At 40.3% G+C, this 133,223-nt stretch overlaps 3 protein-coding genes, 1 non-coding gene and 1 pseudogene across 12 annotated transcripts in view; 3 read left to right on the forward strand and 2 right to left on the reverse strand.

Annotated features, from left to right (window-relative positions):
* FAM47E (family with sequence similarity 47 member E) overlaps positions 1–11,609 on the forward strand; it is a 31,020-nt gene extending 19,411 nt beyond the window's left edge. Inside the window, exons 6-8 of one of the 2 annotated variants that reach the window (XM_040237130.1) lie at positions 3,194–3,349; positions 8,725–8,802; positions 11,213–11,609. In XM_040237130.1, the coding sequence (XP_040093064.1) occupies positions 3,194–3,349; positions 8,725–8,802; positions 11,213–11,278 (300 nt within the window). In that variant the 3' untranslated portion in view covers positions 11,279–11,609. The remainder of the gene's footprint in view (positions 1–3,193; positions 3,350–8,724; positions 8,803–11,212) is intronic. The other variant, XM_040237131.1, reaches the window with a different exon arrangement.
* Positions 11,610–12,295: 686 nt separating this feature from the next.
* On the forward strand, positions 12,296–16,895 carry LOC120861614 (annotated as a pseudogene).
* Positions 16,896–30,044: 13,149 nt separating this feature from the next.
* Positions 30,045–36,240, forward strand: STBD1 (starch binding domain 1). The gene is made up of 2 exons (XM_040237142.1): positions 30,045–30,472; positions 33,176–36,240. Exons 1-2 carry the CDS (start codon positions 30,277–30,279, stop codon positions 33,982–33,984), a joined length of 1,005 nt encoding a protein of 334 aa, XP_040093076.1. The 5' UTR covers positions 30,045–30,276; the 3' UTR covers positions 33,985–36,240.
* On the reverse strand, positions 35,412–114,787 carry CCDC158 (coiled-coil domain containing 158). Of its 8 annotated transcripts, none has more exons than XM_040237136.1 (24): positions 114,705–114,787; positions 109,169–109,211; positions 99,922–100,065; positions 95,850–96,067; positions 91,354–91,463; positions 90,913–91,240; positions 90,480–90,556; positions 89,455–89,565; positions 88,268–88,382; positions 82,255–82,374; positions 81,168–81,365; positions 79,089–79,571; positions 76,916–77,105; positions 74,928–75,080; positions 72,817–72,929; positions 69,692–69,820; positions 68,616–68,708; positions 67,526–67,651; positions 55,122–55,279; positions 51,996–52,055; positions 49,401–49,468; positions 43,418–43,576; positions 39,999–40,098; positions 35,412–37,821 (listed from the first exon to the last, which is right to left on the reverse strand). In XM_040237136.1, the coding sequence occupies exons 3-24, from the start codon at positions 99,989–99,991 to the stop codon at positions 37,701–37,703; spliced, it is 3,300 nt and encodes a 1,099-aa protein (XP_040093070.1). In that variant the 5' UTR covers positions 99,992–100,065; positions 109,169–109,211; positions 114,705–114,787; the 3' UTR covers positions 35,412–37,700. The 8 variants fall into 8 exon arrangements, with proteins under 8 accessions (XP_040093070.1, XP_040093069.1, XP_040093073.1 ...); XM_040237135.1 differs by having other exon boundaries at positions 68,616–68,696; positions 69,662–69,820; XM_040237139.1 differs by having other exon boundaries at positions 39,999–40,106; positions 68,616–68,696; positions 69,662–69,820.
* LOC120862327 lies at positions 74,157–74,263 on the reverse strand. The gene has a single exon (XR_005720754.1). It is a non-coding gene; the product is annotated as a U6 spliceosomal RNA (small nuclear RNA).
* Positions 114,788–133,223: the final 18,436 nt, after the last annotated feature.

The following is a 133,223-nucleotide window of genomic DNA, read 5'->3' on the forward strand; positions in this document are numbered from 1 at the left end:
TGTCATTCTTATCTTTGTCACTGATTTTGAGTAGTGTGATTATTATACACATTGGTATTTAGTTCATGTTTTTTATGCTTGGGGTTTACTAAGCCTCTTTGATCTATGAGTTTATAGTTTTCAACTATTGGGGGAAATTTTGGCTATTACACGGTCAAATGTTTTTACCTTCAACCCCCTCCCAGGACTCCAATCACATGTAAATTAGGTTGCATGAAGTTGTCTCATAGATTACGGCTGCTCTGTTCAGTTTTGATTCTCTTTTTTCTCTGTGTTTCTATTGCTATGTCTTTAAATTCTCTAATTTTTTTCCCACAGAAGATTGAGGGCAAGAGGAGAAAGGAGTGATAAAGGATGAAATGATTGGATGGCATCACTGGCTCAATGGACATGAGTTTGAGCAAACTCAGGGAGACTGTGAAGGACAGGAAAGCCTGGTGTGCTGCAGTCCATGGGGTCACAAAGAGTCAGACAGGACTTAGTGACTGAAGAGCTACAGACATCTAGTGGGTAGAGACCAGGAATGCTGCTGAACCTCTTGCAATGCATGAGACAGCACCCACCCCCCCAACAAAGAATTATCCAGCTCAAAATGTCAATAATGCCTAAGTTAAGAGACCTAATTTTAATCCAACAAATGTTTAATGAGCACTGATTGTGTCCTAAGTATTGTTTTAGATGCCAGTCTCAGCTGCTTACATTTTAGAAGGTGAGAGGTGAGATAAGCAATCAGAAAAATAGTTAGGACTTTCCTGGTGGTCCAGTGGTTAAGAATCCACCTGCTAATGCGGAGGAGATGGGTTTGATCCCTGATCCTGGAGCATCCCACATACCGTGGGGTAACTAAGCCCATGCTCCACAACTACTGAGCCCACAAACCTCAACTACTGAAGCTTTGAGCATGCCCTAGAGCCCATGCTCTGAACAAGAGATGCCATTGCAATGAGAAGCCTGCATACCACTAGTAGAGAGTAACCCCTGCTCACTGCAACTAGAGAAATCCCACTCAGCAACAAAGACCCAGCACAGCCACAAAGGAAAAAAGAAAATATTTAGCATATCAAGTGGTGATAACTGCTGTTAAGAAAAATGAGTCAGGGAAAGAAGACAAGCAGTGTTGTGATGGAGGTTACAGTTTTTGAACTGGGTGGTCAGGGAAGACACAACTGAAATAGATAAGGAGTGAGCCGTGGGGATGTCTTGGGGAAAAGCATTATGGAGGGGAACAGTGAATGCAGAGGCACCGAGGCAGCAGTGTGGCAGGTGCTCTAGAAATAACAAAGTGGTCAGGAGGCTTGGAATGGAACTCATAATGCTGAATCCAGCTCTGAGAAGGGATTTCCCTCCTGTCTTCTTCAGGCAGGTGTTTCTGGCTTGACTCTAGAATGGCCCATACATTCCACCTCATAGTTTAGATATGAGTGAGCCCAGGGACTCAGTCCATGGAATTAATTCTCCAGGCAAGAATACTGGAGTGGGTACCCATTCCTTCTTCAGAGGATCTTCCTAAGCCAGGGATTGAACCCGAGTCTCCTGCATTGCAGGCAGATTCTTTCCCATGTGAGCCACCAGGGAAGCCTGAGAAGAGGGAGGAGCAGGATCTTTGTGTTTCATATCTCTTAGTCCTGTGCAAACATTAGATCTCCTTTCATGATGAGACAATGAGTGGGTATTGCATCACAGCACTGGGCTATGAACTAACAGATGAACTCCTAATGTTGCCAAAATACTGGCCTTCTGTGTACCAATACCAAAAAGAAATATGGAGACAGAGTTTTGGAGGAAAGAGAGTAGCTTTCTTTCTTTGCCAAGCAAAGAGGGAACATGGGAGGCAAGTGCCTCGGAAGCCGTGCCCTCCTTCCTGGGAAATAGGGAGAGGTCTTAGAATCAGGACTTGTAGCCAGGGTAGGTGATAAGGACGAAAACAGTGAAGGTCTTGTATTTTTCTTTCTTCTGCAAAAATTTCAAAAGGGCCACAGCTGGCATCAGGAAGCTCAGTAACTGGGTCTGTTCCCCTCCAAAGTTATCAACTGGTGACCTTCTTCCTGAAATGAAGAATGCTGCTGGGGAGTGTTACAAGAGAGTGTGGAGGAGAAAATGCCAGATGCAGGATACAATTTACATAAAGGATACAGTTCACATCAAGTCAGAAAGTGATTAAGGAATTTACTTTGTGAAGGACAAATCTAGTTGCATATTCTACAGATTAGTAACAGTTAAAACTGCAATTGCTTAACTTTTACATACTTGGTTTGCTGTCTCTGTGGCTATTAACTCCTTCCTTTGTTTCTCTTGCTTATTAGTAGGAAAGAAAAGTTTCATTTCTTTTTTTTTTTTTTTACAACATGAAGACTTTATTTCATAACGCTGAAATAGTCAACATTTACATTACACATGTATTTTTGAGGTATTCACCCATTTTAGTGCACAATTCAGTGATTTCACATTTAAAGAATTGTGCAGCCATCACTGCAACCCCATGTTAGGACATTCCCATCAACCCACAGATCTTTCAAGCTCATTTCCAGGGAATCCTCTTTCCTACAGTCTGCTCCAGGCAGATCTACTTTCTTTTCTTTATATTTGTCCAGAAATTTTCTCTTTTTGTTGTAACACTGAGTCATGAGAGAAAGAAAGATGACAACTCTTCTTCCACCCCTTTCTCTCTTTCAGTTAAAGAGACAAGAGATTGGTGTTGGATAGTATTTGGATCAAAAGTAGTGTACCATTTACAAAGCTGAGCACAGAGCTGGAGTAATAGGCTAATAACATTATTTTGATTGAGTATTGTTGAAGGTCATTACCCTTCATTGAAATATTTGATTTTTAGCTGTTTTACATAGTTCTTTCATTTTTTCTTCCCAATAACCCTATGGGGTAGATAACTATTATCTCTATTTTACAAATGAAGAATTTGAGTAACTTGTCCATGGTCTCATAGCTACTAAGTTGGAGAGGGCTGGATTTGAGCCCAGGTTTGTCTAAATCGAAGGTCATGTTTACCTATCACATTATTTTCTCAGTCGTAAACTTTTCATGTTTGTAAAATCAAAGCCTACTGACACTTCATAAAATGCCTTGGAAAGGAGTAAGCATAAATTAAAAATAAATGGTACCATTTTCACAAGTTTAGATTTACTGAAATGACAAACCAAACAAACTAATGAAATTGGGAATTATGTTATTTGTACAGAAACCTCATAAACCAAAGTGGGTAAAGATGAGATATGGAGCATGGTACCTGAACCCCAAGTTGTGGAAAAAGCAAAGAGCTGATGAGCCTTTGGTTGACCCCGAGGTCTTATGTAAAGCTCAAGATGAGAATTTTAAAAAGGAGCTACAGAAGCAGGTATGTGTGTATGCTGAGACTTGATCATCTGACCCAGTGCAATTGCCACCTCATTTGAAGTCAGAGTCTCTGGAGTAATTCAGAGGCTGCTGAAAGTCTTTTAACTTGCATATTGAATTTGACAGTGAGAAAGTCAAGTCATTTTATGAGGAATATGTAATAAGCAAGACTTGAAATCTCCTAGCTTCATGGTAGACACAATGTCTCTAAAGATGGGGCAACCACTCATTGTCCTCTACTCTTCTTGAGTCCATGGATAAATTGGTTGCTCAAAGGGTGGTGTGACTTGGTAGGACCATCTCAGTTGAGAATGGATATAATGTCATGAGTTCTGTTTGAGTGAAAATGTGAGGCTTTTTTTTTTTTAATCAGCAATGAATGAATGTTAAAATTATGATTAAAAAAAAAAAAACTACTTTTATGCCATTCAGCAGAGTTGCAGGATCTCTCTGAGAGAAAAGGGACAAAGGTTAAGCACTGTTTGATGTTACAAAGCAACAAACACACACACAAGGATATGTTCTGGTTTTACTGTAGATAAGCTTTGTGCCTGCCCGTCTCTTGTGAGCAAGTACCTAATGGAAGAAGATGCTCACTATAGTCCTGAAATTTTGGAAATTTTGATGCAATGCTTATACAGGACTGTGCTGAGAATATTTGTGATTCTCTTCTCTGGATCAGCAGATTCAAAACTTCTCCCAGATAACATTGTGAAAACATCTCAAAAATGTAAAATGCTATAAAAGTTTGGCTACTCATTCATTCAGAAGTCACTCATCAGTTGCCTCCTTTTGCTTGGAAAGCTGAGGCAGAAAGTATTTTATCTTTTCTGGAACTGGGTATGAAATACTTATTTTCAAATGGGAAACATGACATGAATTTATGAGCCCAACATACTTATATATAAGCTTCAAAATAAATAATATTAGGCAGAGTTTCTTGTCATACAGTTTTTGGAGCTGCCTATCTAAATTTATGTGAGTTTAACACATGACATGCTAGCAAAGTAATGCTCGAAATTCTCCAAGCCAGGCTTTAACAGTATGTGAACCGAGAACTTCCAGATGTGCAAGCTGACTTAGAAAAGGTAGAAGAACCAGAGGTCAAATTGCCAACATCCGCTGGATCATAGAAAAAGCAAGAGAGTTCCAGAAAAACATCTACTTCTGCTTAATTGACTACACCAAAGCTATTGACTGTGTGGATCACAACAAACTGGAAAATTCTTCAAGACATGGGAATATCAGACCACCTGTTCTGCCTTCTGAGAAATCTGTATGCAGGTCAAGAAGCAACAGTTAGAACTGGACATGGAACAACAGACTGGTTCCAAATCGGGAAGGGAGTACGTCAAGAGTTTATATTGTCATCCTGCAAGTATATCATGAGAAATGCCAGGCTGGATGAAGCCCAAGCTGGAATCAAGATTGCTGGGAGAAATATCAATAACCTCAGATATGCAGATGACACCACCATTATGGCAGAAAGCGAAGAAGAGCTAAAAAGCCTCTAGATGAAAGTGAAAGAGGAGAGTGAAAAAGCTGTCTTAAAACTCAACATTCAGAAAACTAAGATCATGGCATCCGATCCCATCACTTCATGGCAAAACAATGGCAACAGTGACAGACTTTATTTGAGGGGAGGCTCCAAAATCACTGCAGATGGTGACTGAAGCCATGAAATTAAAAGACGCTTGCTCCTTGGAAGAAAAGCTATGACTAATCTAGACAATGTATTACAAAGCAGAGACATTACTTTGCCAGCAAACGTCAATCTAGTTAAAGCTATGTTTTTTCTGGTAGTCATGTACTGATGTGAGAGTTGGACTAGAAAGAAAGCTGAGCGCTGAAGAATTGGTGCTTTTGAACTGTGGTGTTGGAGAAGACTCTTGAGAGTCCCTTGGACTGCAAGGAGATCCAACCAGTCCATCCTAAAGGAAATCAGTCCTGAATATTTGTTGGAAGGACTGATGCTGAAGCTGAAACTCCAATACTTTGGCCACCTGATGCAAAGAACTGACTCACTGGAAAAGACCTTGATGCTGGGAAAGATTGAAGGCAGGAGGAGAAGGGGACGACAGAGGATGAGATGGTTGGCTGGCATCACTGACTTGATGAACATGAGTTTGAGCAAGTTTCAGGAGTTGGGGATGGACTGGGAAGTCTGGCATGCTGCAGTCCATGGGGTCTCAAAGAATTGGACATGACTGAGTGACTGAACTGACTGACTGAACATATGACATAAAACAGTTCCAGTTCACTTTCAAAAATAACTGAATATCCTTAATGAGTTAAATATTCAAAAATAAAAATAGTAATGAAACTTTTGATTAAGGTGTCTAGACGTTCTCTTTTAAGAAACATATTCTTTTTTTTAAAGATTTTTTTTTTTTGATGTGGACCATTTTTTAAATCTTTATTGAATTTGTTACAATATTGCTTTGTTTTATGTTCTGGCTTTTTGGCCCCAAGGCATGTGGGATCTTAACTCCCTGGCCAGGGATTGAACCCTCACCCCTCTGCGTTGAAAGGTAAAGTTTTAACCACTGTCCCAAGAAACATATTCTTAAAGACTTAAATAATTTTACAAAAAGATTTATCTTAGTGGTGAAAGCCAGTAAAGACATTTGTCTGATAGTTACAGCCAGCTCATGAAAAAGAAATAATACTTAAATTTTGGAAATGTGGTTTATAGAACTATTACAGTAAAAGACTGTTTATCAGGCAGTTTAGACACAGGAAGGACTCAAAGCAATGGAATTGTTCTGTAATGATTATTAGAAATCACACTTTTATAATACCTGAAGACTGAATATCTTGTGTACTTTAAGTGATGCCACTTGGCTATGCACCTCAGTTCACAAGACATATATGCAGTTGTGTGCTGGTTAGGGCCAGTCACCATGAGGGCATGGCTGTCTTGCTGGAAGCACGAGGTTTGACTATTCTTGATTGAATTCATTTGGAAAGTGAAATGGCCTTAAAGAACTGAATTACAATGATAAAAACTTCTACATCAAGATTTTAAATTCAAATAAATAGAAGAAAAACCAAATGAATGCATGAATACCCTGAAGATATTGGGACTGGATCAAATCTTTTTTTTTTTTTTCTATCATGCCCTTTGGAGTTAATTCTAAAACTTGCAGATATATACTGAGTAGGAAAATACTCCCATTTCTTCCTCTACCACTCTCAATTCTGGTCAGTAAATGTACTGAGGTTTTTTTCCCCACACCGAGCAGTTTTCTGATGCTCCAACACTAGGTGGATGTCCTGTGATTGTACTCAATTCTGACACTGCCTACCTGGAGACAGCATCCGATCCCACAGTTTAAAGGCTCAGACCCTAAGACTGCCTCCACTGCAAATACCAGTCTCAAGTCCAGGTTGTCACCCATGCTTCTGGCTGAGTGGCTGTAAATCAAAGGTTCCCATGACCCCCTCCTTGGGTTTGATCGTCTGCAAGAACAGCTCACAGAACTCAGGAAAACAGTTTACTTACAATCTAGTAAGATTACCAGTTTACTAGATGTCCATCAGCAGATGAATGGATAAGAAAGCTGTGGTACATATACACAATGGAGTATTACTCAGCCATTAAAAAGAATACATTTGAATCAGTTCTAATGAGATGTATGAAACTGGAGCCGATTATACAGAGTGAAGTAAGCCAGAAAGAAAAACACCAATACAGTATACTAACACATATATATGGAATTTAGAAAGATGGTAATGATAACCCTGTATGCGAGACAGCAAAAGAGACACAGATGTATAGAATGGACTTTTGGACTCTGAGGGAGAGGGTGGGATGATTTGGGAGAATGGCACTGAAACATGTATACTATCATGTAAGAAACGAATCACCAGTCTATGTTCGATACAGGATACAGGATGCTTGGGGCTGGTGCACGGGGAAGATCCAAAGAGATGATATGGAGTGGGAGGTGGGAGGCGGGTTCAGGATTGGGAACTCATGTACACCCGTGGCAGATTCATGTCAATGTATGGCAAAACCAATACAGTATTGTAAAGTAAAATAAAGTAAAAATGAAAATAAAAAAAAAGATTACCAGTTTATTATAAAGAGGTACTTTCAAAAGCAGCCAGATGGAAGAAATGCACAGGGCAAGGTATGTGGGCAGGACTCAGAGCTCCCTTACCTTCCCCAGGTACCTTCACATCCTTACCAACACAAAAGCTTGCCAAATTCCCTTCTTTAGATTTGTACAGAGTCTTCATTATACTGGGCTTCCCTGGTGGCTTAGAGGGTAAAGAATCTGCCTCCAATGCAGGAGAGCCAGGTTCAGTCACTGGGTTGGGAAGATCCCCTGGAGGAGGGCATGGCAACCCACTCTAGTATTCTTGCCTGGAGAATTCCATGGAGAGGAGCCTGTTGAGCTACAGTCCATGAGGTCATAAAGAGTCAAACATGACTGAACGATTTTAATTGATTATATCACTGGTTGTTCCTGACTAATTCAATTCCAGCTCTTCTCCCCTCCCAGGAGGTTGGGGTTGGAGCTGAAAGTGCCAACCTTCTAATTACATGGTTGGTTTCCCTGGCAACCCTCCCCCATCTTGTAGCTATCTAGGGGGTTTCCAAAAAGACCTCATTAAGATAAACTCTGTCGTGGCTGAAAGGTGCTTGTTATAAATAAGGAAAAACTCACCTCTGTGGCTTTTATCACTTAAGAAATTTCAAGGCTTTTAGGAGCTCTGTGCCAAGAATGGGAAGAAGACCAAATACATATTTCTTATTATAAATCACGGGCTTCCTTGGTGGCTCAGACGGTAAAAAATCCACCTGCAGTGCAGAAGACGAGGGTTCAGTCCCTGGGTTAGGAAGGTCCCCTGGAGGAGGGCATGGCAACGCACTCCATTATTCTTGCCTGGAGAATCCTCATGGACAGAGGAGCCTGGTGGGCTACAGTCCATGAGGTCGCAAAGAGTCGGACATGACTGAGTGACTAAGCACAGCATAGCACATTATAAATGACTATCCATGGGATTTTCCAGGCAAGAGTACTGGGGTGGGGTGCCATTGTCTTCTCCGTTATAAATGACAGTATCACAATTATTAATCTCAAATAGAGTCTAGACATCCTAGGTCAATAATTATCTAATTGATAAAATGTGTTGCTTATCCTTAATACAAGAGTAAGAAGAAGACCAGGGAAAGGAAAGTTGGGTATCTTTTGAAAACCTTTGTGGTCATCAACTTCTGAACATTATTTATACACATATTCCCACATGAGAAGGAAGTAGTTTAAAATGAGGTACTTGATAAAGGGCTCGGTGCTTTTAATTAGGACAAGTGTGACATGAAGCTTCTGACAGCTGACCGTTTTTAAACTGTGGACCCTCTTTCAGGAGGAGTTACTTGCAGACCTTCATGGAGCTGTTGCCTTTAAGGATTTTATCCTGAGCAGGGGCTACAGGATGCCAAGTGTGAGTAAAGGGTCATTTCGGAGAGACCCGCTTAGGGGCTCACAGTTGCTAATGGGAAAGGGGTCAGTGACTGATGAAATACTTCTTTTCCAGGTGCACACCAGGACTCAGCCCTGGAGAAAGGGTGTGCTTACCCCAGACAGGGGCCCACAGATGGCGTTTGTTGTTTTGCCCTTTTGATTCTGCCTGTTTGCTTCCTGTTGACTCACCTTCCTTGGGTTTGGCCTTAATGGGACCAAATGAAAGGAATCTGTGTGCAGGGCGAGAGGCTGCTGTTAAAACACTGAATCCTCCAGGAATGTTAAGTCTCCCTCACTTCCACTTCTAAGGTCAAGGAGCCGTGCTGGGGTCAGGACCAACTGGAGCTTGGAGTCACAGTACTACTATTGTGCTATATGTGGGCAGGAGGAGAAGAGGATGAGATGGTTGGATGGCATCACCGATGCAATGGACATGAGTTTGAGCAAGCTCCGGGAGATGGTGATGGACAGGCAAGCCTGGTGTGCTGCAGTCCATGGGGCTGCAAAGAGTCAGATACGACTGAGCGACTGAACAACAATGCAGGGTACAGGAGGATGCAGACTAAGCCAAAAGGTCACTTCCCGGGCATCCCTGAAGGCTCTTCTGTCTTTCTCTCACTTTGTGCTGCCCCCTCCGTGAGCCTGTGCAGCTGCCCCTTGCTGCCTCCCATGTGGAGACTCTCCTGGAAGATGACAAGAGTAAGGTGGGAGGCTGGTAGAGCAGACCGTTGAGCAGGAGGGCCAGCAGCCTGGAGCTCTGTCCCTAGACCAGCCTGTCACCATGGCAGGAAGCCAGGCCGGCCTGGGGCCTGAGTCATGGCTGAAGAGTTCTGAGTTTGTCCAGCGTCCTCTGCATGCACTCGGCCTGAGGAGTCTTTAGGAGGTCGTGCAGCCAAGATGGTAGTCTTTCCTGGAACTAGGATACTGGATTTCTTTTTTCCAAGAGTGATAGAACAAACAATAACTTATACTGACTGGCAAATGGTGGAGAAGGAAATGGCAACCCACTCCAATATTCTTGCCTGGGAAATCCCATAGACAGAGGAGCCTGGCAGGCTAGTCATGGGGTCGCAAAAGAGTCAGACACCTCTGGGCAACTAAACAACACCACACTGGCAAATAGGTATTTTGATCAACCTCAGGTACAGACTGACTCAGAGCTAAATGAGGCGATGTGAGGGGAAAGTCTAGTGTGTGACATAGACCAATGGGCTAAAAGACTCTTATAGAACTAGGAATGAAATCTGTCCTTTAGCTCTGAGCATCAGCTATAGGCCTACTAGATGTAGTAATGTACTCATACACATTTACGTATTTATAATAACTGCCTCATTTGCATATATAGCCTACATAAGTATATTTATATGTGTAATATAAAAATATGTGTATATATTTTACATGATTATATAATTTTATAGATGATTATATAATACATGCAAACTTATTCTTAGCTTAAATATAATTATATGTGTGTGTATATATATATATTCATGCAGACATATTAATATATATTATTGCCAAGGAGATAGTATGTTTGTATGTATATATATATATTTATATACATATACACATATATATGTTATAATTGGGTATCTTGATATTATGATGACTCATAGTTTTTCTGAATATTCTTAGTGGCAAGAGATTTGTTTTTTCATTTTGCTTGGTCCCTTATTCATTTAATCCATTCTGTTGATGAACATTTAATTCAATTTTGGGCAAAAAGAAGCATGTCTGAATCACTGGCTACTCTTTTAGCTGCATCAGCTGAAGAGAGATGATGCCCCTGGCTACAGCTGAGTCCCATGCAAACACCTGCATGTCAAAACCCTGGAATATTTTCTCCCTTTCTTATATCTTATATCCTTGATTTTATCAGTAAGATTTCAACTAAAAGAGAGGAGGAACTCTATTATGGTAAATTATATATATATATAGTCCTTTAGTCATTTAAATTTATATGTGAGCATTTATTCTCTTTTCACTCCCCTAATTTCTATGTACACTGTGTATATACATATATGTATGTTACATGAGCATAGGTACTTACACATTCCAGTATTTGCTTCTGGATAACTGCTCTATACATTACTGACAGCTTCATTCCCTCAGCTACACGGAGGTCCAAGCCTTTAATAGCAGAGATGGGCAGTACAAGGCTGTGCTGAGCTGAGCTGAGTGTGAATTAATCTAGGCATTTCTGATGATATGCAACTACCTTCCAAAGTCCACCATCTAGCATGGTCTAGTCATCAACATCAGATGTTGAGTACTATAAGGGTATACAGTAGAATATGAGATTGTGAATTCAGGTATGGTAGTGGTTCTGACCAGACTGTACAGTTTTCATTTGCCAATTTTAGCTTCTCTGATCTTTTTTCTTTTTTTAGTTCCTTGAGAAGATATATATGAAGAAAGAATATAAATGTGAGGGTAACCAGAGTCTTATAAAATAACTCAAGCATAGACAAATCTTGGGAAGATGATTAGACAGTTTTCATTTACTTAGCTATTTCTCTCTTGTTAAACATTAAACAAAATTTATGATGAATGTCCCCCCACAAATGTACAACTTTGACTTGGCAACATACATAAAATTTATAACAAATACTTATAAACATTTCAGAATGGTCTTCTGCTTCAGTTAATCAATATTTTATATATCTTATCAACTATGAGATCAATATTCATATTTGGTGTTCTAACACTTTTGTAGTAATGTCAATATTACATAGTTATGTCAACTATTTGTAAAAATAAATAAAAAAGCTGAATTACTTTCTTGCATTTTTCCAGACTATTATTTTCCCTGCTTTCAATGAATACCTCCTTTACTCTTTCTTTACAATATTATCTTCTTTCATTTGAATTCAGTTTACTGAGAATTTTTCCCCATTTTTTGTCATGTTAGTCTTGATAATAAATGTGTACTCATAAGGTCATGGATCATAAAGTTTAATGGAAACTCAAGATAACATTTTAAAAATTAAATTTTAAAAATATTTTTGTTAAAAATATTAATGCTTATGTCAGGAAAATTAGGAAATATAGACTAGCAAAAAGAACATTAACAAATACAAAGAATTTCTGTAGAGTCTGCAATAACCACTCTTTAGTTATTGGAATGCATCTTTCTAGATCTTGCTCTCTAGATTATTTAATCAAAAGGAGTTTATTAAAAGGATACTGGGGAGTTCCCTGGTGGTCTAGTGATGGTTGACTCCACACTTCCAATACAGGGGGCTTGAGTTCAATCCCCGGTTGCAGATCTCCTGCAAGCCACGTGGTGTGGTCAAAAAAATAAAAATGCAAAAAGGATATTGGTTCCCAAAGTTTTATCAGTTACTGTATGTGTCTTCAAATCCAAAATCTCTGGCTAATGGATGACCTTTCATCCTCTGGGACTGTCATGGTCCCATTTCAATAACCTGTAGCTGTAAATGAGTCTTTATGTGTCCAGACATGTTAGGGTAATGGAGTACATGAGAGAAACAGTGAGCCCATAGTGTCAGCCTATTGCTGTGAAATGAGTTTCAGTGTTGAGTGGGATACCACAGTGGTGAATAAGCATTCAGGAAGTCTGTGAATGTTGGTGTAGGCAGAAGTTTGTTAAGCAGGAAAGCAAATCCAGTTCCAGAATTAGTTGCTTTTCTAGCAAGGCCACTTTTCCCAGACTCCCTTGATGTTTCAGCTCATCATACATTCCCAGATCGTAGCCCATGGGAGCCACGAAGGGAGCCCATGGGAGCCACGAAGGGAGAGCTGCTCAGCCTGCAAGCCCAGAGGAGGAGGCATCCAGTTGTACTAGGCAAGCTGGGGCAGGATTTTGGCATTCAGTCCCATAATTCTGACTTTCACGTGTTGAGTGGAGGAGGTGTTGGGGGTGGTCTGGAGAGAATTCACTTATTTCCTTGGACACATTGTTCTTGGCTTTGTTACATTCAAGCCTAATTTATATCAGGGACTCAAGTTTGGTTTTAATTGCCAGACAACTATTCTGCAGAAGCTGTAGCTAGATCAACCTTGCTGCTGCTGCTGCTAAGTCGCTTCAGTCGTGTCCGACTCTGTGCGACCCCATAGACGGCAGCCCACCAGGCTCCCCTGTCCCTGGGATTCTCCAGGCAAGAACACTGGAGTGGGTTGCCATTTCCTTCTCCAGTGCATGAAAGCGAAAAGTGAAAGTGAAGTCGCTCAGTCATGTCTGACTCTTAGCGACCATGTGGACTGCAGCCCACCAGGCTCCTCCGTCCATGGGATTCTCCAGGCGAGAGTACTGGAGTGGGGTGCCATCACCTTCTCCGAGATCAACCTTAGTGAATGGAATTTAAGATATTGCATCCAGAGCCTGCATTTCTGCCTCCATGCCCACTTTGCTTATGACATCTCTGGGCAACATTGGTGCTCCTGGAGAAAGAAGGGGGCTGGCATGCAGAGGCTAGGTTAAACTTTTCCCTTGATTATTGAGTGCTTCCTCTGTAGTGGAGTCCTTTGGGTGCATATTCCCAAAGAACCAAATCCCCTCATACTCTGATCCATTCTGTGCAATCCCCCGTATACCTGTTCACCCAAACCTCCTTGTCACCAGCCCTGCATTCATGATCCTTCCAAGTCTCTGGCTTCTAAGCTAAGCCATCAGCTGCCGACCATTAATTGGTGACACATGCTCCTTAGGCCATTTCTCCTTTCAGACAAAGTGGTCAACAGGATGAAACGCTTACATTTCTGCCTGCTCGAAAATTCCTCTTCTCAGCTGTTCTTCAGGGCCACCCTTGAGTTGGGCTAGAGTATCAAGGCTGTCCACTTGTGGCTGCTGCCATCATATTGTGGAGGCTGTCTGTTTCATTCCCCGGACTTAAAGAACATCCCCAGGTGAGGCGTATAGGCTGAGAAAGATGGCAGTATGTTAGGAGTGGGCACACCGTGTCTTCAATTTCTGGTCAAACCCAGTCCTAAATAGAAAACTGTCACCTGATTACGAGAAGCAATATAATTTGGTAATTAAATCTGTGGACTTTGGAGCTGGAGAGCCTCAATTCAAACCCAGCTCGTTCCTTATTAGCTGTATGGCTATGGGGCAAATTGCTTATCCCGTCTCTGCTTCAGTGTTCTCGTCTAACATAGGGATGGTAGCAATAATAACGGTACCATCTCCCAGAATTGGGGTGGGGATTAAAAGGAATGTTAGCAGTAAAGTGCTTAGAGCGGAGCCCGGCACACAGTGCGCACACACTAAATGTTAGCTGACTTTATGGCTTAGGGGATCAGATGACCCCCAGTTGACGATGAGCACCAGTCGCTTGGTTACCTAAGGTCTTCTCATGATCAGGCTGCTGTATGAGCCGGTGCCAAGCAACAAGCTGAGATTGGTTCTTCTAAAGGAGAGTAGTTACATGCCACAGAGCTCACAGCTCAGCTGCAAAGCCCTGGGAGCCTGAGCTCTGATTCGCCTTTCTGGCCATGCCAAAGCTCCATTCAGCAGCTCTCTGTGCCACAGGTGCTTCAAGCATTCTGGCTTCTCTGGGTCAGAGGGCAGAGATTTCTGGACCATCTGAAAGCCTCCTCTCACTTCAGGACACCCTCCAAGCTGGCAGCCTCTCAGATTACTAAAGAAATGAGCTGAAACAGCACATCTAAATCTGGCCTCCAAAATCCAAAGAGTAGTGTGTGTAGCACGTCATTATATGTTATTTCCAACTCCCAAGTGTAATAGATGTAAATAACCTCAGGAGCGCAGATACTAACAAAGAAGTGGTCATTAGCCAGGAAGTAATGAATCTTTACGTTTTATTCCATTTGGCTTTAAGATAATTTATTTTAATTGTAAGTGTATTTAAGTTTTTAAAATGTATTTAATTTCTGGCTGTGTCGGGTCTTAGTTGCAGCACGTGGGATCTTTGTTGCATCATGCAGAACTTTCATCTTGGCCCATGAATTCCCTAGTTATGGCATGTGAGCTTAGTTGCTTTGCCCAGTGTGGGAATCTTAGTTCCCTGACCGGGGATGGAACCCGAGTCCCTTGCATTGCAAGGTGGATTCTTAACCACTGGACCACCACGGCAGTCCCCTTAAGTCTTAATAATGACTCTGTTTAACAACCAGCTCGCTAAATTCTTGAAAATTTAATAATTGGCTTTTGTGAGCTGGGATAAACTGTCTCCTACTGATGGTAGGATTCAAGTCAGTGGCCAGGGATGGGGGGGAAGGTGTTAGGGGTAAAGAATAAAAAGAATTGTCTACCCCAACCTCCTTCTGGGTTATTTCCACAAAAACCATTTTAGGAGTCTTCATGCAACGTGGGAAAAACCTCACCACAGAGGGGAGTAGGGAGAAATTTTCTGACAAGGAAGGCTGCATTCGTTTGGGTCTTTATTGCTGTTCAGTCACCGAATCATGTTTGCGACCCCGTGGACTGCAGCATGCCAGGCTTCCCTGTCCTTCACTATCTCCCAGGGTTTGCTTAAAGCCTTGTCCACTGGGTCTGCCAAGGAGCAAATGACAAAATGGCATTAGATATTTGAGAGATTTACTGGGGTTGGGAGCAGGAGAACATAGAAAGTCTTTAGATTCAGGTGCATCTCTGTTCCCTGTGGAAGGAAGTGAGTGAGTGAGTGAGTGCCGCTCAGTCGTGTCTGACTCTTTGCGACCCCATGAACTGTGTAGCCCACCAGGCTCCTCCATCCATGGGATTTTCCAGGCAAGAATACTGGAGTGGGTTGTCATTTCCTTCTCCAGGAGATCTTCCTGACCCAGGGATTGAACCCAGGTCTCCCGCATTTTAGGCAGATGCTTTACCGTCTGAGCCACCAGGGAAGTCCAAAGAGGGAAGGAAAAAGAAGACTTGAGTAGGAAGAATTTTGACTCTGGCACAATTCAAGTAAAGGTTTGGCCAGGCCAATGGGAAGACCTCAAGTCAAGATTGACAAGAGGAGGCGTCTCACATTTTGCTAAAATAGGCCTGCTTTGGTAGGTCAGCATGCTCAGTCATTGGCTGGGAGCAGCCCAAGAGAGCACGACCTTGGTGAGAGGGTGAAAGATCCTGAGGGGTAGCAGCTGGGTCCATCAGTCACTTGTACTCCCTGAAACAGGAGATCCGAGGAACATATTTTCATAGGGTTGGGAGATGCGGGAACGTGAAGCCATCTGAACATTCCCATATGGTCACAGTTTAGCATTTAGGGTCTCACTGCTTTCCATCAATACTCTGCCTTTACATAAGAGACTTTGCAAAGCTGTGAATTCAAATGGTATTTAAAATTATTTTTTTTAATTTGCTTTATGAAGATACAGTTTACATATAATAAAAGTCATTTGTGTTAAGTGTATAATTCTTTTATATTTAACAATGTATGAAATCATGTGACTATCACCACCACCATCAAAATACAGAATATTTCCAACAACGTTAAAGGTTCCCTCTCACTCCTTTGCTCTCAGTCTCCTTTCCTTCAACCCTGATCTCTGTCTTTCTCTGGCTCTTAGTAATTCTTTATTACAAAATAATTTCAGCATCCCAGAATATATAAAGAAGTGTAGCTCTTTCGCTCAGGCCTGTGGCACCGGCAGGACCGGCAAGTGTCACGGTCTTCGTACTGCCAGGAAGCTCTGTAGCCACCAACGAGACCAGAAGTAGTATGACAAACAGTACAAGAAAGCCCATTTGGGCACAACCCTGAAGGCCAACTCTTGGTGGTGCCGAGGGAACTGTGCTGAAAAAAGTAGGGGTTGAAACCAAACAGCCAAATTCTGCCATCAGGAAGTGTGTCAGGGTTCAGCTAATCAAGAATGGAAAAAAAAAAAAAATCACTCCTTTTGTACCCAATGATAGTTGTTTGAATTTTATTGAGGAAAATGATGAAGTTCTGGTTGCTGGATTTGGTCACAAAGGTCACGCTGTTGGTGACATTCCCGGAGTCTGCTTTAAGGTTGTCAAAGTAGCCAGTGTCTCTCTTTTGGCTTTATACAAAGGCAAGAAAGAAGACCAAGATCATGAATTTTGATGATGAAAGCACAATAGTAATCAAGTTTCATATACCAAAAAAAAAAAAAAAATGTAAAACCTTGCTCATAAATCATTGCCTGGCTTAATAATTCAGCAAATTAAAGGATCATTTCTTTTCTTTCTTTCAGTTCATCAGCTCTAAGACATGAGATTTTTATAGAAAAATCCCAAGGACTCTCTGATTTGGCAGGATTGTGTCTGTTTCAGAAAAGGTCCACAAATTATTTGATACCCTCTCTTCAAAATGCATTGTCTAATTTCTTTTCCCTTGAGTGTGGGCTGTGCAGACTTGATTTTAAGGAATAGAATGTGGGAGAAGTGATGAATTGTCGCTTCTGAGACTAAATCATAAGACACTGTGGCTTTCTCCTTGTTCTCCCTTGAGTCATTTGCTCTAGGATAAACTAGCTACCATGTTGTGAGGAAAGGCCCGCATGGCAAGGAAATGAAGCCTTTTGCAAATAGCCATCTTGTGATCCTCCAGCCCCATTCAGCCTTCAGATGCAACTGCAACCCCTTCTGACATCCTGATTGCAACCATCCGAGAGATATTGAGCCAGAATCACCCAGTCAAGAGGTTTCTGAATTCCTAACCCATAAAAATGACTCTAATGCTTGTTGTTTTAAACCGTTAAACTTAGGGATTATTTGTTATGCAGCAACAGATAACTAATAGATTTTTGTCCTTGGAAGTAGGATGCTATAACAAGAATGTAAAATGTGGAAGGGAGAAGAATTGAGAAATAGGTAGAAGCTAGAAGAATTTTGAAGAAATGGTTAGCAGAAGCCCCCACAGACTTTGAGGAGGCTGTGGGTGAAGACTAGCAGGAAAATGAGGCAAATACAATTGGAAATTGGGAGAACTGGTCTCCTTTTTCTGCAGTGGTGGTTTAATCACCAAGTTGTGTCTGACTCTTTGTGACCCCACGGACGGTAGCCAACCAGGCTTCTCTGTCCAAGGAATTTCCCAGGCAAGAATAATGAAGTGGGTTGCCATTTCCTTCTCTGGGGATCTTCCTGACCCAAGGATCAGACCCATGTCTCCTGCTTGGCAGGTGGATACTCTGCCACTGAGGCACCAGGGAAGCCCCTTGTAATGGAATCAGAGAAGGCAATGGCACCTCACAATAGCAGGAGGCTTATCTACACTGTCACCTGAAGTAACATGGAAAGTAGAATAGCACCTGATGAATGGTGATGTCTAAGGAATTTTTTATGCAGAGTGTTGAAGGTATTGCCTGGTCTCTTGCTGCTTATAGTAAAATGCAAATTAAGCCCAAAGGACAGTTAAAAGCAATCAGGACTTCATGGTTTTGAAAACTCCTGGCTTCTCACATGACAAGTGATCTTTAAATTAAGAAATGATTCGTAGCAAAGATTAAATCCAAAAGGACACATAAAGGACATAGCCAGGAAAACATGGTCTAAAGATAAATCCAAGGATGTTATTGGCAAATCCCTTGTTAAGATCTCATAAAGATCAAAGATGACGCTTCAGAGGACATTTAGGCAGACAAAATTCTAATGAAATTTTTAGTGTGCCTCACAGTTTTAATCAAACAATGGAGCATCTAAGAAATTGGAGGGTGTTGCTCTTCAGCAGACTCTCAAGGTTGAGAAGGGCTTATTATAAAGAGATTTGTGGATTTGGCTCTTGAATAATGATGTGGACTGAATAAGATTCATAGGAGACCTGCAAAGTTTTTTGAAGAACTGGATTGGAATAAACATTGCCAGCTTGGACTAAAAGTGGGTGTGTCTGAAAAGGGATGAGTATATTTTGCAGGTGAGATCAACATATATAATTTGTATCTGAAGGACAGGCTATGCTGGTCTTAGACTATATCCACAAGTTATTTGATTTTCTTTCCTGCAAAGGACATTTGGAGGAGTTAAGCTCTCTTCTTGAAGGTGGGCTGTACTTAGCTGCTTACTTTTTTTTTTTTTTGACTACGTGGTCTCAATAGTTGCAGTATGTGGGCTCTCTAGTTGTGGTTTGCGGACTTAATTCTGTGGGATCTTAGTTCCCCAACCAGGGATGGAACCCGTGTCCCCTGCATTGGAAGGAGGGTTCTTAACCACCAGAGAAGTCCCTACCTGCTTACTTCTAATGAATAAAATGTGTCAGAAGTGGCAAAGTGTGATTTCCAAGACGAGATTATAAAAGGCATTGTACTTCCTCCCTGCCTTCTCTTGCATTACATGGAATAAGGCAGTTTTTCAGCCTCAGCCCAACTGATGTTTTGGACATGGTTATTTTTGTTTTGAGGGGCTGCTTGTGTATTATAGGATGTTTAGCACCATCTCTGATCTCTACTCACTCAAAATTCCCCTAAATTAAATTGTTTTGTCAAAGTTCATATACATATACATACACACACACACACATACACAAATTTCCTTATTTATTCTGGCTTTTTTTTTTAAGGCTTTGTATACCCAAATTGCCCTTCAGAAAGTTTGTATCTTTTCCCACTTTCGCAAGTTGAATCTGTAGATCTTTTTTTAAAAAAACATCTTTGCCAGTATTGGTTTTGTCTTTCAGAAATCTTTGCCAATATAATAGGCAAAAATTGATATCATTTTAATTTTTTATTATTGCTGACTTTGACCATTTAAAAAATGATTTTGGTCTGTTGTATTTCTTTGTGACTTAGCCCATTTTTTTCCTGGTGCATGAATGAAAACATAGGACTTACTTTCTTTTTTTCAACTTCTTATTTTGTTGGAGTATAGTCAATTAGCAATGTTGTCATAGTTTAAGGTACACAGCAGAGCAACTCCTCCATACGTATCTAAGTATTTATGTCATAGTCTAAGGCCAGCAACTCCCCAAACCCTCCTCCCACCCAGGCTGTCACATAACACTGAGCAGACTTCCTCGTGCTATAGGAGGACCTGCTTCCTAGGGCAGGCGGTTCTGCATATTTTGATGAGGAGGGCTGGAGAAGCCCCACTTCCCTCACTACCCTCCTAGGAAGGTGCCCAGTGTACACAATTCTTCCTTGAAAAATTTATTCCTTTAGTTTGTTCTCCCTCTAGATTTTAAAATATCAAGCAAATTCACTATCGGGTATTGATGACACATTAACTTTCTTTTTGACACATTTTATCAGATACCAATACATGAACAGTGCCATGGGTGGGTAGGACCAGGAGGCAGTTAGAGAAGAATACTGAAAAGAGGAAGAAGACAAGAAACCGGATAATGGTCGCTTCAAACTTTGCCCTAATCATGGTTTTGCTTAGGTATATTCTTTTCTAGGGCTTCCCTGGGGCTCAGGCAGTAAAGAATCCGCCTGCAATGCAGGAGACCTGGGTTCAATCCCTGGGTTGGGAAGATCCCTGGAAGAGGGCATAACAACTCATTCCAGTATTTTTGCCTGGAGAATCCCTATGGACAGAGGAACCTGGCAGGCTATAGTCCATGGGATCGCAAAGAGTCAAACACGAATGAGCGACACTCACACACACACACACACACACACACACACACCCTTTTCTAATCTACTTCACTCTCTCCCAAGAATATAACTGTTAATTCTTTAAAAACATTTTTTCAGGACATCCATCTCTTGTATTTTGGTAATACATTCTTGGTGTTTCACTGTTTCTGATATTCATTCATTCAATAAATGTATAGTTTGAGGCCTGACTATGTAGGACTTTAGGCACTCTGTAGGACTCTTTAGGGAAAAATCTATACATTCCTTGCTCATGAGCCTATTCTCTAGTGTGGGAGACACATCATTAACAAGTAATCAAAGAAGATAACATGGTGAGTGATGGATGATCTAACGATGATCAGTGAGGTTCCAGAAATAAGAATAATCGACAGAAGTTCTGCTGGGCTGGTGGTGCAGGCATGGCTTTGGAGGGGGAGGTTGAGGAAGATTCTGATCTATATTTACTTCCTTAACAGTTGGCACCTGGTGGGAGTGAGCATCTTTCATTCCTTACTACAATTATTTGAATTGTTCCCACTTGGGTGGAGGGTCGGCATGTGTGGCATAGCCTGACATGACTGGTTAGAAGTGGCAGAGAGTGCCTACTGGCTCGTCCTCTTTTTGTGTTCTGGACCCACTACCCTGCTCTGGGAGCCCCCAACGAAAGTGAAAATGTTAGTAGCTCAGTTGTGTCTTTGCGACCCTATGCACTGTAGCCTGCCAGGCTCCTCTTGGTAGCCATTTCCTTCTCTAGGGGATCTTCCCAACCCAGGGATCAAACCTGGGTCTTCTGCAACTGTGGGCAAATTGTTTACTGTCTGAGCTGCCTGGGAAGCCCGGGTGCCCCAACACCATACTTAATGGTTTCTATTTTTCCCTTCCTGATCGCCTCTCTTCCTCCTTAAACCTTCTGAATTAACCTTACTCCTTAGTCTCTGTGCTGCTTAAAGTGAAGTCCACACACCAGCAGCATCATTATCAATTGGCAGCTTGTTGCAAAGGCAGAATCCCAGACTTGCTGAATAGGAATCCGCACTTAGCAACATCGCCAGTGCTTTCTCCACTCACTCAAGTTTGAGAAATCCTCGTTCAGAGCTATGCTTCTCATTGGTCTGTGAAGGCCCTTCTCTGGTTATTTATTTATTCCCCTTTATTCCAAAGCCCATTCCTATCCTTTCACCCAACAGAGATACTCCCTTTAATCTGTTTAAGAACTGGCCTTAACAGATGAACAACAAGGTCCTACACAGGAAACTATACTCAATATCCTATGATAAACCATAGTGGAAAAGAATATGTATAACTGAATATTTTGCTGTACGACAGAAATTAACACAACATTGTAAATCAACTACACTTCAATAAAATTTTAAAAAAAGAATTGGCCTTAAGCCTACACTTTTAAACCTAAAGAGTGTTATTATGAGAGTATATATGTATTTTGAATGTACATAAATGTTATTGTACTAGAAATATTATTGCTTCCTACATTTTAGTCACTAATATGTATTTAAGACTTAATTACATTGTTGTATAGATTAAGTTCATTGTCCTAATGACTTTATAGCATTTAATCAGCATCCACTCTGTTTTACTTACTATTTGCTAATGATGGGCAGCTAGGTGGCCTTGAACTTATCATTACCCCAAATAACACATGTGTCCCCTTGCAGTCTTGTCCAAAGTTTCTCTGGGCCATACATGCTCAGGAGTGGGATTGCTGGGTCCTGGGGTATACATATACATAATTTCACAAAATTCTTCCAGATTGTTCTCCAGATTATTTGTCCCTGTTTACTGTAGCCACTGGGTTTCCCTTGTGGCTCAGCTGGTAAAGAATCCGCCTGCAATGTGGGAGACCTGGGTTTGATCCCTGGGTTTGGAAGATCCCCTGGAGAAGGGAAAGGCTGCCCACTCCAATATTCTGGCCTGGAGAATTCCATGGACTGTATAGTCCATGGCGTCGCAAAGAGTTGGACATGACTGAGTGTCTTTCCCTTTCATTGTCGCATCAATAGCATCACATCTCTCTAATAGTTGCCTTTCAGGGGGATGTAAGGTGGTATAACGTCATTGCTTTAATTTGCATTTATCTGACTACTAATAAATTTGAGCATTTTTGTGTCTTTTTGTTAGTCATTCATTTATTCAACCAAAAATTACCCTGAGTGCCTATTATGTTCCTGGCACCAGGTAAAAGCATCCCTTCTTGACTTTATACTGGATCTCATGTCTTTTTTTTTTGGATCAGTTTGTATGAGTTCATCATATATATACATATTAATGCCTTGTCAGTTTTAACAACACAAAAACCTGCTCCCCACATGAATCTATCTGCTGTCTGCTGTCTACTATCTCACTGACCAGATAGCCTTATTTTGATGAGGTCAAGAAATCTTTTGGCCTCTTCTATTAAGGTTCTCTGGGCTTCCCAGGTGGCGCTAGTGGTAAAGAATCTGCCTGCCAATGCGGGAGACAGAAGAACCTCAAGTTTTATCCCTGGGTTGGGAAGATCCCCTGGAGGAGAGAGCATGGCTACCCATTCAAGTATTCTTGCCTGGAGAATCCATGGACAGCAGAGCCTGGAGGGCAACAGTCCATAGGGTTGCAAAGAGTTGGACACGACTGAAGTGACTTAGCACTCAGGCACACACATTACGATCTCTTGGAGAAGGAAATGGCAATCTGCTCCAGTATTCTTGCCTGGAAAATCCCATGGACAGAGGAGCCTAGCAGGCTACAGTCCATGGGATTGCAAAAAGTCAGACACGCCTGGGCAGGCACGCACACACATTATGCAATATTACAACGACAGTCTCTTGGATTTTGTTCTATTAGTAGTAGTTTTAGCTTTTACATTTAGGACTTCATTCCCTCTGGAGTCCACCATTCTACGTGGTACAAAGTAGTAATCTAACTTTATTTTTCTCTACGTAGTGAACTTGTTCTCCTGACACAGGTTTTCCTTTGCTCGCAGGGTTTCATCATTCAACCTAAGAGATCTCAGCCTTGAGTCTATTCTGGGAACCAAGATGAGTCAGAGGTTTGCAAACAGTTGCATTTAGAAAATGTCCCTGTGAAATCTGAAACTGGGCAACTCCAATGTTGACTGCTTTGCAGAAAGGTTTGACTTGTGGTTAATGTTATGTGGAGTAGCTAGAGCCAAAGGCTTGACAGCAACGGACAGGTGCTAGTGGTGAGATGTTTCTCCTACAAGGTGAGGGCTTGTGGAGAGGCCTTACAAACCAAGAGCAAGGCTGAAATTTACCGTAAATGTTGGGATACTACCAGGGGGATTGTCTAGTATCACACATCCAAATTTGCCCACTCCTAAAATGTAAGCTTTGAAATTTGGACATGATTTAAAAGTATTAGGGGGCAATGTAGCTAGAGTTTCAAGCATGAGTCCTGGGAGATCAAGAACACTGGGTTCAAATCCGGGCTTGGTCACTTACCAGCTGTTTGACCTTGGGCAGATTATTCCTCTCAGGGATTTAACATGAGATCATCCTTATAAAGCACTTAGCTCGGGGCCAATATGTACTAGGCATTCAATGAACAAAGATAATAGAAATGCTTATTACAGAACAGACTCTGCATTCTGGGGAATACAAAGAATAAACAAACTCTGACCCCTCAGGAGTGTACGATCTAACACAGGGATGAGATAAACTACAAAAATAATTATACCATAAGAGAAAAGCTCAAAGTTTGCTCTAAGAGCATTACAATATGTAATCAAAGAAAAGAATGGCATATAAATCTGGGGGCTGGGGCTGGGACTAGGATTAGGGGCTGGAAAAAAGTTTCATGGAAGGACTTGGCTTTGGGGAAATGTCTAGACCAGTGAGCAAAGGCTGCTGCAACAGAGTGCCCATAGGGCTAGAGTATAGATTAACGGTAAGAGGAAGGCCTGTTGGGTTGTGTCATGGAGACCTTGAAGGCTGAAATGGGGTTGGATTTAACCTGGTAGACAGAGAAGATGCTCTGCTCTGAGCTGTGCATTGAGGATTAAACAGGAGTGGCCGCTGAGTGGATTGCAACCAGAGGGGAGGGAGGTGCGGGAGGATGGTATGGTCTGAATGGGGGCATGGGCACTGGGAGTGATAGGTAGGGAGCAACGCAACAGGCCTGTGATGGAAGAATCCACAGGACTCCCAAGGCAACCTCTTCCCCAACCCCCACTTCCTTCCTACCAGCTCTCCTTCCCTTAAAACTACTCCTGGATTTCCTTTCTCTCATTTAGCTGATAGATAACCTCACTTATGGCCCCCTTTGTATCTCAAAACGTTTCTTTCGTTCCTTCTTTTCTTTTTTCCTGCCTGTTTCCTCCCCTCCTTTCCTCCGAGGCCGCCCCTTCTACTGGTGTTCTTGACCCTGCCTTTCCTTCTTCGCATGGAATCTGCACCAAGGACTTCCTGTCCCTCCTCCTCATGTCTTCCTGCAGGTCGCCCCTGGCTCGCTCCTGCTTACAAATGTGCCAGGTGTCTCTCAGGCTGGAAGAGCTTCCCTTGGGTCTGTTTCTCTTCTCAAGTGATACTTCAATTTCTCTCCTACCCTAAGCCTCCAGGTTTCTCCAGAGAGGGTTCCCTCCAAGTCAGCCTTCACCACCTTCACCTCTCAGCCTTCCAAAGCAAGCCCCCACCTCCACAAACACTGTGGAGCCACCAAGGACATCTTTGAGGCCGAATCCAATTTTTTTTTTTCTCAGCCTTCTATCTACGAGGGTCTGCTGAGTGATAACCCTCTTTTCCCCACGCCACCTTCCCCCACTGTTCTCTGTACCTGACTTTGCAAGCAAAGCTCCTGAACCCCTCTTTTCCTAGCTTTTCCCTCCCACCCTCTTTTATCCCTGCCCTGCAATAAGGCACTGGGAGTGAGCAATCTTTTCCTGTACAAGTTAAAGGAGAAAAATTTATATAAACATGTATATGTTATCCACCCTCTGGAGTCAGGCCCCAGCTAGGATCCTCCTGCTCTGTGTGCTATAGGCCCACAGAATAACATTGAGAGCTTGGTTCAGAAGCAAAGGGAAATTGTATTCTTTGATCAGAGCATGGGGAGGTAAGGGCTGCTTGCTCCAGAGCACAGCAGTCCCTGTGGGCAAGGCAGTTTTATAGGGTCCTGACACTGGGAGTGGAGGGGAGGGGGAGGGGTAGAGTTCTCATTAGGCAGGCACAGCCGTGCTGTTTCAGATTGCAGTGCTCACTTGGTGTCTCTGCACAAACCCTGCCACCATCACGCACAGTGGTTCTGGGCTGTGCACTCCTATGGCACGTGTCAGATGCAAGCTCTTTGCCTGTGGCCCTCTATAGGCAAGTGAAGCTAGGCTAAGCTAGCTTAAGTTAAAGAAGAGGTTAGACAGTATCACCTAGATTCCATCTTGTTTTTCTTGGGGATTCCAGTGGGGTTTTGCTGGTGACAAGTATATTTATTTTATATAAACTTAAATATATATTTATATATATAAAGGATTCCCTGTTGGCTGAGACAGTAAAGAGTTTGCCTGCAAAGCGGGAGACCTGAGTTCGATCTCTGCATCAGGAAGATCGCCTGGAGAAGGAAATGGCTACCCACTCCAGTATTCTTGCGTGGAAAATCCCAAGGATGGAGGAGCCCGGTGGGGCTACAGTTCATAGGATTACAAAGAGTCGGAGCCAACTGAGTTTATATATAAATATATATATATAAACTTAAATATATAATATATATAAATAACTTTAAAATATCCATCTCTGTCTATTTATACTCCATTTAATAGAATAATAATCAGTTAGAAAATGGGCACTTCATTATGGCCCCTAAAACATATCATCAAGACATAATTGCAAATAGGTAGCAATATGGAGGCAGCCTTTCAATCTTTCTTGCAATTATGCCAAGGGCTAAAGTTAGGCTCATTCTTTTGTTTTCCCTCTGAAACATTAGTGTCTAACCATGATTTAACTGCCACCTCCCTGTGAGGAATTTCCAATATCTCCAGCCCTGACCCTCTTCTTAAACTATAGACCCCCCAGTCCCAATGTCCTGATAGTACCTCAAACTGAACCTGTCTCAACAGAACTCATTCATCTTCCTCCCTCATCCTACTGAATTTGCCACTCTTTTTTCTTTCCATCTTCTTAGGCTTCAAGATCTGTGTAGAAGCAAAGAGCATTATCTTGAAATTGTATAGTGATAAATACAGTATTGTTAGTGCTGTAAGAATGTTTTTAGAATATGTGGCTGTAGACTTTTAACAAATATGATAGTGAGTGGAATATATATTTTTTAAAACAGCAACACAGAAATCGATGAGTCAACATTTAAGTTTAGAAAATCCAAATAAATAATATTCTCTAAAAATGCTGCATGATAAACCTAATACAATTCTTTTTACAATGTAAATAGAATTCTAATAAGTTGGGGAGAATTATGTCTTTCTTCCTTATATTTTTAATAAATGAAATAGTAATTGATGACAACAATCAACTTTGACTAAGAGCCTTCTATGTATCAGAATTGAATAGCAGGCCTTGCATTCTAGGATTTTATAGATCTTCTGGAATTTCATTCATTAGCACATTGATAAAAAAAAAAAAACTAAGTGTTGAAGCAGTAGCTAAAGTTATCAGTGAGAAAAAAAAGAGAAATGTTCAGGGATTTTCATATTATTTGTAAAGTCACTCTATTGGCTTGAGTTTATAAAATTTAAAAACAGCCTATGTATGACATGTTTCACTTTGACAAAAGGAGATGAAATAATCTTAAATAATCTTAAATCTACAAAATTCTATTAAAAGTTTGATCTATAATAGTCTTATAAGAAGCAATTAGTAAGAGTCCATAAAGAGTTCAGTTCAGTTCATTTCAGTCACTCAGTCGTGTCTGATTCTTTGTGACCCCATGGACTGCAGCACGCCAGTCCATCACCAACTCCCGGAGTTTACCCAAACTCATGTCCATTGAGTCAGTGATGCCATCCAACGATCTCATCCTCTGTCGTCCCCTTCTCCTCCTGCCCTCAATCTTTCCCAGCATCAGGGTCTTTTCCAATGAGTCAGCTCTCCGCATCAGGTAGCCAAAGTATTGGAGTTTCAGCTTCAACATCAGTCCTTCCAATGAACACTCAGGACTGATCTCCTTTAGGATGGACTGATTGGATCTCCTTGCAGTCCAAGGGACTCTCAAGAGTCTTCTCCAACACCACAGTTCAAAAGCATCAATTCTTCTGCACTCAGCTTTCTTTATAATCCAACTCTCACATCCATACATGACTACTGGAAAAACCATTGACTAGATGGTCCTTTGTTGGCAAAGTAATGTCTCTGCTTTTTAATACACTGTCTAGTTTGGTCATAACTTTCCTTCCAAGGAGTAAGCGTCTTTTAATTTCATGGCTGCAGTCACCATCTGCAGTGATTTTGGAGCCCCCCAAAATAGTCAGCCACTGTTTCTATTGTTTCCCCATCTATTTGCCACGAAGTGATGGGAACAGATGCCATGATCTTAGCTTTCTGAATGTTGAGTTTTAAGCCAACTTTTTCACTCTCCTCTTTCACTTTCTTCAAGAGGCTCTTTAGTTCTTCTTCACTTTCTGCCATAAGGGTGGTGTCATCTGCATATCTGAGGTTATTGATATTTCTCCTGGCAATCTTGATTCCAGTTTGTGCTTCATCCAGCCCAGCGTTTCTCATGATGTACTCTGCATATAAGTTAAAGGAGCAGGGTGACAATATATAGCCTTGACATACTCCTTTTCCTATTTGGAACCAGTCTGTTGTTCCATGTCCAGTTCTAACTGTTGCTTCTTGACCTGCATACAGATTTCTCAAGAGGCAGGTCAGGTGATCTGGTATTCCCATCTGTTGAAGAATTTTCCACAGTTTATTGTGATCCACACAGTCAAAGGCTTTGGCATAGTCAATGAAGCAGAAATAGATGTTTTTCTGGAACTCTCTTGCTTTTTCCATGATCCAGCGGATGTTGGCAATTTGATCTCTGGTTCCTCTGCCTTTTCTAAAACCAATTTGAACATCTGGAAGTTCACAGTTCACATACTGCTGAAGCCTTGCTTGGAGAATTTGGTGGGGGGTGGGGGTGGGGGGAAGGGTGGCACTCACTTTGGAGAGAAGAATTTTGAATGTATTTTGAAGAAAGAAGCAGACTTTGCTACTGCCTACTTTGAGGGGGGGTGAAAAGGAGAAATGCGGTTGCCATTTACCGAGATGAGGAAGTCAGAGCAAGTAGTGGGTCTAGGGGTGTTAGATTTGAGTGAACTGGGTTTGAGATGTCTACTAGCATAGCATCCAGGGGGCTCCCCAGGTGGCCCTAGTGGTAAAGAACGGGTCTGCCAGTGCAAGAGGCATAAGAGACACTGGTTCGATCCCTGGGTCGGAAAGACCCCCTGGAGGAGGGCATGGCAACCCACTCCAGTATTGCCTGGAGAATCCCATGGACAGAGGAGCCTGGCGGGCTACAGTCCATAGGGTAGCAAGGAGTCGGACACAACTGAACGACTTAGCATGCAGCACTAGCGAGGAGCTCGGGTTGGTGCGGCCCCCTTCCTCAACTTTCCTCTCCCCTCTCCGTTTTGATGGCAGGGGCTGTGATCTGTGTGCGCCAAGGCGCCAGCACCTGTAACTACTAGCTGAGTCTCCTGGCCGTCAGGCGCTGCTATCGGCTTGAGCCTGGGGCGCGTTTGAATGATCTGTTTTATAAGAGCCACGTGTTAGTAATTATTCCAAGGCGGATGTCTGCCGGCTGTGGCCTTGGTAGTTGGGTGTGGACTTGTGTGAAAAGTGAAAGTCACTCAGTCGTGTCCGACTCTTTGCGACCCCATGGACTGTACAGTCTATGGAATTCTCCAAGCCAGAATACTGGAATGGGTAGCCTTTCCCTTCTCCAGGGGATCTTCCCAACCCAGGGATCAAACCCAGGCCTCTCGCATTGCAGGCAGATTCCTTACCACCTGAGCCACACTTGTGTAGGTCAAGGAAAAGGCTCACCCTGCAGATACAAACATGGGAACCACTGGCTCGTAGTCAGTGTGTGAAGCCATCAGGTCAGCAGAGATGTGAATTTAGAAAGAAATGTGTATAACTTAGTTCTAGGATCCTTGTTTTGTATGCATTTGTCTATGCATACATTAAACATCTGGCACACCGACAGCGCTTAATAAGATGGTTGCTTTTTTTTTTTTAATTAATAAAGCCATCTGTAGAGGCTTGCCTCTGGGCAACCTCCCGTCCGGCCAGGAAGGCATGCATTTTGTGACAACCACGCACCCTAAAAGAAACCGGGTAAGAAAAAATGACTGGATGCGGTAAAAGTGACGGGTATATATAGATGGAAGGGTGTCAGTCCAACACTTTCCTTTTACAGGAGAGGAGGCGGAGGCTCGGGGAGGTGAAGCGCAGCTAACTGGAGGCCGAATGAAGCTTCCACCGCGCCCGCTCTACTTCGGGTCTTCCCCATCCCACCCGACCAAGCTGCCTCTCCCATTCTAGCCCCAGCCTCTCTGGTCCGAGACATAACACAGCCTCTTCCGATTCTAAGTTCCTGGAAGCGCCGGCCTCTATGCGGCCTCACTGCTACTGTTTGTGAGGAGATGCCTGGCTCAGAGAGTCGGGCCTGACCGCCGCGGGAGCCGGAAGGGAAAGCGGCGGGGCAGGCGCGGGTTTGCGCGCTGGAGCCGTGCGCCCTTGGGTTCTTTGCGCACGCAGAAGGCACTTGGGACTCGGCGCCGTGTGCTCCCAGCCGCCGGCAACTGGCGGGGTCGAAAGGGAGGGAGAAGGAGGGCGCTCGCGGGTCCGCCGCGCCGGAGCCTGGGCTGCAGCCCCGGGGCGGGGAGCGGGGCGGGGCTGGGAAAGTTGAGTCTTAGTGGCGGAGGGCTGGGCTCCGCGCGGCAGCGCCCGCCACCGGGGGGACCGTAAAAGGTTGGAGCGGGCTGGGGAGGTGTGGCTCTTCCTGCGTGACCTGAGCCCCCGTCTCGGTCGCCGTCGTCTCCCGCAGCCGCGGCCTCTCAGTCATGGGCGCCGTCTGGTCCGCCCTGCTGGTCGGAGGGGGTCTGGCCGGAGCGCTTTTCGTTTGGCTGCTGCGGGACTCGGGAAAGGAGGGGAATGCGGAGCAGAGGAAGGACGCCCCCCCAAGGGAGGCTGCGGCTCCGAGCGGAGATCAGGGCGGTGGCGGCGGCGGACTGAGCCCCGGACCTTCTGCCAAACCAGGTATTCTTCCTCCTTGTGTCTCCTGGGCAGATCTGCCAGGGGGCTTTGAAGTTCCTCGGGGGAGCGGGAGGGATCCACCTGGAGCTTTTCTAGCAGTCCTTTCCCGGGGACTAGCTTCCTCCACCCGGATCGCGACCCTCGCCGCGCTCCGCATTTTCCCCGGCTGGTGCGCACGCTCCGGGCGGGTTGCTCGCCCCTGCCGAGGCCCTGAAGATGCCCAGACGGTTCGTCAAGGGGCGCGCCCCACCGAGTCGCTGCCCTTGGCTCCTGCCCCTGCTCCTCCGGCGAGGATGGGCTCCTCCGCTCGGCGGAGCTTGGTGCAGTGCAGACGGCTGCAGCGGCGGCGCCCCTTTCGGGCCTTCGGAAAGGGGTGCTTAGGGTTAAGAGATCCTCCGACCCTCCCGCGTCTATCCCAGCAGGGACACTGTCTCATCTCAGTCCCAATCCCATAGCCTCATGTCCTCCTATCCCTCACCCTAGAGAAGAACCGCGTTTGGGAACACCGGAGCAATGACCACCCCCGCTCTCTGGACGCCTCTCTCAGGGAGGCAAAGTTCAGGCTGGAGTCTGGCCATGAAGGCCTCGGCTAAAACCCTGGGGCGGCTCGCTGGCAGCAGATTTCGGAGCTCTCCGCCCTTCCGCATGCTCACCCGAGCAGGGCACAATTGTCTAAAACCCCAGGGAAGAGGCACACTTAGTAGCGGCCCCAACTCCGAGGAGCAGAATTGACATCTAGGTTTAGACGTCGGCGCTTTAGACCCCATGTGCTGGGCAAATAAGAGACTCGGCAGAAAAACTTACCTTCCAGCGCCCTCCCTTGGCAAGCTGCCCATCCCTGGATTCCAGCCTAGTGAAAATGACATCTGTAAACTTTATTTTTAGTGGAGTGGTGTTCATGTGTAGCCACTTGATAAATCTGTTTCTCTGTCTTTCCTGCAGAGAGCTCATTGGTCTTCTTTTCCCTGAAAGCCAGCCTTCTGTTTCAGGTGGAGAGATTGGGAATTCAGAGTAATTTTTGTTTATGCCTCACTTCCAGCCCCACCATTCAGTTCAGTTCAGTCGCTCAGTCGTGTCCGACTCTGCGACTCCATGCCAGGCCTCCCTGTCCATAACCAACTCCTGGAGTTCACTCAGACTCACGTCCATCGAGTCAGTGATGCCATCCAGCCATCTTATCCTCTGTCGTCCCCTTCTCCTCCTGCCCCCAATCCCTCCCAGCATCAGAGTCTTTTCCAATGAGTCAAATATTAAAAAGAGACAATTAAACAAGATCTCCCTCTTCCCATTCCCATCCCCCATCCATACTGATTGAATGGCTCTGGAGATCTTGTAGGGAGCTATTTGGACTATCAATGAGGTGGCCAAGAAGTCAGCTGAGTTTTTGGTTAAAGTGTTAGTCCCTCAGTTGTGTCTGACTCTTTGTGACACCCATGGACTGTAGCCAGCCAGCCAGCCTTCTCTGTCCATGGGACTTCCTAGGCAAGAATACTGGAGTGGGTTGCTGTTTCCTTCTCCAGGGGATCTTCCCAACCCAGGGATTGAACCTGGGTCTACCACATTGCTGGAGAAGGCAATGGCAACTCACTGCAGTACCCTTGCCTGGAAAATCTCATGGACGGAGGAACCTGGTAGGCTACAGTCCATGGGGTCTGGAAGAGTTGGACACGACTGAGGGCCTTCACTTTCACTTTTCACTTTCATGCATTGGAGAAGGAAATAGCAACCCACTCCAGTATTCTTGCCAGGAGAATCCCAAGGACAGAGGAGCCTGGTGGGCTGCCATCTGTGGGGTTGCACAGAGCCGGATACGACTGAAGCAACTTAGCGGCAGCAGGAGCTACCATATTGCAGGCAGATTCTTTACCTTCTGAGCCACCAGGGAAGTTACTTTAAGTAAACAGCCTGTGTTTTGTTGAAGAGGCTCCTAACGCCCTGTCCCCCCACCTCCACCCCTTGCCCAGGGATGCACTGCTGTCCTTCATATTCTGCCAGAGTGACAGCTGCTGCTGGCCTGTCCACACTGTGTTCACCAATGCCTGACCCACACACAGTCCCTGGGAGGGAAGGCGTGCTCTTCTGGTTTGCAGGGTAACTGTGTAGCTCTTCATCACACAGGCTGGACAGCATTTTTTGATGATAGGAGCCAAACGACTTGATTGCATGCCAGTATGGCCTGCACTGCAGAGATCCAGGACCATGAGAGGGTTACACGTCCGCCTCTACAGCTTGCCACCTTGTTTACACTCTTGTGCTGGTATACTGGCACTCCTGGATATGCCTTTCATTATTGGATGTGCTTTGCCTAGTTGCTCAGTCATGTCTGATTCTTTGTGACCCCAGTGGACTGTAGCCTGCCAGGTTCCTTTCTCCAAGGGATTCTCCAGGCAAGAATACTGGAGTGAGTTGCCATGCCCTCCTCCAGGGGATCTTCCTCACCCAGGGATTGAACCTGGGTCTTCTGCATTGCAGGCAGATTCTTTACCATCTGAGCCACCAGGGAAGCCCCTTGTTATTGGATATGTGTGTTCTTAGAGCACGATGTTAGGAACGCACTAGGTAATTAAGTACTTGATTTTAATAGAGATAAATTTTGTGAACTGCAGATAGATTAGTCGTGGAGTCTTTAATAACTAAGCCTATTTCCTCAACCTAACTTACTGAACTGCCCAAACACTATTACATTTTTCCTTTTGTTTTTTTAAGAGCATCTTCAAGAAAGCAATGGATGTTTGGTTTCTGAGACCAAAGGTCCCAGTGACCTGCCGGGAGCAGCATGGAGACAGCAGAGTCCTTCTGGAGAAGCTGGTAACCCTGACAGTTCAAGAGTGCATGTTCCTTCTGGCCTGTTTCCAGACACAGAATCTCTACCTACCTCTGAGACTGGTAACTCTGACGTTTCAAGACACGAAAGCCTTGGATCTCCTCTGGGAGAACGGGGATTGCAAAGAGGCCAAGAGACACCTTCCAAAGCAGTTCCATGTTTGGCAGAGAAGTTTCCCTCTAGCAACCTGCTCCTGGGCAGAGCGAAAGAAGTGAGCCCTGCACAGCCGGACAGTCAGACCCGGGCTGACCATGAGGACTGGGAGATGGTGTCTCGGCACTCGTCCTGGGGAGATGTTGGCTTGGGTGATGGTCTTGGGTCTCCAGTGTTAAGCTCTAAGCAGGGAAAGGACTGGGACAGAAGCATGCTGGTGGAAACAAGAGGTCAGAAAGAGTGTCGTCAAGTTAGTGTCAGGTTCCAGGTCCATTATATCACAAGTGCTGGTGTGCAGTTCATCGCTGTAACTGGAGACCATGAGAGTCTTGGGAGATGGAACGCTTACATCCCACTCCAGTGTAGCAGGGATGGGTTCTGGTCTCGTTCTGTGTCCCTGCCGGCAGACACGGTGGTGGAGTGGAAGTTTGTGGTGGTAGAGAACGGAGAAGTTGCTCGTTGGGAAGAATGCAGCAATAGATTCTTGGAGACTGGTCGTGAGGATAAAGTGGTTCACAGGTGGTGGGGGATTCACTGAATCGCTTTGACAAACGGCCGAGGGGCTATGCGAGAACATGGAAGGGGCTAAGGTCGTGGAGCACCTGGAATAGTTTAAAGTAAAGGAAGTGTAACTTCAAATCTAACCCCTCAGACTTGTTTCAAATTTGCTAGTGGCTTTTGTCTAATGTGTAGATAGTGCTTCCAGTGAGCATGGCATTTCCTGTGGCATTGCTGGATGGATTTATGCTGATCCATCATTACTTTAGGGCTTGGTTGTCTTGGGGAGTGGCTTGGCTAAGTGTGCAGTGGTCAGGGAGCACAGAAACCAACTTAACTGTGCAGGGTTTAGACTTGAGCCTTTCAGTGATTCTTAGACCAGGGGAGTAAAACAAGCCTTATCCAAAAAGAGCAGATTTCCTACTGGTGCAGCTGGAGAAATGCTCTCTTACACATTTTATATTTAAAAATCATTAGCACCATATGGAACTGTGATGAGAAAATATCTGGTCACTAGATGTGATTAGCCAGGATATGAAGCATTGCGTTAAGACTTCCCAATGTTTTTTTTTTTTTTTGCTTGATTTTACTTGCCATGTATGGTTTGAAAGTAGCAAGTATGTTTTTGTCTTAATGATCAAAGGCTGGTGTAGAAACAGGGGCCTAATCAGAGTCTTTTACTGGGAGCAGTCCAAGAGGAAAGAGAAGAGGAAGGGGGTTATGGTGGATGCTGAGCAAGGTGGCCTGATTGATGCCTCTTAGAGGGCTGGGGGCTACGGCACAGCCCACTCAAGGGTGGGGCGCCCCATCATTTCCTGGAAGGGCCTTTGGAGGACTGTCTTGCCCCACTGCTCGTCTCACAGCAGATTTGGGCTCACAGATGGATGGTCCCACAGCAATCATTTCACTGTCTTCCCTCTTCATGTCGGTGACGATCCTGGGTAACAAAGCTGTAACAGGAGAGTGATAAATACATCTTTGCCCTGGGAAGAAACAACCTTTTAAACTTTGCCATTATAACTGAAAAAAAAAAATAAAACCTGAGTTTAGTATCTTTATTAAATGTCTGAATTATTTGTATAAGTCTTAGTACCATAACCGATTAGATGTAAAATAAAACACTAATATTTTCCTTCACTAATGACACAGAAAAAAAGGGCAAACATCAAGAGGCATATATACTGTTCTCTTCCCTTTAAAGCTTTAGAATATTTCTTTTAAAACTTTGCCTTTGTTTGGGAGGATATTATGCATGCCTGTACTTGAAAATCCTATGTTCAACAACTTTTTATTAAGTGTAATATTTATTGGCAAAACAACATTTAATCCTGGATGGTCTTTGCTGAAAAGAGCATAAACTCAACTGAAAATAGTGTTAGAAAGTGCTTCAGTAACTTTTTTGGCTCAGAATACTTTTCCTTTAATTCACACACATACACACACACACACACACACTTTTTTTTTTTAACAAACTTCATAATGGAATTTTATGTTCCTTCCAGTCAGGTCTTCAGAAGACACTGACTTTTACTGCATAGAATACCCAAGCGTTTCTATCAGGTAAAGTTAAAAGTAGAACAATTTATAGTAAAAACCTGTTGAGAGTTCTGTCACTAGCTATTTTATCATTATCTGATGAAGTAAAAAATCTTTCACTAAAGCCAGTTGATTTAAGAGATACATATTAATACTGAATTTTACATTTTTGAAACTCATTTAAAATCAGATGTGCTTGGAGGGAGAAGTGGGAGGGCCGTGGGGAGACTTTGCATCTGCACTTACTAGGCTGAACTTCACTGGCTGTCACAGGCCCCCCAGCGCTTAAGCCCTGCTCACTAAACAGCAGTGGGCGCTCCTGGCTGGAGGGCTGCCTTCCCTGCAGGTCGTCACCCAGGCCTCTGTCCTGTGGCTCCTCTGTCCCCTAGGACCTCCCTCTCCTCTGTAACCAGCCCATGGGAAGGGAAAGAAAAGACTCCACTAGAACTCAGGGCCAGAAGCTGCCCCAGATGGCGGTGTCCTGGTGTCATTACTGAGGCCCGGTCAGGCGGCTATTATGTAGATTGGAGGGGGGTGGGGGATTTGCTGGGAACAGAGCCATTAGCAGGGCCGCAGTTTCTCAGGGACGTCTGTACTGGGGAAGGGGAACACAGGCTTTTTTTTTTTTTGGACAGGCTGGCTTCTGTAAATTGTTTCTGTTGTCCCTGACACAATTTAAACATTTTTGTATCTGTTCTGGTCTCCTTTCATTGAGTTCCCATCCTGCAGTATAATAAATTCATTTGGTCTTTGTTCCTGATAATTTCCTGAGAGATGGTAGTATCTTCTGTTATTCATTACGCGGCCCCTTAGACCATGCCTGAGTTTCTGCTAGAGGGGTGACTTAGGTGGGGCCCTTAGACATTCTCAGGTCAGGGCTGGCCACCAGAAAGACCAAGTGGGATCGAAAGCTTGCCACTTTCAGCCCCACACACCAATCTCCAGGCTGGGGAGGGGGCTGGAGATGAAGCTCTGGAGACACTCTTGAATGATGGCACTTAATGAGCTTCTGGGTGGGAGGATCCATCAAGGGGCTGGGAGCCCTGAGAGGGCACGGAAGTGCCACACCCCATCCGTGTCTTGCTCTGTGCACCTGTCATTTGCCTGTTCCTGAGTTACTCCTTTATAATAAACCATAATAGTTAAGTAAAGCACCTTCCTGACTTCTGTGATCAGTTCAAGCAAATTATTGAAACTTTGGAGGGGGATGTGGGAACTCCCCAATTTATAGCCAGTCAAAAACTACAGGTGGGCCAGGACTTGCGATAAAGTGGGGGCCGTCTTGTGGGTTGTTGTTGGTTAGTTGCTGTGTTCAGCTCTTTTGCAACCCCATGGACTGTAGCCCACCAGAGTCCTCTGTCCATAGGATTTCCCAGGCAAGAATGCTGGAGTGGGTTGCCATTTCCTTCTCCAGGGCATCTTCCGGACCCAGGGATTGAACTCACGTTTCCTGCACTGGCAGGCGGGTTCTTTATTGCTGGGCCACCTGGGAAGCCCTAGTCTTGAGGGGCTGGGCTCTTAAGTCTGTAGAATCGGACACTGACTCCAGGTAGTTAGTGTCAGAATTGAACTGACTCACAGACACCCAGTTGGTGTCCACAGAGAACTGGGTACTGGTGTTGAAAAATACTTCACATACAAACCCCACTCATTTATGAAACACTGCTTAGGGCAGACTGAATCTATTTGATCTACAGAAGTTACCCACTGGCTGAAGAATAGCGAGCCTTTTATCTCTTTCCTTCTAGTTATTAATATGCAAAAAGAGAAACTTCTCCAAAAGTTTTGATTACATGCCCCAGTGTTCTGTTCTGTGATAACACTCACTGATATTGACAGAACATCAAGTTCAGGGTCACAGAAGGAATCTGGTCAAGACCTTGGAGTTTGTCCTTCTGTCTGGGCATTATACCCCATCTTTTACTTTGATGTAAAAAGAAAATTTTGAGCTGAAAAAAAAAAAAAGACTATTGCCTCAGCATCTGTAAAGATAATAATTTTTTAAAAAAGTAATTATTTCAACACACTGGTATTAGCATGGATTGATACCTGTAAGGTACATTTACATCTAGCTAGTACTGCTTTAAGTTTTACTAAGAGAGCATTCAAGAATAGTTTATTTTAAAATAGAGCTTACAGGATAGGATAGGATATCTTTTATTAAATTTTCACATAAAAAGAAAAAAGTACACAGGGCATTAATTATAAGTAACACCACAATTAATTGGGCATCATCTCTCTGTAAAGAATAGGCAAGCAATGTATCATTTTAGTAACATTTTTTCCTGGTCTTTCACTTTCTGTATTCTCTTTTCTTGATTTCTGATCATTGAAGACATTGCTGAAAATGTTGATAAAACAAAGTTAGAAAAGCAACATATACTCAGGCTTTAAATACATACTTCTATTATGTATTTCTTAAAAGGTCAGCTTGCTACCATAGAAAAGATACATGCGGAGCTCAAAAAGTTCTTAAAAACTGCAAAGTAGTGCATTTTTTAAAAAGACTTTAATTATGAAACAGAGCTGAGGGTAAATCTTTGCTCTTTTAGTTGTTTTCAATGAACATGATAGGGAATTCCCTGATGGTCCAATGGTTAGGATGCTGCGCTTTCACTGCCAAGGGTATGGGTTCAATTCCTGGTCAGGGAAGCAGCACTGCGTGGCCAAATAAATAACAACATGATCATTATTGTTCCAGAAGTAATACATACTAATTGTAAATAATCTGAACAGCTCAGAAGGATTCACAGAGAGATAAAAATCATTCTTTGTTTTATTCCCTCAGTGTATTGAACCTCCTTCTCCCTAGGTCATCACTATAAACATTTTAGTGAATATCTTCACAAGTACATACGCACACACACACACACAGAAGTTTTCTTCTTTACAAAAATGGAAATGTGGTATAAATCATTCTGCAGCTTGCTTTCATTCACTTAAAATGTCAATATCTTTCCAGTTCAGCTCATGTTTTGTTATGACAGCACAGTATTACATTGTGTGGATGTACCAACATGTTAATAAATAAACTTTTTAAAGTTGCTTCTTTATTTTTGCTTATAAACACTGCTATAAGAAATACTTCTGTAAATAGACTTTTGTGTGTGCAACTTTTCTTGCAGAATAAATTGCTGGAAGTGGAGTTTCTGGGTCAGAGAATACATGTACTTTAAATTTTGATAAATGTTCCCCACATTCTCTCCAAAATATCTGTTTCATAATTTCCAAGAGACATGTCACCGAGACAATGCATCCAATAAAAAGATTAGAAAAAAATTTTTTAACAAATATGACATGTTTTCCACTTGGATTATTACATGGTAGGATTAGTCAGATAGTCAGAAATATAAGTCAAAGTGTGAATAAAAATGGGGCCAATAAGATAAGGAATCTTCCTCTAAAAAGTTATGATAAACTTAAAATCAAATGTTTTTCTTTATGTTTATATACACAGACATCTGGAATTATCAAAAAGAATTTGTTGATTTTCTTTAGTAACAATTTCGCTTTTAATACATTAAAAATGTGGATTTTGGAGTCAAAAATTGCAGAGATACACTACTCGTTGTGTGACTTAGAACTTATTGACTGTGATCTTCAGCTTCCTCCTTACCAAATGACAAGATATTAGCATGCACCTCCCAGTGTTGTGAAGCTCACAAACAACACACTGCATACAGGGCCTGGCACACAGCACCTGGCACAAAGCTGATAATTGCTCAATAAATGCTAATAACAACTATTATTATAATAAGGTTAAATTTATTTTTACGTGATTTTTTGAAAGTTATTATCTTCCATCTGGCAAGATTGTATTATTTTCTAGAGATGAAATAAGAATAACATGTATACTCCAAAATTAATTTCTCTCTGACAAAATCTCCTGGATTCATGGATTTATATCAGGAAATCATAAAACATGATAGCCTCCTGAATTCATGGGAATATCCACTTAGAATTCATGTTCCAAAAGTTGTCTATCATCTGTAGAATACAATTTCTCATTCAAATAGCTCTAGTTTATGTAGACATATGGAAGTCCACATTTAGACATAGTTTATTTATTTAGTGATTCATTGGGTGGCACAGTCTGCCCATGGTAATTTAAATCTTCTATAAGGGTAAATACTGTTATTTTGTTTTCTGGCTATAAACTGCCACCTTATGCTCGCTACTGTCATACAAATGTTCATCTACAGACCTGAAGGACAAGAAAGACAGTGTATGGTAAAGTGTCACGTGAACTCAGCCACTCAGAACATATGTCCTGCCGAGGGCTGGTCAGCAATATTATCGTCCCTATTAGATGAAAGAGGAGGGCTAAAGCGACCTGTCCAAGGTCACACTGTTAATCCAGGCATTAGTCATGGTGAAGACTCTTACATTCTGACTGAGGTTTCTGAATTGCCTGTTGTGTATCCTTTTCAGTGGACCTACAGTTAAGAGGCTCAACCTGAAAGGAAGGCTGAGTATTCTTTTGAGCTAGGTTGATCTCTCCAAAAACGTGCCCCGTACCTTGGTTCTTCATCTGTAAATCTTCTACCAGAGTTTGCAAGCTCTCCAGTCTGGTCTGGAGCTTCCTGCATGTCTTCCCGGTTGTTTCTATTGGCTGAGACTGTGAAGCTATTAGAAAATTGCTTAGATGTGATATTAAAAGTCTATCTGATATTTCATTTTAGAAATCTTCCAATGACGGGTTAAACAACCTTTCTTTTAATATAATGGAAGCTTTAAACCACTATTTTAAAATAAAGAAATATGGTATCCAAATATTGCAATGCTAGCTTACATGATTTTGTTTCAAACCAATCTGATTTACTAGTTTGTAACCACACAGCATTAAGCGGGATGAGTGGGAAGAACACTTCAAGTTTAATGATACGTCCTACATTTTAAATGACAGCTTTTCATTCCAAACCTGTGTAGTCCTAGTAACTTAAGTGTTTGGAAGAGTGAGATTTAATACTGGCGCTGGAAACATTTTTGAATGTGTGAGGCCAAGTGCCCGTTTCAGTTGTTGTCACCTGAATGAGGACAGTATCATATTGCAGGAGCAGTATGGACGCTGACACAGCCACAAGGAACCGAGGAGAAATGTGGCAGCAGCAACTGAGGAGATGCTAGAAGCCTGGCAACTTTTCTCAAATAAGTACGCTATGCCTTGTCAACCTCCGAAACAGACTGGCTGTCAATCACAAGATTTTAATTTCGAGCTTAGTCTCTGACTTGCTGTATAATCTTGAAAATATTTTGATACCTCATTTTCCTATCAAGAAAACACCCTTTTACTTTTTAAAGATGATTTTAGAGGCAATCATCTAGGAATTATTTTTGTTCAAGAGAGTAAAAAATAATTTCTCATTGAGAGATTTTTAACGTAAATAATGTAAAACATGTTTAACAAATATCTGACAGCAGGGAACAAAAAAGAAAATGCCATGGTATTGAAAGTGAAAGTGAAAGTTGCTCGGTCATGTCTGACTCTTTGCGACCCTGTGGACTATACCGTCCATGGAATTCTCTAGGCCAGAATACTGGAGCGGGTAGCCATTCCCTTCTTCAGGGGATCTTCCATTATGCAGCCACAAACTAATAGTGAGGTGCCCAGCAGCACTGTTCTGCTCCTGCAATAATCACTCTTGTCATCAGGATGTAACTGGGCTTCCCTGGTGGCTTGGGTGGTAAAGAATCCGCCTATAATGGGCGAGACCTGGTTCGACCCCTGGGTTGGGAAGATCCCCTGGAGGAGGGCATGGCAACCCACTCCAGTATTCTTGCCTGAGAATCCCATGGACAGAGGAGCCTGGCGGGCTACAGTCTGTGCTGTGCTGTGCTTAGTCGCTCAGTTGTGTCTGACTCTTTGGGACCCCATGATGGAATGTAGCCCGCCAGGCTCCTCTGTCCATGGGACTGTCCAGGCAAGAATACTGGAGTGGGTTGCCATGCCCTTCTCCAGGCTGCAGTCTATGGGGCTGCAGAGAGTTGTTGGACAAGACTGACCAACTTAAGCACAGCACAGCAAATTTTTTTTTAAAAAATAAAGAATTTAGAAGTATAAGAGATGAAGGAGGACCCAGATGCTGAAAAAGGTGACAAAAAAAGAAAATGTGCTAAAAGGTATGATTAAGTCCTGATTTTTTTTTTTTTTTTTTTTAGGATCTAAAAATATGCTAGGCATAGAATTTCAAAAGACCAGGAACTGACTTAACAGTGATACAACAACTTGGCTAATTTACCTCTTATCAAAGAGAATGATGCCAGAGAGCACTGACGTCATATATGATGAAAAACATTTCAAGCTCAATTCAGCAGTTATATATACTTAATGTCCACTTTCATTTTTTCAGGCTTATTCTAAAGCAAATTATTTTTTCTTACCTGTCTTTATTAATAATAAATGAACTCAAAATTTTAGAAATGAGGATACTTTGGTAAGTTTGTATAACAGATACTTGCACTTACAGAGACAGAAAACAGACATAATTTGAAGCACAAGCTGGAATCAAGATTGCTGGGAGAAATACCAATAACCTCAGATATGCAGATGACACCACCCTTATGGCAGAAAGTGAAGAACTAAAGAGTCTCTTGATGAAAGTGAAAAGAGGAGAGTGGAAAAAGCTGGTTTAAAGCTCAACATTGAGAAAACTAAGATCATGGCATCTGGTCTCATAACTTCATGGCAGATAGATGGGGAAACAGTGGCTGACTTCATTTTTTTGGGCTCCAAAATCACTGCAGATGGTGACCACAGCCATGAAATTAAAAGACGCTTGCTCCTTAGAAGGAAAGTTATGACCAACCTAGACAGCATATTCAGAGAAGGCGATGGCACCCCATTCCAGTACTCTTGCCTGGAGAATCCCATGGATAGAGGAGCGTGGTGGGCTGCAGTCCATGGGGTTGCGAAGAGTCAGACACGACTGAGCGACTTCCCTTTCACTTTTCACTTTCATGCATTGGAGAAGGAAATGGCAACCCACTCCAGTGTTCTTGCCTGGAGAATACCAGGGACGGGGGAGCCTGGAAGGCTGCCCTCTATGGGGTTTTGCACAGAGTCAGACATGACTGAAGTGACTTAGCAGCAGCAGCAGACAGCATATTAAAAATCAGAGATATTACTTTGTCAACAAAGGTCCATCTAGTCAAGGTTATGGTTTTTCCAGTAGTCATGTATGGATGTGAGAGCTGGACTATAAAGAAAGCTGAGTGCCAAAGAACTGATGCTTTTGAACTGGGGTGATGGACAAGACTCTTGAGAGTCCCTTGGAGTGCAAGGAGATCCAACCAGTCCATCCTAAAGGAGATCAGTCCTGGGTGTTCACTGGTAGGACTGATGTTGAAGCTGAAACTCCAATACTTTGGCCACCTGATGTGAAGAGCTGACTCACTGGAAAAGACCCTGATGCTGGGAAAGATTGAGGGGAGGAGGAGAAGGGGACAACAGAGGATGAGACGGTTTGATGGCATCTCTGACTCAGTGGACATGGGTTTGGGTATACTCCGGGAGTTGGTGATGGACAGGGAGGCCTGGTGTGCTACAGTTCATGGTGTCGCAGAGAGTCGGACATGACTGAGCGACTGAACTGAAATACGAAAAGTCATTCATTCTCAGCATTTACAAGAAGACCCAAAATCTTATAAAATAGAGAAAAAGACCATTATTCATGTCAGAGAAAGAGATATTTATCTATAATATCTATGTTTATTTACTAAGGTGTATGTGTATGTGTGCATTAATAATTATTCTATTTAACTAAGACAAATAAATAAATAAATAAGACCCACTTAAACACACACCCACCAAACATCATCAATTGGAGTGTACCTATAAGAACACCATGTGAAACTTTATTAAATCCAATTATGAAAAAGAACTTTTAAATCACCAGAGTAGGAAAACAATCTCATCAGTGAAATCAGGTCATTCTTACCTTTAACAGAATCAGGTGAATGAACAGGTTTGGTAGATCTATATTGTGGTGAGGAACCTATGGAATCCTCAACCGAACTAGTTAGGAGTGAGTGGACTGGAGACTTCTTAGGAGAAGAATGGAATGAACGGGAAGCTGAATTTTTCACAGATGGACTTCCTGAAATTTTATAAGGACAAAAGTTAAAGGACACAATTATTTAAAAATAGCATGTTACACCTCTCAGAAAATCAAACTCTCATGAGAAAATGTTTCCAATCATGTGGGTGTGGTGTGTTCTGGTAAAGCCCAAGACTTTGAATTGGAACTGAAATGGTACATCCTAGGAATAAGGAACTGAGCCTGCCCTTGTGGGTCCTGAGGTCTATTTTCTGCTGCTGCTGCTGCTAAGTCGCTTCAGTCGTGTCCGACTCTGTGCGACCCCATAGACGGAAGCCCACCAGGCTCCCCTGTCCCTGGGATCCTCCAGGCAAGAACACTGGAGAGGGTTGCCATTTCCTTCTCCAATGCATGAAAGTGAAAAGTGAAAGTGAAGTCCCTCAGTCGTGTCTGACTCTAAGAGACCCCATGGACTGCAGCCCACCAGGCTCCTCTGTCCATGGGATTTTCCAGGCAAGAGTATTTGAGTGGGGTGCCGTTGCCTTCTCCAGAGGTCTATCCTCAAATTAGCTTAATTCCTGATTGGATTGAATTGATATGCGATTGCTGCTATGGTTGAGTACCAGAGGCAAGCATGAATTTTCTCTGGAAGAAGGCAATCTTATTCTAAGTCTGAAAGCATTGTCTAAGTCTGAAATAGTTTTTCATATATGTTTGTATATGTTTGTCATACAATAAAAATAACCAAGCATATGAAGAGACCCCCTTCATGGATCACAGCCTCGTTGTAGCAAAGGGGCTTGCCTAACTCAGAGAAGCTATGAGCCAAGCTGTGCAGGCCACCCAAGACGGATGGGTCATAGTGAAGAGTTCTGACAAACGTGGTCCACTGGAGGAGGAAATGGCAAACCACTCCAGTATTCCTGCCATGAGAACCCCATGAACTGTGTGAAAAGACAAAAAGATAAGACACCGGAAGATGAACCCCTCAGGTTTGAAGGTGTCCGATACACTACTGGGGAAGAGAAGAGGGCAATTACTAATAGCTCCAGAAAGAATGAAGTGGCTGGGCCAAAGTGGAAATAAGGCTCAGCTGCAGATGTGGCTGGTGATGGAAGTAAAGTCTGATGCTACAGAGAACAATATCTCAAAGGAACCTGGAGTGTTAGGTCCATGAATCAAGGTAAATTGGACATGGTGAAGCAGGAGCTGGCAAGAGTGAACACTGACATTTTAGGAATCGGTGAACTAAAATGGACTGGAATGGGCAAATTTAATTCAGATGACCATGATATCTACTACTGTGGGCAACAATCCCTTAGGAGAAATGGAGTAGCCCTCGTAGTCCACAAAAGAGTCTGAAATGCAGTACTTGGGTGTAATCTTAAAAATGACGGAATGATCCCGGTTCGTCTCCAAGGCAAACCATTCAACATCACAGTAATCCAAATCTATACCCCAACCACTGATGCCGAAGAAGCTGAAGTTTACCAGTTTTACGAAGACTTACAAGACCTTCCAGAACTAACACCAAAAAACAGATGTCCTTTTCATCATAGGAGATTAGAATGCAAACGTGGGACGTCAAGAGATACCTGCAGTAACAGGCAAATTTGGGCTTGGAGTACAAAATGAAGCAGGGCAAAGGCTAACAGAGTTTTGACAGGAGAACACACTGCTCATAGCAAAAACCTTCTTCCAACAACACAAGAGAAGACTCTACACATGGACATCAGATGGTCAATACCAAAATCAGATTGATTATGTTCTTTGCAGACAAAGATGGAGAAGCTCTATATAGTCAGCAAAAACAAGACCTGGAGCTGACTGTGGCTCAGACATGAGCTCCTTATTGCAAAATTCAGGTTTAAATTGAAGAAAATAGGGGCAACCACTAATCTATTCAGGTATGACCTAAATCAAATCCCTTATGATTTTGTCCCTTACAGTGGACTTAATGAATAGACTCAATGGATTAGACCTGGTAGACAGAGTGCCTGAAAAACTGTGGACAGGGGTTTGTAATGCTGTATAGGAGACAGTGACCAAAATCATCTCCCCCCAAAAAAAGAAATGCAAAAAGGCTAAGTAGTTGTCTGAGGCGGCTTTACAAATAGCTGAGGGAAGAAGAGAAGCAAAAGCAAGGGAGAAAGGGAAAGATGCATCCCACTGAATGCAGCATTCCAGAGAACAGCAAGAAGAGATAAGAAGGCCTTCCTCAGTGAACAATGCAAAGAAGTAGGGAAAAAAAAAATAGAATGGGAAAGACTAGAGATTGCTTAAAGAAAATTGGAGAGATCAGGGGAACATTTCATGCAAGGATGGGCACGATAAAGGACAGAAACGGTAAGAACTTAACAAAAGCAGAAGATATTGAGAAGAGGTGGAGAGAATACACAGAACTATACAAAAAAGGTCTTAATGACCTGACTAATCACGATGGTGTGGTCACTCACCTAGAGCCAGACATCCTGGAGTCTGAAGTCAAGGGGGCCTGAGGCAGTATTACTGCAAACAATGATGGTGGAGGTGATGGAATTCCAACTGAGCTATTTCAAATCCTAAAAGATGACGCTGTAAAAGTGCTGCACTCAATATGTCAGCAAGTTTGGAAAACTCAGCAATGGCCACAGGACTGGCAAGGGCCAGTTTTTTCATTCCAATCCCAAAGAAGGGCAGTGTCAAAGAATACTCAAAGTATCATACAACTGCATTCATTTTGCATGCTAGTAAGGTTATGTTCAAAATCCTTCAAGCTAGGCCTCAGCAGTACGTGAACCGAGAACTTCTTGATGTACAAGCTGGGTTTAGAAAAAGCAGAAGAATCAGAGATCAAATTGCCAACATTTGTTCAATCACAGAGAAAGCAAGAGAATTTCATAAAAACATTTACTTCTGCTTCACTGACTACACTAAAGCCTTTGACTGTGTGGATCATAATAAACAGTAGAAAACTCTTAAAGAGATGGGAATACCAGAACACCTTACTTGTCTCCTGAGAAACCTGTATGCAGGTAAAGAAGCAACAGTTAGAACTGGACATGGAACAACTGAGTGGTTTAAAATTAGGAAAGGACTATGACAAGCTGTATGTTGTCAATGTACTTATTTAACTTATATGCAGAGTACATCGTATGAAATGCCATGCATGAAGCACAAACTGGAATCAAAATATCTGGGAGAAATATCAACAACCTCAGCTATGCAGATGATACCACCCTAGTGGCAGAAAGAGAAGAGAAACTAAGGAGCCTCCTGATGAGGGTGAAAGAGGAGAGAGAAAAAGTTGGCTTAAAACTCAACATTCAGAAAACCAAGATCACGGCATTCAGTCCCAGCACTTCTTGGCAAATATAAGGGGGAAAAGTGGAAACAGTGACAGATTTTATTTTCTTGGGCTCCAAAATCACTGCAGACAGTGACTGCAGCCATGAAATTAAAAGACATTTGCTCTTTGGAAGGAAAGCTATGATAAACCTGCTGCTGCTGCTGCTTAGTCACTTTAGTCGTGTCCAACTCTGTGCGACCCCATAGATGGCAGCCCACCAGGCTCCCCTGTCCCTGGGATTCTCCAGGCAAGAACATTGGAGTGGGTTGCCATTTCCTTCCCCAGTGCATGAAAGTGAAAAGTGAAAGTGAAGTCGCTCAGTCATGTCCAACTCTAAGTGACCCCATGGACTTTAGCCTACCAGGCTCCTCCGTCCATGGGATTTTCCAGGCAAGAGTACTGGAGTGGGGTGCTATTGCCTTCTCTGATGATAAACCTAGACAGCATATTAAAAAGCAGAGACATCACTTTGCTGACAAATGTCTGTATAGTCAAAGCTATGGTTTTTTCCCCAGTAGTCATATATGGATTTAAGAGTTGGACCATAAAAAAGGCTGAGCACTGAAAAATTGATGCCTTCAAATTGTGGTGTGGGGAAGACTCTTTAGAGTCCCTTGAAGAGCAAGGAGATCAAACCAGTCAATCCCAAAGGAAATCAACTCTGAATATTCATTGGAAGGACGGATGCTGAAGTTAAAGCTCCAATACTTTGGCCACCTGATTCGAAGAGCTGACTCATTGGAAAAGACCCTGATGCTAGGAATGTTGAGGACAGGAGGAGAAGTGGGCAGCAGGGGATGAGATGGTTGGATAGCATCACTGACTCTATTGACATGAATTTGAACAAAGTCTGGTAGATGGTGAAGGACAAGCAAGCCTGGTGTGCTGCAAGTCCATGAGGTTGCAAAGAGTCAGACACAAATTAGTGACTGAACAATAACAACACGAAGAGTGAAAATGACATGGCAGAAAACCAAGAGAAAAAAAATACAGGTAACAGGCACAGACCTGCAAGGTCTAGATGATGGAGGCACAGACTACCACAGATTCAATAGCATTTACTCCAAACCACAAACAAGTTCTTCTTATATAAAGAAAACCATACCTAGGTGTATCAGTAAAAACTGCCAGAAAATAAAACAAACCCAAACCCAAAAAACAATCTTAAAGCTTCCAGGAGGGCAAAATGACAGGTTACACTGAAATTAGGAATAATTAAATTTAGAGCTGACTTCTTAGTGGAGATACTGGAAGCCAGAAAATAATGGAAAACTCTCAAAATGAAAGAAAAATGTTAACCTAGAATTCTATACTTAGCAAAAATACTTCTCAAAAGTGGGGATAAAATAAAGACAAGTTCAGACAAACAGAAACTGGGAGAGTATGTTAAAGGAAACATTAAAGGCCTAAGTAAAATGACAGCAGATACAAGATAAAGTATGAATATGTGTGTGCATCTAAATGAATTTTAATGGCACAACACAATGGAAATGACCCCTTATGGTATTTTACCTTTATAATTAAAATACGTGACAACGATTCTGCGTAAGCTGGAAGGAAAGTAAATGGAGTTAACATGTTCTAAGGTACTCACAATTTATGGAAAAAGGTAAAAGTATTCACTTATATTAATCTAATAAAGCAAGGATATATGTTGGATAAATGGTAAAACAAAAATATAAACTGAAGTAAAATCTAAGGAAATTGTTCAACTTCAAATAAATGTCTTTTCTTCAAAATATAATATTAGTTCATAAAGATTCCTCACAAGTTAAAAATTAAAAAATTAAGAAGTAGAATTCATTTAAGAATATTGCTTTGATGTTAGATATACATTTACATTCTTCTACAAAAGACAAGAAAACCTGGAAACTTTCCTTCTGTTTCACCTCACACCTCGATTTTCTCTACTTACATTACTGTCCAGATTTATAGTAAACTTTTGCTGAATAACCACCATTTTCAGTTTTGTTCTTTTCCATTTATTTTGTTTTCTTCCGTAGGAGGGCTGATGTCTGGTTTGCCTTCGCCTTCCAAATGCAACCTATACTCTACCATTATCTTTCACATTTCTTAGTTTTAAAAATTCCTCTTCTGCAATTTTCTCTAGGGGTCTGTCATGTCCCTGATTATGATTTCAGCCCTTCCTATCCTAATTTTTATTGTTTTCCATTTCTAGTCTGAGTTGTGCCATTTTGTTTTTCAACAGATTCTGCTATCTTTCAATTTCTTCCTTTATCTTGTTTTATAGAGCACATTTTGTCTTTGCAAAGTGTATGGAGAACAACCTGTCTCATATCTTTTTCTTTTCACTCATTCAGAAATTATTTACTGAATAATTTACTGAATTATTTATGGGCCTGCTATGTCCTGGGAAGGTTCTGGGTACAAGTCATCTCCCCTTGTGCAGATCTGTCTAGCAGGAGGTGACACCCAATCAACAACATCATTAGTAAGTTACATAGTATAAAAAATGAGGGGACTAGCAGGGAGTGAAAGGGAATCTACTGTAAGGTTGAAGCAGGCCCAATTTTTGTGCTTTCATTAAAAACTCACCTGCAGATGGGAATACAAAGCAACCAGGTGGATCTTCCAACTCTCCTACGTGTAACGTGACTGGCTCTCTGGAAACATAAGAATGGTCATGCAAAAACATTCCATTTCCAAATTCAGTGCTAAGATTTATCAACAAGAACAAGCTGGTGAAGGCAAAAGTGACGGCTTAATGTATAAACCCAAGAGGGCAGCCGTGACCCTAAACTGCAGAAGTCCTAAAATACCCTACAAGGGAGAACTAGAGTTACGTCATCCTTATGTATTCAGTGCCCATGAACATTTTGCAGAATGAAAATGTAATAACACATAATCTTGGTTGCAAAATTCTTTTTCGTAATAATAGCTATAAAACCCAGCATTTCCCTCATGGATTCTAAGAGATGCACTCTTAATGACTCATTTAAAATTTAAAAACCAAGGAAAAAACTAACCTCTCTTAGCAATAAGTGTCACTTTACAAAACTATCAGACCTATTAAAATCAGTAAGTTGAACTGAACCACAAGTTCTCTGTGGGTTGGATACCAGTCTGAAAACATTATGACAGCAGTTCTCAAAGTGGTGCCCTTGAAAAGGGGGTTTGTGAGGTCAACACTAATTTTATTAGAATATTAAGATATTATTTTAACTCTTAGTCTCTCATAAGTATATAGTGGAGTTTCCCAGAGCCTCCATGATATCTGATATCATACCAGAAAAATGCAGAGGCAGGAATGAGAATATAGCTACCTTTTATTAAGCCATGCATTAACTGTAAAATGATATTTTCTTAATGATTTTTTTTGTTTGAAAAGTTATTTTTCATAATAAACTATTTTATTATAGTAACATGTAATATACTTACTTTGCTTATCTTTAAGTATCAAATTGTTTTAATTTTTTAAAGATTAAAATTTAATTTTATTTTCCAATACTAAAAATAGAAACGATCTATGTAAACAAAAGCTCTTTGGAATCCTCAGTGATATTTGTGAGTGCAAAGGGGTCGTGAGAGCAAAAAGTTTGAAAATATTAGGAGGAAAGCCTTAGAAAAAGTCATGGCTGTGTTGTGTAGTCTTCATTATCAGGGCAAGGTGTCTGTTCTGAGACCAAAACGTTTGAGAATATTAGGAGAAAAGCCTTGGACAAAAAGGTCGTGGCTGTGTTGTATAGTCTTCATTATCAGGGTAAGGAGTCTGTTCTTGCTGCACTAGGCAATGGGGAGCCTTTGAAGGTCTTGGGGCTGGGACCATGGTCTGAGGTGTGCTTCAGGCAGAGCAATTTGAAACTGATGCACAGAAGTGACTGGAACTTACAAGAGACTAGAGATTTAAGACATCCACACTGAACACTGTAGAGGCTACCACAAAGGTAGAGTGGTAAAGTGGCTTTAAAAGCAGTGTGGTGGGATGAATAATGACTGTCAAATATATCTGTCCAAATACCAACAGCCTACGAATGTTACCTTACATGGCACTAGAGACTCTGCAGATGCGATGACAATCAAGGGTCTTGAGATGGGGAGACTGTCCTGGAGTATGTGGAGATACAGGCTACATTATCTAAATGGCATCACAAATCTCTTTACAGGAGGAAGGGAGGGGGAGATTTCACACAGAAGAGAGAAGGTGATGTGACAATCCCAGCAGAAGACTTGGGGATGCCATGCCAGAGGCTGTGAAGACGGAGGAAGGAGCCACAAGGCAAAGAGTGCAGAGAATGAAGCGCTAGAGGCCCAGAAGCTCTAAAAGAGAAAGGGAAGGGAATACATTAATCCCAAGGGCTTCTGAAAGAATTGTAACCTTGCCAACATCCTGAATGTCCAGGTACCCAGAAGCAGAACACAGGAGTGGTTATAAGCCTGAGCTCAGAAGCAGGCTAGAACTGAGTTCAATTCTGGTTCCTTTATTTACAAGCTGTATGACCTTGGTAAATTTCTTGGCAAGCTGAGTCTTCATTTCTAACCTATATATGGGGATGATAATGCCTATATCATAGATTTGATTAGACAGACTAAATGAGATAAGTCAAAAACACCCAGATAATAGATGGCTACAGATATTATTAACAGGATCAGTGAGTGTAATAATACACACCCAGGTTAGAAGACAATCAAAACTTGTTTCTTTTAGGCTAAGAGAAAGCTGTATTTATAAAGATTCAAGTTCACTGAATATTGATCAAACAGTAGGGACAGTAAGAAAGTATCTGCTTTAATTCATTCATGAACAAATATTTACTGAAAAGCAGGCAAAATGCTTGGTGCTAAAGATACAGTAATGAATAGGCCTTTCTTTGCCTAACTGGAATTTAAACACTAGAATTCATTTTCATATTCTATAATATAAAGAGGACTCTAATATTGCTATTTTTTCATAAGCAGTAAAAATAGAAAGATAAAAGTTTTTCCTGGCAGTCAGTCAATAAATAGACCCTACAACTATAAGCAACTTGAGGACAGGGCCCATGTGTGTCTCACCTGCTGTTACATCCCATGGGCCCAGCACAGAACTCGGCACATCACACGCAGTGAATGATATTCTAATGAATGAATCAATGAAAGATAGTAGTAAAGGGGACATTTTGGAAGTCGGGGGCTAGTCAGATGGTTTCTTACCTGCTAAAAGTTTCACTTGATTTGCTGCCTTCAGTGGATTCCCTTAATGAGTTGTTGCTTCTGTTGGCAGAGGGTGGGAGAAGTTAAAGACTATGTGATGTTATTTTAACTTAGCGATCAAACCAAATTGTTCCTCTGAATACTGCTTTTAGACAGATGCAGATTCAAAAGAGTGAGACTGGGGTGCTGGCTCTTCCAAGTGGAGAGAATGTATGGAGAGAAGCTTGAAAACAGAAGGACGTGGACCCCTCTGGGAATCAGTACTAGTCCATTTTGGCCAGAGCTCAGTACAGGAGGAAAGCAGGCTGGCGACCAGCTAGGGAGATGCTTCAGTGTCAGTCTGAGAACCGTGTGTTGAATGCAGCAGATGCTGGGAGCTACTGAAGACCTGCAGGCAATGCCTTGTGTGTCTGACTAAGTAACAAACTAGTATTAGCCTTTCTCCTTTTTGGCTAAAGACAGTTCTCAGAAGTTGTTTTTGTTTAGGGGTTATGGGATGTAATCTCTTTTAATGGTATTTTAATGCTCTTTTTAATGGTTTCATTTAAACATTCAGCTATTAGATTATTGATAAAAATAGGACTGTTTTCAGTAAAGTTCTTATAACCTTATATTGAGGCTGTTGCAACTTCCTTTGAGACCACCTTCTTCTCAAAAGTTATGTAAGCTATTGTAACTGTAGGAAAAGTATTCCATTTTTGGAATGGCATACCTCAGAAATATCTTTATCTGGGTAAATAGCAGCAAAAAAAAAAAAAAAAAAGCCTATTAAGTTGACTTCTAGAAAATAAGTTACTTTAGTATATTTCACTAAAATCCTTTTTTGTTTCAGTTAAACACTATTAAGGCTTTCCATCAATTCCCATTTAAACTATGCAGACTTCCCAAATTATATGGTCACATGTACAATTCTTAGGCAATTAATAAGTTTCAGAATCTCAGATTCCTCTTACCTATGGCATATGTCTAATCTCAGGCTTGACTCAGTAAGGGAATCTCTTACTCTACCATCTCTGTATAGATAAATATAACTCTCAGTTAATTATACAAAGAATAATTTCCAGATTCCACATATTTTTAGAATCAATTGCTCATATGTATTTAACTCTTCTTTAATGCACAAGCGTAGATTTTAGGTCTCCAAGCAAGTTTTGCAAGGGGCTACCCATGGAGTTTGTCAACCTAGAAATGCTTTTGTTCCTGAACCTTTAAAAGCATTAGGCTGAATTTAGGCTTTGGTGACAAGGTCATTTGTAGAATTATAGCAAATTAACATAAATTATCTAAAGGCAGGGGCCAAATATATTCATGTTCAACAGAGTCCAATATAGTCAAGCACATCTGCAGCACTTGAAGTGATGGAATTTGATCAGGGAAGTCATGGTGATCTTGTGGAATGATGAGTTCTGGAAGCCAGGGCTCTAATGTTTACTTTGTTTACTTCTGACTTTGTCTCTTTGTCTCCTAGGAGGCGGCAACTCAATCTATGTCAATGTAATCATTGGTCAAATGAGCTTAATAAATACTGCCCTAGCTTAGAAAGCATATTATAGAGTTAGGACAAAAACCAAAGTGCTCTGCTATCCATAATAGCCAAGACACGGCAACAACTTAACTGTCCTTTGACAGACAAATGGATAAAGAAGATGTGGTACATACGTACAGTGGAATACTACTCTGTCAGCAAAAGAACAAAATAATGCCATCTGCAGCAACATGGATGCAACCAGAGATGATGATACGAAGTGAAACAAGTCAGAAAGGGAAAGACAAACGCCACATGATATCACCTGTATCTGTAATCTTAACTATGACACAGATTGACCTATCTATGAAACAGACAGAATGACGGACACAGAGAACAGGCTGCTGGCTGCCAAAGGAGAAGGAGGGTGGAAAAGGGAAGGGGTGGGAGTTTGGGGTTAGCAGACATAAGCGTTTATATACAAAATACATAAACAACAAGGCCCTACTGTATAGCATAGAGAACTATATTCAATATCCCATGATAAACTGTAATGGAAAAGAATATTTAAAACCGAATGTACATGTATCTACGAGTGAATCACTTTGCTATACAGCAGAAATTAAAACATTGTAAATCAACTATAATTCAACTTAAAAGTTGAAAAAAATAAGTAAAATGCACGAGAACTTTTTTTTTAAGTACTCTGCATATATAAGTGTTCTTGGATGGAGTGACAAGGGGATGTTTCTGACATGTGATTCAGAGAATGCAATGTTATGTTAGGTAACCAGACAATCACTAATATTTTACTACTACTATTAACAAATATTATTAGTAAAGTAGACAAATCCAATTAATATTTTGCTACCTCAGGTTAATAAATACTATCTGAATATCTTAAAGAAACTGGAGATTGTTTACATATAAATATTATGTCAGAGAGTATGATTTTGAGATATTTGCTATATAACCAGAAAACAAATGTTACAAAAGTGGGTTGTTATAATACTAACAACATATAACTAATGTTGTAATGCTAATAATATAGTATATCTACTGTGCTAAAATGCTCTAAGTAAATTTAGTAATAGCACACATTAAAATTTTAAAACACTATTTGATTTCTGTAAGTACATGCAGGCAGTGGCTGGTAGACTGGTTGAATCGCTTTTTGGATCTGACTTTATATTAATTTAAGTCACTGGCATGGATGCCTAGAGAGCAAAAGCTTTCCAATTAGTTTATATTTGAAGACTACGCAGTTCTCAGGGTTCATTTTAGCTCCACCATATGTGGCTGTAGGTAAGTCAACCTTTTGGAACTTGTGTTTTTCTTATTTTTAAAATGGGATAAATAAATCCTGCTCTGTCTTGTCTCAAACAGTTGCTGTGATAATCAAGTAAGATTATGGATGTGAAATTTGCTAGCAACTATAAATTACTGTATGAATGTCACACTTTGCCCTGACTAATTTCTGAATAGAATAAATAATATTTTCTCTCGATATCAAGTAGTTTCACTTCTGCTAACTCCTCGACTTTCATATCATTGACCAGATACCCCTCAAAGTTAATGTAACCTCAGCCTCCATGTAGACAACGTGATGGGCAACCACTGTTGAGGGACACTTTCCCACTCTGAAGCACGTTCAGTCTTACACAGCCACAAAGGAGACCCCCAGAGACGGTGCTCTCCCGTCTTCCTCGCTCTTGCCCAGAGGCACGGCTGGCTCCTCGTTGATCACACTTCTCAACTCCTGGAGAAGCTGTTTCAAGTCCCTCGTTGGATCTTCCTTTGCGTTAGGTTTCATAGAGTGCTGAATTAAAACAGTTTACAAGACAAGGACACTTTGTTTTTTTCAGATTTGAATGCCATTTCCTATTATAACATTAATTCAACTGGTAAACAAATTATGGAGGAGAAAAAGAGGAAATAAAAAACCTGTAATCTTACCACTCAGAGATAAATCAGTAATATCCAATCAACACAGTGCTATATCTAATTCATAAATGAATATATCTACTTATGGGCTTCCCAGGTGGTGCTAGTGGTAAAGAATCTGCCTGCCAAAGCAAGAGACTTAAGAGCTGCAGGTTCAATTCCTGAGTCAGGAAGATCCCCTGGAGGACAGCACGACAACCCACTTCAGTATTCTTGCCTGGAGAATCCCATGGACAGAGGAGCCTGGCAGGCTACAGTTCATAGGGTCACAAAGAGTCAGACACGACTGAAGTGACTTAGCATGCATGTACATACCTATTTATACATATATATATATATATAAACTAAACTATACAGGATTAAACTATACACATCTATTTAAAAGTCTTTTCTTTTACAATTAGCAGGGACTTTATTTTTCAACATAATTAAGATTTATATAATTTTCACACAACAGTTACAAATTCTATTCAAGTTCCCATAGACTATAAACTAGGAGGCACTGGAACATATCCAGGGACATAAAACAAGGTGGAAAAATTTCATGGTCTAAAGGTATTGAAACTATAGGGTCTATTCTCTTATCACTGTGGAATTATGGTTAGAAATCAATATCAAAAGGTATTTGAAAATAACCCACATATTTTAAAGTGCAGTGTGACATTTACCAAGAGAGATCTTTGGTTTAGCCAAGAGAGATCTTTTGATTTAGATCTTTAATAAAGCAACTGATTGAGCCTTTATTACTCTCAATAAAGTTAGAGGACTGAAAAAAACACAGAAGGTGATTACAGAGAAGAAAGCATTTAAATGAGAAATTAATATCAAAGATATTTTAAAAACCCTGTGCATGTGGAAATTAAATGTCCACTTAAATGATGGGTATATCTAAGCAGCTGTAACAAGGAAAATTAGAAAACATTTGTAACAGAAAAAAGATGAAAAGAGAATTTACCAGAATTTGTTGCATATAGCTGAAGCTACTCAGTGCAGCTAAATACGATGTGGAATCTTGCATAAGATATGAAAACAAATAATGGACACTAGCATAAAATTTTGTGAAATTTGAACAAAATCTGTACTTTAGTTAATAACACTGTATCATATGTTAATCTCCTTTTTCTTTTTTTACAACATAGTGAAATCATTTAAAAAATGTTTTTAACTTTAACAATATGGTATGGACATCTTACCATGCCATTAAATATTTATAACTATATCCAGGTAAAATAATTTCAATAATTTGTTAAGGGATTAACTAATTTTATAAAGCTATAGAATTTTAGAAGTAAGGAACCCTCTAGCAATGAGTCAATCTAGCCCCCACCACCACCACTTTACTGATGAGGAAAGAGACATTTAATATTTTCAAACTATGTTGCTGCTGCTGCTGCTAAGTCACTTCAGTCGTGTCCGACTCTGTGTGACCCCATAGATGGCAGCCCACCAGGCTCGCCCATCCCTGGGAGTCTCCAGGAAAGAACACTGGAGTGGGTTGCCATTTCCTTCTCCAATGCATGAAAGTGAAAAGTGAAAGTGAAGTCGCTCAGTCGTGTCCGGGGAATAATATTATAAGATTTTTCAGGTAGCTAGTGTTCCTCAATGAATATTTATAATATAAAAAGAAGCACAGATGTTCCCAATAGGCACAAAAAGAGAGGAAACCTAATAATAATCAGAGGTTGCCCTGGTGAGCAGGTGGACTTAGGTGGAGGATACTCATGGCTAGAGAAGCATCAAGCATCATAAAGGTATTTTAGCCAGAAGTGTCTGACTCAACGTAGTACACCTGCCAGACATACAGGGTGTTGAAGGATGCTGCTAAGTCACTTCAGTCGTGTCCGACTCTATGCAACCCAACAGACGGCAACCCACCAGGCTCCCACGTCCCTGGGATTCTCCAGGCAAGAACACTGGAGTGGGTTGCCATTTCCTTCTCCATTGCATGAAAGTGAAAGTGAAGTCGCTCAGTCGTGTCCGACCCTCAGCGACCCCATGGACTGCAGCCCATCATGCTCCTCGGTCCATGGGATTTTCCAGGCAAGAGTACTAGAGTGGGGTGCCATCGCCTTCTCCATGTTGAAGGGTAAACACTGCAACATTTTTGCTCTTTAGGCTTTACTTTTCTAGGGTCCATGCCAATCAAGTATTGATGCTACTGGTATAACCCTCACATTGTCCTTCCCTTCCTATTCCCACTGAGAAACCACATAAAATATCCAGTTGAAGATGCCAAGGGTTCTAACTAACTGAATGTGTGGTAAGTATGATTTTACCAGTTTACTGACGGTCGTCTTACCGAGAAATTACCATGATGAGTTCAGAGTTTCATAAATTAAGATTCCATTAAATTTTATTTCATTGATTTAAAATATACAAAGATGTGAGTCATTTTTAATAGTCTTTATTTTTTAGAGAAGTTTTAGGTTCACAGAAAAAGTGAGTAGAAGGTACAGAGATTCCCATATACCACACATGCTGAACCAGTTTCTTAATCATGAATAAAAGCATTTGTTGCTAAGCAGATCCAGTTTCACCAAACATAGGCTTTGTTCTTGTCCTAGCCCCGGTGGACCTCATATCTGATATGGAATAGAACTTCAAAAGACTTATCCTATTGCAATATTCAGTCACTTCAGTTCTAACCTTCAATATAACACCTGGACCTTCATATCTTCTGCCCACTAGGAAGTTTACTTAATAAGCTTTGTTATTAAAAAATTTTAAGCCCATGACACTTATTATAAATTATCGGTGTAATAACCTACAACCAAATTCATAAAGTTTATTTCATTATAACAAGGGAAATGCTTCTTTTAGTCTCCATTTCCTAATCTGTAAAAATGAGAAAAATAACTCTTACTTTATAAGGATGGCATAAGGAATGAGAAGTACTTAATGTATGCATAGTAAGTACTCAAAAAAGGCTGGTTTCCATTTCCTTCTTTCCTTAGCATAAAAACACATGAAGTATCTTATACGCTTCATATTTACAGATTTAGAGTAACCAGAAAGGTTAATGTGACAATGTATATAGTGTGTTAGTACTAGGACAGAGTCATGAAGAAGATGTCATCAGGGTTAGCTGTGCAGTCCAGCTACAATGCTCCCCTTGATATATTGAGAAACTGATTCTAAAGTGCATATGGGAAGGCAAAAACCTCAGAATAGGAAAGACAACAGTGAGGGTGAACAAAGTTGGAGAACTGACATTTCCCAGGTTCAAGATTTACTATAATAAGACAGTGCAGTACTGGTGAAAGAATAGACAAATAGACTGATGGGACAGAATAAAATAAAGATCCCAGGAACAGTCCCATACAGATATAGTCAACTGGTCTTCAACAAAGGAGCAAAGGTATTTCAGTAGAGAAAAGGCAGTATTTTCAACAAATGGTACTGGAACAACTGGCCATTCACATGCAGTAAAAAAATGAATCTAGATGCAGACCTTTTATCTTTCACAAAAATTAACACAAAGTGAATCATGGACCTAAATGTAAAATTCCAGACTATAAAACTCTAGAGGATAATACAGGAGAAAATTTAGATGATTTTGGGATTCATGATGACTTTTTAGATACAAATCAAAAGCATGATCCATGAAAGAAAAGCATCAGTAAGTTGGACTTTTTAATCTTAAAAACTTTTCCTTGCAAATGATAATTTTAAAAAAAATGGAAACAAAAATCACAGATTGGCAGAAAATCTTTTCAAAACATATAAGTGACAAAACACTGGTAGCTAAAATATATCTCCAGAAAGAACCTCTTAAAACTCAACAGTAAGAAAAAATTATAAACACCCATTAAAAAACAGGCAAAGATTTGGAACAGATATCTCACTATAAAAGATATGTAGAAGGCAAATAAGTATATGAAAATATGATCAACATCACATTTCATTAAGGAATTTCAAATTAAAACTATAAGATATCACGCTACCCTCCTATTAGAATGGTTAAAATCCGAACACTGACAACACCAAATGTTGACAAGGATGGAGAACAACAGGAACTCTCATTCACTGCTGGTGAGACTGCAAAATGGTACAGCCACTTTGAAAGACAGTTTGGTGGTTTCTTACAAAACTAAACATGCTCATACTATAAAATGCAGCAACCATGCTCTGTAGCTTTTACCTAACAGAGTTGAAAACTTATGTCTATGCAAAACCTTTACATACATGTTTATAGCAGGTTTATTCATAACTTGCCAAAACTTGGAAGCAATCAAGATATCCTTCAATAAATGACTGGATAAACCGGAGTACACCCACACTATGAAATATTATTCAGTAAAAAAAAGAAATTAACTATTAAAGGATAAAAAGATATGAAAAAATCTTGCAAGCATATTGCTAAGTGAAAGAAGCCAATCTGAAAAGACTATAACTAGATGACTCTGATTGTATGACATTCCAGAAAAGACAAAAATATGAAGACAGTAAAAAGATCACTGGTTGCCAGGGGTTCAGGGGAAGGGAGCAACAGATGAAAAGGTGAAGCACAGGGCATTTTTTGAGCAGTTAACCTATTCTGTATAATACTGTAATGGTGGATATATGTCATCATACATATGTCGAAATGCACAAAATGTACAATATGAGGAGCACGTGATGTTCAGCAGTGTCTGACTCTTTGCTCTCCTCTGGACTGCAGCCTGCCAGGCTCCTCTATCCACAGGATTTTTCAGGCAAGAACACTGGAGTGGGTAGCCATTTCCTACTCCAGGGGATCTTTCCTGACCCAGCAATCAAACTCACGTCTCCTGTGTCACCTGCACTGCAGGTACGTTCTTTACCCACTGAGCCCCCAGGGAAGCCCCACAATATAAGGAATGAGCCCAGTGAAAATGATAGACTTTAAGTTAATAACAATGTATTGATATTGGTTTGACAATTATAACAAACGTACCACATGAATGCAACATGCTGGTAACAGAAGAAGCTGGGGGGAGAGAGGAGGACAGCAAAGAGAATCTAAGGGAACTCTCTCTATTTTCTGCTCCATTTTCTGTAAGGCTAAAACCACTCTAAAAAAAATCTATTAATTTTAAAACAAAAAGAAATTGTAAACTTTGGAAGTAAAAATGACAACATAAAGTCATATCAATTTATATGTTCATCAGTAGGGTGTGATAGAAGAGTGGCCATTATACCATACCCTTCGCATTACCATTTGACCATTCTATACACAAAATTGTTTGTTTTAGCTTTAAAATGTAATAATTATTAACTGATTATAAATGAGCTTGAACATTTTTCATGTTTATGGACTATATGCATTTCTTTTGGACTATATACATGTCTTTTCTATATTTTTCCTTTAGAATATATGCTATTTTTTTCTAGGTATGTAAAAATTCTTTATATTTTATATTAACCCTTTGTTTACTAGAAATATTTTTCTAGTTTGTGATTTCATTTTAGTTTATGGTGGCTTCTGACTTGAGTTTCATTTACTCAAAATAGTCAATTATTCCTTTTCATGTCTGTAAATCCTATAATACTTTCACTTGTAATACTTTTCATTAAAAAGTTTATTTTTAATACTTTATTGTTTGATTCATATGGAACAAATTTTGATTTATAACATGAACAAAATACACTTAAAAAATTAGAAAATAGCTAGGAAATGAATGATTTTAAAATGTTATTTACATATAACTGGCTGGTTATGTATGGCTGGTTATGACTGTCTTGTCTGGCTGGTAAAGAAACAGCTACTTACAAGTTCTTCATGAGGTTACTGGAACCCATCAAAGAATCTTGCTCTCCCTCACTTCAATCCTTTGACCCTTAGGATATACATTAAGGCTATTTCTAGGGAACATACATTTTCAGGTTAAAACTTATACAAGCTTTTTGATTTCAAGGGATGAATATGAGCTTATACTGTTATTGTTAAACTTAAGGTTTATTTTGTGATTTGATTAGCTTCCTATTACATTTGACTCTGAAACTGTCTTGTGTCAGACTTGTTTCCAAAATAAATTGCAAATTATATCTGAAATGCACCTCCATCTTCTCCAAATACTGTTCTCTCTAATGGCCTTGAGTCCATTACAGGCAAACATGAGTTATAACTTAACATAAGTAATGTCTAGGAGACTGTGTGCTTCTCAACACATTCTATCTCCACTCTCCAAAGATAGAAGATAAATGAAAAAGCTAAAAATAAAAGCTTGATCTCATTCAGTTTGAATCAGACTATTCTATTTTAAGAATGCCTGACCAAATCCATCTCCTATAATACTTATATTCCTGTCAGAAGATTGTAATAAAAATGGAATATGAAATACTATTTAGAATATAAATATATTATTTATATTGTATATTAACAATGGGTGAATAGGAAACCAAAGTTATATAAAGTCTTACTGAAAATCTTGCTCACATCATGGGTACTTCAGTGGCCAAGATCAAAAATTACAGTGCATGTGTATGGAGTCTGATATATAAATAAAATAAATTACATTATCCTGGAATTATTCATTTTAAATGCTAAAATAACCTTTATCTAAAACTTTAATCTAGAATGCTTCTGTGTCAGGCTACCAATTACGTGTATCTGTATACATACACACATGTTCTTGGTTTCTGAGCTTGGATCAATCAGATAATAAAATTTTTCCAATTCTACCATTTTCTCTTCTATTATTAGTAACACTAGGGCAATCAACTGGATAATTTTTAATGTTTTTGGACCTCTGAAATGGTATATAATCCTCAGTCACAAGTACCTAATGAAATACACAATTAGTTCACATAGAGTATTTATTTACAGCATCATCTAACTATTTTTTTTATAAACAGCATTCAACTGTGTGGTGTACATGATCAGTACAGCAAGCTAATTAAGACAAATTCTAGACTCAGGCCATCTTGGTTAAGTTTTGGCACAACTGTATTTTTGGAGTGTGAACTCTGTATTCGTTTAGCTTCTCCAAGCCTTAGTTTCTTTCTCTGAAAAATTGTTATAATAACAGCACTTACCTCATGTGGGTAGTTGTGAGGAATAAATTATATAATGTATAGAAAGAATATCGTACAGTGCCTGGTGTTCAGTAAATAATGACTATTGTCAGATTCATGGAACAAGAAGACTAAAATGAAATGAAATAAACGGGCAATGGAGAACAATTCATGCAGTGATATTCTACTTTTGTTCTACTTTTAAACATTAGACTTGGCATTTATTCCATTTATTTTAGTGTCACTAAAATGACACTAAGGAAATTAACAAGGATAAAGAGGAAAAGAGAGATAATATTAGGTGAGTAATGATGATAACATCTGGGGAGATGAAAAGCAAATGGGTAATTCACAGCTAATTCAGTGGAACAAAGAAGCTAAAACATTAAGGACCTGCACAGAAGTAGCCAAGAAACAGGGAACTGCTCTGCATCAGAGTATACCATCAAGCAAGATTCCAGTAATGGAGGCCTCGTGCATTTCTGAAGGTCAGCGGAAGGCACAAGGCAGCAAAAATGAGAGCACTGGCTAAAAGCTTATGGCAGAAGCTGTGAGAATACCAGATGTTCTCCCCATGTGGTTGGGTAATAATTCATTCTTTTCCTCTAAATAAAATTAGAGGCTTAATCACGGGGTGAGGTTGGACCAAAGGAATTTAAACTCTAAGAGGACACCTGGCACGGCAGAAGTAAGGCTGCAAACCGAAAATATAAGCATCATAAATAAGACTGTATAGATACACATGTACCCCAGGCTCCCTGTCGCACTCACCTCTTCAGAACACTGGCAGATTTACATCAACAAGTCAGTGGTAAGAGATTCTCTGTAGTGGGATTGACAGGACCAAGAAAAAAGTAAGATAGTTTTGGGGTCCCTCAGTTAAAAAGTAATACCTAACCATCTACTAGTTGACAAGTCCTGTGAACCTTACCAAGTGCTTTTAATTAGTTTTTTAGGGCCTCAATTTTTAACAAATTTTTAGGACCTCAATTTTAAATATGAATGGATGGCTAGTGATTAGCAAACAGTGAAGGAAAAAGCTCCAACATCAAAGACAGACATCAAAACAAACAGAAAAAAATAAATTTGAAGAAACAGCAATAATTCAGGTAACAGAGGAGATTACTGAAAGACTGAAATTAATAGCCTTAAATGGAAATGAGAAAGTACTGCTGCATCCACTAAAGAACATGAAACTATATAAAGAGCAGATTTAAAAAACAAAAAAGTCTCCTGGAAATTAAAAAATGATATTCAGAAAAAAAAATGCAATAGGTATTTGGAAGACGGAATTGAGGAGTCTTCCCAAAAGTTGGGAATAAAATACGAGGAGATAGAAATTGAGAGCCAAAATTAAAGAAGATTTGAGACTAAATCCAGGAGGCCTAATAGGTGACTTAACAGGAATTCCAGAAAGAACTGTAAAAGTGGAAGGAGAAAAGTTATCAAATAAATAATACAAGAAAATTTCTGAGAGGAAAGAACATAAGAGTGCCTATACAGTGAAGGGGAAGAGACTCCCAGCAGAGATCACCCTGAAATGAATACTAGGGGTAAAGAAAGGACTCCAAAAGCTTTGAGAAACAAACAGGTCACATACACAGGCCCTGGAATCAAAACAGCACAAGAGCAGTAGCATTTTGTGTATCAATGAAATATAAATGAAGAACAAAGGTATTTTCAGACATGCAAGGTTTTAAAACACTTAATAAATGAAATGCACCCTTTCACAGGAAACTACTGCATGATACAATCTCTGCCAAATGCTGGTGAGGCTGTGGAACAAGAGGAACTCTCACTCGCTGCTGGTGGGAGTGTAAAATAGTACAACCACCCTGGAAGACAGTTTGGTAGTTCCTTACAAAACTAAACAGATTCTTACCATATGACCCAGCAATCATGCTATCTGTATTTGCCCACTGAAGTTTAAAACATATATACACAAAAAACTGCACGTGGATGTTGACAGGAGTTCTATTAATAATTACCAAACCTTGGAAGCAACCCCAGTACCTTCCAGTAGATGAACAGACAAACTGTGGTACAATAAATTACCATCCCATGCTAAAAATAAATGACTATCAAGCCATGAAGAGACACAGAGGAAGCTTAAATGCACACTGCTTAAGTGAAAGAAGCCAATTTGAAAAAACAAAATATGGTATGATTCCAACTCAGTTGCATTCTGGAAAAGGTAAAACTAGGAGATAATAAAAGATCAGTGGTTGCCAGGGGTGGAAGGAGGATAAGGATCAGTAGGCAGAGCATAGGGAATTTTAGGATAGGAAAGTGAAAATACTGTGTATGATATGATAATAATGGATATATATCAGTAATGACACATTTATAAACACTGGTACAAATCCATAGAATGTACCACACCAAGAATAAACCCCAAGGTAAACCATGAATTTGGGGTGATTATGATGTGTCTATGTAGATTAATCCTTGATAACATATGTATCATTACAGTGAATGATGCTGATAACAGGGAGGCTGTGCAAGTGTGCGGACAAGAAGTATATGGGCAATGTCTGTATCCTCCTCTCAATTTTGATGTGAATCTAAAACTGCTCTAAAAAATAAAGTCTTGAAAAAAAGAAACCAAAAAGACCAGACAAAAATATGACTAGAAATCAAGAGAAACAATGGTTACAATTCCACAGGGGATTCAAACAATGGAGCTATAACATAGCAATTAAAAAAGTAAAGTTATTTAATAGCACAAGTTTCAGAAGGAAACAAGAGAATGGAGCAGAAAAAAATAATCAAAAATATAAAAGATACAAATTTATCCAAATCAATGAAAGATATCAATCCACACATCCAGGGAGATCAGTGACCCACAAGAGATATAAAGAAGAATACAGATAGGCACATCACAGTCAAACTGCTTAAACCAAAATCTTCACAATGGTCAGAGAAAAAAATTACCTTCAAAAAAGCAACAGTAAGACTTAAACCTGACTTGTCAGTAGAAACAATGAAAACCTGTACCCAATATTTTATCAGTACAAAGAATTCATTCATCCATTAGACAAATATGTACTGAATTATCTACCACATGCTAGATTCCTTTCTAGGTACTCAGAACACATCAGTGAATAGAACAAAGAATGTATATTATATTTAATGTGTAAAATTATATAATAAACATATTTATAATAACATTTTTAAGGGAAGAAGTTAATTGTAGAAAACAGGCTTAACAATCTATTCAGAAAATACACTTCATTATTGCTGTTAGAATTATAACTCAAGTTTTTAATTTAACAGACTCATGACCAGTACTTTTTCAGTGATAGATGAGATTCTTTATAATCAAGTAGAGTCTATGTCGGAGAAGGCGATGGCATCCCACTCCAGTACTCTTGCCTGAAAAATCTCATGGATGGAGGAGCCTAGTAGGCTCCAGTCCATGGGGTCGCGAAGAGTCACGACTGAGCGACTTCACTTTCACTTTTCACTTTTATGCATTAGAGAAGGAAATGGCAACCCACTCCAGTGTTCTTGCCTGGAGAATCCCAGGGACGGGAGAACCTGGTGGGCTGCTGTCTATGGGGTCGCACAGAGTCGGACACGACTGAATCGACTTAGCAGCAGCATAGTCTATGTATTAAAGAGCCTATTTTACTAGGCTCTTTAGGTAATCTTACTAGGCTTTTGGGTAACGAAAAGTCCATGAAAACTTAGAGCTGATCTTCTAGAAAACCCTAGAGATCATCCATAGTCCAGACTCCTCATTACAGATGAAAAGGCACAGTATTATTTAACTCAATTTCCAAGGTCACACAAAGAAGTTAGAGACCCATCTTAAGTCCCAGTGACTCCTGGTCAAATATGCTTTGTTGTTGTTCTTTGTTTGTTGTTAAGTTCATGGAGAGATGGGTTTAATTTAATTTTTATTAATGTAACATGCATATAGTTTTAAAAGTAAAATGATTTATGAGACTTAAAAAGCAGCAATTTTCTTCCCTTCCTCTGCCCACCTCCAATTTCCAGTCTCCAGAGAGAACCATGTTTAACTTCTAATATTAATAATACTGGTCTTCCCTCGTAGCTCAGTCAGTAAAGAATCTGCCTGCAAAGAAGGAGACCCTGGTTTGAATCCTGAGTTGGGAAGATCCCCTGGAGAAGGAAATGGCAACCCACTCCTATATTCTTGCCTGGAAGAGTCCCATGGACAGAGGAGCCTGGCAGGCTACAGTACACGGGGTCACAAGAGGTGGACACGACTTAGTGACTAAACCACCAACCACCACCACCATTAATAATGTTCTTTTGTTAGACAGAATGTTATTGTGTGACAGCTTATCAGTCATATATACCTCATGTATGTGAAAGGAGTCCATTTCAACTTGTTCATTCTGCAGGGCATGTTTAATATTCAAGGCACAGGCAGAATAACTGGTAGGCGACCAGTGACCTTGTTGCTATACATACAATAGGACTATTAACTAATGAAATGGATTTTCATGAGTGATTTATGAAATATGTCTCATTTCTTTGGAGATGGAGCTGAATACTGGTTGCAAGGGATTAGTGGTACGATAAATACATATAACAATCTGAATTTTATACTCTGCATATTTTTTCCTAAGCTTTAATAGTACAAAAGGTTAAACTAAAAGAATTTCAAACTCTCTAATATTTTAACTAAAGAGAGTAACAATTTTAGTATTAATAGAATCTTTATGATTATAAATAAGGAGGTCATGAAGAGACAATATACAGCAAATAGGTCATGAAGAGACAATATACAGCAAATCATTTTCATCTTAGTGAAGTACTGTAATACAAATAATTTGCCTTTGGCATTTGAAGTGATGCTTATTTTAGCCATCTCAACATTGGCTTTGTACACTGAATGCTTATGATAGAAAAATATCAATACAGGTTACTAAATAATTTACTTTAATAATTATTGTTTACATTAATATCACTGAGTATTTCATGTTTTGTTTTTTCCCAGAGAAAATACGAAACAAGAAAGAAAATTTCTGTTCACCTGGTGGGTATAAATTTAAATTCTAAAAACTGAAAATGTCGTAACTATAGGCTTATTTTTTAAATGAAATTCTTCTCAACTTAAAATTATTTACCTATTATGCCATTTGCATCACAAACTATAAGACAAGTGACTTACATGAGACAGGAAGCTGGCTGTAGACTGGGAAGATGGAACATTGGAATGAGAACGAGCAGCAGATGATGGCTGTAGAAGGCGTGGTTTCACAGCAGAATTTGAGGTGTATCCAGGGCCCTGCAGTTCCTGGAAGACAGTATACATGTGAGCAAAATAACTGTCAACCTACAGCTGGAATTGTGAAATCAAAATGTATTTTTGCAAATAAATTTCAGTCTTACATGTTGAACCCCTACAAAGTTTGAAGCCAAAGTATTAAGCAAGATGCATGTTATTCTTTGGGGACTAATGGTGGGCTTAGCAAGAGGCCTTCACACTTGTGAATGATGTAAGCATTCCAGGTGGGAAGCGGCATCTCCAACCAGAGGCTACTTAACTTGGCCAAACACTCCACACCAGTTCTGACATACTACTGAGAAGATCCCTCTCCAGCTACGGGAAGGTGTCCAGTACTGTGACTTTGAAGTATGTCTGCACTTTTAAAGTATATTCAAAAAACAAATATATTTCGGTGGAAAATGTCCTATTTTTAAAGCACACCTGATTTGTCATGCGAATTACCTCATTTTTGCTATTCTCCAAACAAGTCAAACATGTTTGACCTCCTGTATGCAAACCTCTGGTTCCCCAAGGTAAGTACTTCTGTGTTTCCTGCATGCAATATAAACCTAACATAAAGTATGGTGTTTCAACGTGTTATTATATAGGAAAAGGATAGGTATAGTAGGTACAATGTAAAGATTTTGTAATTGTTAATATCAGATAATGTTAAAAGTACACTTGAAAGCATCTAAGATACATGAAGAAAACCTAAAAGTATATCAGTGAAGTGAAGTTGCTCAGTCGTGTCCAACTTTGCGACCCCATGGACACCAGGCTCCTCCGTCCATGGGATTTTCTAGGCAAGAGTACTGGAGTGGGTTGCCATTTCCTTCTCCAGAGAACTTCCCGACCCAGGGATCGAACCCAGGTCTCCCACATTGTAGACAGACGCTTTCCGTCTGAGCCACCGCTTGATCTTAGCCAAAAGGCCAAGACCAAGGCTTAAGTTTTGCTTAAATTACTATTTAATGAAAACAAAAGACCTTACTTTTACATCCAACGTGTGTTGAAGTTTTAGGCGCACAGATTCTTGTTCCTGACGCTGTATTATATCTTGACATTCTGCAAACTGCAAAGATGCCTACAATCAAGCAACCACATGTGGTTTATCTTCCATTCTTTGTGCAATTTTATTTTATTAACGTATATGTGCAGAGTCGCCATCTCTTCAAGGAAACTTCCCCCCATTCCTAGCATAGTGTATTACATTTATCTATTTACTTATCTGTTTTATTCAGAAAACTGAGAGTTATTGGAGGTCATGTCTTTGTAGCCCCAGCATCTATATGGCATTTAGTAGGTGAAGGATACACAAAAGAATGAATGAACTAAGGATGAAATGAGCAAACAGCTTTAGCAATGGTAAAAATATCTTCATAAAGATAACCACAACTGAAATTCACTGAGCCCATATATCATATTCTAAGTCCTAAGTTTGCATAGGTGGGAACATAGACCACGTTCTGTCACTGCAGAGGCTCTGACGTCTCAAGAAGCAAGGACTAGTTTGGGTATATAGTATTTTCAGGTTTCCAGAGTTTTCAGGTGACACAAAGAGAGATTCCTCCTCTACAATATATGGCAAGGACAAATGTAGTGTCATCACTGATCTTCGCAGTCATTAAGCTGCATTCTCTACCTGCACTTTCTGAACTCCACAAAGTGCCACACATTAGCATTACTTCGTCTTTTATTGATATTATTAACAGACTGTATTCTACCAAGTATTGAAGTCCTTCTTTGAAGGTAAATTAGACTGGTGGTATTTTAAATTATTCAGGCCACAAAGGATACCAGAAGCATCTCACATCTTGCATTACTGCTCTTATGTTCATGTAAGCAAAAAAAACCCCATAATTTTGTAAAAAGTATGCATCATGATTTGTCCTTAAACTCAGCCTTCTCTACAGGATATATAGTTCTTCCTTGTGTGAAGTGACTGGGACACAATCCAATTCGACAGATTTGGTGTCTATCAACATGGAGCCTTCCTGTTTAGTTGTTAACTACTGTATATATTTAGTTAATAACCACCTTATCGAGAGCAACTTCCATATTAGCAACCTTTTCTTTCAATCGGCGCTCCTGAGATCGCAGGACTTCTAGTTCTCCAGCCATCTTGTTTTTCTCTGTTGCAACAGTACTCAATTCCTGGCTTAATTTTGTCTTCTCTTCTTTTAGAAAATGTTTTTCCTACAATTATTCAGGAGCAAATATCAGAAATGATATAGTGATGTAGATGCTGAAGCACACACATATCATTTCTCTTATCCTAAATTTGTTCATTTTACTCTTTCATTATTTGCCTATTTGGAACTTAAGGCAGGAGGGGAGAAAAAAAGTGGGAAATAACAAAGACACAGCAAATAAGTCCATGTAATGAGTGTGTGTGCGTTCAGTTGCTTAGTCATGCCTGACTCTTTGTGACCCCATCGACTGTAGCCCACCAGGCTCCTCTGACTGTGGGATTTTTCCAAGCAAGAATACTGGAGTGGGTTGCCATTTCCTTCTCCCAGGATCTTCCTGACACAGGGATTGAACCCACGTATCTGGTGTCTCCTACACTGCAGGCAAATTCTTTACTGCTGAGCTACCAGGAAAGACCGGTGAGAGGTATAACAAATGTATATGCATATTTGTCAGTATTTAGCCTCATTCTAAAAAAGCATTTCAGCATTCTGGGAAGGGGAAAAGCAACTGCTTTAGTTGCCCTCATTTTCTATGTATGCTGTTACCTTCTTATTGGCATTATGATCAGTTCTATTGTAACTCTTCTTCTGAAAGTGCAAGTCTATTCCAAAGACTGACTATTCCCTGATTGATCTATCAGGGAATATTTGAGCACAACACAGATTTCACCTTTATTAATGCATGGTTTCATCTATGAGAAATACTAGGTCAGTGCAGAAAACAGCACCCAGCTAAGGAGAGTTGCTCAGAAATACAAAAAACCAACATACACACTCTTCAAACAATTAGCTCCATCAGTTTACCCTGTGTTACGAGCCACATCTATGTCACAGGAAAACCTACCTTCTACCCCTTCTTAACAACTATCACACTGCAGCTCTTCAATGCACATGTTCACAAGCAAACTTCAGGTCATTTTTAAGATAAAGGGCCATTCTAATTGTAGTATTTATGTGTCTCTTAACCATTTAACATGTAAAACTGTGCCACCATTTCCATTAGGTTCCTATTTTTTGGTCACTGATGAAGTTCATCAGTGTCATGCTCCTAATCCCACTACTCCCACGAGCCCCGTGGCGGTTTCTGTTGCACAATTTTGTATAGCATGGTTTTAGGAACACAGTTGGCATATTAGAGTGGAACTGAATGTGCTCTGCTTATAATCACCCTGTCTCTACCATGAGTATCTTCTTGCAGTTAAAATACTAGCTCTTGGACAGCTACATGTAAGAAAATGAAATCAGAACACTTTAACAGCACACGTGAAAATACACTCAGAATGGGTTAAGGACCTAAATGTAAGACCGGACACTAAAACATCAGCAGAACACTCTGACATAAATTACAGCAATATCCTTTTCCATCTATCTCCCAGAGTAATGGAAAGTAAAACAACTCAAAACTCCAATGGAATTAAATGAATGGGACCTAATTAAACCCAAAAGTTTTCGCACAGCAAAGGAAATCATAAACAAAATGAAAAAACAACCCGTGGAACGGAAGAAAATATTTGCGAATGATGTAATTGACAAAAGATTAGTCTCAAAAATTTACCAACAGCCCATGTGGCTTAATATCATAAAAAGAAACAATCCAATCAAAAAAATGGGCAGAAGACCTAAACAGACTTCTCTCCAGAGAGGACATACAGGTGGCAAGAGGCACATGAAAAGATGTTCAACATCTAATTAACAGAGAAATGCAAATCAAAACTATGACGAGGTAACACCTCACACCAGCAGAATGGCCATCATCAAAAAAATCCACAAACAATAAATGCCTTAGAAGGTGTGGAAAAAAGGGAACCCACCTACATTCTTAGTGGGAGTGTAAACTGGTAATTGCCACTATGGAGAACAACATGGAGGTTCCTTAAAAAACTAAAACTAGACCTATCACACGATTCAGCAATGCCACTCCGGGGCATATAGCCAGAGAAAACCATGGTTTGAAAGGATACATGCACCTCAGTGTTCACTGCAGCACTGATTTACAATAGCCAAGATATGGAAGTAATCTAAATGTCCATCAACAGATGAATGGATAAAGAAGATGTGATATATATATATATATATATATATATATGCAATGGAATATTACTCAGCCATTAAAAAGAATGAAATAATGCCATTTTGCAGGAACATGGATGGACCTGGAGATAATCATACTAAGTGAAGCTAAGTCAGAGAAAAACAAAGGTAGTATGATATCACTTACATGTGGATTCTAAAAAAAATGATACAAATGAAATTATTTGCAAAACAGAAACAGTCTCACAGACATAGAGAACGAATTTATGGTTACTGGTGGGAAGGGCTGGAGGGGAGGGATAGATTGGAAATTTGAGATCAAATATACATACTACTTTCTTTCTTTCTTTTTAGATTAATTTTTATTGGAGTAGAGTTGCTTTGCAGTGTTGTGTTAGTCTCTGCTGCACCTTCCCATTTAGGTCACCGCACAGCACTGAGTCGAGCTCCCTGTGCTCTGCAGGCTGTGCTCATTAGTCACCTATTTTATGCCTGATATCAAAAGCGAATGTATGTCAATCCCAAGCTTCTGATTCTTCCCACCCCACCACCCCCCTTGGAATCCATATGTTTGTTCTCACTGATATATTTAAGATAGATAACCAACAAAGACCTACTCCACAGCACAGTGAATGCTGCTCAATATTATGTAATAATCTCAATGGAAAAAGAATTTGAAAAAGAATAGATACATGTAAAAAATAACAAAAGAAGACCAAGGAAGAAAATCATAAAAGAAAATAAAATTCATTCCACAGTAGTTATTAAAAAAAAAAAAAACAACAAGAAACACTAGCTCTTTCAAGGTCCTGCTCAGATGTTCCTGTGGGAACCTTCTCCGCACTCTCTGTTAGGAATGGCCTCTGGCCTCGCTCCCACTGTACTTTGCATCTGTGTGTCTTACTCTGCGCTGCAGTTTACTAACGGGTAAACACACCGGCCTCCCCCACTCCAAGGCCAGGGACTCACCTTGTTTGCATTTGTCATTGCCTCTTCCAAAAATTGTATCTTGCTCTGAAGGGCATCTATCTGACCTCTTTTAGCTGTAATTTGTTTTTGCATCCCCATTGCCACTTTCATAGCTGAAAAAAAAAAAAGGAACTAAACTGTGTCTTAGTTTTTAAAGTTTCTAAATTTTGAGAGGTGACTATAATTTTATGTTCAAACACTATGAAAATGTGTAAGATTCCTCTAAGGCACCTGGATCATTTCAAGAAAGTTTTCACAAAAGACGTTTTCAGATTTCACAATATTGGGATATAACAATTTTCAGCAATTACTCAGGGGTTTTGAGCTGAGAAACATATATAAATGCTGATGTTTTGTGATTCCTTGCTAGAATTAACTTCATTGGCCATTGTAATTTACCATATCTCCAATGGTAATAATACTGACCAAATTCATACTTACACATATAGGAAATAGATACACAAAATATATAGTCATACAATGAAAAATGTAACTAGAATTTTTACTAAAATAACTTTCTAGAAACTCATATATAAAACACCACACAAGACATCTACTATTATCGATCTTTTAAAAGATTCCAGTGATAACACAAACCATTCCATTTCCATGGTCATGGGTATTGACATGTACTCAGAACTCACTGTTGTTTCAAAAGTCAAACTGGCCACATAAGCATATATGTGATTATTTTACTGAAACTGGTGACAGGATGAGAATGTTCTAGACAGGAGGCAAGGCACTGAAGACTTAAGACATGGCAGGCCACTGTAAAGCTCACCACTGTTTGGAAATTCAAAGATCCTATGTTGTTTCTTAGAACCAGCTGAGCAAAGAGGTTTGAAAATGCCACTGCTTTTGAGTTAGGTCCAGCTTAAAGGTTAATAAGAAAAAGAAAATGTGGCATTCTTTAAAAACAAACTATTGGACTTCTTGCTAACAAGATCTAGTTCCTGTAGCTAAACTGTTGAGACCAGGGTTAATACAGGCACAGTTCATTGGTTTGTTAGTAGAGCAAAAGTCTGGTACCATTTGCTCACCACTCTGAAGAATTCTGGTCTGATTAAGTGCATCATGCTTGGCCTTCAAAGGAAATTTTCTTAATAAATTCTTTATTTTAAGGTGATCCTAATTCGAGAGTGAATTCACGGTTACCTAGTTAATTTAACAACTGTAATGGGACTGGGGGAGTTGTGGAGCGGCCTGGAGCACATGAGGAGGAGACTTTCTAGTGGATGGGGGGGAGGGAACAGACCCCAGATGGGCCTCTGGAGTGAGCTCTCCACACCCCACCATTTTATGTTTACCAGCAAAGACAGAGCTGAATCTCTGAGGACCGCACAAAATGTGTACACTTCAAGAATTTCTGTGCCATCTTTGGGCAAGGGCCATGGTAATCTTTTCAGTATCATTCCAATTTTGGTATATGTGCTGTTGAAGTGAGCACAAACATAAATCTTTTGACATGAAAAAATATTGAGAAATAGAAAATGTAGTCTTTAGTTAAATCTTTATTCTTATAGTCAGCTAACACAGCCATACTAACAATGATAGGAATAATATGATTTAAACAGCAACTAACCTTCCCTCTGAATTAATATGGGCAGCAAGGTGAAAAGGGAACAGGTGTAAAGTGATGAGAAGGGAGCCCTCATCCTAGCAGTTCAATTCTCAGGGCACCGTCCCACCTTCAACTCAGAGAAGGAGTCAGGAATGGACAAATAGCCAATAGGCACACAGTTTACGAAGATAGTAAACATGTGAAAAATAGGCTGATGAATGAAAATTATTGGTGATCTGTATTTATATCAACACTTCCTCAAAAACAATTAATTGGCATTTATGGACATTGAGGTTTGTTAGAAATTATTGAAATAGCTAAAGAAAAAGAAAGATTCAGATACTTAAGGAATAAATTAAGCAAATGTCAATTTCCCTCAAAAACACTGGGAATTATAACAGCCATATAACAACCATCAGTGATATCTACTGTTGTACGTCTCTCATACCATGCTTCACTGTGAAGAAGTGGAAGGCAATGAATCCAGTTTTTTTATTAAATCTATACCAAGGGAATTGAAAACAAAAGGAAAAGGTCTTCTGAAGCATACCATGACCATCAGATCCTTCCATTGACTTTAAAGTATTTCTTGTTTGCTCCAGCTCAGACTGTGCAGATTTTAATTGCATTTTCAGCTTATTTGTAGTAGTTTCCATTTCTTCACTTTTGTTTCGAAAGTTCCTTTTTAAGACTTCATAGTCCTCTGTACAACATGATAACCAATAATCGTTGGTTAATTTTTTTCTACTTCATTGTTATAAAGCTTATTTTATTTGTAATTAATGATCACAGAATTTTGGAGCTGAAAGAGACCCCACTTAGTTACATCATCATTTGTTACAGAAATGAGATGTACACACACATTTTCAGGGATCTAACTCTTTTGAATCTGCTCGGGTGGGTCGTCCTCTTTTACTCGTATTACTCATTGCTTTTCTTCCAGCCAGTGTAATTGGCTCACATCTATTGCCTCTTAAACCTTCCTGGATAATCACACTCACCACAACAGATTCGGCCACCATTTGTAGGCAGATGGATCTCCGTGACTCGGTAAGTGAACTGACACTGCCACATGTTCTACCTGATTTTTAATCTCCGGTAACTATCAAAATACCCGGCATTCACCATTCATACACAAGCACACACACTCACACATTCAACTATCCATTTACTTACACTTGTCTATTTATATATGATAGATAGATTTACTTATAAAGGGAGCAAGCAGAGTCAAGACCTCTCTGCTGAGATCTAACCCCATCTCTCCGGATACTTTCATGTGGATGCCCTGGGGCCCGCAGACCAATGGTCTCACACTGACTGCCTCACCCTCCTGCCTGTAAGTTAACCCCTCTTGATTTCATTTTCTCAGATGTTGGTATCATTGTTCTCCCAATACTACAAATTTAAAATCAGAAGCACACACACAACCCCTCTGATCATTTACTGGTGATTCAATCTCCAGAAACTTGCTTACGTCTTCCCTCTCCTCTCATTCTCATTATACTGCCTCAGTTCAGGTTCTCATCACCTTTCCCTGGGACCACGGCAAAATTCTCCTTAGCTGGCTGGCCTCTGTTCCTTTAAGCTTGCCTTTCTCTTCTTACCTGCTGACTCTGTCCTAAAATGTAAATTTGGTGACAACAATCTCTTACTTGTATCTTTTGCCGGCTCCACACTGTCTGGCCCTGCCTATCCATTCTGCCTCATTTCTTAGTTCTTGTTCCTTTGTACTTCTACTCCCATAAGTGTTTCTGAGGTCGCACTGTGTTATTTCATGCCTTCCTGCTTTTGCCCATAATGTTCTTTCCACCTGGACTGCCCTTCTACCTCCTTTTCACCTGCCAAATTCCTATTCCTCCATCGAACCCAGATGTCACCTGTGACAGGAGGCTGAGTCCCTCCCTCTGCCGCCTGTCTACCCACCACCCAGCCACTGTGCTTCACCCACGGCACGTGATACGTTCCACACAGGTCTGGCTTCCAACTAACATGGAGCCTCACTGTTGTTCCCAGGGCCTGTCTCAGCATCTGGCACAGTAAATGCTCAGCAATCACTGACACATGCATGTGCGTGTATGAGTGTATGCGTGTGAAGTAGATATCACCTGTACCATACTAACAGTGAACTGAGGGTATTTTCATCTTAAAATTTAAAGCCTTGGAATTTTCCATTCCAAGAAATTTGCATAAGTCTACTTACATGTGTGGCTTCATTATTATACCTCTAATCAAGCTATCTGACTCAGAGGACTCGAGGTTTCCACTTCTCTCACTCTCCCCTTGGAAACACAGTGCAGAATTTCATGGACACTGAGGGCTGACTAAAGTTAATGGTTAATGAGTGCACGCTCTGGGAGCACTTCATGGGGAAGGGTCAGGGTTTCGGGTGATGAGATGTGTGTGCAGGGACAGCATAATCATCCATGTTTGTATCACTGGATGAGGGCCCATTCTGTCACAACAGTCCTAGTATCCTCGTGGAACGCCACGGACAGCACTCCTATTTTCGGCAGAGTTTAAACTGGAGTAACGTACCGGTAAGGCTGTTTAACTCGTTCCTACTAGCTTTCACCTCACTTAATAAATGGTCTCGCTCTTGCTTGATGTCCTTCACTGCACGGAGCCTCTCGGAGCCTGCGTTCACCAGCTTCACCTTTTCCAATTCCAGGTCACTCACTCTGGCTTCAAGCTCCCGTACCTTTGCATCTTTTTTATCTTTCAAAATCTAAATGTAGGGATAAACACAAAGGACAGAGCAAGAAATAAAAAAAATAAAATATAAAGCAGCAATAAGAAGTGGGAAAACAAAAGGAGTATTTTACCTTTCTTTTAACCATAGATACCAATTCCCAGTATCACTGGCTACAGCCCTTCATTATTCCTATTCTATATATTCATTCATTAAAAAAAACAACAAAAAAGTACCGGGCACCTAACTATGCGAGACTCCATTTTACACGTGGAGGATGGTGTGCAGGTGAGGGCCCTAGGTGAGCACCTACTCAGGTTTTACTCCCATGGCACCTCCCCCACCAGGCTCCCCCTGCCCTGACCGTGTATCGCAGTAAACAATGTCCTTGTCCTCATGGGGCTTTTACATTCTCGTGAGAGGAGACAGACTGCAACAAATACTGAATAACCAGATGACAATGATGACGGGAAAAGAACTGAAAAGGCGAGAGGGTAGAGAATGAACATAGGGAGGAGGCTGCTACTGGAGCTAAGGTGGTGTGTGGAAGAGAGCCTGACCACTGCCCAATGAAAGCTTCTAGTCAGGGGGCTGTTGGCGGCACTGAAAACTTGGATTTGGGGAGGGGGGTCCCATCAGCCTAACCCGCTCTGCCTAAAAACTGTTTTTCAAGTGAAACAATTTACGCTGGACCCTTGCTTTCCTTTCAGAAGACTGTATTCCCCTCCCTGGTAAAGACAGCCTGTACGATCAGCTCCCAGTATAAAAACTCTGCCCACTGAGCCTCTGATGAAACCCCCTGGGTTGGCAACATCTGACACGTGTTGTCACAACATCTTGCTGGCAGGGTTAGGCATCTTGTGCCCGACTGCAGGAGAGGAAGCTTATGCCTGGTTTCCTTTGGGTGAATTTTCCCCTTTGCTGATTCTTAGATTCTTTCTTTGTCATAAATCATCATAAGGGAAAAATATTGTTTTTTTTAATCTATATGAGATGATAGATGTTAACTTATTGTTGTAATCATTGCACAATATGTGTAAATTAAGCCATTATGCTGTATCCCTTAAACTCATACAGTATTATATGTCAATTATATTCCAACAAAACCAAAAGAAAAAATTGATTATATGTGATTTGTTTCCTACTAGTTACCATGGCAGATAAAAGTAATATAAAGCTTGGGAAACTGAATTTTTAAAAATTCATTCAATAGTTTTAAATTCTGATAAACATTTACTGAGCAACTTCTGGGTACATGGCACAAAGTCAGGGGCAGGGGTGCAAAGATGAAGATGTGTGCCCTGCTTGAAGAAGTCTTCAGTCTTACAGGGAAGAGGAGAAATTGCTATTTACACACACACACGCACACACCACATACCCCCCGCCACACACACACGCACACACGCGTGCATACACAGTGCAATATAGAATGTGACCCAGGCTGTAACAGGCACAAACGCAGTACGGTAAGGTTCAGGTGGAGAGTGGAAAGGGGGAAGGGAACTAATATTTTCTTAACGTCTTCCACAGACCAGGAACCAAGCTAAATCCTCGATATACACTTTCTCATTTAAGCCTCAAATAACCCAACAAGATTCGGGGGTGTCTTGTTTGGCATTCTGGTTACAGACACAGAAGCTCACCTTCAGCACACAGTCAGTCTAGTGCTTTACAGCTCCTGAGCGGCGAGACGGGGCTCAACGTTAGGTCTGTCCGAAGGGGGACAAAATGCTTTCTCAGACTACGGGATCAGGACAGACTGCATAAAGAAGCTGAATTTTCTGATTTTTCTCTTTTGTATCAGCACTTCTGAACCATTTGGGAGCCACTCCTTGTGGAATTTAAGAAAAGTGTGGAAACTTTCTCACAAAAGCACACATGCACACTGACAAAAACACTTGCAAACAATTTCGGAGTGTCTACAACTATCTTTACAGAATCTACTTCTGGTCAATTAGGTCAGACTTACGGGAGAAAAGAGATATTTCAGAAGCTAAACCACCGAAACACTCTACAGACCTTAACTTCCTGTAGCTCCAGCCTCCTGTCATTGATCTCCTTCTCCAGCTGAGCTTTCTGCACTTGCATAGCGCCGGCCGTGCGCCCGTGCTGGCCCACCAGCTGCGTCATGTTCTCCATCTGCTGCCGCAGGATCTCGATCACTTTGTCCTTCTCTGCCGTCTGCAGCCTGAGGGCCTCGCACTCTGTCTGCACGTTTCGGAGGTGATCTCCTTCAGTCTTCAGCTGCTGCAGCTCCTGCAACTTCAAGTCCACCCGGGAGCGCAGCTTCGTGATTTCTGAGTTGGTGGCCTCGATGGCTCGCTCCTTTTCTTGAAGGGAAGCTGTCAGGTCCGACACGGTCCTCTCCGAGCTCTCCAGGGTCATCTTCTTGGCTGTCAACTCTTCCACCACTTTACGGAGCATCTCTTTGGTGGATTCAAGCTGAGCAGTCAAGGAGGACACTTTTTCTAGACTTTCATTCTTTCCCTGAATGGCTGCCATCTGATTGTTAAAGAAGAATTGCATGGATTTAGGCAGACAGGGAGAGGTCTCAAGAGATCTGACAAGTTAGCTCAAGAAGATGAAATCATGAATCTGACAGTACCTCCAATCGTTTTGCTCTCAGAACTTCATACAGACAGCAGACTAACTTGTGTTAATTAGATCAAGCTGGAGAGGCCTTAATTAAATAACAACGCTCATCCAGAATGGTGTTGTACGGTGGGGACGAGCTCGGCAAGGGTCCTCTGAGGAAGTTTTCCACACCAATTTATATTAGGATGACACTGGCAACAGTGGAAAGTGGGGTAAGTGTGAAGACAGCTATCCTTTGCTTCCCTCCTCCTTAATTCGACCTTTGAGGGAAAAGTGAATGATGGCTTTTATCCAACGTACATTCACATTCCCTGGTCCTTGTTTGGAAAAGAATAAGATTCTAATTGGGCTTCCCTGGTGGCTCACACAGTAAAGAATCTGCCTACAATGCAGGAGACCCTGGTTTGATTCCTGTGTTGGGAAGATCCCCTGGAGAAGGGATTGGCGACCCACTCTAGTACTCTTCAGCTTCCCTGGTGGCTTAGACGGTAAAGAATCTGCCCATAATGTGGGAGACCTGGGTTCAGGCTCTGGGTTGGGAAGATCCCCTGGAGGAGGGCATGGCAACCCACTCTAGTATTTTTGCCTGGAGAACCCCATGGACAGAGAAGCCTGCTGGGCTACAGTCCATGGGGTCGCAAAGAGTCAGACACGACTGAGCGACTGAGCACAGCACAGCGCAAGGTTCTAACCGCCAGGTGATCCTTGCAGCTTTCCTCCTGCCCGGGTTGGACCAGAGAAGAGGAAGATGACTTTGCCTGGGTCTAGGCCAAGGCTGGTCCCTTTGGTTTGCTTTTTCATTTGAGGAAGCTCTTTGGTGGGGCACTTTTTGTGTCTCCATGGCAATGATGGCAGGCATTGGAACTACGTCCTTCCTGTCTTGAAGGCACACTGGTGCTCACACAGCACTCCAATGTCTCTCCTGGGGTGCGGAACCGGAGTGCACCCAGCCTGCATATCTATCATTCCTAATCAGTTTGGGAGGAAAGGAGGGGAAAGCCTCTCTGGGGAAGGGGAAACAAAATAATCTACTGGAAACCTTCAACCTTGCTTTTCCTTAGATCTCCATATGTGCTTAGTTGCTCAGTCATGTCCGACTCTTTGCAACCCCACGAACTGTAGCCCACCAGGCTCCACTGTCCATGGGGATTCTCCAGGCAAGAATACTGGAGTGGGTTGCCATGCCCTCCTCCAGAGGATCTTCCCAACCCAGGGATCGAACCCAGGCTTCCCACATTGCAGGCAGATTCTTTTCCGTCTGAGCCACAGATCTCAGATGAAGCCCAGATCTCCCTATGGTCTGATGCTTTTCTATTATTAGGATTATTAGGTTACCAATTTCCAGGTGAAATGAAAAGGCAACTGGATGAGAGTTTCATTACTCAACAATGGACAAAAGCGAGATGAAGTTTAACAAGAGGCCAGAACCACAGAAATAAACACCCAGTTTGCATATCTTGCTCTCAGAGCCCACAGCTCTCCCCGGGGGAGGCCCGGCCTCACCTGCCGCTCCATCTGGCCCTGACACTCGCTCTTCATGGCCTTGAGCAAGGCCTCCAGGCGCTGCACCTCCATGTTCCTGTCGTCCAGCTCCCGCCGCAGGTGGTCGATGGTGATGCTGTTGCCCGTGTCCCGGTCCCACAGCCTCTTGTTCTGCTCCTTCTCCAGACTCAGCTCCTTCTCTCGCTTATGTAGGTCAGCCTACGAGAAGGGACGTCAGCCTTCCCCCTCGTGTTTTCAAACTCTTTTTCTCCTTACATCATCTTTGGAGTTTCTATGTGATTTGACAAGACTTTGATCTTGGAATTGGATTCTTTTTTAATGATTTTAGATAAAGAACTATGATTGCCTAGAAAACTAACATTTTGTTGACTTATAATTTCTAGCATTGCAAGTAACTCTCAATGGACTAGAGCCCAGATTAGACATGAGGATGCTGGGAAACCTGGAACAGGAGGGAGAGAAGTGAGGATTATCCCGCAGTTTAGAGTCAGCTCTGCCTTGAGCATATGCTCATCAAGCCCCAGTTAGCCTGTGAAGGACACTCCGGCAGCTGAGGGCCCTGCAGCCTGAGGTAAGGTTTGGTGAGGAGAGAATCCTGTTCTACAGGAACTCTAACAAATATCGCATGAAGGGTACCAACAGCACCTTTCCTAAATTTCTCAGCCTGTAGTACCCCTAATGGAGGGCAGAAACTGCTTCACTACCATCGGAATCCTCTTTTCTTCCTAAAAAAATTTTTTAAACTAAATTTGCATTTAACTTTTCTTTTTACATGATTTGCATGTGTTTTGAATGTTGTTTGGTTTTGAAATGAACATTCAACCCTACTTCAGTTTAGCAGAACACAGTACCTAACGGAAAGACTATGGCTGTTCAAAGATCACCTTCACCCAACTTGTAAGCCCTAAGAGTTGTGCTTATACAATATTATATTTCACATGTAAAACTTGAATAGTGTCCAGGATGCTGTGTTGTGTGTAAATGTACAGATATGTTGTAAAATTTGGAATTTGAAACTAGTTTTGTGAAATACTGTGGTAAAACTTCCCAGGATTAATCTCATTCATATTTCAGAGCACCTTCTTACCAAGAGCTTTTGAAGTTGGTCGTCCAGATTTCCAGATTCCTGACTGAACTGATCACGTTCCGTCCGTGCTTCAGTTAGCTCTGAGTTTGCGAGAACTAACTGCTTCTCCAGCTCTTCTATCTACAAGGAAAGCACAAATCAATCTGACTACGCCAATGAGTAATATAAAATAAATACAGTCTTTGAAAAACAAACAGTATTATTTGGGGCAATGGTATCATTCGGGGGGCAAGAATAAGAGTTCGTTTTGTGATGAACTTTGTAGACAAAATTGTGATGTATTTTGCAAAGTTTTCTAAACTTAAAATCTATGTAGAAGTCAGCCAGACAAATTGACCAAAATGAAATACTTGGTACTGTGAGATTTAGCCATTGTCTGTAACATGTCACTCTCATTATCACACTATTCAAAATCTATCTTCTGTGAAAATGAGTTCTATAATTTGGTATTTAAGGAAGCTTTATGTGGCATAAAGAACATTCTACAAAGCCCACACAAATTAACTATATTATACTTAGAAGTGCTATTTTGTTTCAGAACATCAGTTTCAAAAATAAAGGCATTGAGTATAAAACAATGAATGGTAACAAGTTTATAGTTATCGTCACTGTTAGTCACCCTATTTTGAAAGGATACACAAATTTTTATATATATGTATATATATAAAATAATACAATCCTCACTTTTTCTAACTATCAAATGGGATTAGAATACTAATTTAAAGAACTGTACAGATGTAGTTCTCTCTTACTGACAGGCAGCTGTCAGATCTGTGTGACCATGCATTTCTATGACATATGCCAGAAGGGCCATCACTGTAAAGAGCATCTCTACAGCTCTTAACCTGGGGCTGCAGGCTAAGAGGTTAAGATCTCTGACAGTGGAGATTCTGAGTTTGTATTTGAGCACAGCTACATAAACTCATTACTTAGACACAGATATTAAAATAATGAAAAACTACTGATACTGAGTGTTATATAGTGATACCTAACCTTTAATGTGATACCTACAATAACGTTTCATCACCACTTTTCAATAACAAAAAATCTTTCATGTCTGCATAAATGCTACATATTCCTTACTTCTAAGGCATTTACTGAGTAGGCTTCCAAATCCACAGTCAAGAATAAAACTTACTGACTAGTTTGGATGCAACTGTGATTAAATCTTCATAGAGAACATACGAGCAAGCCTAACATTTCGTGATACTATTTTAAGTTGGTCTAAGTTCATTTAAGATCCTCATTTATTAATTTGGTACATGTATATTAATTACATTACATATAAACATGTATATGCAACTATCTCTGATAAATGGTAAGGATGAATACATAGATGGGTGTGTATACATATATATGTCTTTATTTACATACATACATACATGACTTAAGAGCATACTAATACAGGACTATCAAATAGTTTCACATTCACCAACAGAGTAGTATCACAACCTACAGGAATTTGAATATAAATTTTAATATTTACATTGGATACATTTTAAAACTGACTTTGTAATTGATTTCATGTTTTATACGAAAAAGTATTTCACAGGAATTAGGTAAAACATTAGGTGACCGATAGAAATGAGCTCATAGATACTAATAATCCTATAAAAAAAGTGCTTTCACTCTTGTGCTCCTGTTACAATTCATCCTCAGGGACACAAGCAGCTTCGTAAGATAAATGAGTACTATCAGCTGAAACAATCTCTTCAGCTCTACTATTATTAGGAAAGACTAACTCAGCACACTTAGTAAAGACATTAAGAATACTGAGGGAAAAAAACATCAACTCTTACTTTGGTTAGACAAATGTGATCAGAAAGGCAATATGATCTGGTTGAGAGTCAAACAGCCTGGTTCTGAACCAGCTTCTGTCACATAAGCTCTCTGAGTCTGTAGTTTGAGTCTAAATTATACATCTATAATTTGAAAAAAGTATTATAGATGATCTTTCAAATTCCTTTCAATTCTGCTTCTAATATTTTTCCACATAAGATCAGTATTAATAAAGCTGAAATTCTATATTTTAAAAGAAACCATATTTGAGCTCTAAATTTAACAAGAATGCTTTCAATTTTAAAAGTTGCTCATATGACTAAAATGAACATTTTAGACTTCTAGTCTGGTGTAAAACCATTTCTATCTTTGAGCAAAGTATTTGTGTGGTTTAAAAGCCGAAATTAAGACTTGCTATTTTATGTCTGTTTTCACTTTTTAAGAAATTCTGGATAATCATTTAATGTTACACTCTATCAGACCAAATTTTACAAAGAAAAAAATAAAAGAAAAAAGAAAAAGAATCAACTTGTATCTTTCCATCTGAGTATCAGACGTCCCTCCAGACCCCTGCAGGAATATTAGTTTTGTAGTTGTCAGTACTGACTCAACTGCTATAGCTCTGCTTTTACCTTTCACTTTTTAAAAGTAAAAATATTTATATTAATTAATAAATCAAAAAGATAAATGGAGAGTGAAAGGGAAAACCATTGAGGTAGCAGCTGAGCTGATACAAACAGCTGTAAAAAAACAAGATGAAGAAAAGCCTTTTAAAATGTCCAGAATAAATACTGACATCTGAGATGTATTAGTTTTTTTCTTTTTCGTTTCTTTTTAAATAGCAGCACTGGTTTTCCCTTTCACCATCTATGAATCTACTTTTTGTTTTGGATCACTGGACAAATAAGTACTGGGATCTCATTATAATCGTACAGTGATTTTAGATATCACCAATTGTGCCAAATTGTTATCTCGTTTTCTGTGCTCAAAAATACACAGTTCTGGGATAATAAGGAATGCTGCTGGTCAGCATGGAGGTGCATTGGCAGAACTATGCAGAGATTTGCATAGAATCTCCCTGCACAGGGTACAGCTCCAGCCAGTGCTACTACAACTTCACTTTTTGAGTAAGAAATTCAGCCCCAAATGCTTTCAAAATATGAAAAGTAAACTTAGAATCAAGATTGTGAGATATTTTTGTTATCAAAAAGCGAAAGTTAAGAGTAAAGCCAAATCTACAGAGCCAATAGTGACAGCTTCTACTGGTCCAAATTCGTAAAGGGGAATTCTGGAGGTTCTCCTAAAATGGAAAGAGAAGAATAGAAAAAATATTACAGTAAAACACTTTTGTATGTCTGAAAGTTATGTCTACAGTCTTCTTTGAAACATCACTTTTCATCAGTATGAAAATACTTTTGCTTATTTGAAGGGACACTTGTCTGGCTAAACAAGTTTTCTTTATACTTATGCATTCTAGTTGGGAAAGTTTTGTTCAGCCCTGTCATGTAATCAATTTTTAAAAGTAATAAATATTTTTTTCTGAAGGAATCTGACCCTCAGGAGAAAATACTAACACGGCCTGCCTCTCATAAAATATGTTGATGTATAATATCAACATACTTTTAAATAATAAGTCTCTCTTCCCACAAATCTCACTTTTAATCATAGCTGTATTTTTTCCTTGTTGTTATTTGGACAGTATATATTGTATATATTAAATGTACAGCAGCAGTGAAAAAATAAAATTTTAAGATTTTATTTAATTTTAAGATTTTAAGGTTTTAATAGGCTTTAGCCTAATAAATGTCAAGGTAAATGAAAAATAAAAGAAATTAAACAAAAGAATCTGTGTTTTTTTAAAATTCTACATTCAATTTATCACAACAAAAATATTTTATAACAATAGAATTTTTCATGAACACAAAATAAAATACTTTTGTTAATGTGTTTGATCTTCTTTGCTTAGTTACACTATGTATTTTTTTTTTTACACCATGTATTTTTAATGCTTTTCAGGTCAGAGACATTAAAATCTGTATTTACATAGCAGGATAATCATCTCTCAGTGTTCCTTGACTAAAGCGAGTTACTATAGAGATTCTAGGTGCCAACTCGATTAGGCTTAAGATGCTTTACTAAAAGTCTCAGTGATCTGGGTTAAAATTAATTAAACTAATATGCCCTCCTTTTTCCCAATAATGTTGACTCTTTAAGACTGTAAAAATTCTTCATGATCAATTGTTTACATTAAAGCAAGGCAAGACAATGATTTCAGTACTATGTTTGTATCTACATGACCTCAAAACCCTCATATAAAAGGTTTCAGTCATTTATCTGAGGCTAATGCTTCTACAATGCTAAAGAGATAGGTGTTTATAGAAACAAAAACGATTTTTGTACTGTTAAGATGTCAATATTTGTTAAAATTTCCTACCATGCCCAAATTTAGGTTGATCAGCATGGTGTTATACATCAGACAACATGCAGGTTAGCAAACAACTGGGTGACAGCTAATGAAGAGGCTGTTTCCAAGCAACATTTCAAATGGAAAGCTATATTAATTTCAAATTATGTAAGACAGGTGAGTCAAGTCTTAGTATTTAATATTTTGTGGCTTTTCAAAGGGTTTGTCAATAAACAATGAAAATTAAATCTTTTCAGAATGGGTTGAATATGATGAATATCAGTCATTGTATAGGCTTGATCTGCCCAGAATGGGGTGGATATTCCTGTTATCCATCTTCAGGGGAAAAGTCCATCCTGAACTAGAACACAAAAGGCAGGCCTAAGAGAAGCAGGAAAGAACAAATATTTCTGTCTGGGCTTTTGTTTCTTGGATTTGGCCTTTAAGAAGTCTAAGGCTCCTTAAGGCTACTTCTAGGTGGCAGTGGTTGAAATGACCCTGACAAGAATCAAGGCCAGGAGCTAAGGAAGAGGTTTTCGAGAGCAGTGCTGCTCACACTGCAACCCACCAGGAAAACGTGAAATCAATTTAGTGGGCGTCAAATCAGTATCTGAAGAGAAGAAAAAGAGCCAGTGTCGTATTATTTGGTGAAGTGTACTTGGATTGTATCTGCGTATCCTAGATCATATGGAAAACTAGATTTCTTGGTGTGGGTAGTGATCAAAAATGTTTGAAAGCCCCTGTAGAGGATCCAAATCTCAAAACTGAGATTGTACAGTTTCATGTTACTCTTTATTGTTTAGACCTTATAGCAAGATCATGTCTAAATTTTCTATCCTTTTAGCTGTGCAACAACTAACTAAAATTGAAGTCTTGAACTAGAGAACCAAGGAGAAAGAGCCCCCTCCTGTGACCAGCACAGGGGTGACAGCAATAATGAAAGGAGGGGTTGCCCAAAGGCAGGAAAATATCTGGAAGAATTAGTGCTGTAATTTTTCAACTGCCTCTTCCCATAAGGAGCTTTTTCCCTTGTACCATGACCCTGTAGAACTAGATTATGTTATAAAGAAAACCTGTCAGCTTTCTTATACTCTATTTTTTCCCCAATCAACTAAGGAGTAAAAAAATTGGCTACAAGTGGTTAGGCCTGCAGGCTCTCTTATAGGTAGGATGACTATCTAAAGGATTTATCTTCCAAACTAGGGCATTTTGGAGGTGAAAGGTGGTATTCACAAAACAGGATACTATTCTGTGTCCTTGAAATCAACAAAAACCTAAGCTCCAAAAGACTGGTTGATAATGAAAATAGTTTCTTTTTTAACTATGGAAAGTGAGAAAACAGAATACTGTAGTAAATATTAATGTCTAGTTTTAATAGGAACCGTGTGATAAGAGATGAAGATTTAGCTTGCTAATTTTTTTTTATTCAGACTAATCTTGAAGTGAATTCAGTTTGTAAGCCTCACAATGATTAATAAGGAGGAGTTGAAGTAAGAGAGGAAATAGCCTAAAGTATTCAGTGGGAGGGGGAGAACAGCTGGTGCCAAGTACTTGCAAAAGCTAAACCTTGTAGTAGTAATTTAAATGATGTTATCCTTTAATTTTTTAGAAACTTGCTTGAAGTATGCAGGAAACTTTTCTAAGAATGAATTGATTTGAGTAAACACTGTTTATAATTTAACATGTAAATATTTAGCACCCATCTTATAAACTGCTTTTAATTTTAAATGATTGCTTTGATTCCTCATTTTCAAATAAACCATTAAAAACTATCTAACTGATTCTGTGTATAATAGTCTCTGGAAGCAGAACAGCAAAATTTAAACTCACCTTGTCTTCATACATCCTTTTGGCTTCCCTTAATTCAGAACGTAGTTGAGAAACAGTAGATTCCAGGTCACTCAGTTGGCGCATATACATTGAATTTTGGTTTCTTGCTTGCTCTCTAAGAAGGGTTTAAAGAGGGAATAAGAGCAAATAAGATCTAAGGCAGAAGGAAAAGAGCATGACAGAGGATGAGATGGTTGGATGGCATCACTGATTCAACGGACATGAACTTGGGTAAACTCTGGGAGATGGTGGCCTGGTGTGCTACAGTCCACAGGGTCGCAAAGAATTGGACATGACTTGGCAACTGAACAACAACAAGGGCAATTAGCAAACTAAGAGTAAGTGTGATACCTAAGGGCGCTCTAGCTTTTAGGCACTTTTCACTAATTATTTAATATAGCCACTAGTCTTTTATCTTTCAAATTGGTTACTAAAGGCTTAAGTTCAAAAATGTTAACTTTTAAACATAGATGATGCATACACAGGAGTTCATTTTACAATTTTCTCTCTGTATGACTGAAAATGTCCATATAAAAAGTTTCAACATGGGAATGCAAATTATAAAATTATTTGTATGTTGTTAGTCACTAAGTCATGTCTGACTCCTTGAAAACCCACTGACTGTATATTTATAATTTATATATATTTATACACATGTGCATGCTCAGTCACTCAGTCATGTCTGACTCTTTGTGACCCCACAGACTATAGCCCTCTGGGACCCTCTGTCCATGGGATTTTCCAGGGAAGAATACTGGAATGGCTTGCCATTTCCTCCTCCAGTGGATCTTCCTGACCCAGGGATCGAACCCACATTTCCTGTGTCTCCTGCATTGGCAGGTGGATTCTTTACTACTGAGGCACCTGGGAAGCCCATCTACACACACACACACACACACACAGATACATAGTGTGTGTTTGTTTTATCCAATCAGTTGAAATGTAGACAAAAATTAAAACATCCAAACCCCAAGGCCCAAATACTTGCCATAATACTTCTGATATGGTTATAAAGTACTATCCATGTGTTAAATAATCTTTTCTGTTCACTTGAATGTTAGAAAAGTTTCACTTTGTTGTAGAATCAACTATTAAGCATTTTTTTAAAAAGATCTTAGAATAAATATCAATCAAAAATAAAATGAAGATAAATAGCTATCAACTTCAAACCACCAGGACACACATACTGAATGATTTCCAATTGACTCTGGATACTGTTGGCTTGGCTCCGAGCACTGCTAGCTTTCTCGGTGAGTCCTGTTATTTCAGCTTCATGTTCACTTATTAACTGTTCAATCCTATAGAAAGAATGTGGTGATCGTTATTTGATACAGATTTTGCCTGATAATGAGTTATTCTAAAAATTAATGATTTTCAATACTCACATTTGGTATTTTGTTTTAGCTTTGTCTATATTATTCATTTTATGACAAGTATCTAGCTCTGGGAGTTAGTGATGGACAGGGAGGCCTCGCATGCTGCAGTCCATGGTGTCGCAAGGAGTCAGACACGACTGAGCAACTGAACTGAACTGATGACAAGTATTTAAGTTAGATATAGAATCCTTTATCCAAATCCTTTGGGAGCCAGTCAGGCTTTGGAATTCAGAATTTTTAAAAAATGTTATGATGGTAATAAAGAATAGTACTCAGTATCATGTGACTTCCCCAGAGAGATCTATGGAAGTGTCTCAGAAGCCAGACATCACTAATGCAATGGTAGGTTTTTAAATATTCACACTAAATCATGAAGACTATAAAAAGCTTAACATTAGCTCAGATTAGGTTTTGCCAACAAAACTGACATAGTATCTAACCTTGACCAAAGTATAGTCAGATGCCTCTTGGCACTTAGAAGCCTAGGCTTAGTAAGAATTTTACTAAGTCAGTTTAGTGAGAACCTCCCACCCCATGCCTCCTCCTAGTAATTTTCCACCCACCGACCCCCTCACCCTGCTTCTTGGCTATGAATCCCCATTTGCCCATGTTGGACTGGGAGTTGAGCCTCATCACTAATTCAAACACCTTTTGCAACAGTCTTGAATGACATCTTCCCTGCTTTTCAAATAAGTGTCTTAATATGAGTTTCCTACAAATCTATGGGGAAAAGAAAAATCTGTGTTTTAGAGCTTTTTAGATATTGGAATTGCTGATGAGAGACTGTAGACTTGTGCTATAGTTTCACTACGATCTATACCTCAGCCGAAACCTACCTATCTTGATGTTGTTGAAGAAGCAGTTCCATTTTGTTCTGTGATTCAGATTTCAGTGCTTCAAGCTGATCCTCTACCTGGTTATAAAACAGAAATATTGACTGAGGAACTGGCAAATCTAAAGCTTGGAAAATTTAGAGATTTTCTAACTAAAGGAATGCTTTAGAAAGATGCAAATAGAAGCAATACTAAAATCAGATACATTCTATCACTGTATTTTATTAAATTTTTTACAGTGGTTACACTCATGAAACTGTACAGACAACTTAGCTCCCTTTATTAGGAAAGATCACTCTGGAAGTAACTTTCACTATTTTAGAGAAAAAAAAATGAGAACTTGGCTTACTTTGAATAGTTTAAGAAAATTATATGCCTTATATTATTGCCTTAATGGATTTTAATATAAAATTGACATAGTGTTCTCACCACTTACTGGAAATATCCTCCCTTTAAGATAAGAAATCTCAGTGTCTAATTCTCTTAGGATTTTACTAATAGCTGAGGCCATGCTTCTGGAGTGGATGGTAGACATGCTGTCCTGTTCAAATACTTTCTTGCCTGAGGCTTCTTCAAAGTCAACTAGGACTGATCGGATTTCTTGAAGCACTCCCTCATGACTAAGCATCATCTTTCTTAGCTGCTCTATCTGTGTGCTGCTATCTTTCAGCATATCGTCCTTAAGGCATTTGGCAGCTTCAAGTTCGTGAACTGTATTTTGAAGCTGATTTCGTAAATCCTCCTGGGACTGACTCTCCCTTCGTCTATGAAATAAATGAAAGAAAAGAAATCATATTGATAAAACTCAGATTCACACAAATGATTTTACTCTAGAAAAAGTAAAACTTTAAAATAATTTCAGGTAACGAAGCCCAACCTGATGTCAGCCATGGCATCTCTCTCCATCTGCATCTCTTGAAGTTTTGTTTGCAAATCAATGACCGATTGTCTTAAGTAAAACTTTTGTTTCTCATGCAATTCATTGCTCTGGAAAAAAAGTGTCCTGCAAATTAGTCTTCATCAGAAGAACATATTTTCTTATAGCTAGTAATTTCCAAAAATCTATATACCAATCATTTAATTAAAAAAAATTGTGTGTCTTTTTAAAGAAATTATTAATATTTACTTGGCTGCATTGAGTCAGTTGTGGCGCATGGGCTCTTTCACTGTGGTGGGTGAATTTCTCTCCAGAGCAGAGGCCTCAGTAGTTGCAGCTTGCCAGCTTAGTTGCCCCATAGCATGTGGGATCTTAGTTCTCTGACCAAGGAGCAAACCCATGTGCCCTGCACTGAAAGGCAGATTCCTAACCAGTGGATCACCAGGAAGCCCCTTAATTGTTTGCTCTTATGTGTACTTCCTTCCCCCTTCACCACTGTCTGGGGCCTAATTAATCATTTCTAACATAGATTTTTGGAATACCCCTTCAATCCACTTACTAAGAAAATGGCAACCCACTCCAGTACTCTTGCCTGGAAAATTCCATGGACTGAGGAGCCTGGTGGGCTATAGTCCATGGGGTCGCAAAGAGTCGGACACGACCGAGTGACTTCACTTTCACTTTATAACCAAAACATCATTTCTAGAACAAATCTGACTTATAGCTCAAGAAAGAGATAGGAAGAAACTCTATTCCTGAGGACAGAAGAGGTTGAAATTGGGTATATAGAAAAGTCAACCCCTACCTCCAACTGACTTAAAAACTGCCAACTGACTTGGCTGCAGACAACTACCATTCAAAAATCAAGGTGTTCTACTACAAGGAAATTTACAAAGATCTCTAAAATCAAGCACTGAGAGGTCTCCCAGAGTAACAGTTGACACCCCATCTAATTATCCCAAAGTAAAGCCATCAAGTTCTGCCCATAGACAGATTGCCAACAGTTTTTTTTTTTTTTTTCCCTACTGTTCATTCTTGAGTATGAACAAAAAGGCAAAAACCACTGAACACTTGAAGGAAGATTACAAAATAAAAAAGAGACCAAGATGAAACAAATGAGAAAATATCCAGAAAAAAAGATCAAAAGAAACAAAAAGTGATAATGCAACAGTGGAAGAACATTTCCAAAAACTTGTATTAGAGAGAAATTTGAAAGACATTTTTGCTATAAAGTAAGAATAGGGCTATGTCAAATAAGCGATCAGAGGAGAAGAAAGGGTTCCTGGAAATTAAAAATATGGCTGCAAACTAAAAAGTTGCAATAGAAATGTTGGAAGTCAAGATGCCTCTTTAAGTAGAAAAAGTAGATAAAATTTTTGAAAGAAAAAAAGAGATTTAGAGGTTCAACCTAAACAACAGGAGCTTCAGAAAGAGAGAACTGAGAAAACAGAGAAAGAAACTGTCAAAGGAAAAAAAAATTGAATTCCTCAAAGCCATGAAATTAAAAGATGCCTGCTCCTTGGAAGAAAAGCTATGACCAACCTAGACAGCATATTAAAAAGCAGAGACATTACTTTGCCAACAAAGGTCTGTCTAGTCAAAGCTATGGTTTTTCCAGTAGTCATGTATGGATGTGAGAGCTGGACTATAAAGAAAGCTGAGGGCCGAAGAATTGACGCTTTTGAACTGTGGTGTTGGAGAAGACTCTTGAGAGTCCCTTGGACTGCAAGGAGATCCAACCAGTCCATCCTAAAGGAAATCAGTCCTGAATATTTACTGGAAGGACTGATGCTGAAGCTGAAACTCCAATCCTTGGGCCACCTGATACAAAGAACTGACTCATTGGTACAAAGACCCTGATGCTGGGAAGAATTGAAGGCAGGAAGAGAAGGGGATGACAGAAGATGAGATGTTTGGATGGCATCACCAACTTGATGAACATGATTTTGAGCAAGCTCCAGGAGCTGGTGATGGACAGGGAAGCCTGGCGTGCTGCAGTCTATGAGGTTGCAAAGAGTTCGACATGATTGAGCGACTGAACTAAACTGAAAGGCACAAATCTACAGACCAAAAGGGTCCATTGAGTCCCTTTTGAGACTAGCACAGTGAATGAAAAAAAAAAAAATCCACACCTATGTACATTACAGTGGAATTTCAGAGATAAAGAGAAGACCCTAAAGTTTCCAAAGATGAACCCCAACTAAGTAAAAAAAAATCATCTACAAAGGAAGAAGAATCAGATAAATATCTTCTCAGTCTCTGCAAGGGCACACAATATTTTCAAAGGACTGAAAGAAAATAACTTTCAACTTTATCCAGCTTATTTTCAGAATGAAAAAAGTTCATAAAATGTATGTCCTATATACTTTTTCTTGAAGTTTCTAAAGATGTGTTCTGACTAAATGAATAAATAAATCAAGAAAAAAGAAAATAATAAATCCTGGAAATCATGGCTCCAACCAGGAAAGCAGTGATAATAATCTCAAGAAAATAATTTTTAAACTTTTTTTATAGTTACACAACAGACCTAAGAAAAAACTCATCTAGACTAGACAAAAGAACTAAAGAGTCCTGGGTTAAAGGAAGGTATGATAGAAAACCTATATGATAACTTTTTTTAAAAGGATATGATAAAGGTAAATAGTATAAAGGAAATATAAATGGTTACTACCTGATTCTGCAGTTCACAATGTTTATATAGTCACTATAAGGGGGGACCCTCTATCTTTTGCTCTAATAGTCCAGGTGAATGGCTACAGTAGTCTGAACTTCGGAATGTAACAGTGGAAATGAAAACATATTTGAGAAATATATATGAGGTGCACTGGACGGACTTGGCAGTGAAGTGCGTGTCAGGGAAAATGCAGAGGTATCAAGAATGAGTCAGGTTTTTGCCCTCCGCAACTCTATAAATGTAGCAGCACACAAAGCTAGAAGAAAGGTTTGGGGGAATCAGGTGTGTAATTGGAAATGGTGAGTTTATGGAGCCTGAGAAACCTTTCAAGCAGAAAGGTCCAGGAGGAACACGGGTACACTAACTGGGTGTGGAGCCCAGTTAAGAGGTCTGACCAGATGTGTAAACTGAACAGCCACTGACGTAGACACGGCAACAGAAGCCATGGAAGTCACTATCACAATCTAGGGAGGGTTTTGCTGGAATAAGAAAACTGAAAAAGAATGAGCTGGAGGAAAGTTAGGAGAGTGTGCTTCCAAGGGACGAAGAGAAAAGAGTGCTTCAAGATGAAAAGAATTGCCATGTGTGTCAAATGCTGTGCAAGAGGCAAGTAAGATGAAGCACCGATTAGATTTAGCATCAGTGCTTACCCTACTGAGGCCTATCCTGTTACTATCATTTTCTATTTTAAATACCTCAGCCATAAGACTATAACCATGCACATAAAAAGGAGGACATCTTTTCCATCTTTATATATCCAGTACCTAGTATAATATCTGTTACATGGGAGGTCTGTGATAAATATTATGTCTCCAAATAACCCTGTTATTTACTTACTGATATAACTATTAATAATTTATTGGGAGCCAGTCAAGTGTCACATACTCTGCCAGAGGACAGATGTGGAAAATTAATTAAGGCATTGTTTCTATTCCTCATTGCTATTTCTGTGCTTCACCCATCTATCTATCATCAATCCATCTCTATTAGTGTACTTATTATAAAGTATCGTCATTGTTTATATGCCACCTCCCTTCGAGACTATGAACTTATGAGTCCTATCTTATTCATCTTTGCATCCTCTATACATAACACAGTGATACATCTCTTTCAGCACTTAATAAACTTGCAGAATTCTTAACTGATGAGACAGAACAATGCATTGGTGAATACAATAAAAAGCACTAAATAGTACAACAGACGTGTGCACAAGGAGCAATAACTGTACAGAGGAGATCACGCCTACCCATGTCTAGAGGAAAGCTTTCAGAGAAAAATGCTTGAGCTGAGTCTTGATTGAGAGCAAGAACTGCCAGGTAGACAGAGAAGGGGGAATGATCTGGGCAAAAGCAGGAGGGTCTAGAATTGTAGGTACATCTAGGGAAGAGCAGGTGGCTTGATACTGCTAGAATGGAGGATACATACAAGGAGCAGGTAGCAGAAGAGGCTAAAATGCATAGGGAAAAGTTAGATTACAAAGGCATCTGTGCAAGTTTGACTCTAAGCTATAGACTGCTCAGACCCAACATGCAGTTGTAAAGCTGACTAAATCCATCTTGTTTCTACATAAGGTCCACTTGAAGTTTTTATGGATTAATTTCTAAACACTATTCAACTATCATGTATACACACACATCTAAAATCCGATCCCCTACCACTGCTTTGAAAAGAAAAACTTGCTATCACGATAGCAGCACAGCAGGCTTGAACCAATTATTAATTATAATTATAGCTGAATGTCATTAAGCATAACACTTTGAGCTATCCAAGTTTCACTAAGATTACACCAAGAGCACAGCAAAAGAATCAATTTGCAACTCACTTCATTTAGTCTTCTCTGCAAATCTTTGACTTGATGTGAATATTCTTCCAAAACGCGCTCAATGTGTTCCTTTCCAGGGTAAGGAATGACTTTTCTATGAGAATCAAGTTCCACTTCATATTTAGGGAAAAAAGGAATTTGTGTTATAGTCCCAGTTGAAGATGTGTTTTCAATTATTGTTCCACGAATAGATGACATAAAAAATGGACTTGAAGAACCTAAATATTAAAGACTTAATTAACCAATTAATTAACTGAATAATAAAATAATTTTATGGTGAACAATTATCCCAGGTGATGCCCTTAATGAACCCTGAAGGAGCTCCAGGTCTCATGGGGAAAAGAGACAAGTGATAGTCGTTCTGAGAGAGAAGGGCACACGGTGAAAAGGAGGAGGAGGATAGGAAGGAGGGGGCAGTTTTTACTTGCTAGTGATCAAGTGATATTTGCGTTGAATGAGCCTTGAAGCATCTATGACTATGAAGTAACTAGCCTGTATTGTGTAACTCAGTAGGTATGAAGGAACTAGTATGTATGGTAACTAGTTTGTATAGTAACTCTATGGTACTGTATCTGAATTTGAGTTTTCAGTATAAACTTAAAAAAAGAAATCTAATTCCAAGTTTTAAAACACTGAATACTCCCAGACACAGTGTCACTTCAGTAGCAATAGGCCCATGAGATCCTGGTGTGTGATTACTATTTCCTACTAAAAGGAACCAGGGCTTAAATGGCTGATTCCAGGACTGGTGGAACAGGAAAAGTACTGTGAGTTACAATTAAGAACCACTACCTTTATCAGGCAGAAAAAAAATAAGTATTGTAGGAATAAGAGAGTGAGAGTGCTAGAAGATAGCAGGCTGGATTCTAGAAGCCCAACTGTTCTTGGCAATAAGATCCAAGATAGGAAAATGAGTAGCTATTAGCAGTTCAGTCGCTCAGTCGTGACCAACTCTTTGAGACCACAAGAACTGCAGCACACCAGGCTTCCCTGTCCATCACCAACTCCCGGAGTTTGCTCAAAATCATGTCCATCAAGTCGGTGATACCATTTAACCATCTCATCCTCTGTTGTCCCCTTAGCCTCCTGCTTTCAATCCTTCCCAGCTTCAGGGGCTTTTCCAAGGAGTCAGTTCTTCCATTCAGGTGGCCAAAGTATTGGAGCTTCAGCTTCAGCATCAGTCCTTCCAATGAATATTCAGGATTGATTTCCTTTAGGATGGACTGGGTGGATCTCCTTGCAGTCCAAGGGACTCTTAAGAGTCTTCTCCAACACCACAGTTCAAAAGCATCAATTCTTTGGTGCTTAGTTTTATGGTCCAACTCTCACATCCATACAGGACCACTGGAAAAACCACAGCCTTGACCAGCCAGACCTTTGTTGACAAAGTAATGTCTCTGCTTTGTAATATGCGGTCTAGGTTGGTCATAGCTTTTCTTCCAAGGAACAAGCGTCTTTTAATTTTCATGGCTGCAGTCACCACTGGCAGTGATTTTGGAGCCCAAAAATATAAAGTCTCTCACTGTTTCCCCATCTATTGGCTATGAAGTGATGGGACTGGATGCCATGATCTTAGTTTTTTGAATATTGAGTTTTAAGCCAGGCTTTTCACTCTTCTCCTTCACTTTCATCAAGAGGCTCTTTAATTCCTCTTTGCTTTCTGCCCTAAGGGTGGTGTCATCTGCATATCTGAGGTTATTGATACTTCTCCCGGCAATCTTGATTCCAGCGTGTGCTTCATCCAGCCTGGCATTTTGCATGATGTACTCTGCACATAAGCTAAATAAGCAAGCTGACAATATACAGCCTTGACATACTCCTTTCCCAATTTGGAACCAGTCTGTTGTTCCACGTCTGGTTCTAACTGCTGCTTCTTGACCTGCATACAGAGTTCTCAGGAGGCAGGTCAGGTGGTCTGGTATTCCCATCTCTTTAAGAATTTTCCACAGTTTGCTGTGATCCACATAGTCAATGGCTTTGGTATAGTCAATAAAGCAGAAATAGATGTTTTTCTGGAACTCTCTTGCTTTTTCTATGACCCAACGGATGTTGGCAATTTGATCTCTGGTTCCTCTGCCTTTTCTAAATCCAGTTTGAACATCTGGAAGTTCTTGGTTCCCGTACTGTTGAAGCCTGGCTTGGAGAATTTTGAGCATTACTTTGCTACCATGTGAGATGAGTGCAATTGTATGGTAGTTTGAACATTCTTTGGCACTGCCTTTCTTTGGGATTGGAATGAAAACTGTCCTTTTTCAGTTTGTGGCCACTGCTGAATTTTCCAAATTTGCTGGCATATTGAGTGCAGCACTTTCACAGCATCATCTTTTAGGATCTGAAATAGCTCAACTGGAATTCCATCACCTCTACTAGCTTTGTTCATAGCTAGTGATGCTTCCTAAGGCCCACTTGACTTCACATTCCAGGATGCCTGACTCTAGGTGAGTGATCACACCATCGTGATTACCTGGGTCATGAAGATCTTTTTTGTATAGTTCTTCTGTGTATTCTTGCCACTTCTTCTTAATATCTTCTGCTTCTGTTAGGTCCACACAACTTCTGTCCTTTATTGTGCCCATCTTTGCATGAAATGTTCCCTTGATATCTCTAATTTTCTTGAAGAGATCTCTAGTCTTTTCCACTCTATTGTTTTCCTGTATTTCTTTGCATTGATCACTGAGGAAGGCGTTCTTATCTCTCTCTGGAATTCTTTGGAACTCGGCATTCAAATGGGTATACCTTTCCTTTTCTCCTTTGCCTTTTGCTGTGCAGATCAAAACGACTGAGTAACTAGAGTACAGAAGCCATGTGTCTGAGACCTTAGATGGATCATCCATGAGGACAATGACGCTGCAGGATGATGGTGTGCCTGGGGTGGGAGCGACAGTCCATGAGCTAAGCGCCCGTGACCCCACTGGTTGAGGGATATCATGCGGGTGGGGAGGTGAGTGAGGGGAATGAGCAGGGTGGATGGGTCTAGTACGATGGAGGTACCAACGGCATGAGCATCCTAAGGAGCAGAAGCTTTTACAGAATAAGCATGTTAAGATAAAAGTCTGTAAGCAGACCAGTAGAACAGCAGGCCTCTAATTCAGAATGAACTCTGGCTGCATTCTTTCAGACGAGAGAGACATGAAGGGAAGCAGGCAGGGTTGTACTGACTGCCAGAGAGCCCCGCTCCTGCCATGTGCTGTGGAGACCATCCTTCCACCACCCCATTCCCAGCGCGTTTCCTGTTAGGTGTGCAACGGAAGGTGCTGGCAAAAGACCAGAAGGCCGGAGGCAGGGAGAAGCTGAGGGACTCTTCTCTCTCCTGCCTCAGACGGGCTTCCGTCTCCAGCAGGCAGCCCAGTCCGTGGTTCCAGCTCCTGCTTCTACCCAGGCCTTATGACAGTTCCTATTCTCAGGGTCCTTTTGGCCCAGAGGCTGGTAGCAGCTTCCTGCTGTGGTTGATCTCTGCGTTCTCTCATCTCCCTCTCTCATCTCTCTCTTTTCGGCTCTTCCAACATCTGTGTTATCAATTCCCTGTATTAAGTGCCACTTATTTATTCCACCTGTTTCTGTCTTCTGTTTGCTATCTGCTGACTGACATAATCTTCATCAGTTGATGGGAGGCCTGAACTAGAACAGTAGCCATGGGAATGGAGAGGTAAAATGCATTCAAGAGACATTTCTGATACTAGAGAAATCAGGACGTTGTCCTTGACTGGATGTGGCAGGGAGAGGTGTAAGAGAAAAGAAGTCAAAATGATGCAGAATTGGGGCCTGGAGCAGAACAAGGAAGAGAAGGCATTGAGAGAAACGGCATGTGCGGAAGTGCCTCAACAGGGAAACAGTCTTCAAACCAGAAAATAATGTAAACACATGCTAAAAAATAGACATGCTATTTTTAAAAGGTTAAACAACTTCTTCCTTATAAAGCAGAATTATAAATAATCTGGTAAACATTCATGAACAAGGTCTGTACCCTGCACAGTTAAACCAAAACATACTAAAAAACAGTGGCTTGAATGAATATTATGAAGGCTGCTTAGTTCTAATTTTCTCCTGTTTTTGTTTTATAAAAAACACATACCTGCATTGGATGGGATGCCACTGCTTGATAAAAGATGTTCATTCTTGGGTTCACAAGGTTTTTGTTCCATATTAAATATTTGCTACCTCTTCGTAGAGATCTTGAAATATGAATGCTTCCCTATTTAGTTCTTTTAGTTCTTATCTATAAAAGACAGGGATTTAGTCTTTATTAATAAGGTACTATGTGAAAAAAGTTCACAGAAGAGGAAATGACTATATTCACATTTGAAATTTAATAACAGGTTTTCACCAGGAAAATATTTACACAGAAATATTTTATTATTACATAAAATTAATAAGTGAACAGAATCTTATTTTAAAACTTGTTGATTTTAATGGCCAAGTGGTTTATTAAAGATAACCCAAAAATAAGAAACACTTTTAATTACTGTGATTATTAGCACTCTGATCTGGGGCAGAGTTTTTTCTCTTCTTATGTCTCTCTCATCAGTTACATTGTCAAATAATGAAAAAAGGCACTCCCTCAGTAAAAAGTCACAATTAGAAATTCAAATTAGAAATCATTAATAAAAGGTAATGGAGGAGGGCATGGCAACTCATTCCAGTATTCTTTCCTGGAAAATCCCATGGACAGAGGAGCCTGGTGGGCTACAGTCCATGGTGTCACAAACAGCTGGACACGACTGAGTGACTGAGCACAATAAATAGTAAAAACTTCTTGGACAGCAAACAGTGCTCATAAGTTTAGATTAGGCCAAGAGGGGACTTTGAGGTTTGAAGAACACTGGTAGAGGCCTGATTCCGAATCTTCTCCTTATCCTCTGAATATCCATAAAATCAACAACAACAACAACAACAACAACAAACCAAACAAAAGCACATGGGCTCCCGTGGAGTAGTGGCAGTAAAGGGAAGAAGGAAACCGGAGGGGAAATTTTAGGAACCAGCAGAAGCAAAAAGAAGCCAGACATGCCAGTGCTCCTTCTGCCCCTCCCACCTAACATCCCCCACCATCCATAAAAGAGAACACGGGAAGACAGCTTTCTCAGACCAACAGTCCTGTCCACTAAACAAACAGAAACAGTTAAAAATAGATCACATCCATACAAAACTTCCACGAAGTGTCAGAAAATGTGGATAACATCTTTTCTGCTCATGAAAAGTCCCCCAAACCCTCCCCAACAACAAACATGAACTCAAAGAAAGCTGTAACACAGCACTTCAAGCTGAACTAAATATTCTCAAACAAGCATCTGGGAATAATGAAAACTCACCCTTGAATAAGAATTGTAAAGTGTAAGAACGGAAGTGGACAAGAAACAAAGAAAACAAGCCAGTCATCAGGAAGAAATGAAATGAGAGCTGACTAGAGTAAGGAAAGCGAGAGAAGAAAAACACAAAATTATATCAGAAATGAAGACAAAATTACAAAGACCAGAGAATAAACTGCAATGTAAACTTAATAAAGGCATTGAAGGAAGTCAGGAAAACAACCAAGGGGATGAAAACTGAGATAAAGAAGAAAAAAGGGTTGGAGAGGAAGTGAAAGAAATGGATGACAGGCAAAGGAGGTTGAATATAATTGGTGTCCCTGAAGAAAAAAAGTCCAAAAAATGAAATAGATCTGTTATTTAAAACTGTAACCCAAGGAAGCTTCCTAGAAATAAAGGAAGATCCAAATCTATACATTTTTTGATACTAAGGAAAATCAGCCAAGAATGATTAACTTTGAAATACATCCTATCAAAACAACATTAAGATGTTAAAGATTATGAAAAAAATCCTTAGGGCCTTCAGGCAAAAAAAGATGAAGTAATTTATAAAGGCAAAAAGATTAGAATGGCATCAGATTATTCAAAAACAACATACAAAGCAAGGCAACAGAAGAGCAGCATTTTCAAGAAATATAAGGAAAAAGAAAGTACAAACCAAGCCTATTATATCCAGCCAAGATTAAAAGATACAAAGGCATGGAAAAGGAGTTTTGAATGTGCCAGAACACTGTACATAAGTGCCCCTTCTGAGCAACCCTCCAGAGGGAGTGAGGCTTCATCCAACCAATAGATGACCAGCAAATGTGGCAACATGGTAACAGCTGGTGTAAACCTTTGGTTTTTCCAGAGGTTTTAAATTTTTCTAAATAAAACTTGGGAAAAGGGAGGACTATTTTTAAAAAAAAAACATGACTGGGAACACTGAAAAAAAGACTTATGTGAACATTTTAAATATTCAATTGTAGAGCTGAGACTAAAATATGAGAAGGGTAATGGCACTGAAAAATAATATATAAATATTATATGTGTGACAATAGAGAACAGATACAACTGAAGATGGGAAGAGAGAATCAAAGGGAAATAGAGGGCCACTGGTTGTAAAAGGTACCATTTAAAATTGACAAAAAGCAAAAGGCTAAACAAGAAAAAACGTTGGAGGGGTTATGGGTGTAGTGTAGAAAGCATTAAGGCAAAGGTAACAACTGCTGCTAAGTCGCTTCAGTCGTGTCCGACTCTGTGCAACCCCAGAGACGGCAGCCCACCAGGCTCCCCCATCCCTGGGATTCTCCAGGCAAGAACACGAGTGGGTTGCCATTTCCTTCTCCAGTGCATGAAAGTGAAAAGTGAAAGTGAAGTTGCTCAGTCGTGTCCAACTCCTAGCAACTCCATGGAGTGCAGCCCACCAGGCTCCTCCGTCCATGGGATTTGCCAGGCAAGAGTACTGAAGTGGGTTGCCATTGCCTTCTCCAAAAATCTTAAATGCCAAAAGAATTTTTTAAAAAAAGAAGAAACACCAAGTAAACACATTAATATAATACACACAGTAATTACACCACAAGATAATAATGTAATAAGAATGAGACAGAATTTAGGCTAACACAACAGTCATGTCAGTAAGTCTGAAGGGACTTGACTATTCAAAGAAACTTCAAATAAGTTCTTAAAAAAAATTCAATTCTGTGCTGTACATAAGAGGACACTAAAAGGCACTGATTAAAAAAAAAAAAAAAACTTCAAATAAAGTGAGGCCATGATCTGCTAGGTAAATGAATGCAATAAGAAAGCATGGGGTGTCCATACTATCCAAAGCAATCTGAAGCCTTAATGTGATCCCCATTAAAATTACCCTGGCATTTTTCACAGAACTAGGACAAATAATTTCAAATGTATCAGTTCAGTTCAGTCGCTCAGTCATGTCCGACTCTTTGCGACTCCATGAATCGCAGCACGCCAGGCCTCCCTGTCCATCACCAACTCCCGCAGTTCACTCAGACTCACGTCCATCGAGTCAGTGATGCCATCCAGCCATCTCATCCTCTGTCATCCCCTTCTCCTCCTACCCCCAATCCCTCCCAGCATCAGAGTCTTTTCCAATGAGTCAACTCTTCACATGAGGTGGCCAAAGTACTGGAGTTTCAGCTTCAGCATCAGTCCTTCCAAAGAAATCCCAGGGCTGATCTCCTTCAGAATGGATATAGAACCATAAAAGACCCAGAATTGCCAAAGCAATCCTGAGGAAAATAAAACAAAGCAGGAGGCATACCCCTCCCAAACTTCAGACAATATTACAAAGGTACAGTAGTCAAAACAGCATGGTATTGGGTGCCCCCCACCCCCACCCCTACCACAGACATATGGATCAATGGTACAGAACAGAGAGCCCAGAAATAAGCCCACTCACCTATGGTCAATTAATCTTTGACAAAGGAGACAAGAATATAAAATCGGAAAAAGTCTCTTCAGCAAGTGGTGCTGAAAAAGTTGGACAGCGGCATGTAAATGAAGTTAGAACACATCCTCATACTATATACAAAAGTAAACTCAAAATGACTTAAAGACTTAAATATAAGACATGACCCCATAAAACTCCAAGAAGGAACATATACAAAATATTTTCTAATAAAAGTCATACCAATGTTTTCTTAGGTTGATCTCCCAAAGCAATAGAAATAAAAGCAAAAATAAACAAATGGGCCCTAATCAAACTTATAAACTTTCACATAGCACATGAAACTATAAACAGAATGAAAAGACAACCTACAGACTGGAAGAAATTATTTGCAAATGATGTGGCTGACAAAGGATTAATTTTCGAAATATACAAAGAGTTCATACAACTCAATAACAAAAAAGCAAACAACCCAATCAAAAAAATGGGCAGAAGACCTAAATAGACATTTCTCCAAAGAAGACATATAGATGGCCAACAGGCATATGAAAAGATGTTCATCACTAATTATTAGAGATTAACAAATAAAAACTGCAATGAAGTACCACTACACACCAATCAGAATAGCCATCAATAAAAAGTCTACAAATAATAAATGCTGGAGAGGATGCAAAGAAAAGGGAACCTTTTTACACTGATGGTGGGAATGTATATTGGTACAGCCATTATAAAAAACAGTATGAAGGGTCCTAAAAAAATTAGAGTAGCATATACCTAGACAAAACTAATTCAAAAAGAGATGTGCACCCCTGTGTTCATAGCAGCACTATTACAATAGCCAAGACATGGAAACAACTTAAATGTCCACTGACAGATAAATGGATGTGTGTGTGTGTGTGTATACAATTTAATACCATTTGCAGCAACATGAATGGACCTAGAGATTATCATAGTAAGCAAAGTAAGTCAGAAAGAAAAAGACAAATACCATATGATATCACTTATATGTGGAATCTAAAATATTACACAGATGAGCATAGCAATGAAACAGAAACAGACTCACAGAAATAGAGAACAGACTCACAGTGGCCAAGGGGAAGAGCACTGGGAGGGAAGGATTGGGAGTTTGGGATTAGCAGATGCACACTATTATATATTCAATGGATAAACAACAAGGTCCTATTGTATAGCACAAGGAACTATATTCAATATCCTGTAATGAGCCATAATAGAAAAGAATATGAATATATATATATGCATAATTTTGCTGTACAGCAGAAATTAAGACAACACTGTAAATCAAACATACACCAGTACTTTTTTTTTAAAAAAAAAGCATGGGTTAAAATCCTGATAACCAGACCAAACAGTCTTTAAGCCAAAGAGGACAAAGGGCACTTAAGCTAAAAGCTTCATCCCACAATAACAATATAATGCCTCTGACTCTGTTGCTGCTGCTAAGTTGCTTCAGTCACGCCCGACTCTGTGCAACCCCATAGACAGCAGCCCACCAGGCTCTCCTGTCCCTGGGATTCTCCAGGCAAGAACACTGGAGTGGGTTGCCATTTCCTTCTCCAATGCACGAAAGTGAAAAGTGAAAGTGAAGTCACTCAGTTGTGTCCAACTCTTAGCCAGGCTCCTCTGTCCATGGGATTCTCCAGGCAAGAGTACTGGAGTAAGGTGCCATTGCCTTCTCTGCCTCTGACTCTATGTACCATTTAACACAACAATCATTTAGATAAAACATAAATTACAGGAAATGCAATAAGAACTAGAAACAGTAATAATGAGAGGCTTTAACACATCACTCAGCATGAGATAGATCAAGCAGCCAAAAAATAAGTATGAATATAAAAGATTTAGAAATAATCACTAAGGCAGACTTTGTGGATATACATTGAATACTATATTTTAATAATAGAGGAAACACCTTCCTCCCAAGTACACATAGAATATTCACAAAACTTAATCATACTCTAGGACACAAATAATTGATTAGCAGCTTCTATAAACAGAAATGACAAACATCCCCCTCTGGTCACAATGTAATATGAGAAAGTAAAAGTAAAACCCCAAAAGCAAAAAAGCCTTTCCACTTAAAAATTAAAAGGCTTTGTATTAAATAACTCTTGGGTGATAAGAGAAATATAAACAGAAAATTTTAAATTTCTAAAAAAATGACAATGAAAGCACTACATATCAGAATCTGAGATACATTAAAGCAATGCAAAAAAGAAAATTCCCAGCCTTAAACACCTATTTGAATTTAAAAAAAAAAAGAAAATAAGTGAATTAGATCTGTAACACAAAAAGATTTCTAATACAAAAAGGGAGGGGGGAATATAACAAAAGCACATGGTAGGACATAATAAAGATAAAAGCAGAAATTAAGAAAACAGAAAAACAATAGATACATTAATGAATCAGAATCCTAATTCTTTAAAAAATATTGTAACGTAATTAACCTCCAATTAAAATATATAAATTTATATTAAAAAAATAGATATAGGTAAGAACGATCAAAATGGTGGAAAGAGGAATATTACACATAACATATATATTCTCATTATTTTTATAATGTAAGCATTGTGTTAAAAGTTATTTTAAAACACTTCTGAGCTAAAAAGGATTTTGCTGTTGAACAGAATTCGTTTTTATTACACTTACAGTTTTGCCTTTTAGATTACTGAGGTGCCATCTGTCAAAACAATGAGTAAATTCTACCTTAATATGTTTGTACTATCATTTTTAGGAAATAAGTGGCAGGGAAACATTAAGGGAAACATTCCATAAAGAATTATAACAAATGGAATGTTACTCAAGATTGCCAGGCAATTTAAATGTTCTAAATAGAAGAAATTGCTATTTGGGGGGAAAAAAAAAACACCTCTCATATAAACAAATTTTATCATGAATGTTTGCTGTTTAACTTAGCTTACACACTAAAATGATATATTTGGGGATTCTTCAGGATGATAAAGGTAAGAAAATGTAAATTATTGAGTAATATTATTGTCATAAATTAGACATAGATCCAAAGCATGAAGGAATGAGTAGGGCAGGAGGAATCAAAGCCCAGGATTAGGAGATCATACACTAATCCACTCTGCTTGAAAGCGACTTTGGGCTATCAAGAAAGAAACAGAATCTACAATCAAGATAAGCAGAATAGGTACTTCTACCTGCCAATGCTGTTAGTTATTTTATGTATATACCTTAAAGTAACGAAATGTCTTTTAAAAATTATTTGTAATCTAGATTTTCACTGTTTTAGACTGACCAAATCATTAAACTGGTCAAATCATTCAGTATTTATTTTCATTGCATTGTAAGAATTGTAACCTTATTCCTATATTCAGGCATAAAACTTATTAAATTACTAAGGATTTCTGGAAAAAGAATTTTTTTTTTTTGTCTCAGTAAGTCATGAAACTGAAAATGCTGCACTTTGTTGATTTGCGGATCAAAACATGAACTTGCCTGGTTTAAAATTATGATCAGGTTCACACTGAAAGAAGCCTAAACTTCTGACAAATAATAGCTAGGTAAAGATTCTACTCTTGTTATTAGAATGTTGCAGATAAGGCCTTAGAAAAGAGACCAAAGACCACAAAATGAGGACTTTTGGAGGAAAAGAAGGTTACAGGCTTTAGTTTTTGTTACACAGTTGAGCTAAGGGACTTAAAACTGTCTCCTGGGTTTTCACCTCTTCTCCTTGGCTTCCAAAAGCTGTGGTGACTGTACACCTATACTTTCCCTAATGTGACCAGTCCTCACCTTGATTTCTTTCTGTATGGCTATGCCAGGTAGCCCTCTCCTGTGACTGTGATAGAATGTGACTGTCTCCATAGTAAGCTGATTCAGAATCCATGATCTATTTTGATTTGGAAAGATTACTTACAATGCGGGCTTCCCTGATAGCTCAGTTGGTAAAGAATCCACCTGCAATGCAGGAGACCCCGGTTTGATTCCTGGGTCAGGGAGATCCCCTGGAGAAGGGAAAGGCTACCCACTCCAATATTCTGGCCTGGAGAATTCCATGGACTGTATAGTCCATAGGATCGCAAAGAGTTGGACAAGACTGAGGAACTTTCACTTTCACTTACAATGTATGTTACATTTAGATTACTGGATTCATCAATTAATGACTCAAGCCCTTAGGGTGCTACCTTTCACAGAAACCTGAGATTGGTGATTTTATAAAGCTAGTCCATACTCTTGGAGAACCAGTCTGCAGGTACGTTTTCCCCAGGAAATCCTAAGGTACTCCAGTGTGTTAGTCAGTCAGTCATATCTGACTCTTTGAAACCCCATGGACTATACCCTGCCAGGCTCCTCTGTCCATGAGATTCTCCAGGCAAGAATACTGGAGTGTGTTGCCATTTCTTTCTCCAGGGGAATCTTCCCAACCCAGGGATTAAACCCAGGTCTCTTCTATTTCAGGAAGACTCTACCATCTGAGCCACCAGGGAAGACTAAGACTAATCCATATATGGGAGTTCCCTGGTGGTCCAGTGGCCAAGACTCCACACTCCCAATGCATGGGGCCCTGGGTTCAATCCCTGGTCAGGGAACTAGATCCCACATGCCTCAACTAACACCCAGGGCAGCCAAATAAATAAAAATAAATTAAAAAAAAAAAGACTAATCCATATATCACATGTCTGGGCCAGTACAGTCTGAGAAACACAGTGAAGAGAGCAATGATTGCTGAATAAACCTTTATTGCCTGAGTTATTGTTCTCACTACTAACTTCACATCACTCATGGGTTCAAATTCCAGCTCTGTGATCTACCACCTATGTGACCTTGAGAACAGTATTTAACCTCTGTAAGACTATAAGATAGATACAGAGTATATACTGCAAAAGAATAAGAATTACCTGAGATAACTCATCGGACTTACTATCCTGTTGCCTCAATCTATAGGAAACTAGCACTACATAATCGAATAGTAAACCAAGAATAATACTGTTTTTGAAATTTAAGCAGTGCATACCAGCTCACTTTCCCATAATAAATGGCCATATCTTTCGGTTTATCTAGAAAGAAGGTATGTTTCATATATGTCCTCTAAAGGAAAAAAAAGTGGGTTCAGAATGCGCTGAGTAAACAGAGGGGCCATCATAATGTAATACAGAATTAAGTTACACAAGATTCTACATCACCAGTACACGAGCCCATTTTGGAAGGAGGCAGCCCAGAAGAAAAACAGAACTTAGAATCGTAATTCTGCCTTTGGTCACCTGTGAAAGCATAGGCAAATCTATTCACATCTCTGAGCCTCAATTCCCACCATTACTAAATGAAGTTAGGGGTGTGTCTTCCAAACTTTTTTTAAGGAGTGGAAGCCTTTCGTTGAATCTTCAGACACCTGACTACACACCCTCCTCTCTGCCCTCCAAATACCTTTATGGAATACAGAAAGCTCCACTGAGCAGAGTTTGAAAACCACAGAGATAAACCCCTTATAACTCTATTATATTAGATATTCTAGCCTAGGCATATGATCAAGCTTAAGACCTCAGGCTCTAAAATTAGTTGCAGATATAATAAATTAGTGTTATCAGTTTTATTTAGTCACAATTCTTAAGTATAACCCAAAGCAAAACAAGAAATACCTTAAAATCTGGATATGCTTATTTTCACTTATCCTATCAACACCTGAAAAACAGAAAATATTTTAAAATCTGCTTATTAATATATACACTACTTCATTATCTAAAATTTATTTTTTTCAAAAAGTTCAACTTACAAGTTCATTTTCATCATTTAAGATCTTGACAACACCTAAAACACATACATACAATAGCAACAACAAAAGTTTGAATTCCTCTTCCTTTGGGTTTATCTTGTATGAAAGTACTGACATTTGAAATTTATAGCACTTAAAATGGCACCTGTGGCACTTATCTACACTAAGTTTATACAACAGAACATGTTCAGCTCTATGCTCCCTACTTTGCTGTGCTTAGTCGCTCAGTCGTGTCTGACTCTTTGTGACCCCAGGGACTGTAGCCCGCCATGCCCCTCTGTCCATGGGATTCTCCAGGCAAGAATACTGGAGTGGGTTGCCATGTCCTCTTCCAGGGGCTCTTCCCACCCCAAGGCCTGAATCCAGGTCTCCTGCATTGCAGGTGGATTCTTTACCATCTGAGCCACCAGGGAGACCCATGCTCTCTATTGGTCTAATGCTAATCTTGTTGTACAGGTCTCATTGACATGATTAAGACAAGGCAGCAAGTAAACCAACAGGCCCATTATCTACATTTCCAACCTTTCTCTGGGTACTTCCAAACTAACTTAAAATGATCCCCTAAACTGCTTACTGCTTGGAGATGCCCTGACAAGGTAACAGCTCTTGTGCTTGGTTAGAAAAGTTACTGAGTAGAGGAAATTCTACCTATAAATTAGCAATAGTTCTATAAATCTTAAGCAATGTAGCTGAGAAAAATAGGAATTTCGGAATATCTCAGCGGGATCTAAGTGAGCAGCTGCCTTACTGGAAAAATGAACGACAACACAAATATTAAATCATAATGTAATAACCTGAAACTAACTTAATGTTATGTATCACTTAATCTCAACTGAAAAAAAGAATGATGATATTCTATGTGCAGAAGGAGGACTAATGGACAGAAGTAAAGGGAGACAGGTTCTAGCTCAGAGCAGAGAGGGACATTCTAAAAACTGAAGCACCCTCAATATATACACAGTGGACCTCCTTGTGAGGTGTTCAAGCTGAAAATGGATGAGCATTTGTTGGAATGACAACTGCCCCTGGCTTTCCTCTTTTGGCAGAGTGTTGAGCTAGAAGAATCGTAAAATCTTCTCCAATCTGGACATTCTATGATTTCGTATGGAGAAACTTCAGCAAAAAGGTGACCCCAAATACAATGACTTCTCACAGGTGATTCCAGTCAGCAAACCAGACAGGGATAATTCCACTGCTTCCAGAAAATTTCATGCTTTGTTGTTAAAAAAAATTGAGGGGGCTCTAGATTCATCTTTATCCCAAATCTGGTCTCTTTGCATTCCTATTTCCTAGGATGCTCTCAGATAATGATACCATAAAGCCAGCTTTCCAAGTCAGACATTTCAGTGTCTTCATCTGTTATTTATTCAAACTCCACCTTCTGTTGAGTAATACCTTTTAACTCAGTGAAGGAGACTTAAGTGTGGTCCTAAGTTATAAGGAAGGAATCCTGGCACATGCAGCTTAGTTTTTTTTTAGTCCTATTGTATTCTTTCATGCTTTAACCAACTCTTACTAGACCTGCTACAAAATTCCTCACAATGATCCTCCTAAGTTTCAGTTTCTTACAATCTTCCTTTAACATCAGAGCTATTCTGCCACAACTTGCTCAAAAACAACAGCTTAAACTAAGACTAGCCCTCAAAGCCCTTTACAATCTGGACTAACCAACCTCTCAGCCTCATCTCCTTCATCTTCACTCTCCTGACACACACTGTCCATTCAAAGTTGTGTCCTGAATATGCCCTGCTCTTTCAGGACCCTCCTTTATTTACACTCTTTTTCTTTCTCCTTTCTTCCCTGAAAACCCGTCTCCAGTTTAGTTTTCAGGGAAGTAGAGAAAGAGGTTCAAAACTATGGAGCTGGTAGCAAGGTACACTGATCCAGCCTTAAAATCAACATTCTAATAATAAGGGAAAGATACCCAATACCTCTGAAAGATATAATTTAATGTGGGGAACTGTATTTGGAGGATACGCTTTCCTCACTCTTCCCACATCAAAAGTAGTAAAATTTAATTAAATCATTCATGTATATAAAACACTTAGCATGGGGCCTGGTACACAGTAAGCTTCTGGTAATTATTAATTGCTGTTAGTAGCATTTTGATGGTTTACAGCGTATTGCCACTATGAATAGTGGCTCTGTAAATACTATAGACAGAGCTTTTGTAAGATCATGACCGATCAAGTTTCTGCCCTTGTGGATCTTATATTCTAACAGAGAAAGACATTAACAAAGTAAATTAAAAATATAATTTTGGAGAGTGGTCAAGTGCAATGATGAGAATAATAGAGTAGTAACATACAGAGTTGAGGAGTTGAGGCTACTTAGTAGGTCAGGGAAGGACTTCCTGAAGTGACATGTGAGCTCAATGACAAAAAGTCAGCTTTGCAGAGGACTGGGGAAGATCCTAAGAGGAAGTACCACAGGCAAAGGTCTAGAGATAAGAAAGACTATGTGTTCACTGACTGCCAGGGAGGAGGCTAGGGGAGCCTGCACATAGACAGGGGAGAACGGGAGGTCTGCTTACAGATAGCCGGCTGTGTACTGTGTCCAAAGAAACCGTGCTTTTTAGGAGTTCCTTTCCTAAATTATCTTGAGAAGTTGCTGCTGAGGTTGGCTGGTTGTAGAGTTCATGGGAACTTGAAAAAGCTACACTAAGGACTTGGAGGTTTATTCTAATTACAACAGAAAGCCACTGGAACATGTTAACCAGAGGCACATGATCTGCCAGCGGCTGGGTGGGAAATATGCTGAGTAGAAGCAGTGGTCAGTTTTGAAGCCACTGGAGTAGTCCCTGCAGAGGACTTAAAACCTTAACTCTAAAGTAGGCCAGTGATCAAAAACAGATTGGTGCTGGGGTTGGGAAAGGAGACTGACTACCAATGGGTACAAGTGATCTTTCTTGGGTGATGAAAATGTTCTGAAACTGAATCATGGTGACTTAATAAAAATCACTGGATTTTATACTTAACATTGATGAATGTTATGGTAAGCAAATTAAACCTCAAAAAAGTAGTTCAAAAATAAAGCAGAAAAAAAAAAAGGCAGATTGGCTACTCTTTGTACATTTCTGTAATGCTTTGTGGAGTAAGAATCGGGATGCAAATTAGCTGCCTGGGACCCAGAAGTCAATCAATTAAACCTGAACACTCCCCCCCCCGCCCCCGCGGCCTAATCCTAAAGATTGCAAAGCGTCTTAATTTCAAGATAACTAGAGCTTGCTTTTAACTTCCTTATGGAAGCACTTTAGCGTTGACTCTTTTCTCCTGGATTGAACCTAGAACTCAATTTCCAGGTGTCTGCAACTCTTATTTGATATACACATGATAGACATCCAACAACATCTTAGCTAAGGACCAAACCTAAGTCATTTTGTACCTATATTCTCTTAACCAGAGCAAATGCGGTTGATATAATAGAAATACAAAGAAAGTTTAAAGAAATTGCTTTAGTACTAGACCATCTCTTTCCAATGCAACTAACTTATTTTCCCTTCTCACCAAATTCTGTTTAAATCTTTTCCTTAGGATGTACAGGGTTCAGGAAATACTCAATGGTCTCCACTACAATACCTGCCACTGCCCCAGCTGGAAAGCTTTAAAACAGTCATCAATACAGGCCTGATTCTATGTGACTTATAAGCATAACTGTATGTATTAGTTTCCTATAATTGCCATAACAAGTTACCAAAAGCTTGGTGGTTTAAAACCATAGCCATTTATTCTTTCACAGTTCTGGTGCCAGAAGTTCAAAATCAGTCTCACAGGGCTGAAATCCCAGTATTGGCAGGGCTGTGCTCCATTCAAAGGCTCAAAGAAAGAATCCATTTCTTGCCTCCACCAGCTTCTGGTAGTTGCTGGCATTCCTTGGCTTGTGGCCACATCACTCTGATCTGTGTTCACAATGCAGTCTCCCCTTCCCTGTCTAATCTCTGCCTCCCTCAAGGATTCTACTGTTCGCATTTAGGATCCACTCAGATAATCTTTCTAGTTCAAGATCCTTGACTTAATCATATATGCAAAGACCTTCTTGGCTTATCACATTTATGGTTCCAGGGATTAGGATCTGATATTTTTGGGTGGCCCTTATTTATCCTACTATATCAAATCATTTGAGGGCTTCTAGTGTGGGAACAGGTGGTTCACAGAGGCCCTATTTAATGAACTGTGGATGTGAGTGGCCCTAACATAACTAAATAGACAACACTGAGTCCTCTTTGTAAATCACAATGGTAAGGAGTCTGCATATACAAAATAAATTGTCAATTTCTGCCCTCAATTCAGGAGTATAAAAATGTCTCCAGGGCATAAAAACCATTTTACCCACAAGACAAAGATAACTGTATAAATCTAAAAACAATAGAGCTGGGAGGACCAGGCGTCTCCCACACTCCCCCACGTCCACCCCATGTCTTTACACAGAGAAACAGTCCTGCCCCGCTGAGTTCTGGGACAGTGGAAGGTGCTGAGCCTTCCTTTCCTGAAAGGGCGGCTGCGGAGGAAGCAAGAACTGGATGCCAATCAAAAGATCCTGAGAAACAGCCAACTTCACTTTTCTTCTACTTTCCCTTGCTCCTAAAGTACACCAAGATGCATGAACACCACAGGGCTCTTAAGGTCTATTATATCTTTCTACTTTTCTGGCTAGTCTATGTATTCATTCTATTAATTTTTGAGAGCTTGATGCTGAAACTCCGACTAAAAATCGTAACTTATTCACTTAAAAATAATTATAATATACAGTGGAACTATAGATTAAATTTGTTCTGTATTGTCCACGTCTCCTGTAAATATGTTATCATACTTTCATAATTTAAAAAAGAAAAAAATAAAGAAGCATGAACTCAGCCCGGAACAACAGCCTCAGTGGGGACAGGGAGCAGAGTTTTGTGGGAGATGGTGGACGCATCTGAGAACTCACTGTTTCTGATACTGATAATGATGCAGAACCAGACTCCTCACTTAATAGACAGGGTTCCAGCTGAGAGGGCCCTTGCACAGCATTTAATACAATCTCATTTGGATTAGACTGTCCAAGGTTACCCATTACTCATTACGTCTCTGTCTTCCCTATTCCCCGCCCCACCTCCCCCACCCCGAGTCTGCCAGAGAAGCTGGTAGGAACAGGAGTTAGCAGTAATGTTGGAACAAGATCCTGTTGTTTCTACCAAAACGAACACTGTAATCCTACAGTTCCGCCACCGTCCCCGGAAGTCTTGTGATTCCTGAAAACAACGGCAGTCCCTTCTGGTAAAGAAGCAATTTATTGGACATCCATCATGTGCAAAACAAACGCAAAGATCTGGAAGGTTCCAGAAAGAAAGGTGCGCAGCCTCGGGTCCTCTGGCGAATGACCCACCTCCTCACCCGGTCCCCAGGTCGCGCCCGCCCTTGTACCTGCTACCAACGCCTCATCCTAAGAGACCGGCCCCATCCCCGCGGGGGCGCCGGCGGGCGCGGCGGCCGCACCTGCGTCGACTGGGCGGCGGCGCAGGACCGAGCCCCGCCCACCCGTGCGCCAGCTCCCCGTGCGCTCGGGCTCGCGCCCTGCCTGCTCCGAGCAAACCTCGGGGGCGACCGTTAGGCACCTCGCCCGAGACGGGGGAGGGGGCGAGGGGGAATGCTGAACTAACCTTGTGGGGGCCGTCTCCGCCCCTAGACGCCGTCGCCCGGGTAACCGAGCGCCATTTCCGCCCCACCTCCGGCCCAGCGTCTCCATACTAGGAGCTCTGACCGGGGCGGCCGCTTGGCATCAAATCCTGCCAGCCCTACTCCACAAGCGACCCCGATTCGGGCTTCCAGTTTATACTCTCTGCCACTCACAGCCATTCTCTTTATCTGCGGCCTCCTAACCCGTATCCACGTCCTGCTCTGACCCCATCACCCGAACGCCCCAGGCTATTCTCCAAGTTGTTCCGCAGAGGATCTTCCCCCATTCTTTACCGACCCGCATAAATCCTGTCTGTATTTACAATCTAAGAATCAAGCCAATATTGGCGTTGCCCGCCCTCCTTCTAACAGTGGCCCCTCCTGCCCCAACCTACCTCTCAATTCCCCTTTGTCTATCTGCCTTTGCTTATCCTGATCCTTTGTCCGGAATGTTTTGCAAGGTTCAGAAGTGTACTCGGAATAGCTGACCCTCTCGCCTCCGGAGAGTTTTCTTCCTCTGTGATTCAGTTGCTGTCTGTCGTCATCTCTGTAATATAGAACTAATATACTGTGATTACACACTTAGACCTCTCCGTACTGCCTAAATTAGTGCTCGGATGGAAGAAATCCAGAAAGGGCCTGAGTGTGATGGATGCCACCTGTCAGCGTTAATGCTATTAGCAGTGGCACTATGAGGACACCTCCAGCGAATAACTTTTTATGTGTGAGTTGATTGGAAATATTAATAAATCCTACATTACATAATGTAGTTTTAAATTTTCATAAAATTAGTATTAAATACCACTAAAGATCCCTTTTTATAGTACCTATAATATAAATTTATTGATCTGGACAATCTTGCCTATAGAATCAAGTATTTTAATAGGGAATGAGAGTATTTAATGGAAGGGTGAATGGTTTAAATTGTGTGGCTAGACAGAAAGCAATTTTTAATTCTTTTGTTTTAAACTTTTATTCTGTTAAAGCACAACTGTGTTCTTACGGCAAGAAAATGTTTTAGTTACCTAATATGTGATTTCCATTGATGTCTCATGTTTATATTTGGACCCTAAGAACCAAGAAAGTTCCTTTTTAAATTATTTTTGAAGTTGTTAATTGAAATATGTTTATTAGAACACTATAAAACTATTTTAATCCACATATATGTGTGAACATTATAATTTTATTATAAAATTATTTTCATTTGAAGTGCCTTACAGTTTTACTTCATGGTATGTTTCTGATATTGAATTTAAAAGAGATTCTTAGCTTTTAAAATAAAACATTTAGAGGTAAAGGAAGGGGTCCAGAGTTTCTATACCATTCATCCAGTCATTTGAACGTGTATTCATAGAGACCTGATATGCAACATGTAAAGGTGTTGAAAATACAGCCATGAACCAAAAAAAACTCCTATCCTCATGGAGTTTACACTCTTGTAGAAGATGAGCAATGAGCAGAGAGACAAGTTCAAATATATCAGATGGGGATAAATATAGATGAGATAGGGTATGGAGGGTAGAGAGAGTAGGTACCATTTCATGTGTGGTCTGAGAAGGCCTCATTGATAAAGTTGGATAAGGCAATGGCAACCCACTCCAATACTCTTGCTTGGAAAATCCCGTGGACGGAGGAGCCTGGTAGGTTACAGTCCATGGGTTCTTGAAGAGTCGGACAGGACTGAGCGACTTCACTTTCACATTTCACTTTCATGCATTGGAGAAGGAAATGGCAACCCACTCCAGTGTTCTTGCCTGGAGAATCCCAGGGACAGGGGAACCTGGTGGGCTGCCATCTCTGGGGTCACACAGAGTCCGACACGACTGAAGTGACTTAGCAGCAGCAGCAGCACTCATTAAATTCTAATTCTCCATTCACCCTCTCTCCTGGCAACCACCATTCTACTTTCTGACTCTACCAATTTGACTCTTCTGAGAACTCATATAAGTGGAATAATACAGCATTTGTCCTACTGTGACTGGCTTATTTCACTTAGCATAATGTCCTCAAGTTTCATCCATGTATGTATCAAAATTGTTGTCTTTTTAAAGGCTGAATTAATATTCCACTATCATGTGAGATGTATATATATATACATATATATATAAATGATAGTATAAAACCTCACATTTTGTTTATCCATTCATTGATGGGATTCTTGTATTTTTAAAATTTTATTTTATCTTATTTATTGTTTTTTTACTGTGCCATGCAGAATGTGGGGTCTTAGTTTTCTAATCAGGGATTAAACCTGTGCCCCCTGCAGTAGAATCTTAACCACCAGGGACCACCAAAGAAGTCCCTTGAGTTTTTTTTAAGCTGACCTTTTGAGGTGTAATTTCTGTTCATTAAACTGCATTTATTTAAAGTGTACCATTTGATGTGGTTTCTAGCAGCAGCAGCAGTAGCATAGATACACATTCAACCCTTGAGCAATAAGGGTTTGATCTACTTATACACAAGTCTACTTACACTCGGATTTTTTTTTCAATAAATAAATTCTACAGTACTACACAATCTGCAGTTGATTGACTCCTCGACACAAAATTGAGGGAAGAGAGGGCTGACCATAAAGTTAAGTATTTTGATTTTTGACTGCATGGGTCAGGGGGAGGGGATTCTGTGCCCCTAAACTTCATGTTGTTCAAGGACCAGCTGTACACCTGTGAAACTACAGCTTTGATCAAGACATGGCATTTTCATCATTCCCAAAAGATGTGAACTGATTGTGCTCTGGCAGTTTTGTGACAGCCTTCAGGATGGTGAGTGAACTGGTGCTGTAAACCACAAATCCAGCATCCATCGCCCCTCGCTTCTTTCTCAGGGAACCCCACTTTGAGTATCCACATTCTGTACAGCTAGGACAGTGCTTCAGGGGCAGTTCTAGCAGTTGATGATTTTTAACTACTCTTCCGGCTTCCAGTCCTCTTCCAGTCCTCTTCCATTCCTCGTTTCAAGTGACTGTCTTCAGGTGAGGCTTCTTGGCATTTAAGGGTGAGGGAAGGTCGGAAGGTGAGGCTTGGAAGTTTTCCTCACCCTTAAGAGACACATGAAGAGATCTTTTTTTTTTGCCTCTGAAAGGTTGCCTAGAGAGACTGTGCAGAGTTTAAAGGAAGGTTGATTTTTGTTTATTTGGGATGGTTCTGAGACATTCTTTCTAAGAAAATCTAAATAACCTTCCAAAGGTACAATTTAATAACTGTGTACAGTTCCTTTGATGACTATTTAGTAAGCCAGAAGAGCCACTAGATGTCACTCTGAGTTTTTTATTTTCAGAGACAACCCAGTGAATTTTCAATCTTTGAAATACTGAATTTAAAGGCATTCAAAATACCCAATAATTTAAAAATTACACTTAAAATGCTAAAACAAAAGAGAAAGACACACAAGTTGCTATGAAAAAATCGAGTGAACATTTTGAAAAGAACATATTTTTCCTTCAGTAATGTTAACAAATAGAGTGATACATGATTTCTAAGAAATCAGAACGATGATTACGCAAGTGACATTTAAAAGCCCATTTGGAATAGGCGCTCCAGAAGAACAGGAGAGTCAATATGATTGAACTTTTTTGCTCTGGGACCATATTACAGTAACAGCAAGATGAACAATTACAATATTGGGAATCTTTCATACAGAGATAGAAAGTTGTGAGGTATGTGGAATCTATTTATTATGAAGGAAGAACTTGATAAGAAAGTGAAAGTAATTCTACTTTAGAGGCACAAAGAAGGAGGGAAGGAGTAGGAAAACAGAAAACAACATTCAAAGCTACCTCTGTGAGACAGCACTGTGTGTGTATGTTCAGTCGTGTCCGACTCTTTGTGACCATGGAAATTTCCAGGTGAGAATACTGTAGCGGGTTGTCATTTCCTACTCCAGAGGATCTTCCGCCCAAGGAATTGAACTCACATATCTTGAGTCTCCTGCATTGGCAGGAGGATTTTTACCACTGCGCCACCTGGGAAGCCCCCCTCAACCATGCCATGAGACAGCACTAAGCTTCCCTAAACCTTTTCCTAAACTAGGAAAAACCATGAAGGGTTTCATTGTGTTTACTTAAAACTCTTTCAGTTGCAAGTAACAGAAACCCAACTGCAGCTATTCAGGGAAAAACTACAGATGTGTTTATAAGCTCACCAAACTGGTAAAAATGGGATAGCTTCAGGTATGGCTGTACTTGGTTGAGGCCAGCAATTCTCAAAATGTAGTCTGGGTATCCTGGGATGTCCTGAGACCCTTTTGAAGGTCTGCAAGGTCAAAGACATTCATATTCACAGTTCCTTCCACTGTCAGCACCTTGAGACAATAGGGTTGTTTTTCTCTGTCTAGAGAGTGGAGGGGGTCCAATTTCATTCTCTAATTAGAGTTTGGATCCAAGTCGCATGCCCTAACAGAAGTTATCCTTATGAATTAGCAATGCTGGCCACATAAACAATTTTCCTTTAGCCATAAATGCAAAAGACCTACCTTTAACTGAGAGTCCATTCCTAAGGGTCTGACAATTTTAATTTTATGCCCACGTATGCTTTCAAACTGTAGTGCTGGAGAGGACTCTTGAGAGTCCCTTGGACTGCAAGGAGATCAAACCAGTCAATCCTCAAGGAAATCAGTCCTGACTATTCATTGGAAGGACTGATGCTAAAGCTGAAACTCCAATACTGTGGCCACCTGATGTAAAGAGCAGACTCACTGGAAAAGATTCTGATGCTGGGAAAGATTGAGGGCAGGAGGAAAAGGAGGGTGACAGAGGATGAGATGGTTGGAAGGCATCATTGATCCAATGGACAGGAGTTTGAGCAAACTCTGGGATATAATGAAGGACAGGGAAGCCTGTCCACGGGGTCACAAAGAGCCAGACATGACTTAGTGACTGAACAATAAGAAGGCTGCTTGCAGGGATGCTGGTCAGATTATTTAGGCTTCTCGTGGCCTCAATGCAATTACCTTTAAAACAAGGATACGTTCTTTGATTGTGAGCAATGGAAGAAGGGGGAAAAAATTATTCTAACCTTGATCTATCAGTTGCTACACTGTGTCCAACAAGTTCTATATGGTTTACTTTTCAAATTATTTATCAAGTTTCATTAAATATTTATGTCAAATACTTTTGGTGATTATATAAAATAGAGGTTTCATCAGTCCACAAACCCTGAGTTCTTTGCTCACTGCTTAACGTGTTCTTACTTCCTTTCCATCTTGTTTTTGGTTTTATTACTTTTAATACTAAATGTTGATTCTATGAAATCCCATATTTTACAAAATGAATCAGGAGCAAGACTGTAAATGCCACACACACAAAAATACTTTTCAGAAAGAAACTTCATTTACCTTGGTTTTTATTTAAATATTCTCTCTCTGTATACATATATATTTTAATAATGGAGTGAAAGAAAAATCAAGATTTCACCTTCTATTGTTTATTTATAAATTAAGTTGTAAAAGGAAGCCACGATAAAAATTGCATAAATTACTCTTAAGACTCAATGTTTACCATTTACTTTCATTTTGTACACCTTTTGTTTTCACTAAAATACTATCATTACATTAAAATGAGATTTTTCTTTATTTTGTCTTTGAGCCCTACAGATGAAATTACTACTGAAAAGCAAATAACACTTGTCATGTGTTGTTGTACATTAAACATCGTATAGACCTCTTTGCATATTATATCTGCTTCTTTATTATATTAACTTTTCATTAACTATAGGTACAAACACCAAACTTAAATTGATATCAAAACGTCAGTATCCAACAGAATTCACATCACGTACTTTTAAACAAAAAAAAAATTTAGCAAAATATCCCCTGGAAATAATTCTAAGTTGTTCCAACTTAATAGCTGGGGCTTCTGGCTAAAACATACAGTTATCTTGCACTATTTAAATTTTTAATAGAAAGTTTTGATGTCAAATTTTATATAACATTATTACAAAATTCCATTGCTAACCTGAAAGCCAAACAACATTCCACCTTGAGTGCTTATTACTTGCCAGACACTAAGTATTTCTTTTTATTTAAAGAATGGATAACAAAGAGCCTTGGAGTAGATAACAATTACAATATAGAAGAAAGCCTGCAACCTGTTTGTACTGAATCAAACAAGGAGAAATTTGATTGGAGAGTCCTATTTCAAGATGAGAAGCCATTTATAAATTTTACTTGGCATTTTCTTCTAATGAACAAAATAAAGCCCTTGTGCTACCACCTTGACACTTAAATGTTTACCAAAAAGTTCTGCAAACTTGGCCGCAGGGCAGAATTGCCCAGAGGTTTTTTAAAAAATGTCAATGCCTATGTCTCGCTCCCAGGGATTCTGCTTTAATTGGAAAAAGGTGGGGTTAGTCCATCAACTATTTTACTACTTGCTAATTAGCCACGAGTACCGTACTTTTAACTGTCCACGGTTTATCAAGTGAAAGACTGTTGTGATTGGTCAGGTCTTTGTGAGGAACTGAATTCCACATAGCAGCGCTTACTGTGCAGAAAGGTTGCGGTCGCTCTGTTTGCCTTAATCCATTTTCCTCTCACTTCCTTACTCTTTCAGAAAAGGCAAGTACAGCCTTGGCTGCAGTAGTGGCTGCTCATCACTGAAAATACCAAAAAAAAGGACTGAGCTGCCGCCTGGATATTTTTTCCAGGGAAGGTTAATTTACCGTGCTTTTTCCCATTTTTCTCTACATCCTGGAAAAACCTTTTTTTTTTTTTTTTTTCAAGAAACAGATTGAACTTATTGCTGAAAAACATAGACAAATAAGTTTCAGCACAGCTTATCTGTTTGGAACAAGTTAGAAACTTCTGAAGCTGGCAGAAGCATAGTAGCTTCTTTTAAAGCTACTTCAGGGAAGATGGGAGGCTATTGTAATGGTAAATTTCACTCAGAGAGGAAGAAAGGGTTGATAATCAATCAAAATTGAGGTATGCAGTTGAGTTTTTGCAATTTTCTTACTATATTGTAAGAAGACTTTAAGTTTCTCTGTATAATCTGCTGGAAAAAATTTGGCGTGGGTGTGTGTGAAATAGAGGCAGTCTGGAGAGTAACAGTGAAAGAAGTATGTTTGTTTGTTTCTTTTTTTTTTTTTTTTTTTAACGGAGTAGAGAGATATACACCCCTCCAGGGCTTTAGTGAGAACCGGGAATTCCAGGAGGAGAGTTGCATTCAGAAACGTTGAAGTGAAAAATCGTCCTGGCTCAGCGTCTTGGAGTTAAGCTCACAAGAACCTTTTACATCCGAAAGAGTTTCTGAAAACGTCTTTTTTGGCCAGCGTGGATTGCGAAGGATGGCATAATGCTAAACACCATTCTCCTGAAACTGCTTCAGGCATTTAAAATTTAACTCGAGGCATCATGTGTTTGCCATGATGAGGACTACGGAGAACTTCGATGAGACCAGTGCCACACTAACCCCTAACAGGACCTCCAGGGGACGGTACATTTATCTGGAAGCGTTCCTGCAGGGAGGAGCTCCCTGGGGTTTTACTTTGAAAGGTGGTTTGGAGCATGGGGAACCATTAATCATCTCTAAGGTATGTTGCTTTTTCCAATATTTTTTTCCTTAATCAAACTGCTTTTTCAACTTTTGGCAGATCTCTCAAAAACACAGATAATGCTGAAGACTGACGCTTAATTTGCTGTTTCATACCCTTCTGATTATATCTGGAAATATTTTGCATAGCTTGGTGTTTGAAAGAAAAATGTGTCTGGCGCCTTTATTCTGTGAAATTCCAGGGGAAAATGTGCTTGTCTAATGGATAATCTCTTTTTGTGAATGAAATAGTGTAAAACCAGCTGCCACATGATCTTTTCAGTTGTGAATCAGATTAAAAATTAACCCCGTAGTTAAGGTGGTGGCATGGTATATATTTGTATATGTGCATCTTTATTTAACATGTAACACAGCAAACTCCAGGAGATAGTGAAGGACAGGGAAGCCTAGCACGCTGCACCCCATAGTCATAGAGTCGGATACAACTGAGCAACTGGACAACAGCAACAAATTTAACATATGGCTAGAGATATATCTGCTCTTTCTCCTTTCAACTAAAAGTGTTATATCTAGCATTCCAAAAGATTGTAGAATTTGTTTGAAATTCTGGATAATTGATTGCATAAAAATTATTTATTCTTCTTGCACACTTAAAATTATAGAATAAAATCAGCTTTTGGTATAATTCAAGAGCAAAACAGTATTTCTGCCTCTTCTATTTATCTATGATTTAAGCCCATTTTTAAACTTTAGTCATTCTGTAACATGCCTCAATTCTTCATTTATGTCTGGTGTGGCAAGGTATACCCATTGAGTGAACCCTCTGAATGCATTAAATTTAGCGCTTCTGCTTTTCTCTAAAACTACAGAGATTAAGAAAGTTTACAGAGGATGCTTTACAGAATTTTGTTGGTTTCTGCCAAACATTTCCTTCAATTAAAACATAAATTAAGAAAGATAACATATTTATTTTACAATTTCAGAGTATTAACAGTCTAAAACAACAGAATATAAGTGCTTTACATATCAAAGCATTACTGAAGAAATATTTCTAATTAAGGGGAAATTTCTTTTTAGTTTAAGGGTGGGAAAGAGATAAATATGCATTTTGCCTGAACTCTGTTACCTATTAAGGTCTGTTTTCCTATATCACCAAAATAGGTGTTTTGAGAGAGACTGAAATGACTTTTGCCTCCCTAGTTCCTCAGCGGTAAAGAATCTGGACCGTGGGTTCGATCCCTAGGTCAGGAAAAGGAGAAGGAAATGGCAACCCACTCCAGTATTCTTGCTGGTAAATGCCATGGACAGAGGAGCCTGGCAGGCTGCAGTCCATGGGGTCATAAGAGTCAGACATGACTGATCAACTAAGCAACAGCAGCAAAACAATTCTTACTATGGGTGAGCCAGTGGAATTGGCTTCCAGCAGTCAGCCAAGAGTGTGCAAAATAGCACTGTAAGCTGTGCGACTTTTCCTTGTCTTTCCCAAGAAAACAAAAGATAGGTGTCGATATATGTGTATCAGGAAGGCTTACAGCTATAAGTAACTGGAAACCCGATTGATAGTGACCTAAGTAAATTGGGATTCGTTTTTTTCATCTTATAAGAAGTCTGGAGTTAGGTTGTCCAGACAAGGAGAAGCTCAATAATGTCATCAAGAACTTCACTTAGTTTTCCACTCTGCCTTCTTCAGTGTTGGCTTTTATCATTAAAGTTGCAAGATGGATGCCATACTTCCATCATTGCATCTTCATTCTGGGCAGACTTGTGGCTTTTTGTTTGGAAAGGGTCACCCTCCCTATCAAACTTGTGTTTACATCTCATTGATCAGAACTGTGCCACTTACCTGTCCTTAGACCAATTACTGGCCAAGGGGAATGAAACTACGATTACTAGTTTAGACCAATCAGAATTTCTTTCCTGGGTTCTGCAGTGGAAACCTACTCTTCCTGATGTCAAAGAATCTCCACCCACTAGTTGAACAAATTGAGGTTCTGTTTCCAGGAAGACGGAGGTAACAGGTGCTGGGTGGCTGAGAATGTCTGCCACAGACATAAATGTCATCTCTGCATTTTAAAACTCTGATTTACAGTCAATTTTCCTGATCTTTAATGATAAGGTATTATGTATGGGACTGCCCCGGTGGTCCAGTGGCTCAAACTCAGCACTTGCAATGCAGGTGGCCCAAGTTCAATCCCTGGTCCAGGATACTAGATCCCACATGCCTCAACGAAGTCTGAAGATCCTGTGTGCTATGACCTGGCTCAGCCAAACAAACAAACAAATAAATAAGTTTTAAATGAAGAGGAAATAAAGGTCAAGCTGATAAAAGCTGACTTGAACTTTAAAAAAGAAAAGATATTATGTATCTGTTCCCTAGAATATGGTTTGCTGTTAGATCTAATCCTACCACTAATGAGCCACTTTGTTAAGGCTTCATTTTATCTGCAGAATGGGAATAAACAGTTATCTCCCTTATCATTATGTGTGGAGATTAAATGGGATGCAAGCACTTAGAACAGTTAGCACAAGGGTTCATACACAGGAAAATCTCAAAAAAAATCTTAGCAAGATTATGACTATTGCTTTTCATTATTGTAAGAGACATTGTGTTAGGATACAAATTTGTCTGCTGTATAAAGATCCAAAATAACAATAGCTTAAGCAATACAGAAATTGATGTCTCTTTCACATGAAAATGTGAGCTTAAGCTAAACTGAAAGATGGTCCTTTCTACTGTCTTACTTCCACCCCTGGGGTGATGTCCCATCTGCTGGTCTGAGGTGACTTGCCACAGCATCTGCTTTCTAGTCAGTAAGAAGTGGAAAAAGAATAAAGAGAAGACAATCTCCTTCCTTTTCGGGGTATAGTCTGGTGCGATCCACTGTGTCCAGCATGGTAGCCAAGAGCCACATGTGGCTATTTCCAGTTTAATTAAAAGGAACTAAAATGAAATGGGGCTTCCCAGGTGGCCCAGTGGTAAAGGCTCTGCTTGCCGATGCAGGAGACACAGGAGATGTGGGTTAGATTGCTGGGTCATGAAGAATCTTTGGAGAAAGAAATGGCAACCCACTCCAGCACTCTTGACTGGGAAATCCCACAGACAGAAGAGTCTGACGGGCTGCAGTCTATGGGGTAGCAAAGAATCGGACATGACTGAACACACACACCTAAAATGAAATGCAATTTTAAATTCCGTTCCTCATATACACTAGCCAGATTTCAAGTGCCACATTGCTTCAAAGCTCTTGAATCTCTCTCTTTATCCTGTTCTGTCTGGCAAACTCATATTCATCCAAGGTTCATTTTTTCCTCTCAAATTTTCCTGACTTCATTAAGCTGGGTTAGATGGTCTCTCTTCTGTCCTCCTGTACCATACATTTATTACAACAAATCACATTTTTAAAAAATTTATGTTGATTTCTCAGAAGTTTCAAAGCGTGTTGAAAGCCTGGGACTTTTTTTTTTCCATCTCTACCACATCTAACTCAGGGCCTGGGTACACAAATATTTGTTGAGTAAATGAAAAGGCTATGTCTTATTCATCTTGCATTTCCAAGACGTGCCTGGCACAGAGTAGGGATTCGATAACTTTTATTGAATGACTAATCAAAGACAAAACAGAGCAGGGAGGCAGAGTCCCATGAGGTGAGGATACTGGGCAGATCTCTGGAGATGGAATGTGTGTCAGTTTCCCATTGTTGTTCAGTCGCTCAGTCATGTCTGATTCTTGGTGACCCTGTGCACTATAGCTGGCCAGGCTCCTTTGTCTATGAAGTTCTCCAGGCAAAAATACTGGAGTGGGTTGCCCTCCTCCAGGGGATCTTCCCAACACAGGGATCGAACTTGAGTCTCCTGCATTGGTAGGCGGATTCTTTACCACTGAACCAGCAAGGAAATCGAGGGAAGGGATAGTATACGTTAAATCTTCGATGTGAAAGACACGTACACTTATATAATTATAAGCTGCACAGTGTGACAATATAATGAATGAAGTATCATTTTTCTTTAGGTACAAATGAGATGGAAGGATGAATGGGGGAAGAGGAGCTACAAAAGGGTGGCAATAAAAGAAGTCATTTCCAAATTGCTTTCTTTGGGATTTAATGTCCTTGAAAAGGAAAGGTGGAGTTGAGGAAAGAGCCTCTGTAATCTGTGAACTTCAAAAAGAAAGGGTAGCTTTAAAGAAAAAAAAAAAGGATTGTATGTAGAAGCTCAAGTAATTCAATAGTTCAGGAAGTTGGCAGCATGATTTTATTATGACTCATGCAGTATTGTGGCTGAGAACGGTTCCACCTGCTGTGGGGAAGCACCTGCCCCTAGGATTCATCATGTCAAGTAACAACCAGGCAACAACAAACAACCACAACCAGTAACAACCACCAGTAAATGCTTGCACTTACTGAGCGCCCACTCGGTGCCAAGGTCTATTCCACGAGATCCACGTGTTAACTCATTTAATTTTCACAGCTGCATGAGGCAGGTGATATTATGAAGCTAGTTTTACACATGAGAACTGAGACACAGAATTTGAGCAGCTTTCTGAGCTCTCATGACTGGTAGAAAGTGCTAGGGTTGGAATTTGAATCCAGACATCCTGATTCTCCAGGGTCCTCTGCTCTTCAGTCACCATGGATACCAAATATTAATATCTGGCTCTGTCTAGATTCTAGAGCTATGATATGGGTAAAATATGGGATTAATCTCTTTATTGTATATGTTTTAATAGAGGAAAACAAATCTTAGTCCTGGAGCTTCCCTGGTGGCTTAGTGTTAAAGAATCCACTTGCCGTTGCAGGAGACACGGGTTCTGTCGCTGAGCCAGGAAGGTCCCACATGCCGTGGAGCTACTAAGCCCGTGTGCCGCAGCTATTGGGCCAGTATGTCACGACTACTAAAGCACGTGTGCTTCGCAACAAGAGAAGCCACTGCAATGAGTAGCCTCCACTCACCACAGCTAGAGAAAAGCCCACATAGCAATGAAGACCCAGTATAGCCAAAAATAAATAAATAAAATTTTATATATAATGTCAGTCATATAAAGTCCCCTGAAAATAGGTATGGGCTTCCCTGGTAGCTCAGCTGATAAAAAATCCACCTGATTTGATTCCTGGGTCAGGAAGTTCACTTGGCGAAGGGATAGGCTGCTCACTCCAATACTCTTGGGCTTCCCTGATGGTTCAGATGGTAAAGAATTTGCCCGCAACGTGGGAGACCCAGGTTCAATCCCTGGGTTGGGAAGATCCCTGAAGGAGGGCATGGTAACCCACTCCAATGTTCTTGCTTGGGGAATCCCCATGGACAGAGGAGCCTGGCGGGCTGCAGTCCAAGGGATCACAAAGAGTCGGTCATGACTGAGCAACTAAGCACAAAATAGGTGTAGGAACTCCTGTAAGTAGTTTCAGAACCCTAAAAGGAAGGGTCACTTGACATTTCTTAGAAAGTGTTGTTGGGTGTCTTCACCTAGAGAGAGAGATTTTTTTGTGTGCACTGGTCCTGCTGCTGACAAGTGTTCAGTGGTTTCTGAGTCTTTGCAACCCCATGGACTGTACTGCTGCTGCTGCTGCTAAGTCGCTTCAGTCATTTCTGACTCTGTGCAACCCCATAGACGGGCAGCCCACCAGGCTCCCCCGTCCCTGGGATTCTCCAGGCAAGAACACTGGAGTGGGTTGCCGTTTCCTTCTCCAATGCGTGAAAGTGAAGTTGCTCAGTCGTGTCCGACTCCTAGCAACCCCATGGACTGCAGCCCACCAGGCTCCTCCGTCCATGGGATTTTCTAGGCAAGAGTGCTGGAGTGGGGTATGGACTGTACTACAAAGGATTAAAACCTCCATGTGCTTACATGGCCTAAGATTGTCTAAGAAGACGAAAACTTATATCCCAACCAAAAGGAAGTATGAGCAGACCAGTTCAGCCTTGGGAAAGAAAAGGAGGGGAAAGGAAGCTTATTTTAGTTATGTGGGGAAATCCTAAAGGAAACACATCCTGACTTCAATGGATCCTTGGATCCTCTGGAAGACTGATAACTGAAACTGTGTGTGTGCCAAGTCACTTCAGTCGTGTCTGACTCTGTGTGACCCTACAGACTGTAGCCCGCCAGGCTCCTCTATCCATTGGATTCTCCAGGCAAGAATACTGGAGTGGGTTGCCATGCCCTGCTTCAGGGGTTCTTCCCAACCCAGCGATCGAAACTGCTCTCTTACATCTGCATTGGCAGGCAGGTTCTTTACCACTAGCACTACCTGGGGAGCCCCTGAAACAGATTAACCTGAAGGCCACTAGACTATCCTTTGACAAACACAGAAAAGCTGTCACCAGCAGAGAGCTCCCTGAAGCAGTCAAGCAGAGATCCTCTCAGAAGAGCTTGTGGATAAATGAAGTGTTTCTGAATGGCCCTGTTGTTGGAAATGATTCCACTTGTTCAAAAAAATTGGATACCTCAAAGGGCTGGGCTGGAGGACAGAGTATTTAAGAAGCTACCACAGGCAGGAGTCTTGGTGCTCAACACCTGTTATCCGGGTCCTCTGTTTTTAACCTCTGATGTCACTTGTAGAAAACAAATGAAGGAAAGGCATTTTTTTTTCATGTGTGTTAAAAAAAGTCCTGGGCCGCAGGATTGAAGGTCAGCCATTGACTCTTATGTCACTAATATGAGGAGCACACGTTCCTGATTCCTACCCCTGAGAGGTATCTTTGGTCTGACTGGACTCTCTTATGTGCCAGCCACAGCTAGAACTTCAAAAAATGGCCCTGTTACTCTCCCAGGCCAGCAGCTCTCATGAGTGACAGAACTGGGGGATCCCATCAACATATGCCCATTGCCAACCCCCTTGATCAGAGGGGTTGTTACGCAGGATCCTATTGAGGAGATCAAACACTTGTAAGCCCCCAAATATCAACGTTGACTGAAGGCTTATGGTTAGAATATGTGTCAGTTCCAGTCCAGAGGAACAGCTGCCCCTTCCAGAGTAAAAAAGTCCAATGTCATCAACTTGCCACCAAGTAGGAAATTGGTTTCTCTGAGGGATGTTGAAACAGGTAAGTTCAGCATTTGTCTCTGTTTGCTGGCCAGTTGAACCTTTGGCAGCATTGATAGCTAAATCAGCCTTGGTGACGGTGGGGCCCATGCTGCTGGGTCCGTACACAACCTCCATACCTGCCACCTGCCTCCCGGGTTCGCGAGCTCACTGTACCAGTGCTGGGGTGGACTATGACGCAGACTTCCTGATATCAACTGGCTGTTGGTTCCATCTTCCACACCATTACCCCTCCCTCTCTGAAACTGCGTCTACCACCTATACCAACCATCATTCTCTTCCTCTCAATCTAAGTCACAGCCTTCCCCTACCAAGGCTTGGCTCACTATCCCAGCTCAGCCCCATCTTTCCATTCTTGATGTATAAGGGAGTGTGTTTGCTAGGTGACATCGGAGGATAACCTCAAACACATGTCCCCTGGCTTCCTGGTGTCTGACACTACTCAGATATTAAAATGGATTTTTTCATTGGATTTTTCTAGCCTCAGTGATATGAGCTCATCCCTAAATCCTCTTCATAATTCCTCCTCTGAAGACAATCATCTGAAACACCCTAATCAACCTGCCATTTTAAGATAAAATGAACTGCTTCACTGCATTGTGAGAAGCCTTGGAAATAGAAACAGTCCATAGGCTGGGAAATGATTCACTGGGAACATACTTAAATTGTCCGGATGAACATGTTGAGATTTCCTCATTGCTGGTTTTTCTATATCCGTCTGTCCACGCTGAGCACTCTACCACCTTCTAGCTTCCTTAGTGACCCTCAGTTTCAATACACCATCAGCCAATCTCTCTAGGTCCATTTCTTCTGCATTAAAATAAGAATTATCTTATAAGTTTATGAGCCTTGGTTTCTGAATTCATTGTGAAATTGGCTTCTAGGCAGTTCCTCCAGGACCTTGGGCTGGTTGATTTAGTTCATCCCAAAGTCACCTTTTCCATCTTTTTCCAAGAACCAAGCTTGATTAGCTTGTTATTGACCTTTTAAAATAGCCAGTGTTTTCTGAGTTTCCTTCCCTACTGTTCTTGCTCTTTCCTTTAACACCCTTTGCCCTTCATGCTAGGGTAGCCTCATCTCTCTGCTGTCCTTAAAGCAGCTTGTCTGGTCTCTCATCGTTCCTTCCTGAATTTGTATCAAGTCCTGAATTTGTATCAAGTCTTCCTCTTGTGTCCCCAGCACCTTTATTCATGCCATCCTCTAGTACAGTTAGTTGTTTGCATTTGGCCAATAAACTGTAATCACTTTAAAGCCCAAAGAGTTTTACTCAGGCTATACATCTTGTTTCTTCTAGTAAAATACTTCCCATTTCACATGCAACAATTGCTCAGTAAATGTTGAATGGCCTGTAGGATGTTAGAGCTGTAAAGAATCTCAGCAATCATCTTATTCAACTTCCTCATTATACAGAGAGAAAACTGAGACACAATAAAGTTAATCTATTTGCCAAGATGGTTTCTGCCATAGCAAACAAACTGTGTGTGTGTTTCTGGTTAGGCTGCTAACTTTTGGAAGCTAAGGACATTTCTTTCCTTTTCTTTCCTCCCTCCTTTTCTTCTTTCTTTCTCTTATCCACAGTGTTTAAACTATGCATAGCAATGATGAAAATGAAAATGTATTAATGAAGAAGACAAATGAGTATTAAAAAGGATCTTCTTTAAATAGAAAGATGTCAAGGGCAATGTGCAAACATGTTACTAGTTTGGCATTCAATTTAATGACGTCTTGCACATATGTAATGTTTGGTTCAATGTCTGTTGAATTGACTGGGAGAAAATGGGAAAATTTGTATTTTTTATTTAAACATTTATAAACTATCTAAACTGCTTAAAGTGTTATGTGTTGTTAGACAAAGACCAAATTTGTGATCCTATCAATGTTGTTGGAAATAACTTTTCTTCAAGTAGTCTGCTGAGGTGGTGTGCCAGATGGCTCTTTGCATCTGTGAGAACTCTGCTTTCCTTTAAAACTATAGCTTCCCAAGGCACTGCCTCCTATGTCAATAACACAATTTAAGAAATACTTGTCAGTTTCATCTTAGTGAATCCACAATGTGATTGGAAACATAACGAGAGACTTTCTATCAATCTTTGAAAAAGCAAAACCCCAAAGGACATTCTGGATCTTAACTAACCCACAGACAGATTTTTCCACTTCTCTCTTGAGGTACTTCCAAACATTGAACATCTTGATCTAAAGAGCTGCAGAGTCACTGTTCTTCCACTCCGTTCGTCCCACCCATCTCTCGTGCTCTGACCTCCTGGGCCCTTACCAACAAAATGAAGTGACGCAAAGACTCTGCTAAATCTGAGCACTGTTTCTCCCCGTCTTGTAATGACTATCCCTGCAAAAGAGAATTTGCGTATCTCCGTCTATAGAATGGAAGTGACAGTTCCTTCCTGACTTCAGAGGAGGCTTTTCTAACTTCACAGACTAATGTGAAGAACTCTCTGTCCTGGGCATCTGAGCCTGAATTTCCTCTTACGTCATGTACTTTTTTTGCATTACTCAGCCATTCATACATCTATTCATTATATCCTTCCCAAACTTGAACTGCATTTTACCTTAGAGATTTATGAGATCTAACTAAAGTCTTTATTTTTAAATGCCTTTTGATATATCTGTATTGCCTTAGGGTTATAACTTCTATGTTATTTTTTTTTCTTTTCATTTTAATCAAGGCTGTCCAGTATAGCAAAATACACATCCCAGACACTGTAGGGCTTGGAGTGAAAATAAACAAATTTCATTTCTGCCATAGTCTTAACTGGCTGTGTCACTGTGGCAAGTAACATAGCTTTCCTAAACCTGTGTCCTCATCTTTAAAAATGGAAATTCTCACCTAATGGAATTGTTATAAGTATTCAAAGGATTAAACTATACGACAGTGCTTTGAAATGACAAAATGCTTCCAAGGTTTACTTATGATGTGATATTATGGACTGGTGGGAGAGTAGTAGATACCAAAGTTAGCAACTTACATAACAAAGATGATACTTGACTGACTTTCTGTATCATGGCCTAAATGATAATTGTTGATAGTTTCTACCTGAACAGATAATTCCCTGCCCCTGTAGAGCTTATAGTCTAGTAGAAATAGACTAGTGGAAAGCATGTTTATACATGATAATTTCAGAATTGGTAAGTGTTTTTACCAAAAAAAAAGATGGATTCCAGAATGGCAGTGTCTGTTGGGTAGAGAGGTATGGGGAACAGGGTTTACTTTAAATAGGGTAATTAGAGAAGAGTTTTCTGATAAGAGGACTTCTGAGTTAAAACCTGGTGATGTAATACAAGAAATCAGATGTAAAAGAGGTTTATGTTAGGCTGAGGAAGGAAGGTCTTGGAATGTTTTAGAAACATGAAGAAAGGCATTTGGGGAGTAGAGCAGGTGTCCTCTTCTGTTTGGACTGTTATAACAGAATGTCATAGACTGGGTGATTTACAAATAGAAATTTATTTCTCACAGTTCTGGAGGCTGGGAAGTCCAAGATCAAGGCACTGGCAGACTCAGTATCTGGGGAGGGCCCACTACCTGGTCCATAGACGGCATCTTCCCACTGTGTCCTCATATGGTAGAAAGGGCAAGGGAACTCTCTGAGGTTTCCTTTAAAATGGCACAAATTCCATTCATGAGGGCTCTACCCTCATGACCTAATCACCACCCAAAGGACCCACCTCTAAATACCATCACACTGGGGGAGTAGGTTTCAACATATGAATTTTGGAAGGGACATAGTTTTAGTA

Source organism: Oryx dammah, unplaced genomic scaffold (genome assembly GCF_014754425.2).
Source record: "Oryx dammah isolate SB20612 unplaced genomic scaffold, SCBI_Odam_1.1 HiC_scaffold_3, whole genome shotgun sequence".
Lineage (NCBI taxonomy): Eukaryota > Metazoa > Chordata > Mammalia > Artiodactyla > Bovidae > Oryx > Oryx dammah.

Excerpts from the sequence above, each read along its gene's own strand:
- STBD1 (XM_040237142.1), top strand. The coding sequence starts at position 30,277 with ATGGGCGCCGTCTGGTCCGCCCTGCTGGTCGGAGGGGGTCTGGCCGGA. Across the intron at positions 30,473-33,175 it reads CGGACCTTCTGCCAAACCAG|AGCATCTTCAAGAAAGCAAT; the intron begins GTATTCTTCCTC and ends TGTTTTTTTAAG.
- CCDC158 (XM_040237133.1), bottom strand. The coding sequence starts at position 99,991 with ATGGAACAAAAACCTTGTGAACCCAAGAATGAACATCTTTTATCAAGC. Across the intron at positions 77,106-79,088 it reads TGGAGCTACAGGAAGTTAAG|ATTTTGAAAGATAAAAAAGA; the intron begins GTCTGTAGAGTG and ends CCCTACATTTAG. Across the intron at positions 49,469-51,995 it reads TCAAGTGAAACTTTTAGCAG|AGAGCCAGTCACGTTACACG; the intron begins GTAAGAAACCAT and ends TTATGTTTCCAG.